The sequence below is a fragment of the Mytilus californianus genome, unplaced genomic scaffold (assembly GCF_021869535.1).
Source record: "Mytilus californianus isolate M0D057914Y unplaced genomic scaffold, xbMytCali1.0.p SCAF_15, whole genome shotgun sequence".
Taxonomy (NCBI): Eukaryota; Metazoa; Mollusca; class Bivalvia; order Mytilida; family Mytilidae; genus Mytilus; species Mytilus californianus.
This window is the reverse complement of record NW_026262637.1, coordinates 15,428,026-15,549,921: the sequence shown is the minus strand read 5'-3', so window position 1 is coordinate 15,549,921 and position 121,896 is coordinate 15,428,026. Positions and strand designations below refer to the sequence as shown.

Here is a 121,896-nt window from a genome sequence, read left to right as displayed (position 1 = left end):
TTATTTTATTTTTTTTTGCAGTCTGAGCTTATCTAGTTTGTTTAGTTAGACATTTGTTAGCAATTGAAATATTGCTGCGGTGAAAAACCTTGCTTCAGGTGACTTAATTAACCTTACATTTAAACGAATACCACAAATGACTTAATCTTGCTTTAACCGAGTTCAAAGATGACGTAACTATATTTACCCGAGTATAACAGGAGCGGATCGGATGTGTGGATATAAGGGATCCCTTGATCGAGGTGCAACACTTTATTTTTAATACGGTCAACGTATATATGTGTTCCACCTAACAGAAGTTGCCCTGGAGACTTTGTTATCAACAATGCCATAATATATAATATCTATTCCAGTTGAAACAAAACTACATACTCTTTATTCCGTTAGTAAAAAATACAGTAATATTTGTTCCATCGGAAATAACATTCCAGAATAATTTGGAACTTGTATAATGAAGAAACTTCAAGACAGTTGATCTACCGTATTTTTTTCTGTTTTTCTATTTTCTCTCCCACCCCACTTTTTATCTTTTACTTTTTTCCTGAAGTTTCACGTGCCCCTTCTCTTTTTGAAAAATCGGGCTCATGTATAGTCATTCATGTACAAAACGCATAGAGTTAACAAATAAGCTGAAAAATAACAGATATTTGACATCAAACTTTTGATCTCACCATGGTCCCTTATAATGATTAATACAGTACTAATGGCGGATCCAGAAATGTTTATAATGGGGGGGGGGGGGGGGGGGGGGAGAGGGGGGCACTGACTGCCATAAGAGGGGGCCCGCTCTAGTGATTCCCTAAATAACCAAATTTTTCCCATAAAAGGGGGGCGGGCCTCCTGCCCCCCCCCCCCCCCCCCCCCCCCCCCCCCCAACCCCCCAACCCCAACCCCTAAATCCGCCTCTGGGTACCTTGGAAAATACGAGATGTCAATATAATCTTGCATCCTTGTTAGAATTAGTAAAAGAAAGTGCGAGGTTAACGTCTTCAATTGATTGATTGATTGTTGGTTGCTTAACGTCCAGTGGCAAATATTTCATGCATATTCAGGACGAGAACAAATTAACAATAAATACAACAGGTAGGTCCTGTAATAGAGGCCGTCCGGAATGAAGGTCGGGAAAATTTGGACTGCCACGGGAAAATGAGGGTAAATTGGACAAGGACATAAATTTCGCCTTGCAACAGGCCACCTACGGACCCCTCAGAGAGTTGTTGCAAGGGTTCTTAACGTGCAAAGAACGTGGCACTCTCTTTACACGAGGCATCGGATTAAACGTCCCCAATCTGACCGGACGTGACTGCGAACTTGTACATCCCGCACAGCCAAACGGACGCCCCACTTTAGCGAGGGTTTTACCGCCGGTCGGAGGAAGACCAATAGTGACCATTCTTCTATTCCCCAGTCACCCTTGGGGGGGTTAACGTCTTCAAGAAAACAAACCCAACATTCAAGACATCTATAAGTATATGAAATAAATATAATAAAAATCCCGATTTGACTTCTATCTATTATAAACTACCCCACCCCGAACAATTACACACACATACACACACACACACACACACACACACACACACAATTTACTCTGTGTTCAGCAATAATTGTATATCCTTTATAACTGTTTCTATTTCTTGTTCGATATTCAATCACTTAACTTTATTATTTATAGGATGTTATTGGTAAACATACTGTAAAACTAACCAGTCGGTTTATAAAAAATATTTCAATAAAAAACATCCTGAGCTCCCAGCTATATCAACGTAATATGAGTTATTAATTAATTAATCAAATCACAGTGCTGATATATATCGAATAGGAGAAAATGTTTAGTCGATCCTTCTGATCGTATTTGTATTCATACGGTAATATTTGTTTAATTGTTCTATAATGGTCCATAGATTACTTTATACGAATCAATATTCAATTAAACAAACTACATGTAAAGAGAAAAAGTAAGTACTGGTAGCTATTAGGATTAATGATATATACTAGTTGCAGTAGATACTGATTTTGTTGGCTCTGTATAGGTCATCGTTATCTTGTGTTTAGAAGACGGCTCTCTACTCTACATTTTGCATTGAAATTGAACAAAGGGATAATAACAAAGACCATTTACTAGATGAAAATGGAAAGGTTTATGTCCGACCATTGATTTTTGATTACAGTGTATTTCTGGCAATTTTTCGATTGATCTGGTAGAATACTGACGATGAAATAAACACGAGCTGTCCTAGGGATCATGTAATCAAAATTCTCTGTCATTATTGACGACGTCCCTGGAGAGAAACATCTTTCGTAGTTGGAAATTATAGGAATGATAAATTCGTCACGAATGGTAATCCAATCTGTGGATATCAGGGATTTAATGCGACAGTTGTGATGCGAAAAGTGTTAGAGTGAATGTGTGTTTTAACCAAAATGCACACAATGTCACTTCCTTTGAGTTTCAATGTTCAAGCTAAGTTTAAGTTTTATTGTGATGAAGAAAGTATGGTGAAGGATTGGAAACAAGCAGCCAAATATAACGCGTCACAAGCCACGTTCTTAGAAGGAATGTTACTGAAGAATGTCGACCCTGGAGGTGAGTTACATCTGTTATACATTTACGTGTATATACATCTACTAATTATTCTTAATTAAGGACAACAAACTGAATATTTGGATACATATGTATTATACTTAGGTGTATATCAAATATATCTAAGCTTTTGCTCAGAAAACACGACCAAGTTTTATTCTTAAAAATGCAATTAAAAGAACCTGTCTCTCAGTACCTATACTTGTTGACGTTTTTTGAACTTGTTCTAGGACAAGACGACTGATATAATAGGCTGATAAGGGAAATTTTAGAGTTACAGCAGCCGAACGACACAAAAAAAACAAGGTTAACGTATCTACCTTAATAATGTCTTATATAATATGTCAAATTATATGTCAGCTCAGTATAGAAAATTGTGAATGAGTTGAAGCGAGACTGTCAAGGATCTGCCATACACATCAAATCAGTGTATAAAAGATTTATTAGCACATATTTTGCTTTTTGGAATACTTTGTGAATGGACAAATCGTTTTGGCATCTTCCCTACTAAAACAATCATTGATGGATTTGTGGTTCACTTCAAACTTAGTCGCAATGAACCACGCATTTATTTAATCAGAATGATAATAAAATCCAACTATTGAAATTCACTTAAATAAAGGTATAAGTTTAAGTGCAGGTATATTTCTCTCTGGTGGGTCTGATAAGCATATTTCACGATGCATTGTCTTATTTAAGTTTTACGCTCGAGTTCTTAGAAAAGAAGCCACCAAAAAGCAGGTTAAATAAAGTTTTATTAGTTTTTCGGGATCTGAAAACATTTTTATTATTAAAGTGACTCACGAGGAAACGACGATACGATTATCATGTCGATCGACATGATTTATGACCACGTATTATTTTAGAAACAAAAATCAGAGCTTAATTTAAGCTTTTTTTTGGGGGGATTTCATATTGATCATATTAAGATTGATTGATTGTTGGTTGATTAACTTCCAGTGGCAAACATTTCATGCATGTTTAGGACGAGAACAAATAAACAATATATATATAATAGGTAGGTCATGCAATATAGTCGATGCAGTCCGGGAAGAAGGTCGGTGAAATTTGGACTACCACTGGAAAATGAAGGTATATTAGATAGGGACAGACATTTTGCCTGAAACAGACCACATACGAAACCCTTAAAGAGTTGTGACACTCTCTTTACACGAGCGCTTTTGGATTTAATGTCCTCAATCCAACCGAACATGGCTGCGACCTTGTACATCCCGCACAGCCAACGGATACCCTTCTTTGGCAAGGGTTTTACTGACTGTCGGAAGAAGACCTTAGTGACCATACTTCTATTCCCCTGTCACCCTTTGGGGTTCTGACCAAAAGTGAATAATTTATCATTGTACGATCTGAACATAAAACACTTCAAAACAAACATGCCAAAAATACAAATAAATGCTAAGCGTATGACATTAACTCTTATATATCTTATTATGCTGTCTTGATGCACGTGTCAGTACGTGCAGTCTATATATAATATGCTATCTGATAAAAAAATTATATTCGACCTAATGGATATCGCAGCGCTAATAATCAAATACAGTTTATTTTTTCTACAAAAAATATAATATCTACTAATAACAACGTTCGCTAACAAGAACATGAAGAAGTTCATAAGTAATACTAAACATTATGAGGTCAGTATACGAGGGTCTGGGTGGGGTTTACAGAATTGAGAATAATGGGAAACTATATAATTGGTAGAGAAAAATGAGTCAACAAAATAAAGAATAGGGAAAATGGAGTGCAAAAGTTTAAAGAGAAACTGTGGAAAATAAAAGAATTAAGTAATAAAATACTGACTACAGATATGAATGATGTACAATGATGTACAGAATAAAGATATCAAATAAGTACAGAATAAAGATATCAAATAAGTACAGAAATGAATGGTGTACAATGATGTACAGAATAAAGATATCAAATAAGTACAGAAATGAATGGTGTACAATGATGTACAGAATAAAGATATCACATAAGTACAGAAATGAATGGTGTACAATGATGTACAGAATAAAGATATCAAATAAGTACAGAATAAAGATATCAAATAAGTACAGAATAAAGATATCAAATAAGTACAGAAATGAATGGTGTACAATGATGTACAGAATAAAGATATCAAATAAGTACAGAAATGAATGGTGTACAATGATGTACAGAATAAAAATATCAAATAAGTACAGAAATGAATGGTGTACAATGATGTACAGAATAAAGATATCAAATAAGTACAGAATAAAGATATCAAATAAGTACAGAAATGAATGGTGTACAATGATGTACAGAATAAAGATATCAAATAAGTACAGAAATGAATGGTGTACAATGATGTACAGAATAAAAATATCAAATAAGTACAGAAATGAATGGTGTACAATGATGTACAGAATAAAGATATCAAATAAGTACAGAATAAAGATATCAAATAAGTACAGAAATGAATGGTGTACAATGATGTACAGAATAAAGATATCAAATAAGTACAGAAATGAATGGTGTACAATGATGTACAGAATAAAGATATCAAATAAGTACAGAATAAAGATATCAAATAAGTACAGAAATGAATGGTGTACAATGATGTACAGAATAAAGATATCAAATAAGTACAGAATAAAGATATCAAATAAGTACAGAAATGAATGGTGTACAATGATGTACAGAATAAAGATATCAAATAAGTACAGAAATGAATGGTGTACAATGATGTACAGAATAAAGATATCAAATAAGTACAGAATAAAGATATCAAATAAGTACAGAAATGAATGGTGTACAATGATGTACAGAATAAAGATATCAAATAAGTACAGAATAAAGATATCAAATAAGTACAGAAATGAATGGTGTACAATGATGTATAGAATAAAGATATCAAATAAGTACAGAAATGAATGGTGTACAATGATGTACAGAATAAAGATATCAAATAAGTACAGAAATGAATGGTGTACAATGATGTACAGAATAAAGATATCAAATAAGTACAGAATAAAGATATCAAATAAGTACAGAAATGAATGGTGTAAAATGATGTACAGAATAAAGATATCAAATAAGTACAGAATAAAGATATCAAATAAGTACAGAAATGAATGGTGTACAATGATGTACAGAATAAAGATATCAAATAAGTACAGAAATGAATGGTGTACAATGATGTACAGAATAAAGATATCAAATAAGTACAGAATAAAGATATCACATAAGTACAGAAATGAATGGTGTACAATGATGTACAGAATAAAGATATCAAATAAGTACAGAATAAAGATATCAAATAAGTACAGAAATGAATGGTGTACAATGATGTACAGAATAAAGATATCAAATAAGTACAGAAATGAATGGTGTACAATGATGTACAGAATAAAGATATCAAATAAGTACAGAATAAAGATATCAAATAAGTACAGAAATGAATGGTGTACAATGATGTACAGAATAAAGATATCAAATAAGTACAGAATAAAGATATCAAATAAGTACAGAAATGAATGGTGTACAATGATGTACAGAATAAAGATATCAAATAAGTACAGAATAAAGATATCAAATAAGTACAGAAATGAATGGTGTACAATGATGTATAGAATAAAGATATCAAATAAGTACAGAAATGAATGGTGTACAATGATGTACAGAATAAAGATATCAAATAAGTACAGAAATGAATGGTGTACAATGATGTACAGAATAAAGATATCAAATAAGTACAGAAATGAATGGTGTACAATGATGTACAGAATAAAGATATCAAATAAGTACAGAATAAAGATATCACATAAGTACAGAAATGAATGGTGTACAATGATGTACAGAATAAAGATATCAAATAAGTACAGAATAAAGATATCAAATAAGTACAGAAATGAATGGTGTACAATGATGTACAGAATAAAGATATCAAATAAGTACAGAAATGAATGGTGTACAATGATGTACAGAATAAAGATATCAAATAAGTACAGAATAAAGATATCAAATAAGTACAGAAATGAATGGTGTACAATGATGTACAGAATAAAGATATCAAATAAGTACAGAATAAAGATATCAAATAAGTACAGAAATGAATGGTGTACAATGATGTACAGAATAAAGATATCAAATAAGTACAGAATAAAGATATCAAATAAGTACAGAAATGAATGGTGTACAATGATGTACAGAATAAAGATATCAAATAAGTACAGAATAAAGATATCAAATAAGTACAGAAATGAATGGTGTACAATGATGTATAGAATAAAGATATCAAATAAGTACAGAAATGAATGGTGTACAATGATGTACAGAATAAAGATATCAAATAAGTACAGAAATGAATGGTGTACAATGATGTACAGAATAAAGATATCACATAAGTACAGAAATGAATGGTGTACAATGATGTACAGAATAAAGATATCAAATAAGTACAGAATAAAGATATCAAATAAGTACAGAATAAAGATATCAAATAAGTACAGAAATGAATGGTGTACAATGATGTACAGAATAAAGATATCAAATAAGTACAGAAATGAATGGTGTACAATGATGTACAGAATAAAAATATCAAATAAGTACAGAAATGAATGGTGTACAATGATGTACAGAATAAAGATATCAAATAAGTACAGAATAAAGATATCAAATAAGTACAGAAATGAATGGTGTACAATGATGTACAGAATAAAGATATCAAATAAGTACAGAAATGAATGGTGTACAATGATGTACAGAATAAAAATATCAAATAAGTACAGAAATGAATGGTGTACAATGATGTACAGAATAAAGATATCAAATAAGTACAGAATAAAGATATCAAATAAGTACAGAAATGAATGGTGTACAATGATGTACAGAATAAAGATATCAAATAAGTACAGAAATGAATGGTGTACAATGATGTACAGAATAAAGATATCAAATAAGTACAGAATAAAGATATCAAATAAGTACAGAAATGAATGGTGTACAATGATGTACAGAATAAAGATATCAAATAAGTACAGAATAAAGATATCAAATAAGTACAGAAATGAATGGTGTACAATGATGTACAGAATAAAGATATCAAATAAGTACAGAATAAAGATATCAAATAAGTACAGAAATGAATGGTGTACAATGATGTACAGAATAAAGATATCAAATAAGTACAGAAATGAATGGTGTACAATGATGTACAGAATAAAGATATCAAATAAGTACAGAATAAAGATATCAAATAAGTACAGAAATGAATGGTGTAAAATGATGTACAGAATAAAGATATCAAATAAGTACAGAATAAAGATATCAAATAAGTACAGAAATGAATGGTGTACAATGATGTACAGAATAAAGATATCAAATAAGTACAGAAATGAATGGTGTACAATGATGTACAGAATAAAGATATCAAATAAGTACAGAATAAAGATATCACATAAGTACAGAAATGAATGGTGTACAATGATGTACAGAATAAAGATATCAAATAAGTACAGAATAAAGATATCAAATAAGTACAGAAATGAATGGTGTACAATGATGTACAGAATAAAGATATCAAATAAGTACAGAAATGAATGGTGTACAATGATGTACAGAATAAAGATATCAAATAAGTACAGAATAAAGATATCAAATAAGTACAGAAATGAATGGTGTACAATGATGTACAGAATAAAGATATCAAATAAGTACAGAATAAAGATATCAAATAAGTACAGAAATGAATGGTGTACAATGATGTACAGAATAAAGATATCAAATAAGTACAGAATAAAGATATCAAATAAGTACAGAAATGAATGGTGTACAATGATGTATAGAATAAAGATATCAAATAAGTACAGAAATGAATGGTGTACAATGATGTACAGAATAAAGATATCAAATAAGTACAGAAATGAATGGTGTACAATGATGTACAGAATAAAGATATCAAATAAGTACAGAAATGAATGGTGTACAATGATGTACAGAATAAAGATATCAAATAAGTACAGAATAAAGATATCACATAAGTACAGAAATGAATGGTGTACAATGATGTACAGAATAAAGATATCAAATAAGTACAGAATAAAGATATCAAATAAGTACAGAAATGAATGGTGTACAATGATGTACAGAATAAAGATATCAAATAAGTACAGAATAAAGATATCAAATAAGTACAGAAATGAATGGTGTACAATGATGTACAGAATAAAGATATCAAATAAGTACAGAAATGAATGGTGTACAATGATGTACAGAATAAAGATATCAAATAAGTACAGAATAAAGATAGCAAATAAGTACAGAAATGAATGGTGTACAATGATGTACAGAATAAAGATATCAAATAAGTACAGAATAAAGATATCAAATAAGTACAGAAATGAATGGTGTACAATGATGTACAGAATAAAGATATCAAATAAGTACAGAATAAAGATATCAAATAAGTACAGAAATGAATGGTGTACAATGATGTATAGAATAAAGATATCAAATAAGTACAGAAATGAATGGTGTACAATGATGTACAGAATAAAGATATCAAATAAGTACAGAAATGAATGGTGTACAATGATGTACAGAATAAAGATATCAAATAAGTACAGAATAAAGATATCAAATAAGTACAGAAATGAATGGTGTAAAATGATGTACAGAATAAAGATATCAAATAAGTACAGAAATGAATGGTGTACAATGATGTACAGAATAAAGATATCAAATAAGTACAGAAATGAATGGTGTACAATGATGTACAGAATAAAGATATCAAATAAGTACAGAATAAAGATATCACATAAGTACAGAAATGAATGGTGTACAATGATGTACAGAATAAAGATATCAAATAAGTACAGAATAAAGATATCAAATAAGTACAGAAATGAATGGTGTACAATGATGTACAGAATAAAGATATCAAATAAGTACAGAAATGAATGGTGTACAATGATGTACAGAATAAAGATATCAAATAAGTACAGAATAAAGATATCAAATAAGTACAGAAATGAATGGTGTACAATGATGTACAGAATAAAGATATCAAATAAGTACAGAATAAAGATATCAAATAAGTACAGAAATGAATGGTGTACAATGATGTACAGAATAAAGATATCAAATAAGTACAGAATAAAGATATCAAATAAGTACAGAATAAAGATATCAAATAAGTACAGAAAAAATTAAAAGTAAAATCATTTTCATGAGAATATTACAGAATAAGCGTTATTTCAAATGATAAGAAACATGCCCTACAAAATTAAAGATAACAGAAATTAAGGACCCTCATTCGCGTTCGGTATATTGAGTCATGCCGTACGCGTTCGGTATACCGAGTCATGATAGTTATTATATATTCAATTTAAGTTATGTCAGATGATTCGCTGATTGAAATTGTTTAACATATGATTTTATATGCGTACGATTTTAGCATGTCGAAATTTGGAGAAAAATAAAAGTAAAACATGGTTGTTAAATAAATGTTCGTTTACCTTTTATTAAAGAAATATTTAACATTTCTCCTTGATTCAGGAAGTCCACCAAAGTAGTAATCGGTTTGATTTTGGGAGACAGATATTTCATTCAAATTGACTATGTTTAAATAAGGATCTTACTGGGTGGGGTAAGGTGAATCAAACATTTAAAATTGGACTTCTAACATCATCTCTTACTTCTAAGTCTGCCAATACCTTTCTCTTGACTCTAAATGAAATACAAATCAATCTATTATAATACTTGTTAGATCACTGTTTGACATTTCATACCTTTCATGCATGTACATAAATTATAGAGAAGCCTTACTGTTAGGAATATACTGATAGAAGGTGCTTGTGTCATTTGAAGCATATTGGATCCGTGGAATGCTATTATTTAAGAAATAATTCATGGAAGCCATAGATTTGTTGGAAATTTACATATGGCCCAGGCCATGTGTAAATTTACAACAAATCCATGGCTTCCATGAATTATTTCGATTCTAATAGGACAAATACGGTCATTAAAAAACTGAAGCGAGTGTGAGTATGCCGTGTGTGTGGCTATTCTTTTTTACTCCCTGTTAGATAAAGCTCAAACATTCTAATAAATATGTAGCTTGCATCAAATATTTCGCAAAAACCTCTAGAAAAAATGTGTTTAATTCTTTTAACTCTCAAACCCAACATTTGCCATTTGTAATTTATATGTTTTTCTCGTAAGCTATCGTCAAATCCAAAGTTGACATTTCGTAACTAAGGAGCCGCCATGTTGACTTGCTGAAATCAGTAAATATGCGAATAATGCAATAGAATAGAAAATAAAACAAACCCTACCTCAAAAATCCATTTTAATGCAATATTATACGAACTTCCATGGTTTACGTAACGGAAAAATCTAAGCTTTAGCGTTTTCATTTGTATGACGTCATGTTTTGAAATGACTCGAATGCGCCAAAGGCATTAATGGACTTTCGCGGAATTTTAATTTATTTTGATTTTGCAGATTTCTCCGAGCTCTTGTGCATTTATTCTTTTTATTATGCATCCGAATAAGAATAGAAGTTCTGTAGTCATTTTTCAATTGAAATTTTTAAAACAATAAAATCGGCATAGCGTTTGCAAATAAGTTCCGATACATGTGGATTTACGTAGGATGTATTTTGTAACATCCATTATTATGTATATCTCTGAGTCTGCGCTAAGTATAGATATATCGAGTATTTTATCATGGTGTTGTTTACAAAGCGAAAGAAGCGCGTCATATTAGAATTGTCTGTATAGTACATTGTACTTATTTGTGAAAAAAAATGCTAATGATATGCGGTATGATTGCAAATGAGACAACTATACACCAGAGACCAAGGGACGAGGATGTAAACAACATAGGACACTGTAATATACGGCCTTCAATAATGAGACAACTATACACCAGAGACCAAAGGATGAGGATGTAAACTATACGGCACTGTAATATACGGCCTTCAATAATGAGACAACTATACACCAGAGACCAAAGGATGAGGATGTAAACTATACGGCACTGTAATATACGGCCTTCAATAATGAGACAACTATACACCAGAGACCAAAGGATGAGGATGTAAACTATACGGCACTGTAATATACGGCCTTCAATAATGACGTCAAATCCGACAACAGATGCCTGTGCTTTATTATTCTGGACAGAATATCAATAGTCTACTATATCATTTGTATTCTATCCTACATTTTGACAGAAAAGCAATCAGAATAATTTATATCAACAATGGAAAAGTTTTAAACGAAGGAGAAGCAGAGTGTTTATTACTTTATTAATAATCAAAATAAACGTACATTTCATTTTTTTTTTTCAAAATTACGATTCAGTAACATCCTATGCATATCAAAATAAATTGATTAGTAAATTATCTGTTAACATGGTTAAAACATACACAAGGTCATAACTTAAAACTTCAACCATCATAAATCGGTTTACCGTGAAGGAATATGTTTGTTTGTCGTCTGATTTCTAGATTTCAAGAGCAACACGACGCGTTCCACTTGTGGAGCAGCCCGTACTTACCTTTCAGAAGCTAATGAGATCATAGGGGTTATTTTGTTCCGTCTGAATTTTTGACGGATCATGATTAGTTGTATTTTCGCCTATCGACTTTTTCCCTCTTCAATTTGGAATTGGCAGTCCTTTGATTGTTGTTGTTGTTTTTGTTTTCTTTTTCTGTGAGCAATTAATTAATACTAGCTACACTAAAATGCACATTGACTGGCAAAACCGTGTTTTTCTCTTTATTTTTTTTTAGTAAATCAGAATTGTGACTTTTTAAAAGTTTCACAGCTGCAACGAAACCGCGTATTATTAACCACTTTATTTTTTCAAGTTTTCTGCTTTTCCACTAAGTACACGACATGAACCTTCTGATTCGTGACATGTGTAATTCTTTAAAAAAATAATTAAATCATTTTTTTTTTGTCCAACGAGCCAGTACTGCACATTAGCTGGTACATAATCTAACATATAGATATTCGGAACGCAGAAAATATTGTGCTGTTACACCACTGACCAAGGTTAGTGGAAGGTTTTGCGACCATAAACTATTTAAATCCACAATATTCTTAATGTGCTTGTCACAAGTCAGGAGCATGGTGGTTTTCGTCGGTTGCTGTCTACCATATACATTTTCGTTTATTGTGTTTAGCATAAATCAAGCCGTTTTTTTTCTGTTTTGATTTTTTTCACATTTTGCCATGCTAGGGCTTTGTATAGCTTCCAATACGGTATGGAGTGTTCTCATTGTCGAAGGCCGTGCAGTGCCCTATATATATTATTTTATTATTGACCTTTGGTCTTTGGTGGACAGTTGTCTCATTGGCAATCAAACCCCATCTCCTTATTTTTTATTGGGATACTATTTAACAGAATAATTTGATGTATATAGAGAAATAAGAAGATGTGGTATGAGTACAAATGAGACAACTATCCATCCAAGTCACAATGTGTAAAAAGTAAACAAGCATAGGTCAAAGTACGGCCTTCACCACGGATATGCATGAAAAACTAATGGTGTTTTCCAAAGTATATAGATATTTTATACTGATTCGGAAACAGTTTTTGGCCATCATGGTTCAATATTTTTGCTATAATCAATGAAGTAATAAAATAAATACAGCAAGTTTTACTTAATGAAACAAAAGCATATAAAGTAGGGCCTCGACTATTCTTAGAAAAGGGGAGGATCAATTTCCTCTGAAGTTACATTAAATATTAACTAAAAACCATTAAAATGTCACAGCTACATGTATTTAATAAGAGTTTGTATCAACATTGTTGCTTGTTTCTTAACATATTATAAAATTACAAAAGCCTAAACATAGCCTAAAACTGCAATGTTAATTGATCTTGTATTGTAATTACCAATTATTTACATAAGAAGGCCAATCTTATCCGAAACCAAAATTGTGCTATTCTATTAAAATTATATATTATCAATCTGATCAAAAATAATGTACATTGCTTAAAGGTGTCTTCGATTAAAAACATGTAGAATTGCAAATATGCTTTCAACAGAAGTTTAAAACGTCAAATAATATTTTGATTTCAACAACGTTCTGATTTTTATCATGTGAGTCAAACAATTCCATGGGGAAATTGACCCTACCTATTAAAAATAGGGAAATTGACCCTACCTATTTAAATCGAATTTCAAATGTCATTTTAAAAACCCAGAAGCAGTCGTATTGAAATGGTCTTAATTTTTCATCGAAAGAAATTTATAGATTCATTAGAAAAGGATTGATCCGATTCTGTTTGTCAATATTCCAAGTTACAGCATGATGCGTGTTTAAATATTGAAGTTCAAATAAAGGTGTAGTTTGTAAAATGGAAAATAATCAAATAATATTAGAAATAATGACTATAATTAAGGTGTGTACATATAGGATTGCATTTCATTATCTTTAAAATTGTAGTATTCAAGTGTCAATAATTAACTTCGGGAATCCTCAATATTGAATCAAGGATCACAACATCATGTAGACATATTACTTATATTGACCATTTGTGGAAGTTTACATGTATATATCACTTGTAAATTGACTTTTGAATTTTTACTTGGTAGCCCCTATAGATTTGTCTTAGTATAATTATCACATTGTATATGAAAGTTTCCCATTAACAAGTATTCCCTAGAATTCCCCGAACAATAATTTGCTGGTGCTAAATTCAATTGAATATTGTATTTATTGACTTTGCCTTACAGGAACCCTTCTGTATGTAGATTATTCCGTGTTTTATGGTGGAATGAGAGACCTTAGACAAATCTCGTGGGAACCCTTACAGAAGCATAGTATTAATAACATACTTAGAATCCAAAATCATCAGTATTCTGCAGAGATCCAACCTCGAAGACTCATGGAAGAAGGTATTCAAAATTACATCCCCTGTTCCTAATGTTTCAAAGTACTAAAGTCGTATTGATCATTCATGAAATTACAAGTACTATAATTGAAAGTTAAAAACGTTCTTTGATATAAAAAATAAATATTCCTATTTGATAGATTCTTATTTCTTAATGCTCTGTTTTTTTTTCTTACCAACACATTAGTTGACGCGGAATGAGACTACAAAATATAATCAATACCACAGCAAGTGATCAAATATACCAATACATAAACATCAAAAACTATAAATCAGTAAACGTGATTATTACGCCCAACGTGGACTCTACGTGACTTATATCCATTCAATATATTCCTACAGACAGAACCGATCTTGACTAGCAGTAGATGTACTTTTTATGACATATAATAAACTCCCACTCATATCTGAGGAGACACCAATCTTTATGAATCATCAGCTATCTTCGACTGCTGGCAGTGGTATGTTTTATATAAATTCTAGACACATATCTATAAACATGATAAAGACAAGTAAAATACAATAAATTGTAGTCCGTCAAAAGGTATCAAGACTTCTTCCGTTATCTAGATGATATTTTTTCGTTAAATAATCCCGAGTTCTCTAAATATACTACCGAAATTTACCCAATAGAACTTACTTTAACTAAATCTAACATAAACAGCAGTAGTTGTCCTTTTCTGGATTTGGACATTTCAATCTCTAAAGGAAAACTCCATACGAAAATTTACGACAAAAGAGACGATTTTTCATTCCCTATTGTCAATTTTCCTTTTTTAGACGGCGATGTTCCTTTGGCTCCATCATACGGTGTTTATATATCCCAACTCGTTCGTTATGCCCGTGTGTGCAGTGATGTCATAGATTTTAACGAACGTAATCAATGCATCACTGGTAAATTACTAAGTCAGGGATTTCGTTACCATAAATTACGTAAAACTTTTGCTAAGTTCTTTCATAGATACAAAGATTTGATTAGTAAATTTGGCTGTACTTGTAGAAAACTGATTAAAAACGGTGTTTCATATCCTAAATTTTACGGTAATATTGTACTTAAAGCGCGGAAATCACTATGTGATCCGTGTAAACTCATCGAACCTTTAAACAAACTTATTAGTAAAGGTTATCTTACCAATGTTGTAATTAGATCTTTGAATATAGTTTACATTGGCACTAATATCGATTTTGTCATCAGCAAATTAAAACATAACTAAATTTGTATTCTTTTCAAACGGGATGTATAAAGACACACCCACGTTCGTTTTGATCTATAAAGAGGTTAAACTCCTAACTATCCTACTGTCTGTCGATACATTTATTTTTGGCATTGCACTAGACAAGTCATGTCTTCTTTGACTGTCCATGACGTTAAAATACTAAAACCATGGGATGTGTTTTAGTTGATTTTAGTCTCTGATGCATGATTTTTTATTATTAATTCTTTTGGCTTTTAACTAGCTGACAGTAACTGCGAGTACTCTCAAATCGTACTTTCTTGTTTACTTGACCTGTTGATACTAATTGTATTGCTTTTTTGTTATTTAATGTTATTCAGGGTTATATCTGGTCTATATACCAGCTTTGATAAGTGTTTGGTATTACTATAAATTTTCACTTCGTACTATGAACATCAAAATTATTTATTTTGTAAAAATATTTCCTTTCTCTATTGGTGCTGTACACGTATACCTAACAACCAAATTATTTTCCTTTACCTGTGTTTAAAGTTATTGCAAATGGCTAATGTTTTTGTTCGAACATATTGTTTTTCTTTAATTGTTTAACATTTCATACCGATATAACATGTTACTTTTATTATTCTTCCCTTAGTTTATTTATTTTGTATTTACATTGTATCATAGGTCAAATTTATTTGTTCAGTGTATGTTCAATGGTGTTAATATGTCCTTTGATTGAGTTAAGCTATTTCAGTTGATATTTTATAGTGTGTCTTTCTATGTTGTGGTGTTACACTTTTGTTTCAGAAAAAGGGTGAAGGTTTGGTACCATTAAAACGTTTAAACCCGCTGCATTTGTTTGCACCTGTCCTAAGTCAGAAATCTGATGTTCAGTAGTTGTCGTTTGTTGATGTGGTTCGTAAGTGTTTCTCGTTTCTCGTTTTTTATATAGATTAGACCGTTGGTTTTCCCGTTTGAATGGTTTTACACTAGTAATTTTTGGGGCCCTTTATAGCTTACTGTTCGGTGTGAGCCAAGGCTCCGTGTTGAAGACCGTACTGTGACCTATAATGGTTTACTTTTATAAATTTTGACTTGGATGGAGAGTTGTCTCATTGGCACTCATAACACATCTTCTTATATCTATTTGACTTCTTCAGTTTGGCAAACAATATCCGTGCAGAAAGAAAGAGGCATCCTGTTGACTGATATGGATTTTTAAATATGCTGTCACAACGGGATGAACTTTTCCGCAGAAAAGTCCTTAGATTTCTAATCATACCCTGAACACACCTCTTTTATGGTGGTAATATAAGGTGCCTGTCTCTTGTTACCGTGTATTTACTGTTAAGATCCATAACGAATTTATATATTTTCAGCTTATTCTCATTCTTCATAAGTTAAAAGTACTTTATTGCTACCTTACAAAACCAAATGCCAGTTAAGTTGTATGAAACATTCTCAAAAATCTATAAAACAAAAGACAGAGACGGTATATTTTTCTCTTTTAGGTTGCTATGACGAAGAAGAATGTATTGTTCGTGAAACAGTCAAACAGCTCCCAAGAACCCCAGTCTCAAAAGACAGTGTATATATTCTCTCAGCATTCCATACGATGGACATTACAGAAAATCTCGAACGGAGATGGATGTCTTGGAGCGGTGCCAGAGTCATTCTATGGAAATGTCCGAAAGACTTAAAATTGCGCCGTATTACATTTTTACGTTCTACAACTGAAAGAGACAGCTATAGTTATCTCGTTCTTGCTGAGTGTGAAGAAGGGATGAATTGTTTAAATCTCGCGAGACAATTTGCTGACCACTTGAAGGATAGAAGGTGCGGACTTGTGGGCTTGTACAAAGTAGAACGTTATTACATTCCACAGTTAGCCAGATCTCATAGCTCAAGTACAGTGTAGAACCAAGAGAAGAGCTCAAAACACAAGTACAATTTAGAACAAACAGAAGAGCTGAAAGCACAAGTACAATATATAACAAACAGAAGATTCTATTTTACACCATCCAACAGTAGAAATACATATAAAGAACATAACAATAGAATAATCTTAATGATACAGACTAAGTGTAACTCTTCCAAAATGTTACATAATTGTCAACCAAGAGCACATGTGTAGTAAAGAATATTCTGAAATAGCCAATTTTATAGTAGAAGGACTTGTCATATTTTCATAGTTTACAGAAGGTATGCACTCGCACAAATGATTACAGAAGTACGATGCCGAATATCTGTATGGCAATTACACACAACATTAACATGATTAGGAAGAAAATGAGCATCTCAATATTCAGAACTGCCAGTACCATATGTAATTCATTAAGACTAAGAAAGAATGTCATTTTTCTACTAAGCATACTAAGCATACACTTGACAACGATTCCATACACGTATTTCATAAAGTATGACCAAAACGTAGTTTGTTGTAAATAACAAGAAAAACAACGTTGGCATTATGTCACTTTCGTTTCAGAATTATAGATTTATTAAGAAACTTAAAATTCGAAAAGGGTTATATATATTCTTAATGAATTTCTCATAATATTGCGCAGAAAATTAAGAAGTTGTCTCCAAATAATACTAGTATATTCTTTTCGACTCAACATGCCAACGAATGAATGTACTTTTGATACGTATACATGTGCATTATATTGTCTATTTTCCTATTTTACGTTGAACAGTTGTATATTTGTTACATTTCCATTTTATCCTGAACCATTAAAACAGTAACTGTATTATATGATGAACTTTGTCATTACCTCATTAATTGCCCTTTAACATTCCCTAACATTGCTTATTGTTCACATCCATCTACAAATATAATAAATCAAATATTTATTTAACTCTTATTTTCTTATTTATAAACGGTTTTGATTTTTAGTTCAATTGTGTATTAATAATTATTAACGATGTGAGAGAGAGACAAATAGACTGTTACATGGTGGCTATTGTCGAGTAATGACAAGTAGAACAAAAAAGGTTTCTCACACGCTTTGTGTCCAGTGATGCAATTATTGACCATAATGAAATGATGGTATTGGTATGTTTTTAAAAGTCGTCATGAAGATGTCTATAGATGTTTACGCTTCATATTTTGATTTTATAGTCTTGTTTGACCAAACGATATATTAATCCTGATCGTAACCATCTACATGTACATTCATAGTGAGCGCCCTACAAGAGAACAAATACTTCGAAGTCTTCTTATTCTATTTATCAAAATTAATACATAATAATGTCTTAACAATGGCGGCAGCATAGTGACTAATCTTTATCTGGAAATGGGGACCGTAGTTCTATATGCAATTTGAATTCCAATAAAACAAATTATCCATTTTCCCTTTTTTATTTAATTTTTGGATAATTATGTATATCAACATCATGATGGTTGTCGAAATACGAATGGCACTACATACCTATACCGTATGTTGTATAAGAAATCTCATATCCTCTACACATGCTAGTAAAACCACAAGAAATAATAACACAGTGCCAAAAAAAAACTAACGCCTTAATTAATGAGACAAATAGTATATCTCAATGATAAACAAAGTAAATACTTATTGTAGAGTGAGGAGTACTGTGGTATTAGTGGTGGGATGACATAAAATATTAATACTTCGTACATCTTACAAAAATGTTTACTTTCTTGATAGTTTGTGCAACAGTGTTTCAGATTCAAAGGGGTGACGCTAAGATATAACAACAATAGCTATATAGCAAACTAGACTGATTTAGGGTTTCTTTTTCCTATACTTTATATATAAATATGTCTTTAGTTGTCAACCTAGCTTTATTGTAGGATGTTAATGCTAAAATTAATCCAGCGTTACGGCAATAATTTGAAGCAATCGATAAATTGTTAGAATTTGAATATCATTAAAAATGTTGAAAGACAACACTAATGTTTTAAAAGCACCAACCCTAAAAGAAAATCTAGTTGAAAAACAAAATGCAACAAAATCAAACAAACAAACAAATACAATACAAAACAAAACAAACCAGTAAAAAGATACAATGTAGTCATGTCGCAATTATTGTCAGAAAGAGATTTCTTGGGTTATTCATGCTTTAAACAAATTAATTATTCCTTGAAAAAAATAATCTCCAGATCTAAACAAAGTAATTTTCACGAAAAGCAGGGAGTAGGGTCAATTTTCCCTCATGCATGTCACCCACTGCTTTCATTAATGTATTTAAATTTAAGGTTTTACAGCTTCATGTGTATACTTAGAGGTTCTGATAGCGTTATGTCGTATTTCAAAGCAGGTTAACAAACTGCACTACTAAATGAAAGGCTAAAATAGTTACTTTAAATTTAAAAGATTTCAGTAAATATTGATCATGTTACAGATTCATCAAAACAAAAATGAATATGTTGGACATTTCCAAACCAAAACCAAAATTTTTCGAATGTCAAGCTATGTGTTGTCTTTTCGGGTACAAGTTAATCGATTTTGGTTCCAAGTATGCTTCCTTCAATGCAATTAAAGTTTGACAACAAAAACCAGTTACCAAACTGGTATCTCACCTATTTTATAGAAAATGTCTATAATGTCTAAATGTTTAGAATTTAATGGCATTTTGATTGTATTGTTATAAATAAATCATCATAGTTTATATTTTTTTTGCGGTTTAAGGGTATTTGCGAGCTAAGCGATGCCTGTTGAATGATTCCATTTAGAAAAATACTAAATCGCATTATGACAATGATTGCAAAAAAATCATTTTTGAAATGTTCTTTAATACAAGCATGGTTTTCAATGATATTGAAATTCAAAGAACTTATCTATCCCATATATTATATTTGTATGTTTGTTTTAGCTTGCACAGCTCTTTTCAAAATCCTATATAACAGGTTTGGTGGTCAATTCTTTTTGGTCTGCCCTTTAGGCAACAGTAGTTACTACCCATATTCAAATCCCATAAATGGATGAAGAAGACAAATAAAGGTAACAAACACAAATTGCTTGAATCGCTTGAACTCCAAGAGGAGCGACCGCCTGGGTGGTCTGGTGATAGCGTGTTCGCCGCGAGTGGGTTGGAATCCCGTCCGGGTTAAACTAAAGACTTGAAAATTGGTATTTGCCGCTTCTCCGCTAAACACGAGGCCTTTAAGAGTAAGAGCAAAGACTAGTCGACTCGTGGTCAGAATTATGTGTCCGGGTAGTGTGTGATAATAATGTGACATGACTTTCTTCGGACTGTTACCTTGTAATCTAGCACGTAAAAAATCGGTCTCAGAGTGTCGATTTAGTACAAAGTATACTATTACATTATCATGTTCTCGTTCTGAATATGCATTTTTAACTTACCTTTGAACGTTAAACAGCCATCCATCCATCCATCCATCCATCCATCCCATCGTCGACAGGGTAAGCATCTTCTGCTATGCATGAATCAGCTGCCATGCAAATCAACGTTACACTCAGTCGAAATGTCACAATCGGGAATAGCACACAATGGGTAAAATTACAGATTAGATGACTATTCTGGTATCTGAACATTTAAAACTGCAATAACATATCGCTAGTGAGTAGAGACGCAAACATATCGTATTGGTCAACCAATTCGTGATGGTGAATATAACTCTACTTATAACTCTGTTGGAACTTTTTTTGTGTAAGGACCACACCCCTGCTAATGAAGTATGTATAGTGTGAACAAGCAAGAGCGTAACGTATCAATTGCGATATGTAAACGCCATACGACGCAACAGATGGAAAGTTACTGATGAGTAAAGGAAAGTTGGCAATTGGAAAGTTGAAATCGTCATGCTTTTCATTTATTTTAGTTTAAAGTCGTCCATCTGTGTCAATATCGAGGTAAAAATCAAGATATGAAGCAGACATTCTGGTCTCGGTATAATCCTTAATCTCAAGTTAATTGGGCTATATGAGATGCAAACATTCACTAAAATGTGGATTATTATGGTTATATTAAGTAACAGGATATCATCAATATATCTCAAAGTGAAATTAAAGAACTCAAAATATCTTTAATTCACACTATTCATCTTGATTCATATTAATGTAATTAAAACTCAATTGTTTTACGGAAAACGATAAGGCTGAAATAAAGTTGTACTAAGGACAGGTGTATTACAATTTACACAATATATGTATTACACTTGTAAGATAGAGTTTTGTTAGGAGCTGCGCTTGGTGATAAATACTAGTACGACTTTCCTGGTGTATATATAGAGAATATTATATGGCTTTTTCAATATCACATCCGTATCAACCAGAGACACCAATATAATCCCAAGAGCTCTGTGTGATATTGAAAAAGCCATATCATATACACTTTATTATATCTCAAGTATAGATGTTTTTTCATGTGACATGACGTCATACATATCAGGGGTTTGATAAAGCCTTTGCAACGGTGACTGATGTCGATGAAGTGACGTCATACAGATTAAGGGTGTGATAAAGCCTTTGCAACCGTGACTGATATCGATATCATCCCGGATGGCTGACTGCAGCACGATTGCCATTGACCGTATTACACATACAATTTACATTTATTTACTACTAAGTACTCAAGAAGCTTTCCGATACTATACAAGCATTTCAGTTCATTCGCCTCGATCACTAAACAAACAGATTCTGTCATTATCACATGGTTACTCTCATTTGTATGGCATGGTATTGGTTGCAAAAATTAATTATTTTTCATTTATTTGCAATATTTTTAATTTAATTGGTATATTTCTTCATTTAAATGCAATATTTTTTTTATTTGAATGGTATATTTTTTCATTTAAATGCAATATTTTTTATTCAAATGGTATAATTTGTCATTCAAATGCAAAATTTTTTATTTGAATGGTATATTTTTTCATTTAAATGCAATATTTTTTATTCAAATGGTATAATTTGTCATTCAAATGCAATACTTTTTATTCAATTGGTATAGTAGTTTTTTTATTTATATGCAATAATTGCATTATGGGAAATTTTTTGACGTCACAAGGTCAAATTTGCAACAACGTTTGTGATTGGTCGGTAATTGTTTGGATTTCTCCCCTATCTTTCTAAACATGAGTGACCAAGAATTAAATAAACGCGTCGGAATATCGCCCCTCTAACTAAATTTGGCGTTCATGCGAGTTCGTGCACTGGCTGTTAATGCCGATAATTATTATTAATTTGACAAGTAATAATAATTAATTTGACACACAACCTGTTCATGGATAGAAAGAGATGCCTACGTGCATGGCAAAAAAAAAAAAACGCCTCAAATGAAAACCCTTTCTGAAGAAACTCCCCTCAGTCTACACATTGAAATAAATAAAAAAAAAACTTCATATTTTGGACTATCTATAATATGTGCTCTCATGTCATATGCCGCAAATCATTTTACATTTAGGATTCGTTGCTGAGCTTTTTTTACTGTTCCCATCTCCGAATCCCTTAAATAGATTTTTTTTTCAAGCCCCACAGTAGTTCAATAATTACTATATGTCTTTGCATAATAAAGAAGTATGCAGAGCATATTTCAAAACATAGTTTTTCTCCAGGACTTCTAAATTATTTACTTTTCAATACTGCATTTGGAAATGGGGGGGGGGGGGGGGGGGGGGGGGGGGGGTTATACAAGTTTATTTTGTGACACAGTATATAATATAATTAGATACAAATCTCTAATGATTTGTATCCAACAAATTATAGAATTGTACGTTTAGCTATTATCTAGACCCGTACAAAATGTATATAATAAGATACATTTAACATGGGTGGATCCAGAACCTCTGTGTCTAGGGGGGGGGGGGGGGGGGGGGGGGGGGTGTCAGATTTAGATATTTGTATAGAGATGTATATATGCGAGTATTGGCAGTAATGGTTATGGTGTGTGTGTGAGGGGAGGGGGAGGGTGTTCAGATCAAAGATCGTTTCTATAATTCTATATCTTTTAGTTTTTACCATTTCACTCTTTTCTTTATCCTTTGATCTCTATTATATTTGTCCTAAACATGCGTGAAATATTTGCCACTGGACATAAGGCAACCAAAAAACAATCAACGTATTCTTCATATTTCATTATTTTTTTATATGTTATCTATTGGTTTGGTCACGCCCCTTGTCTATTTTTTGCACATTATTCTCTCTATGTAAACCCAATTCCTGTCCTGATAAATGGTGACTCATGCATAGCATCATATGTGGTTATTAAAACAAGAAACATATTCATATTATGATAATTTACTGTATGCTTGGACTTATAGATAGATGTCATTAGTCCCAGATCATGTAATAAAGTAGGTCCTATAAAAATATTATAGCATTTTAATGATGATTATATATATGTATATATATTTAACAATGCCAATCTTTTGGAAAAAAGGGTAGGGGCAAGGCGTTTTTAAAACATATTAATAGGGCGCGTTTGTTTGTTCTTCGGTAGTGAGCCAGAAGAAGTCTATTTCTGTTTTTTAGCATTGGGAAGATCTTCTTGCTCTCTTCCATCTCTTCTTTTTTTATAGGTTGTTTAGACGGCAGAGGCACATAACAAATATGGCGTCGTTTAGTCTAAATGACATTAATAAATTTATGAATGCAGATATATTAGAATGTGAGCTGTCTTATAAACGTTTTTATGGTATGCCAGCCTTAGTAGGACATCCCTGTAGGACGATAAGCTGGATAAATATAAGAACTACACGGACAATTACAGTTAAGGGACTATTATTTGATATTCTAGGGATGGGATTTTGATTGATTGGTGTTTAACGCTACTTTCAACACTATTGGGATACACCGTGGTGGTCAGTTTAATTAATAGATGAAGGATGGGGAAGGGAAGAGAGGGCATTCTTATTCATTTTAATCTGTCGCTAATCATGCCTATTTTTCATCTCTTATACCAGGCAACCATATTCATATATGAAATCCTTCTATCCCCCCACCCCAACAAATAAATAAATATTAAATGGTTTTCCTCTTATTTAACACAAGTTTAAATTGATTGATTGTTTGTTGCTAATTTTTAACGCCCAGTGACAAATATTTCATGCTTGTTCAGGAAAACACGAGTTTAGAAGTCAGGTATATAATATAAAAACGAAGAGATGGGATATGATTGCTAATAAGGTAACTATCCACCGGAGTTCAAATATGAAGTGGATGTAAGCAATTATAGACAATCGTAATGCCTTCAACAATGACAAAAACCTATTACCGTAAAGTCGTCTTTAAAAAGCCCGACATGAAAAGTGTGAACAATTTAAACGAAAAACTAAAGGCCTAATTATACATAACAAAAAAATTTACAAAATATCAAATATGAGTCGAGACATGAACCAACGACAACCACTAAACTACAGGCTTCTGACCTGGGACAGGCAAATAAAGAATATGGCTGGGTTAATATAAAAAAGAAGATGTGGTATGATTGCATATGAGACAACTCTCCAAATTACACAGAAATCAACAGCTATAAGTCACCGTACGGCCTTCGACAATAAGCAAAGCCTACACCGCATAGTCAGCTATAAAAGGCCCCGAAATCACAAATGTAAAACAATGCAAACGAGAAAACTAACGGCCGAATTAATGTACAATAAAATGAACGAAACACAAATATGTATAACACAGCGACAAACGGCAACCAATGAGTTACACGCTCCTGACTTGGGACATGCACATACATACAGAATGTGGCGGGGTTAAACATGTAAACGGGATCCTAATCCTCCCCCTAACCTGGGACAGTAGTGTAACAGTACAACACCATGTTTGTGAGCACTCAACCCATCCCGAAGCTCTGACAGTGGTGTAACAGTCCAATAAAAGAACAACCTGCATTAATCAGTTGCAATTAGATTAACTCAAAAGATCGGTAGGAGACACACAAAAAAACCCTAATATTAAGACAATAGACACAAAGCACCGGCATAAGAATATATTTGCAATTACTGGAAGTTTGCTCAGAGCTAATTACAACTAGTACTGAATTAAATCTTGTTCTCCCAGACTGAAGTATCAATCAGTACACAACGCGCGGCAAAGGATTTATTAAAAAAAGAAAACAGTCTGAGAAACGTCTGGTTTACGTTGTATATAGATATAAGAAGATGTGGTATGAGTGCCAATGAGACAACTCTCCATCCAAGTCATAATTTGTAAATGTAAACCATTATAGGTCAAAGTACGGTCTTCAACACGTAGTCTTTGCTCACACCGAACAACAAGATATAAAGGGCCCCCCCCCCCCCCCCAAAAAAAAAATGAGTAGTGTAAAACCATTCAAACGGGAAAACCAACGGTGTCTAATCTATTTAAAAAAAAAAACGTTATACATGCATATAGATCCATAAATAATGAAAGTTTTTGAAAAGTGGTGGTCCGAACGTTTTGACCATCGAAATTTTGAAATTTTGAAATAGAAATAATAGTTAGGACCAGAAGATTTTAATAGCCAGTGCAGAACTCGCACGAACGCCAGATTTAGTTTGAGGGGCGATATTCTGACGCGTTTTTTAATTCTTGGTCACTCATGTTTAGAAAGAAAGGGGAGAAATCCAAACAATTACAGACCAATCACAAACGTTGTTGCAAATTTGACCTTATGACGTCAAAGAATTTCCCATAATGCAATTATTGCATATAAATAATAAAAAATATTGCATTTAAATGAAAAAATATTGCATTTAAATGAAAAAATATTGCATTAAAATGAAAAAATATACCATTCAAATAAAAAAGAATTATTTGAATGACAAATTATACCATTTGAATAAAAAATATTGCATTTAAATGAAAAATTATACCATTCAAATAAAAAAAATATTGCATTTGAATGAAGAAATATACCAATTAAAATAAAAATATTGCATTTAAATGAAAAATATCAAATTTTTGCAACCAATACCATGCCATACATTTGATGTTTTAACATAATCAAAACACAAAAAAAAATATAATTGGTATTGGAACATAAACATATATCGATTATGTCGGAATAGATGTCTTATTGCATTAAAAGTGTCAAATTCAAGAAAGAAAGCCTGTCACTAAGTAAGTTCATTTATTTCATCTAAATTAATTAACTTTTCGCACTTAAAGTGGTCAACAGACAGTGAGACGGTTGCCGAAGGCAAGTGCAACATTCTATGCCAAAGGACCAAAGCTTCCACAAATAATTTCTCAACCAAAGTGAAACTCAAACTTGATCTAGAATTTCTGATGATAAGACAATTAACCAAATATCTAAGGAATGCATCGAATCATAATAGTAAGTCGGAATAAAGAACTGAGAGAAGAGAGAAGCGCAACCCTGTATATAGTCCCCTTCGGCTTCAGTGACCAGGCACTAATACACAAGAAGATAACATGCAATCGAAATACAAATAAAATAGTATATTAAAGGCAATACAACACATTAAATTAAAGATAGAATGAAAGACGCACGGGATGAACCCATATATTACTAGTACCTGAAAGAGGGTAAGCAACTTCGAGCTTCGGAAGTCACACTCATTGAATTAATCATGAGCGCCGTTGTTTATCATATTGCTTATAGGATAAAACTTATTTCTCAGTAGTGAATGTTTTTAAAGAATAATAATGACGTTTTATGTTTTTTATTTATTATACTAATTTCATTTTCGGATTACTACTGGTATAAATTTCATTTTTTACTAATTTTTATTCAGCCTAAACTGAATTGCACCGTCACCCAGGATGTCCAATATGACACGTATGCAGAAATGAAACTAGATTACAACTTAACTCTTTTATAATAAAGAAATTAAACATTTAAGAAATACCAGTAAAAAAAACCCCGTTTTTTTGGTAATAATGCAAAATTCAATTATTGATTTATTGATGCTTGCTTAAAGTCCAGCGGCAAATAATTCATAAATATTAAGCCATTTTGACCTTTTAGAAATAAAAAAAGATAAGTAGTTTGCGCGTCGTTTATGTGTTATCTCTAAGCCATATACACCTAAACCTCCATTTATTCAGCTAACTTATCTGTGAAGGACAGGACAAGGTCACAGATGAAATCAAATTAGTCGGAGATTAATGACACTAAAAGGCAAAGCTGGATTGTAGACAGAACACATTGCAATAAGGATATTCGACACGATAAAGATGTTATACTAATTTGGAGTCGGGGAAATAAATGGGAAATTTTATTTGTGCAGATTTAAGCACTGTTTGTTATTCTTCCAACAGGCAGTGCTTTAGTTGTGGATAACCTGAAGTTGATGTAAATTGAGATCTCTGAAACTGTGTAGAAGAGTTTAATCTCAGAAGCAGTTGTCTCAGGTATAAGTGATTTTAGACAGGTTTTAGTCTAGCTCTTTAATAAAGAGAGCCTTGTCATCTTGTTCCCCAGTTATTTTTGTTTAAAAGGATAGCGACACCGTTTGCCTTAGCTTTGAACGTACAGGGTATACGATCTTTCAGATGCTTTATTAAAAAAATGGACAAAGTAACAGAAAAAGTTCTCGAAATCATTCTATTGATTTATTTTGATATTTCAGACATGAACACAGATTGGTTTTTTAATCAGATACAAACTTTGCAAGGGAAATAAATTCCAGAAATATTTCAATAGAATTACTCATATTTGAATTTTTAGAGTTTTACTGTTAAAAAAATTAATAAGAGTACAAACACTAATTTCCAAATGATATTCAGTTGGAAAGCTAATATGCACGTAGCTTATTTCAATGATTCAATAAAGGAAATAAAAGTCCTCTTTTGATTCCAATTTGCTCCCACGAACTGTATAATGTTAACTAACATCGAAAGTTTATTAGTCAGCTGACACTGAAATATCGATTATCTGTACATCAATTGTGTAAATGTACGTAGCTAGTTGTTTATTGTCAAATATAACACTAAATAAAATAATTCTTCGGTGATATCAAGAAATGAATGTCTTTCAATGCAGAAAATCAGTCAGCAATAATAAAAAAATTATGCAAAAATTAAACCGAGACAGTAATCGCGGTAAAAAATTGCTGAAAAACAGATCTTTAAAAAATGGCATTAAATAAAACATGATATTTTGTCTTCATTTTACTAACTGAAATGTATAATGAAGTTTGACACCGCAGCAATGATTGAACCATTCTGTAGTAGACTAAATCACAATAGCAAAAATGATTATACTTTAAAATACACAAAAATCCTCAAAACATCGATGGTCCTCGACGTTGCATAGCCCATAAAATGTTTTACTAGAACACAGCTGCTCTCTACGTTTTATACCTTGATCAGAGAAGTTGCAATTATATTTAATCAAAATAATATATGTGATTAAAACATGTCTTGCGTCACTTTCAGAACTCTTGACTATATATAAGGGCAGATATTTTTTTATCAATGGAGGAATATCCTTAGTATCCGTAGAGAATCTCCGACCTTCGATAGGAAAACTGGCAATCGTAGTTAATTCACGAGCGTGTTCCGAACTTCATTGTTGACAGGCTGGTGATGACTGTAGATGAACTACTTAGACTACTTGACCATAGAGGCGCCCGCTCGTTGTTGAAGGTCATATAATGAACTTATTCTTGTTTACGTTTTGTCTGAGAAATGATGTCTCTGTCCTGTCTTATATTATCTGTCAATCTTTTGTTATCCAGTGTATAAAAACAATGTAATAACAAAAAATGCCGAATTCCAAGGTAAACTCAAAAAAGGGGGGAGTCAATAAAAACTGACAAAACCAAAATGTCGACTATATCAACCAATAAAACTAAAGGAAAACAACTGTCATATTCCTGATTTGGTACAGGCATTTTCCGAGGAAAATTGAAGGTTTAATCTGGTTTTATAGCTAGCTTAAACCCCACTTGTATGACAAGTAAGTAAAACAAACAAACTAACATTACAGAATTCTAGGTATTGCATGTGTTCTTTCACTAGTTAAATATACACGTTTTTTTGGAGTCATCCTTCACAAGGAACCAAAAGCTTGGAATACGTTAAATGTATAAACATAAAGGAAACTACATTACTGAAAGGGACCTAAAGATAATACTCAGTTTTGCATGAGTTGCAACATTTACATTATTATTTGTTGTTATTAATTGACCTTTTAATTGATGCATGCCAACATATTTTATGCATAATGATATCACGGTTCAATACGGTTCATGTTTTGCGATTTTTTTGTTTTCTTTAAATAAACAAAAAAATTTAAAAAAGCATCTCTTATTTTGACATTTGGCCAAGGTTATGTTTTGCCATACTATCAGCTTTATCATTTTTTCTGAAAATTAATTTGAAGCTACTCATGGACAAAACAACTTACCTTATTTTTTTACGGGAGAAAATAAAAATGGCAAAAAAATGGCAAAAAAGTTTAGGACAACCTAGTCTACAAGTACCCTTAAAAAATGAGGTGTTTGTATTATGCGGTTGAAATATGATCTAATTTTAAGTTAAATCTCTTAAAATTAAATTTCCTTATTATTTTCTTTTCTATCCATTTTGTTTCCTTGACTAGATTTTTGAACCCGAAGCATCTGATTGGGTTTTACCATAAAATTTCTCTTTGTTTTTTTGGTGTTGATTGCAATTATTAAACTTTCTAGAAAGTTATATTATAGTGTTATTAACTGGCTGTTTCTGTATTGGCCCTGTTATAGATTCGAGGTTAGCTGTATTGGACCCGAGACTCGAAAAGTCGAGGGCCAATACAGCCGATCGAGAATCTATAACAGGGCCAATACAGAAACAGCCAGTTCATAACACTTTTATTAAATGATTGTAATTCTTTTAATTAGAATAAACTAAGAAACTTACTGTGAAGAAGATACAGAATTTCATATCTGAACTTGTCTTTCGCATTCACGTCCATGGATCTTTGGTCAACATTGTCAGATGTAATTTCTGATTTCTCGTCCAAGTATTTAATATTATGCTATTATAATTCATTTTATCTAGCAAATATAAAGTAGATGGGAAGAATAAATCAGACAGTTTACTATTCTTACTCTTGGATCGTCTGCGTTCTGATGATTGATTAACGGAAATGAAACAGTGTCAATAACTCGAAAAGGCTGTGAAATATTTCCGTTTCAAGACTTTAAGACATTACAAAACACTGATCATCATTTAAACTTTTCATTTTATGATTTTAAGTTAAAAAAATATAATACAAATGTTTTTATGCATAACGATACGTCCAAAAATAAGTAAGGCGTAAGAAAATTGAAACCGGAAGTGAACGTCCCGTATTAGCCCATGGGCCAATACGGCTTTTTTTTCAGTATTGACCCTGTTTTTTCCGTATTGGCCCTGTCCAAAAAGCAATATTAACTCTTGATTTATATCGACAGGGCAACGCCATCAGTATTGCATATGCTGATTTATCCGTATTAGGGCTGATTTGCTCATATCATTTAATAATAGAATTTATTTCACTTCAATATTATTTCTATCCCGAACAACAACTTTATACTGTTCAAGCAATTATGTAACAAAACATGCACTAAACTAAACTTGATTCTTATTTCTATTTTCAAAACTGAGTATGCAGTATATGAAATATTATTGTTTAAAGTTCAACAAGTTCAAGTTAAAAAGATTCTTTTGAGTTCAAGTTTGAATGTCCCTTGCAGAAATCAAAATCCAGATTTGAATGCGTTTAATAGTTATGATTACCAAGCCTATGCATTTTGTTATCTTTTTACTTTTACATAAGTATTTTGAAAACTCCCAGGCACAATGATTCTACATCAAAACATTGACCTGCGAATTGACTTAATGTAGCAGCTTGAACATACTAGGTGTAAAATAGCCATGCACAAAAAAATCGCAAAAAGCCAGGCATCAGTCGCTACTGTAGTCCTGCATACATCGGTATTCAACGTTTCGGATTTTGTGTACTTTGATAATTTTAGATCAAAGAAAAGAACCCTCATAAACGCAATCCTTCAGAGATTACTCAAGCAAGATTAGCTAAGGAAATCATTAAAAGCAATAGAAAGGTCTGTCAACGGTAAACATGTATAGCGTGGAGAGCAAAAAATGCAAAATGAAAAATACTTAATTCGGTAGCAATTATAAGTTCGAAGCCAAAGATCGTAATGTAAAACAAAAAGCTGTATTATGATGTACAATTAAATGTAGGTGCGATAGGGTATTTCTACATAGAAAAATGATGCGCATTTTCCATGTATTTGGTCCGGTTCCTCGAAGCAAGCAGCATCAGATAAGGCAGAATATATATTAATGCGATATGTTCCAAATAAGTGAATATGTGGAATTTCTTAACTTATGTTCATGTGTTTTTGGCAATATTCATTTTAAAACCAAATAACGCTTCAAGGGATCGATCCAGATAAAATTGCGTATTATAGATAATATGTTTTAATGTTTCTAGCAACAGTTTTGATAGAGAAATTAATGGTTTTGATCTGGCTCTTTTCCTGAAATTTCCACATATAAATTATCATGTTGCCACCTCGCAGTCCGTTACCACAACACTGCTTTTACTAAACATTACTGCTGAAAAAAGTAAAATAACAAATACCGAACTCCAAGGAAAATTCAAAACGGAAAGTCCTTTATCAAATGGCGAAATCAAAAGCTCAAACACATCAAACGAATGGAAAACAACTGTCATAATCCTGACTTGGTACAGGCATTTCATTATGTATGAAATGGTAGATTAAACCTGGTTTTATAGTTAGCTAAACCTCTCACAGAATTCAATTATATTGACAACAATGCGAGATCAAAACAAACAGACAAACAAACAAAAATGTCAAAAATTGGGGTACAGCAGTCAACATTGTGTTATAATCTAAATCACTATTATATCAAAGAACTATTTCAACAAAGAAAAAACAAAATGGCATATAAACACTTATAGACAAAGTACATAAGCAAAAATGAAAGACAAGAATACAAAAATGACCATAGCACAATTGCTTAGACCATTAATGAGTTAACCTATTTATGTAGCAAGTTTGTTAAAACTATGATACACCGAGTTAAAAATCAAATACATTTTTCAGCGGATTTGTGATTACTTTTAAAAAATTAACAACCTTCATTAAGCAGAGTTGTATATTTGACTGGTTTTATGTAATCTGTTTAGACTTAAAGTGTTTTAAAAAGAAAAAAAAGTTAAATTTCCGTACACAGAACACGTGTTTCGTGTACATTAATTGTGATCATGCGCACACTATTACCTTATTTTATGAATTTATAGTGTGCAGGCAAAATGTTTCATTTGAATCATTTCAACACCCGAACACTGGCTACATCAACAGAACCAAAAGAAGAGCAAACTCACTAGAAAACAGTGAAACCGCCAATGGGAATGTCGTGAACACGGAAACCCAGGACGATGTTGAAACTGAAGTCCGCTTATTATTAAAGGTGTGTAGTAGACAACAATAAAGACAATCGCATTGAACAGAAAAATTTAGTAGGGTCAAGTTATGAATCAGAAGTTACACTTTGTGGAATTAAAACAAATGCATTATTGGACACTGGTAGTTGTGTCAGTACAATAAGAATTTCATAATAAACATTTGTCCTATTTACAATTGAGTCAAGTTGAAGGAATTATAAATATTGAATATGCAGATGGAAATGTGTTACCGTATCTAGGACTTATAGAAGCAGACTTGACCGTGAAAGGTATACCACTTGACCATGTACAACATTGTTTGTTTTTAGTAGTACCTGAAAGCAGATACAGTAAATCAGTACCAATACTACTTGGAACCAATATTTTGGCAGAATTTAGGAATACATGTAAAGAAAAGGTTGGAGAAAAATACTTACAAGATTCAGCTTTATTTTCACATTGGTATTCAGTATTTAGATATATGACTATTCGTGAAAAGACTTTGAAGAAATACAACAACAGATTAGCCATGGTTCGATGTGCTGAACAACAAAGAATATCGATTAAGCCAAACATTTCCGTTTCAATCAAGGGATACTGAACCAAGAATAATGGGTTATGTAATGTGCCAGATGTTTACGAAGAAAATCATCTATAAACATAAAAAAAAGCTCCGTTGGTGAAAATTACTAGTAGTTATCCCTTGGAATTAGTTTGTTTTGATTTTTTATCTTTGGAACCATCCAAAGGAGGAATTGAAAATGTGTTAGTAATGACGGATCATTTTACCAGGTACATGATAGCAGTCCTCACAAAGAATCAAACAGCAAAAACCACGACAAGAAATTAGAAATTTAGAAGTAGGAGACACGGAAATCATTCGTTACCTGTTGGATCAATGGATATTGAAAACACAATATCAACTCAGAATGAGGAAGTAAAACTTGATACACAAGGAAAAAAAGTAAAAAATTCATCAGATGTAAAATGTGACGTCACATGTGAATTTTAAACAGAAAGTGATACAGGCTGTGAGTTAGATATATCAATTAATTATCCCAATAAATTTAATGCACACAGCGTTGATGGAGAAACAAACAACGCAAATGAAGTTAATACAGAATATGAAATTGTTCAAATTGTTCCAGAGCCCCAATTGCCGATTAGGTATGCTAGACGTAGGAAAAAGCCAGTTTTTATCAGATGAATCAAATGTCTGCTCAGTCATTACCAGAGACACAATATGTGTTAATCAACTTGATTTCTTCAGTTTTACAGGGTGTATCAGAAACAATGGTTAGCAGAATTGTAAATACTATTTTAGATGATGGTTAGTCTGAACAGAAATAGATTAATGTCGAGACGCCATTTCTAGAATGTAATGGTGACATTTTAGTGGTCCATTTTTAGTGTGACGTCCATTTTCACTGAACTAGATATAAGAAGATGTGGTATGAGACAACGCTCCATCCAAGTCACAATTTGTAAAAGTAAACCATTATAGGTCAAAGTACGGCCTTCAACACTAGTACACATTTTTGTTTAGGGGCCAGCTGAAGCCCGCCTCTGGGTGCGGGTTTTTCTCGCTGTGTTGAAGACCCATTGGTGGCCTTGAGCTGTTTTGTGCTGTTTTGTCGGTTTGTTGTCTCCTTGACACATTCCCCATTTCCATTCTCAAATTTATTGTGATGTTTGTGAATTTATTTTTATATATGTGTTTTATTTCATGAAAACAAAATTGTGAAACCATTGCTATAAAAATAATAAAAGTCTGAAAATAAATAATAAAAGGATAGCAGTTAAAACTTTTAATAAATTGTTTGAATTACTTAATTGAAGTGTTAGAATTTATTGTATAGAAACTGGTCTCTATATAAAGTGAAGTATTCTCGCATTATTATGCAAATTAGTTTAGTCCGGGTAGATTTCCCGCTAGTAATGCACGCTTGATGATTGTTTTCGTTTTACGGGTAGATTTGTTGAAGGGGTGGATAATCTTTTTGTATTGAAGATTTGTCCAAAGATATGTGGTTGTTATAGTTAGAAATATCAGGTAAGCCTATGATTTTCTATTGTCAGGTTTCCATATTTTTCGGTTTGATATAGTTCATATAGCGCGCATTTGTCAAATTATTTCTAGTATTGCGGGATTCGCTATTCTTTTTAAACTAACATTTTATTGCATGTTCCTTATTTTTACAATGAATGCACATCCTTGACGCACAAGTATGATTTGTCAGTGAGCCTAAAATCCATAATTTTGGTATGTGTATATTAATGGTTTATAAAAACATATTATTTCAGAGTGAGCGTATTTTTTTCCATATTTCCGGTGAGATATGTATGTTAATGTAGAAAATGTTTTGTATGTTCTATTATTTATAAATTTTAACTTTACTGTCCGCTGTATAGATGATGTTCTCTCACTAAATAATTCAAAATTTGGTGACTATGTTGAAAGCATCTATCTTAACGAACTTGAGATAAAGGACACACCAGATACAGTTAAGTCTGCCTCATATCTTGACTTGCATCTAGAAATTGAAAATGAGGGTCGTTTAAAAACAAAACTTTACGACAAAAGAGATGATTTCAGCTTCCCTATTGTGAACTTTCCATTTTTATGTAGCAATATTCCAGCAGCGATTGTATTTCCTATCATGATTTCCTTGATGGAGGGTTGCTGCTCACAAAGAAGCTATTAAACCAAGAGTTCCAAGTGGTGAAGCTGAAATCATCCCTTCGTACATTTTACGGACGCCATCACGAGTTGGTTGACCGTTATGGAATATCCTTTTCACAGATGACAGCGGATATGTTCCACTTGTCGTAACTACAATCCTGTCCGCTTTTCCCCGAATGTGACCTACCGAATTAGACTTATTACGTAGTTTGTACTAACATGAGCAACACGACGGGTGCCACATGTGGAGCAGGATTCTTACCCTTCCGGAGCACTTGAGATCACCCCAAGTTTTTGGTAGGGTTCGTGTTGTTCAGTCTTTAGTTGTCTATGTTGTGTTTTGTGAACTGTAGTTTGTCTGTTGGTCTTTTTCTTTTTGTAGCCATGGCGTTGTCAGTTTTTTTTTCTACTTATGAATTTGAATGTCCCTTTGGTATCTTTCGCCTCTCTTTTTCAAGATTCCGTTTTGGGGATAATTTATTGTCTTTTGGTTTTTGAATGGAAGGGACATATATTTGTCCCTCTTTGATTTACGGTTTATGGTTGATATTCCTTATTTGCAAGAAGGAAAAAAACACTACAGGATTAAATACATTTTTCTACTGGGTATTGATGTGTAAACTGTAAATAACAAACTGAATAAATGTAAAGTTTTTAAGTCAGCGACCCAGTTTACACATCGTTAACCCGTAGTAAAAATGTGTTTAATCCTTCTGTTTCTTAGCCCAAACATTTGCAACTTTTTATACAAAAAAATCATTGGGATCAATTTACCGTCAAATCCACAGTTGACATGTCGTAACTAAGAAGTTAGTCGCCATATTCACTGGTTGGAATCCATAAATGTTCGATTAATGCAATAAAATCGAAAATGAAACAACACCTAACTCAAAAACTATATTCACGCCACGTGAGATATTATCCGAATTTGAAGCGTATAAGTAACGAAATAAACTACAGCTTGAGAGTTTTCATTAGTATGAATTCATGTGTTGCCATGACATGAACGTGCCAAGATTATACAATTATACATTTTTCCCAGCTCTAATGCATTATTTATTTTTGCGATGCATTAGAGCTGGAACAACAGATCCGTAGATTTTTTTTTCGATATTTTATTTATCTTAGAACCCCAGGATCCCATGCAGGAGTATCGCGCATGAATCGGCTATACGAAAGAAGTTTCGGCAACATCGTCTATCGAACCTGGGTGGGGGGGGGGGGGGATCTAACGGAGCAATCCCATTTAAGTATTTGAAGATATGCAAATCATATAAGAATTATTAATATATATTCTGATGTATCATTTATCTCCCAAAAATCTTTGAAGGAAAGTTGATTTTCCTCTCATAGTAGCAGAAATATTGGATAGGATAACTACTAATATAAGGATGAGCACCAGAAGATGAATCCGTATTATCGTGATCTTCTGTATCCATCTTATAAAATTCCTCGCTGACTGTCATGCCGAAAACTTCCTGACAGGGACTAGTATATTTAAGAAGGTAAAATGGAGAATCAACTGGAAGCAAAATAGCAGTCTGGTAATTTCCGTCATTTCTACAAAATTAAATATGAAAGTTTTAATACAATTTATATGCTTACCTAAACACATATCAATCATAGAAACATTTCAAAAACTTATTGAGATAGTCTCTTTGGAACTCATTGGGCTCATCTGACTGCCTTAATCATGCAATTGTTTGTCCGCAGTCTTCTTTATGGAGTTTTCAGTAAATCTCTAGCAGTTGAAACCACAAAACGGCTCCATAAAAATGTATGTATGCGTCATTATATTCCCGCTTTGAAATGAGGATTGACCTTTTCCGTTGGTCCATCTGTGACGTAATATGTTTTTAGCACTTACAAATCACAGCTTTTTACATTACGCTTTCATTATGTTAGCGATAAATTGTAATTTATTATATACCTTCTTTCATTTTGGCACATATACTTAGCCCATTATACATCGTTCACTGGACACAACGAAATCGGATTGGAAATCTGATTTGACAACAATGCTGATTTGCGTTTGCATATATTCCAGATTAAATTCGGTGCATTTGTGAATCCTGAGTTAAACCATTTGAGATAGGTATTTTGATATTCGCTCTCAACGAACATCGACTTTTAGTGGAGAATAAATATACGCGTGTAGGAAGATATAACAGCACTGGAGCTAATATAGCGAAATTGACATAAAAAGTTCCAGATCCTTATAAAACCACGATTTATATGTACAGACGATATTAAAAGCCTAAAGCATTCATAATAAGCGATCGATGGCCGCGAAATTAAACACATTTCAAACAATTTGACAATTGTTAAAATGACCTTTTCACTACCTTCATTCTGTTTATCTGAAAATTTAAATCTTAAAGTTCGATTTTCCGTCCGTATATTTGTATGTAGCGTATTATCTATGTGCTGGTCTGAATGTTTACGTTCTCTTACCCCCTCGAAATATACAACATAAATTGGTGCGTTCTGGTATAGTTTGTATCGAAAATCAAAATTGCCACTGGTAAAATTTCCTAGTCTAGTAAAAACTATTTATCAACAATACATTTTTAATTGTATCATTGTTATAAATAGATTTTGTTTCGGATATTTTCTTTTTGAAATTCACCTGCTGTACATGACGAAATGTTAAACAAACCGATGTCCGAACATGAACAATGGCACCATTTTTGTCCTATCAGAAAATAATTTGTTTTACAAAGTACTATATTCGTCTCAAAAGGAATAATCAAACGACTATTTTTCTCGATCCTCCTACTTGTCTAAATAGTATATAAAGAATTAAAAAACTATGTTTACCTGCAACAAAAATTAATTGTTGTATCCTTCCCATACGACCCATCAGGTAATGTACCGTCATGGCTGTTAGCATTGTCGTGGTCTTCGTCATCCCATTTTATAGATCCAACGTTAAAACCTGGAACATCATTTGAAAGAGACACAGAGGAATGATCAAGCATCGAAAATAAAACGACAGAGAGAAGAGTATCAATGACAAATCGATAAAAAAAAACTAAGTCAAACACATGGAATATAATGTGTATTTCATCGTATATATATTATATTTTTCCTGTTCTTTACAGTCTTGCGCATATTCAAACTAACCATCTGATAATATATTCTTGTTTATGAAATCAAATGTTACATCTCTTAGATATAAATATGATTCTATCCAAGTAATGTTAATTCTTAATAAGGCAGCATGATTCACTGCTTGTGAACGATTCTTTAATCGACAAATTTCAAGGTAGCATTTGTGTACATAACTTACTGAAGTAGTCACTCTCATAACTATTCTTTCCAACGGAGGTGCGTTAATGTTTGCAGGAGGAAGAACAACGTTGTTACTTACCTATCGAATTATTAGCGACGTTAAATCAAATATTTGCATGATAGTATGCAACCGCTGTTTATGTCTGGATCTCTAAACGCTAGAACCATTGCACCTACTATGCAGCTTGCCAAGACTGGCCAGTATTCATTGACTTGATTGTTTTAGTATATCACTTGCAGTTTAGTATATTTCTTATTCCTTTCACTTTTTAGACGGTTAAATAAATAAGGCATTGATCACTAATTAAAAGAGTTGCATGTGATTATAAAACAAACACGCCTCCTGGCCATGATATTCACATAAAATCGAGTTTTAGAAATATGCAACAAAATAAAAGAAAAGGTCAAACGTTCAAACGATTTATCCAGTTTTTTAAATAAATTTTGTATAGAAATGTTTTCATAGCAAGATGTGTAAAGATTAAAATGAATTTAACCAGATTTTGCTAAATTATTGAATGTATCAATTATGATTGTAATTGCAAAGAGGATGAATATAAAAAAGGGTCATATGAGAAAGCGGATTCTTCAACCTTTGGATTTTTTAATCTCTGTTGTAACAATGTTTGCAAACTATTGATTTTAAAAGCATTTTAAAATAAGGAAACAACATAAAACTTTAAGATTATTCAATAACATCAAAGTATTTCACTATGCATAAAAAATATTCTTTATGTGTCTTTTTTTTTTCGAAACCATACAAGTATTTTGAATGGAAAGATACCGCCGTATTAGAAAATCTTATAACAAAAGAATAATTTAGATATGTTTTGGAAAGAATTGGATTGAACTTGAGTATATAAGTTGATATGCGACTGTCATACAAGTGAGAGGTTTAGCTACTATGAAACCAGGTTTAATCCACCATTTTCTACGTAAGGAAATGCCTATACCAAGTCAGGAATATGACAGTTATTTTCCATTCGTTCGATGTGTTTGAGTTTTTGATTTTGCCATTTGATAAAGGACTTTCCGTTTTGAATTTTCCTTGGAGGTATTTTTGTTGTTTTACTTTTTGATATATTGCAAATATCAAACCTTGTGGGCAGTTTCCTTTCTTCAATATGCAGTAATTCCCCTTTGGCCAGTCTCTTTTATATTCTGTATTTTCGTTCATCGTTTTAATGCAAAAATGAAATATGGGTTTCCCATCGCTCCTTACTGAATCTGTAAAAGAAATTGTTATCTGTAGCTGCATATTTCTTAGAGTATAATAGTATTGTATTTCAACATTTACCAATATCTATTGACAGTTTGGTCAGCAATCAGAGAATGGCGATGCAAAAGCGGAGTCAATAACAGGATAATTTTGACAATCAAAACATTACCTGATGCCCGTATATATTCATATACTATATATTTAAATCAAACATTTCAAAATTGATTATGTGATGTCTGCACTTGCGTGCATAGTTTTAGACAATCAGTCGGGGAGTTTCTGCCCAAAGTTTGTAGCGTTATCAATATAACGTTATATGTTATTTTTTGTGAGAAGAGCTACACATGTCCTTATTAGTGGTTTTACACTCTTTAGTAATAATGATTATTCAGATGAACTTTAAACCAGTAAATAATGAATTAATTTCCATCCACGACCTTTTTTAAACTTTCCAAAGACGTACACAATAGATTTCAAAAAATGTCCGCGATCAGCAACTTAAAAGAAGAAGTCCATGCACAGTAGAGTTTGGCATGGTAGTGATATCCTTAAGTACATTATTTACAAACAAAGTTGATAGACTGGCTGGTACTTGTTTCTTTTTTTTTTCTGAGACCCAAGACTTCTAGGAGCTACAAGTAACTTACCGAACACTGTTTTTTAATGTTTTTGCAATTACTTTGAAACTGCAAAAGAAACCGTTTCAATTTTCCGAATTGTTCGTTTTACCCTAAGGATTTTTTTCAATCAAATTTGACAATGGGATCCGGTGTATTCTATTTTGAGTTATTCACCTTTCTGTTTTAACAAAGTTACCTTCGCAACCGAAACGTATGAAGGTCAAGGATATTTCAAATTGAGATATGTTTTCCATCAAAGGAAACTGAGGTTAAATCAAGCGAGGACACCAATAAAGTTTTACCTTTGCATGTAATTGCTTATGTTCAGAAACCTGTACAGATATCGATAAAAAGTGTTTTGTTTTATTGTTAGTTTAACGCAAATTCTTTACATTTGAATAAAGATTAAACTGACATTCTAGAGTTTTGCATTTGGTCTTTATCGCTATTGTATTGAAAACATTATAAATAAATGATGACAAAGAAGGAAATAGAGTAAAATGTTTATATATTAAGGCAACGATATCGTATATAGGGTTCAAAGGTACATCACATCAATATGAGTTGATACCCAGGAATATCTTATTGATTTTTGAGTTGATTATTATTAATGAATACTTATACAAAGAAATATCATATTTTTAAAATGAGTGCAAGAAACTTTTATAAGAGTCCCACAAGGAATTTATTGACACCCCTTAAATTGTATTAAGCCACAAGCGCACTGTGTAACGAATTTATTTCTTACCTATACTATATAGTATTGGAAATATTGACGTTGTTGTAAAAGACTAATTGATATGTTTCAGTTGTTGTTATAGTGATCAATGTGAGTCACTAGACCAAGTCTATCATATTTCAGAACCAACTTGCATTGGTCTATTCAAAAACAAATGCCAACAATAATAATTTAATATCAAACAATCAAAGAACATTGATATCACAATGTGAATACAACATTAACATGATTAAATAGAACTTTCAATAATTGTAAAGCTAGTATGTTTGGGTATCTATATTTCACCGACTGGTATACTTGCATATTGTTTCTGGAAATCATTTGAACAATTGTGCCTAGTTTTATAATAAATATTATTATCTTAGCGGCTAGATAATTATTTCTATTTTTTTTTTTTGTCTTTTATTTTTGGAGAGGGCGTCGATATGCAGATGTCTCATAGATTTATACCGCACATTTCCTTTTATTCATACCAATTTTGTTTTGAATTTCGGCCAGTTTCTGGAATTACTGTTTTACACGAACAACTCTCTATATACATGTAGTTTATATAATTTGCGAAATTTTCAATGGTTTTCAAAGTAGAACATTTCTCAAATCTGATTCATTGGGTAAATAAATAAAATAGAAAGTGAATTACCATCTAAATGTATTCCAGGAGACCAGGCATTGTTGTTGTCATGGTCTTCTGCATCTTGACGATTCCATCCCTCTGCCCAAGCAAATGCAGCTTTTGGGCATCCACTTTTTGGATGATATAGTCCATAAGTACCATATGGCCATGTTATAGGAATTTTGATAACTGGATCTGAAATAGAGAAACGTAAATACAACCTTAATTATTCACCATCTCCATTACATAAAACCTCCAATAAGGTCTGTGAATCGTTAACACGACATACTAGTAGTAGCATCTGGCGTTTTTTTACATATATACAAAGAAAATAATAAAGATTTAATTTTTAAAGCTTCCGTGTCATTTGTTTTTTTTGGAGAAATGGGAAGGGATTGAAGGATTTGGAAATATTTTTGTATTTAGATTTTTACGAAAATAAATAATGTGTCTTCAAGACAAACATAAACGGGTCTTAACTTCATTCGAATTCGAATAGCTTGTTGTTTTTTTTCAATTTTATTTGTTTCTGGAAAACAATGGAATCGCAAAATTCTGAAAACATAATATATTAAATTACATATTTCACGAGGTAAGCCATACAGTCTCTAAACCAGCCTCTATTTTCTTTCTTTTTTATTTTAATGTGCAAGTGACTGAAGAGCCTGTCTGCCAGAAAACCATGCAAAATCCAAAATATTGTCCAAATGGCATGTTGGAATTTTTGAAATATTTTTATATTTTTGAAATCTTTTATATAAAGCAAAGGCAAAAATACATCTTAGACTTTGTTGCATCTCGCTGTTTTTAGAAACAGCATCATTTGCATAAATGCATGAAAATCACTAAAAAGCTAGTGAAAATGTGTATAGTTTCAACTCAATAAGTTCTGATTTTTAACAATGTTACTGGCCTTTTAAACTTATATTAGCTAAAAATGACCTGGATAGACAAATATAAACCATGTCAGGAAAGACTTGTCTCGAAAGGTTATTCTGTGGAGGGGTATGAAAGAAGGCCTTGTAGGCCACAATGAATTTTGAAGGAAGTTTGAGTTCATCAATCTCCTAAAGTGGCACTTATTTTTTCACGAAATAAGCATCAGTGAATAGACCAATAGATATTGTCAAAAATATAAAAAATCCAATTTTGGCAAATTATTGCAAGATGTTGAAATTTGCATCTAACTTTCCTATATTTTGATAAATTTCTATATTATTTAAAGTCTAGTTAAAACCCATTTAACCCTAAGCTTTGAATTAACTTAAGACCTGAATTACAGAAAATTACTGCATGACATATTTACATACATAATGTCATTATTTTATGTACTATTGCCGAAAAATCTCTGGAATAGAGAATACAGGTGTTCTATGAGTTATCTCCCTTTATTTACACTCTTAGTTGTGAAAACATAATGTTACCAAATGGTTGTCTGTCTTGGAAAGGGAGAACAAGAAATGTGACTCCTCATATTTACTGGTATTTCTTGTGGGAAATAACCAAATCATGACAATGACACACTCACAAAACCTATTTCACAGTGAAATAAGAACACACATATACATTTGATTGGAGTGCAGTGTCTGGAAAGAAGCCAACGTGAACCAAGAAAGTTTACTTATTTTCAATTTCATATTACTCTGGATTTTTAATATTGATGCTAGATTGCTTCAGTTAAAAATATGTCAGCAACACAGATACTATTTTTGGCATTTATTGGAAAAAGAAGCTTAAGTAAACTGAAAAGTTGCTACCAAGAACATCCAGCTTCCAGCAAGGCAACAGAAGACAGATGATGTGCCTCTCCGAGAGTCTACAAGGCCTACTAGTTGGAGACCAGAGAGAGGTCATCAACATAGGAACAGGTAAGAAAACACCCTCTCTCCATACACACACACACACACACATAGATAGGTTCCTGAGGACCATTTATTTTTTTGGGGAAAAAGGGGGGATGTGGTTTGTCCTTGGAAGATTTTTGGATCAAATGTTTTTGGGGTAAATTAATTATTTTTGCCATAGGCTGATTTCAATTAACTATTTTCATGACCTAAAATCTGAGGCTTAGAAATTACTCATTTTCTTATAAGCCTTCTGCAACAAAAGAATTTATTTTCAACAAAATTATGGTAAATAATTTCTGTATATTAAATAAATCCCACCCCTTTGAATTTCTTGACAAGTATACTCTGTTCTGATTATTTTGTTCTAATTAATACAATTATTTTATATGCATGTGAATCTGTATTTTGACGACCCTTTCCCTTAAAAATATATCTGACACAATTTGGTCATACATCCATTGGGTGTTTCATATAGCAAATTACAAAAAAAATAAAAATAAACCTCAGAATATCATACAGTTTGTAATATATAATTATGGGTTTTAAAAACCCTCTTTGAAATCAACTGTCCATTCAGACAAGAATTCACTATTGACATATATTCATGTTTCTCCTTTCTACTGTGACATTGGCTTGATAAAATTAACTAGCTAACGTTCATGAATTTGATATGGGTTATCAAATATCTGTATATGTTTATGAATGATCACATAAAATCATAACAAATTTCTATTGGAAAAATGGAGACCTTCTCGAAAGCAGTAACATGTCAAACTGTACTTTAGTATAGAATTGTCAAACAAAATAACCAATCTTGAGCAGATCCATGATTTGTGTTTCCTAACCAACCCCCCCCCCCCCCTTTTTTATAAAAGAAATAAAGGTAAAAACCACACTTAAATAAAGTAGACAATTTAAAACCACACTTAAATAAAGTAGACAATTTAAAAATGCGCAAAGGGCATTAACTCACATTTCAAATGAATTCCATAAGACTTATAAATTGAAGTTATCAATACAAATTAGGCCGTTAGTTTTCTCGTTTGAATTGTTTAACATTTGTCATTTCAGCCTTTTATAGCTGACTATGTGGTATGGGCTTTGCTCATAGTTGAAGGCCGTACGATGACCTATAGTTGTTAATTTCTGTGTCATTTGGTCTCTTGTGGAGAGTTGTCTCATTGGCAATCATACCCCATCTTCTTATTTTTATATATCAATAAAAAAAACTATAATGAAGGAAGGTACTCATGTACTTAGGACGGGTTAGCTTGTCGAGCTCCACTAGTAGATACCCTTGTATTGTTTTTAAAAAAAGCAGTGTCAGCAGAAACTGAACATTTTCAGAACGAAATTTCTTAAAGTTTATACAAAAACCTCACTTCTAAGAATACCATATATACATATGCATAGACAAGCATGTATATATATGCTAAAAAAGAAAATAGTTATTACAAAGGGAAACTTCTAGGTTGCACTTTGTAAATACAGCTGTTTCAGAAACCATGCCTCTTTTGGGGAGATATATGATATTCATAGATATTTTGTTTTGTTTACATACTGGTTCCCACATATGATCTCTATGTTTCATCTTATAGAAACATAACTTGGGAATGTTACCAGTATAATACACATGGATAGCGGCGAAATTGAATTCTGAGGAGGACCAAAAGTGAAGGAAGGGGGAGTACAGTTTAAACTGTTAGAAGTTCGGGGCATATAAATGTTGAAAATATGCCGCACAGCCCTATATTTTTACCTTTGAAAAAATTGAAGCACATATGAACTTTCCATTTTAGGATATAATTTTTTACGAAACTTCATAGTAAAAGTGGCACAGTTTTAGCCGTAAAAGGAGTTCCTATGGGAAATTGCATTGTCTATATTTTCAGAAATGCAACCTCTATGGGCTGAGACATGTATAGCTGATTTTCATGAGCACAAAGGTTTTGCTACAGTCAGTTTTGAAAACTAATTTAAATATTGCAGAAGGATGGTCTTTTACGGTTTCTATAAGCAATTGAAACGTGTTACTAGTATGGTTAAGGAATTTTTACATGACATATACGTAGAATGCAGTGCTACAGAAAAAAAACGACCAATTTTTGATCAAACCTATTATATTTTGAAACTATTAATAAATGGAACAAAGAAATTTAACTCTGACGAGTGGTTACCAAATCTCGAGTTTGGAGTGTATTGGCCAAATTTGTCAAACTTGGATCTAGATCTAGAGATCCAGCAAAGTCGTCATTAGTTAAAATTGAGAATTTGAATATAGTTTATGACGAAGATTTACAAAGCAGAATGTCAAGTGATGACCTACCGGTACATGCTGTTTCTACAGACTTGGCAACATATATTATTATACAGATAGCATAGACATTTCAACTTTACATTCATTCTTGTTGCAAAAACAGTACAGTGTAACTACAAAAAAATGCCACCGTCATGGTAATAGTGTTTTACTTTCCTGCATTAATTGCCTCGATACATGTATTTTGAATTAATATAAAATGAAAATGATTGAAACTTGTTATTTTATGTACATGAAAATCTGACAGATAAAGTCTTATTGAAGTCAAACAGTGCTAAAGGGTCATTTTGAACTTGCTGTGAGCTTTTTGTACATGTTGAAAGCATCACTGTGACTTTGAGTTGAAGAACAGCAACAAAAGCTCTCTTAATTTGCTAGGATTTTATCAAGTAAATATAAAGATTTTGTGTCATGAATCTATACAACATATCCCTCCTTTTTAATTTAGATATAGTAATTGGTGATTTGATAAATTTTCTCTACATGTCTCATTCCATTGGAAAGATTCCTATGCGTATCCACAATAGTGAACCAACCATATCCCCTCAACGTTCTTCTTTTAACAAATTATTTAACAGGCCAAAAGGGCTAGCTTGACCTGTAATTACTTGCAGTCCTGAATCCATTTGATCCATTTGTAAAGAGGCTTATTATACCCATGCTAGTGATAGCTGGGGATATATAATATTCATAATGTCGGTCTGTCTGTCCGTCCGTCCGTCTGTTTGTTTGTAATATATCTACAATCCTTAAGTCCTCTCAAAGTATAGAATGGATTTAAACCAAACCAATGATATGTCTTGTGAGGATTGTGAAATTGTGCACCATATGTTTTTTTTTCTATTTACGGTTTATGGGGGGAAATCTGGACCAAAAAGGAGAAAATCAGTAGTGGTGTAGTGTAACTACCTGCGGCCAGCAACTCCTCCGCAACCACTAAAGGGTTTAGTGTGAAAGTTGTATGAGATATTAATTAAATATTTTAGTTGTGCATCATATATTTATTTTCAACAAGGTGGGACCCCAGAGGGGGATTGTTGACGGGTCCAAATAAGAGAACTATCATTAATATAGGATAACACCTGTTAAACCACAATTCCTTCCAAATTAAAAAAAAATACATTGAGTACTATGATCATTTGCCGAAATTGATTTTTTTTTTTATTTTGTAGATATATGATTAGGGTTTAAGAAAAAACAATTGGCATTAAAATATTTTTGCCACTTTAGAAAATATAGACTTTTAAAAATTAGCAAATTTCACCATTTTAGCAGTTTCGTAAAACTTCGGATATTTGGACCAGAATGAGCATATATAGGAAAAAAATTTAACCTCAGGTATTAACATATTTTGACAGTTAAAATACAGTATTACAACATATTATTACCATTAAAACAGTTACATGTTGATAACCACTGGTATTTGTCAGCTTAAAACTGCTGAAATTGGCTAATTTTCAGCTTTATTTTGACCATAAATGGCTAATTATAGATGGCGCTCCGTATAGGGATTAACAATGAATATTTAAAAAAGATATTTTGCACTGAGAGTAGTTGCTATGAAGATATCATGTATGCAAAATTTCAGGTTAATATGATAACATTGCATTTGGAGCCTATTGCATGGTTTTCTGGTAGACTGACTCTTAAGTAGACTTATTACAGGGTTTTTACTATTATGAGCAAAATGACGGCTGCCACATGTGGAGCAGGATCTGATTACCCTTCCGGAGCACCTGAGATTACCCCCAGTTTATGGTGGGGTTCGTGTTGCTCAGTCTTTAGTTTTCTATGTTGTGTTTTGTGTACTGTTGTTTGTCTGTTTGTCCTTTTTTCTTTTTTAGCCATGGCATGGTCAGTTTATTTATAACTTATGAGTTTGAATGTCCCTTAGGTATCTTTCGCATCTCTTTTACTGTTTTCTGCTTTGTAAGAACGGAAAATTAACATTTATCAGTATGGGGTGAAACAATTGTGTTAATTAGATGTCAAACGAAAATGCATAGGATTATATTTTGTACATATAAATGTCTTTATTAATACTAATTATGATCAAACAATACGTGAAAATAAAATACTAACCTAGTGGCGTCGATATAATTCCATTTAATCCCGGGTACTCTCCTAAAGCTTTTACGACATTTGTTTGACGTTGTGGCAAATTTAATCCGTCTACTTCACTGCAAATTCCATTTGAAAGGAAAGTTGTTGAATTATTCCAAAATGTATCTTGAATAAAGTAAGCAATTGAACCCATTTTGTAAGCTAGGGGTTCCGGATTGCCAACAGTTCCAATGTTTAAAGTTCCATCTAAATGACCTCCTTTTATTTTGTAGAAATCGTTATGGCTCAGTTTAGAGATATCTAGTTTATAAACCGTACCATATCCCATGTAATTTTCAACAGATACTGATCCGACATCCGTGTCGTACTACATGCAAAAGAAAATGAATCAAGTCTTAAATTTTATAATATGAACATTTCTTAAAACATGATTTGCAAATACCAACAAAATTGCCCATGCAGATGTGATGTAATCGTGATGATTTCCAACTGTAAACATCCCATTTTACAGCAGTAACAAACCCTCTGCTCCGTCATATAGTGTTTACATATATCAGTTAATGCTTTACGCTCCTACATGTTCATACTATGCGGACTTCGTTAACTGGGGTGTGCTCCTTACACAAAATCTGCTCCAACAGAGTTATGAGGAAGAGTGACTGAAATTGACACTGCATAAGGTGTACGGTCACCATTACGAATTGCTTGACTGATACGACGTAACTGTGTCTCAACTCCGTAGCGACATGATTCGCGGTCTAAGATCCAAGTATAGTCGTCTGGTCTGTATTTTATCGATTGATGGATTTGCATGGGGTTGATGCATGCAGAGTAGGAGACACTTACCCTGTCGACACACCCCGTCTCTCTCCTTCTAGAGTCCATGTGTTTCCTTAAATGTTTGTTTGTTACCTTGATTTGTCTCTTCTTAATCGGTTAAAGAGATTTGAACATCGGTAAACTACTATAGCCTTAATCTATATATTTTTGTTAAGCAATTTTCACTGCATTTTTTAATCAAATTTCAAATATAATAAAAGTTCGATTATTCTCCAAGTGCGTATTTCTAGTCTTCATGATAATCTTTTTGTATTCGATTACAATTGCAGATGGGTTTTTTTTTCATATATGTGTTTTTACCTTTCATTCATGCAGACTAGCACTAACTTAATTCATGTCTCTGTTTCAGTACTTATGTGTGATAGAATCAAAATAGAAGACATATACTCCATCCAATCTAAAATGTATTGTCTCTATGACTGCAGTTATGTATTTTAAATGATATGACATGTTCATTGATATGCATTCACATGTACATTAGTATAACACTTGCTCATACCGACAGTAGGATTTCTGCTATTTGTGACGCTGATTGTTCAAACCGGTTTACTGTTTTTGTTCCAATATCCACTCCAACAACCACGTGCTGTTATTAGATTGAAAAATATAAATTTGTAATGTATTGAAGATAAGCCTTATCAGTTTTGATTTATTGCATGCTGCACACTTTGTATTACTACATATGCTGAAAACGAATAGATCTTACATATTGAAAGCGGTGGTACGAATTGGTTTACCGATAGATGTGTCTGCGTCTCAACTAACTATCGACATGATTTAAATACCAGATCAGTCGTTTGAACTGTGAATTTACCCATTACATGTATGTATTAGATACAAATCAAAGGTAACAAAGAAACAGGCCGGTAACAAGCGTTGCCGGATAGTTTTTCTGCACGAGTAGTCAGGTGAAGGTCCGAGGCGATAGCCGAGGACCTTGACCTGACTACAAGTGCAGAAAAACTATACGGCAGTTTGTTTCCGGCCTGTTTTTTGTTACCTTTGTTTTGTATCTGACTTGTACGACGTTTCAAAATTAAACAGATTAGAAACTTAAATGACCATATACAAGTTAATGTAAGTTACAGTTACAGTTACAGTTTAAACAAACTTTTTTTTTCACTTTCCTTCAGCCGAGAGTTTTTTTTTCTCAAGAAATTCAAAAATCTAATAATTTTATAAAAAAGAACCATATCAAGTAAAAGATGAATGTCGTACACATTTGAGACTTTTTAACACGTAACTTTGCAAGTAAGTAATGTATGAAAAAGATTTAAGAGGTAAGCAAGCTAACATTTGATTTTTATTTGGGGAAAACGGAAAAGGGGGGGGGGGGGGGGTTAAACATTTAAAATAACAGGCTTGGTCCTTTTTTGTTGAAAAAATGCAGGATGTGCCATTCCAGTTCCCATTCCCCCTTAAAAAAAATAATAAAAATCGTCCGTTTGCTCCCAAATATATGAATTCAATATATATGATTTCAATAACAATATAAATGTATAAAAAGAACGAATTTCTTATTTCATATGTGAATGAAATGTTATGAAAAAATAGATTTTGGCTTGTTATTAGATATATATAGGCATATATTTTGGTTTTTTTTTTTAAATTTTCATGCTTGTAGGTCTCTAATAGTATTGATCAGGATTAAACACGTGTCACAATATGATCCAATCGCAGCTTACCGTCCAAAATTGGTGACATAAGTTGAAAGATTTTCTTCAAGATTTGCTGCCTATTTGAACATGTATTACACGGACACTTTTTATTTATAGGATCAATCGTGCATTAGTGAGTTGATAGGGATTTTATCTTTTGATTTGATTTGATTTTTTTATATATATTTCCTGTCTTTTATATTGAAATATAAACGTCGGTACCAGCATTTCTTTACTTTCAGCATTGTCCAGAATACTATTCATGTCCATATATTGAAAAATACATTTACGGACAGACCATTTAGCTTCAAAAGGGGGCATGTTTTTTTTTCTGAGTAAGAAAATTATTTACTTTTTCAACGCTATCACCAAATATTTTTTTTCGAAATTAGCACTATAATATACTGTATTCGGAAAATCAGGAATCAGAACATTATTTTGTCATCTGCTTGACCACACTATATTTTTTCTCATAAAATTGGGGATCAGAATATTTTTTTTTGGAAAAAACCATAACCCCCCTTTCGAAGTTAAATGGTAAATTCCGTAGTGTACTGATATGAATAGTAATAAACTGGAATTGTTTAAAAAAAAAATATATAGTTATTTGATGCCAACGTAAATATTTTGATAAAAAAGACAGGAAATATGTCGGTGAAACAAAAAGTTCAAATCTGATTGAAATTTAAAGTGCCCATGAACTCACTGATCATGCACGAGTGATTCTATTCATCAAAAGTGTACGTGTAACAACTAAAAAGTGTCCGTGTATCATCTATAAAGTGTCCGTGTAACACTCGTTAATATACTGTTTTTCTATAGCTCTGCTGGGGGCAATGTCGTACAAGTACTATCAGCAATTATTTCATATCGGTTAAGAATTAGCTTCTCTTATTGGATAACAAGGGGCCACATGACATTCTTTATTCTTTAGTAAAAAATTTCATCGGTCTTTAACAGAAAAAAAAAAAAAACAGAAAACCGGTCGTTAACGAACTTTTACATGTTAATGACCAGTGGGGCGTGGTTTCTCTGTTTAGAGTGATGTCGCTTTAATAAAACGCAATCGCGATTCAGACGTTTGGAACATGGCTGAACTGGAAGGCACGTCTGCTACAGACAACTCAATGATCGTTTTGCCGTACTTTCCGATACTGATAGATACAAACAACTCAGCAACAAGAGTTATAAAATTATAGAAAACTTTATTGTGTATTTATATACTGAAAAATTGCACTTAAATGAATGGCAGTGACTTATAGTTATCACTATCACTGTTCTTTACTCTTTCATACAGAAATCGTACAATAACTCGAGTTTGCTTTGAACAATTTGAATTTATGAGAATTTTTAAAAACATGGTTCCTCAATGAAATAAACATAATAGTTATTGAAGAACTGGTCATTATCGTGATACAAATGTACATGGACTGCCTGTAGGACAGTGGTATTGACTGCGACAGCGATAATGACCTCGCCTACGGCTCAGTCATTATCGCTGTCTTAGTCAATACCACTGTCCTGTAGGCAGTCCATATATCACGACAATGACCAGTTCTTCAATAACTATTATATAATTGTTACATTTTGTAAAAGTTTGGATTTGCATTGTGGTGATACATGCATAGCAGAAGACGCGTACCCTGTCGACATACGCGGTCTCGCTCTTTTCGTATCAATCCCTCAGCTTTTGACTTTTACCTTTATTTGTATCTTCTCAATTGATTGATGAGATTTGAACATCAGTTAACTACCGTTAATATGCTATTTTATGTATTGTTTTAATGATTTACTTACAGTTCCCCATATATCTAAGAACTGACGATATATAGCTTGGTTGTATTGTACAGGCAGATGACAAACAGCACTTGCAAACTGGTCCGTGACTTTATGAAGATCAGGATACATTGGTGGTAAGACATATCTCGTTCTCCCCTTGTTACATACAGTTTCTGTATCTCTAATCACGTCGTGATTATCATTTGTTCTGTGCTTAATGTCTTTGAAAACTGTTCATATACATACATATTAAAAGTGATAAGTTTGACTGAACTATATTCGAAACAGAGTAAGCAAAACGGCTATTTGAGTTCGCACATTTTTTTTCTTTCCTCTGCGGAATTTGAACCAATGCTTTGTGTCTTGCACCCTAGACTACAGATGCATAGGCTCAAACTCCGCCGCTGACGAAAGAATAGCAATTTGCCACCGTAATTTTGAAGATTAAACATTCTTGGGCTAAATTTTTAGACGAAGTATATGTATTTAGAGTGGTTTTAGCCGCGTCAAACCTTAGTTTATCCAATTGATAAATGTTTTTTTGTGTCGTAGATTGATGTATATAGACATATACAAAAAAAGTCCATTGATGAGACTGTATGTTAATTTTAAAATATGATCTCCCTTACGACAGACAAAACGACTGTTTTGCGAAGTATTCTATCTACAAGCCACAATACATCGTGCACTATGTTGTGACCCTAGATGAATTTAGGCAGACGAGAAAGGGTATCTCTAGACTATCTCAACAGGCTGAAGCTAGCGAACAATAACTAGCGAACAATAAGCCAGCGAACAATAAGGCGATATATCTAAAAACCGAAAAAATGAATAAGGCAGCAACGGCCGTTAAATGAAAAATATTTAAAAAGGCAGAAATTCCGTCCAAATATTGCAATTTCAACTCTATCATGAAATGGTATTTATCCCATCCATTGATAAAACTAGTCACATCTCTTTTTAGGCTAATATTTAGTACCACAATAAATCTGCATCTGTCAACGGATTATTTGTAGGTGTAAGACCACCAATGCACCCACTTCAATTTAGAACGTATGTAAAAGTAGTCCTTCCCTGTAAAATATAGCACCTTTGATGTCATTGTTTAATTGAACTAAGATACACATTTGCAGAAATGGGTGTTGGCCTATTCCATGGCTTCTAGATACAATAAGGAGGGGTGTCACGGGGTATGACTATATAGGTCTTGTAGAGGAGAAACAGGCGCATCTTTTGCGCAAGGTATCGAAGGGCGCTATGTTCAAAAATCTGAAACTAGAGCTCAAAATTTGAAAAAAATGTAAAAAACGGGGGGGGGGGGGGGGGAGGAGGTTGGCCTATTCCATGGCTTCTAGAGAAAAATAATGAGGGGTGTCACGGGGTATGACTATATAGATGTTGTAGAAGAGAAACAGGCGCATCTTTTGCGCAAGGTATCGAAGGGCGCTGTGTTCAAAAATCTGAAACTAGAGCTCAAAATTTGAAAAAAAATTGTTAAAAACAGGAGGGTTGGCCTATTCCATGGCTTCTAGAGAAAAATAATGAGGGGTGTCACGGGGTATGACTATATAGGTCTTGTAGAGGAGAAACAGGCGCATCTTTTGGGCAAGGTATCGAAGGGCGCTATGTTCAAAAATCTGAAACTAGAGCTCAAAATTTGAAAAAATAATATGTAAAAAACAAGGGGGTTGGCCTATTCCATGGCTTGTAGAGAAAAATAATGAGGAGTGTCACGGGGTATGACTATATAGATCTTGTAGGAGAGACACAGGTGTATCTTTTGCGCAAGGTATCGAAGGGCGCTATGTTAAAAAATCTGAAACTAGAGCTCAAAATTTGAAAAAAAAATAAAAAAGGGGGGGTTGGACTGTTCCATGGCTTCTAGAGAAAAATAATGAGGGGTGTCACGGGGTATGACTATATAGATCTTGTAGAGGAGAAACAGGCGCATCTTTTGCGCAAGGTATCGAAGGGCGCTATGTTCAAAAATCTGATACTGGAGCTCAAAATTTGAAAAAAAAATTGTTAAAAACAGGAAGGTTGGCCTATTCCATGGCTTCTAGAGAAAAATAAAGAGTGGTGTCACGGGGTATGATTATATAAGTCTTGTAGAGGAGAAACAGGCGCATCTTTTGGGCAAGGTATTGAAGGGCGCTATGTTAAAAAATCTTAAACTAGAGCTCAAAATTTGAAAAGAAATGTAAAAAACAGGGGGCTTGGCCTATTCCATGGCTTGTAAAGAAAAATAATGAGGGGTGTCACGGGGTATGATTATATAGGTCTTGTAGAGGAGAAACAGGCGCATCTTTTGGGCAAGGTTTCGAAGGGCGCTATGTTCAAAAATCTGAAACTAGAGCTCAAAATTTGAAAAAAAAAATGTTAAAAACAGGAAAGGTTGGCCTATTCCTAACCCGAATAATTCAGTCGTTATATTCCACTGCTCTACGATGGCTACATTAACGCCTGAAGGCCTTGTCAATAAAAGATCGTCAAAAAATCAATCGGAATTAGCTCGGGATTTACCTATCTCGATAACATTGAGCTATTAGCTGATTGGCTCTATCACCCAGAGGGCACCAATCAAAATCCTCGATTCGTGACGCGTTTTTATTGTATAAAGAATTCAGGCCCTCGCGAGTGGGAGAGTCGATCACGGGGTGGGACTGAATTATTCGGGTTAGCCTATTCCATGGCTTCTTGAGAAAAATAATGAGGGGTGTCACGGGGTATGACTATATAGGTCTTGTAGAGAAGAAACAGGCGCATCTTTTGCACAAGGTATCGAAGGGCGCTATGTTCAAAAATCTGAAACTAGAGCTCAAAATTTGAAAAAAAAATGTTAAAAACAGGGGGGCTGGCCTATTCCATGGCTTCTACAGAAAAATAATGAGGGGTGTCACGGGGTATGACTATATAGGTCTTGTAGAGGAGAAACAGGCGTATCTTTTGGGCAAGGTATCGAAGGGCGCTATGTTCAAAATTCTGAAACTAGAGCTCAAAATTTGAAAAGAAAATGTAAAAAACAGGGGCGGTTGGCCTATTCCATGGCTACTAGAGAAAAATAATGAGGGGTGTCACGGGGTATGACTATAAAGATCTTGTAGAGGAGAAACAGGCGTATCTTTTGGGCAAGGTATCGAAGGGCGCTATGTTCAAAATTCTGAAACTAGAGCTCAAAATTAAAAAAAAATGTAAAAAACAAGGGCGGTTGGCCTATTCCATGGCTCCTAGAGAAAAATAATGAGGGGTGTCACGGGGTATGACTATAAAGATCTTGTAGAGGAGAAACAGGCGCATCTTTTGTGCAAGATATCGAAGGGCGCTATGTTCAAAATTCTGAAACTAGAGCTCAAAATGTAAAAAAAAATGTAAAAAACAGGGGCGGTTGGCCTATTCCATGGCTCCTAGAGAAAAATAATGAGGAGTGTCACGGGGTATGACTATAAAGATATTGTAGAGGAGAAACAGGCGCATCTTTTGTGCAAGATATCGAAGGGCGCTATGTTCAAAAATCTGAAACAAGAGCTCAAAATTTGAAAAAAAAATTGTTAAAAACGGGGGGGTTGTCCTATTCCTTGGCTTCTAGAGAAAAAAAATCAGGGGTGTCACGGGGTATGACTATATAGGTCTTGTAGAGGAGAACCGGATGTGACGTGCCATGATTTGGTGGTATTACACCTGAAGAAGGCATTTTTATTTAATAAACTGAAAGGGACTTTTTTCTTTGTAATACTGTTTTTTTCAAGCATTCCTGTCATGTTTTGTCATAATCAGTTCAATAGTTTGAGAAAAATCTAGTATAATGTACGACGACATCTTCAGCGATTCGTGCAAAATTTCTTCGAATTATCCAAACCAAGCCGCATCATGATAGAATATAGTGTGGACCAATAATGATCAAATATTTATCTCATCTGCCTACAAACAGTTGAATATGATACAAACGATGACTTTAGGATGATAAATACCACTAATGGACCCCTTTGTCTTCTTTATAAGGTCTCTTTTGGTCCATTTATACATGTCATTTCCTCAAAATTTCAACTTTTCAGGCCAATAAATAAAAATAATGAAGTAACTTTCACTCATTTATGATAGAAATGTTATAATAAATTACATTGAGTGATTGAAGTATTCAAGCAGAATGAACAATCCATATAAAAGTTTACTGGAGGTTTTAATAAGTCCTTACGTAAAATTTAAATTTACGCTGCTTTCCAGAGAAGGACATAATAAGCTTCTGTATCAGTGAATAATTTGTTGGTACTGCTTTAAAAAATAATTACATTTACTTATAACTATTGTAGAGGGCACACAGCCGCATAGTTTGCGCAAGGCTTCAAGAGGTGCTATGTTTAATTATGTCGAAAGGAACTAAAATTTAGTGAGGAACAAAGCCAACTCAAATGTCAGACAAGAACATGACAACCGTGAAAAAGACATATCAGAGTCAGCAAAGAAGAATTTCTTGTCATATGAAGTCGAAATGAAAATCCAAATTCCCCCATTACATGAAAAAAGAGATTGCAAAATGTGTAATGTAAGTACTGATAAAGAGAAAGCTGAATACTGGCTGAATTTTTTTCAAGGGTATTTCAAAAAGAAAACGATGAAGATGAAAGAACTTTAGTGCGAAGGCCATCTGGTATACAACCTAAAGTTCTATATACTATTACAGACTTAATAGACAGTCTACTTTGTATTACTTTCAACAGTTTATTTATATCAGAGCTTTTGTACCAGAATAAAACAAAATCGGCAAAGATTACTGCATTGTTAAAAAGATATGATAGTAAAACTGAATACAGACCAGTTAACTTTATCAATGACAATCCATGCGCCACATCCTTAAAGACGGTATAAGTACCCTCGTCCACGTGCGGGCATTGTCTGATATAAATAAATGTATACTAGGCAAAAAAAAGAAACGTTACCCTGGTTTTTAATTAAAAGAAATTACATAAATTAATTTATAATATTTTCAAGATTACAACTAGTGACCTGAATGATTTATCTATCATTTACTATTTTGTTAAAAATTCGAAGACGACGTTACGTCATTTTCTGATTTCATACAAAGAAGCATTTTTTCAAACATTTACCTGTATAGAGATGGAATTGAGTTGTCCTTTTGATCATTAAATGTGTCGAGCACTATATTGTTAACAAAAGGTCGCATTAAAAAATTGAAAAAGTTACACGTAAGTCAATGCCACGTCTACGTCATAATGAGAGAGAACGAGCTATTGGGATGTTGGCAGCAAAAATGACTCTAATACAGAATGCAAATCATCCCAATGTCTCTAGAATGACTATTGAAAGGCTGAAGACTCGTCTTAGAGATACTGACACGACAAATAATCGTCCCCGAGGTTGCAGGCAACGTGAAACGAAGTTACGTCAAGACAGGCACATTCGCATTATTCAACTCCGGAATCGATTTGTAAACGTGTCACAAACAGCACGTCAAACTCATGGAAGAAACAACAACAGGCCATATTCCCAAACAGTTTGTAACCAACTGCATAAAGTTGGCCTAAGAACTCGATGATCATGGGTAGTTTCTTCAAATACTGGAACATGAACGACAACCATATCACCATTCTGAAAGCTCCGAGGGCCAGTTCGGATGCTTTAATGAAATGGTGGGTCATTAAAAAATTAAAAGACAGCACGTATGAAACCTAGTGCGACCAGATTTAAACGGATATAGAATGAATGAAGATAGAATATGATGCAGCAATAAAAAAACATGAGAAAAAATAATGGACAAGCTGGACAAGTATGACCACAAACTCAAACATGCAGAACCATTTGATTAGTTAACTTCACGAAAATAAAATGGCAGATGACAAAGTGATGAATGTTTGGTATGCAAAGAAATAGGAAGACCAAGAAAGAGAAATTCATTAGATTGACGGAGTGAGATGTGTTAAAATAAAGTAGAGTAGATATCGAAACCTTAAAAATTGAGGGTAATACGTTGCATCATAATCATACCTCTCGTTAATACCACACACATGACGTTTACTATGTGTCGCACTTAATGTAATGTCACGTCACTTTGACATGTTACTATGACTAGTACATCTATCACAAAGTCAAGAAGTCTTTTATTTCTATCTTAAGAAGGGAAAATGGATACAAAGCTAAAAGCCATTCGTTCCGGACACAAACGAGCACTTACAAGACTTTGGAAGAATTTTGGAGACATAACTGCAGAGATAGTTTCGATATAGAAATAGAGGAAGTCACAGCTATTTTAGATTCCGTGTCACAGAAAAGTGATATTCAGAAAGGTCTTAATGATAAAATTGTAGAAGCTTGCTCGGATGAATACGTGGTGGAAGAAATTCAGCAAACAGATCAGTACATGTTCGTTTAGATTAAAAAATCCGTCAAATTAAAAACTCAGTCAATCCTCACAATCAACAAGTCATAATTTACCCGTCAATACTACCGTTTTTCAAGCTAGTCATGTTACTCCCTCTGATACACCCATACATATCATGATTTCACCTACAGGCAATAGTGTACCCGCAAGCGACTCCTCTCAATAGAACTCGCACGCCAATTGATTCACGTCGACACCTCTTGTACAATAAAATGCAGCATAGTTTTATACTAGTAACCCTGCTATATCAGAAAAAACCGTTTAACCCATTGGTTACAAGAAACCTTTACATTCTCATAACCTTTACAGTTTTGGAGAATCATCAAGAATATAGACCTTCTAGAGAGGCTAGTTTAAACATACTAGTAGTTATCTTTAGTGGATTTGGAAACAAGTTATTGTAACTTATATTAATCATTTCCCTCTCTACTTTGCTGGTGCGAGTGCTACCTTATCGATGCGGTACGAGGTATTCAGAAGTTCGGGAACCCTGTATTTCCTCATCGTTGAAATCGTGGGAATTGGTAAACACGCGGAACCGACCCTGTTCATGTCTGCATACAAGTTACAGTACACCTTATTTTCTTTCATATTTCTTATGACTTGCGGCCACAGGTCTTAAGTCGATCTCTGTTTGGTGGTGTTTTTGTTGGTGAACGATATCATCTAAAGTACCAATCGCGCATGTGCGCGTAGATTTGGCTTTAAAGTATTTGATCATCTTTCCATCATGGTGTGGTCCCAGTGGTCGAGAAAACTCGGCTTTCTTCCATTCTGGCGGGATCAACGTCGTGTTTTCGGCATAGCACTTTGACCTCTTTGTTGTGGAATTCGGTAACCTTTTCCGTCCATAGTTTTATGAAAATGCTTGACTTAAAAACGGTATAAAAAGCAACCTTGATCGTCACACCTTCTTGGTCTTGGGCAGAACTAAGCAGTCGTATTTGGCAAGGAAAACATTGATGATGCTAAGAATAAACGTGAATTCTTTGTTCTGTTGAGATAGAACTGTAATCCAAGTTTCGCCTAAACGAACAGCGCTCAGGCATCGTTTCTCGAATTTACGTCGAAATGTTTTATCCGTCCAACGAACTTTTCTATTGAGTCGCCCAGACCGATTGAACTTTGGTGAATATGAGGTGTCAAACGGTGTCGCGTTCCATCTTCTTTCTCATTGTTGGATTTTATATAGTGCAAAGTTAACAATGCATGTTCCTGTTACTCACATAGTTGCGAGTTGTTGTATTCCTATGTTGAGCATCGACAGCTCATTTACATGGCTTGGTTCCACGTGGGTGACAAGGTTCGAATCACAAAGAATTTAGGTACATTTGATAAGGAATACACACCTTCCGTTGGACCAAAGAAGTGTACAAAAAGCAGAGATCATGACGATACACAACTTGAGCGACTCATGGACCAAGGTGTTTGGGGTTCTTACTGTATGTAATCGTTTTTTTCAGCTTAGTACCAGGTCCCGTGAAGTTGTGCAACAAACGATCGGGGCGGGTTTTTTTAGTTTGTTCATGAAACATCCACTGGTTGTACTCATAAAGTGGAATATCCTCGATCCACCCCTCCGTCGTCGCCCCTTGCTAGTCGTAAATTGGAAGCGGCTGTTTGTCTTTGTATTCTACTTACACTTCAGACTGCCGTAAGCCGTTATACGCCGACGCTGCTCAAAAATGTACTCATCCGGTCAGGTGTTTATGTTACGATATTTTGGGAAATCTCTTCATCAACCCATCTATCTACTCCTGCAAAACGCACTGGGGAAGAGGTTCTTACAAATGACATAAGCGAGCTGATATCCGATATAGGTAAATGTCCCACATCACTCACCAATGCCATTGTTCGTCTTCGAACAGACCATCGGGAATTGACACAAACAGTAAGATCTTGGTGGTTTTTGATGAATTGGTGCTAAGTAAGCAAAATAGTGCGAAGACTTTTACGTCCGAGTAGGACTCAACAACGCTGATTGATTCTATCTCTGTCAAAACTGCTTTAAACTCTCGCGCAAGACGATCCAACTTCAAGATCTCTTTCAACAATACAACCAGAGTTTCCAGACACATTCACCGTTCGGCCCTGGCCTTCAAGGTGGTCAAATCTGGTCTGAGCCTTACGGCTTTGTCACCATCAAACGCTAATTTTTTCTACGGTATTAAACACTGGATGATGTTTTCTAAAACGCTTTCAAACGCTTAAGGGAGTTTTTGCAAACGCTTTACATAAAATGACGTTTGTTATACTAATTATTGCCTATTCCAAGCAGCATGAAACACTTCACATGAAGTTCCAGGATGAAAAGCATACCATCAAATCTAGTAACTTACAATAACTACTTGACAAACAAGGTTTAGTCGTGATCTTAACGAGTCTTTAAACCAGTCTTAAAAGGACAAGAGAAAAAAAACTGCTTCTTAGTCAACCAAGTCGAATGTAGACCTCCTTGTAGTCTTACCACTATCTGCACTGCCTCCTCCATCTCCTAATTTGCAGATACATTACCTATCGATGCAGATAAACTTGCTTCCCTCGGACATCGTACACAGCAGTACCCAAATCTCAGCATTGGAGTTTGCGAAACATCCACCTAACCGTCAACGTTCAACGCTACCCAGTCATTTACTTCAATGATGAGGCTGTTTCTCCTCTACAAGACCTATATAATCATACCCCGTAACACCCCTCATTATTTTTCTCTAGAAGCCATGGAATAGGCCACCCCCTGTTTTTAATAAAATTTTTTCAATTTTTGAGGTCCAGTTTCAGATTTTTGAACATAGCGCCCTTCGATACCTTGCGCAAAAGATGCGCCTGTTTCTCCTCTACAAGACCTATATAGTCATACCCCGTGACACCCCTCATTATTTTTCTCTAGAAGTTATGGAATAGCCCAATCCCCCTGTTTTTAACAATTTTTTTTCAAATTTTGAGCTCCAGTTTCAGATTTTTGAACATAGCGCCCTTCGATACCTTGCGGAAAAGATGCGCCTGTTTCTCAACTACAAGACCTATATAGTCATACCCGTGACACCCCTCATTATTTTTCTCTAGAAGCCATGGAATAGACCAACCCCCATGTTTTTAACAATTTTTTTTCTAATTTTGAGCTTTAGTTTCAGATTTTTGAACATAGCGCCCTTCGATACCTTGCGCAAAAGATGCGCATGTTTCTGCTCTACAAGATCTATATAGTCATACCCCGTGACACCCCTCATTATTTTTCTCTAGAAGCCATGGAACAGGCCGACCCCCCTTTTTTTACTTTTTTTCAAATTTTGAGCTCTAGTTTCAGATTTTTGATCATAGCGCCCTTCGATACCTTGCGCAAAAGATGCGCCTGTTTCTCCTCTACAAGACCTATATAGTCATACCCCGTGACACCCCTCATTATTTTTCTCTAGAAGCCATGGAATAGACCAACCCCTATGTTTTTAACATTTTTTTTTTTAATTTTGAGCTTTAGATTCAGATTTTTGAACATAGCGCCCTTCGATACCTTGCGCAAAAGATGCGCATGTTTCTGCTCCACAAGATCTATGTAGTCATACCCCGTGACACCCCTCATTATTTTTCTCTAGAAGCCATGGAACAGGCCAACCCCCCTTTTTTTACTTTTTTTCAAATTTTGAGCTCTAGTTTCAGATTTTTGAACATAGCGCCCTTCGATACCTTGCGCAAAAGATGCGCCTGTTTCTCCTCTACAAGACCTATATAGTCATACCCCGTGACACCCCTCATTATTTTTCTCTAGAAGCCATGGAATAGGCCAACACCCATTTCTGCAAATGTGTATCTTAGTTCAATTAAACAATGATATCAAAGGTGCTATATTTTACAGGGAAGGACTACTTTTACATGCGTTCTAAATTGAAGTGGGTGCATTGGTGGTCTTACACCTACAAAAAATCCGTTGACAGATGCAGATTTATTGTGGTACTGAATATTAGCCTAAAAAGAGATGTGACTAGTTTTATCAATGGATGGGATAAATACCATTTCATGATAGAGTTGAAATTGCAATATTTGGACGGAATTTCTGCCTTTTTAAATATTTTTCATTTAACGGCCGTTGCTGCCTTATTCATTTTTTCGGTTTTTAGATATATCGCCTTATTGTTCGCTGGCTTATTGTTCGCTAGTTATTGTTCGCTAGCTTCAGCCTGGTATCTCTGGAAAACTTCCGTCGTGGAGTTTTCACATTCTTAGAATTATATGTACAGATTAGTATTCAGTATGCTACTAGTACAATCTTTAAGTGAGGCATGCCAAACGTTTTACTGAATATGCATGCGTCATTAAATGAGGAAAAATAAATTAGAGTGTAACATAAAGACCTGAAGCAGGTAAATAATTCGATAAAAATTAACAAAAAAATAAACGCATATATAAACACAAAATATGTTTTACCCCACCTCATTTTTGCGCCTCTCCCAGGTCAGGAACCTCTAGCCTTTGTTAGTCTTGTGGTTTTAAGGTTTTTTTTCATGTCTTTGTTTCGGAGTTACATGTAAGTGTGGCATCCATTTCGTTGAACTAGTACGTATATATTATTGTTTAGGGGCCAGTTGAAGCCCGCTCCGGATACGGTATTTTCAGTTGCGTTGAAGATCCATTAGTTGCCTTGGGCTGTTATCTGCTCTTTAGTCGGGTTGTTGTCTCTTTGACACATTCCACATTTCCATTCTCTATTCAATAGAGAAGGTGGGATAGTCCATTGATTTCCAATATTCAAACTGCCTTGAATAACAAAGGAAAATGTTCGGCAAAGGTCTTTTGATCAGTATAAATAACATGGAAAATAGCTCCACTGGGGACGGTTTATTTTACACAAAGGTTAGGATACATATACTAACCTCTACTTGCTGAAAATGCATACGGCAAAACTGAGCTGTCACCAGGACCTGAAAATTAACTTTATCAACGAATATGGTAAGATGGTGTACAAGCATTTCCTCAATTTTCACTTCGTAAAGATAAAGATTCCATGGTGGATATAGAGAAAATAAGTCTAAGAACGGGAGATCATTCTGATGAATAACCAATATAATGTCAATGCATGGAGTAAAAACAGGTAAACATTGCGTTCGATTAATACAGGAGGTATTTTTCTTAAAATAAAATTATCTGATAATCAAAAACAAATTATCTTAAAACACCTACACCCCTTTCAAAATTGTCATTCATGTGTGCTCTTTCTAAGTTTAGCAACGTTTAAAAAAAATATCAAGAAACAAAGTATTACTGAGATAAGTGTTGTAACTGATTGAAATAGTTTTTTAATTTACAGCTAAATATCTATTTGTCTGGTGATACTTTTGTGTCGCTTGATTTGCTGTCTGATTGACATATCTCCTAGTGTCGCTAAGTAAACTCAATTTGCGACAGTAAATATACGTTTTACGAATGCCAAGCTTAAATTACAATACAGTTATCTCCTAATTCAAACTCATAAGTCGAAAATAAACTGAAAACGCCATGGCAAAAAAAGAAAACGACCAAAAGACAAACAACAGTATACAAAACACAACATAAAAAATAAAAACTGAGCAACACGAACCCCCCCCCCTCCCCAAAACGGGGTGTGATCTCATGTGCTCCTGAAGGGTAAGCAGATCCTGTGGTACCCGTCGTGTTGCTCATGAATGTACAAACCATGTAATAAGTCTAATTCGGTAGGTCACATTCGAGAAAAAAGGTGGACGGGATTGTGGTCATCTGTGAAACAGAAATTCCATGACGGTCTACCAACTCATGACGGCGTCCGTAAAATTTTTGAAGGGATGATTTCAACTTAAATGTTGCTTGTTTCTGAATCCTATTTGTGAATGTGAATATATATTGTAATTCCTATAATTCATAATAAAGTTTACACTAACTTAAATGTACCAGTAAGCATGCAATTCCAAACTTATTTCCAGTTGTCCTGCAAGAAACAACTTTTTGTTTAATGAGCATTTGTCAGTAGTAATGATAAAAGTTCTCTTTAATTAAGTTGTTGTTTCTTGGCTGCGCATGATGTTTCAACAATGTCAATAACGATGGAAAACTGCATAATTTCTACAATTGTCTTTGATTTTATAAAGACAACGGTGCATATTATGACGTACTTGTAACGGTCATTACATCAAAAATCGTTTGTTATTTATTCATATTCCTGGATTATTTGCATTTCCGAACTTTATGTGCAAATTTGAAATAGTTCTCAAAAACTTTATTTTCATGGACCAAAACCGGGCCTTTATTCTCCTTTCGAAACACTTATCAAAATATACAAAATTAGATCCATTTAATTTTAGATTGATGCTTTTAATTGAACAAAAATACATGTACTGAAGATGTGAACATATTTCTATTTAAATACCTCTACCTACCGAAATTTAAGAATATTCTCGTATATGAAGGTTGTTATCTTAATTTTTGAGCGACAGTGGATTTTTTTAAAGATATTGGTACGATGATTGCCGGTAGTTCCGTTCGTCAAGAAAGTCCATTTCAACGAAAAGTACAAACTAATCCGGACAACGAATTTAGCGGATTTGAGGGTATTTTTCATAAAAAAAACTATTGTTGATATAAATTTATATTGGTTACATGTTTTAAAACCTATGGTTTTGTCTAATTTGTTAATAAAATATTGTATTATACAACGCGACGATTTTTATCTATGTGGTTGTTTTTTCCCAGACTTTTGCAGCTGTAAACATAATCAATTAACATATTGAAAAAGATAAGAAAAGTCATAGTCTTGTCTGACTAGTTATCATAACTTTCTTAAAATCAAATTACCAAAAGTAACAACATCTCCCAGCAAATAAGCCTGGTACGACTTCCCTCCAAAGAAAACAGAAGTACTATTGTGGGTTGTACAGTACGTTTTGTTATCGCTATCAAATAATTTCATTGCTGTATTTGATGTGAATTGTAATACATGTCTTGTACTTTTCAATCCAGGATCAACTCCAGTTAGTGAAAGATCTCCTCCATCGGGGTTTCCCAGAAGAATATTATAGCCAAGCCCAATGAATCGTGACCCATCGGCTAAACAGAATACACATCTTAGCAGAATAAACAATGTAGTGAGACTGTGTTTCATGACTTTTATCTAAATAATGAAATTTAAAAATGAAAAGGTTAATGCGGGACATGCGTAAATCGAGAATTAATATGCGACTATAGTGACTCATCCTGCAAGTGGTTTTTACGGCAAACTGACCAGAGTTTTTTGCAATGTTCATTTATCTATTCTGTTTTATTGAAATATTTACACAAGGAGCATTTGCTCTGAGAGATAGAGCTTGTGTATATTCCAAGTTTCGTTTTCTTTCATTCCCCAAGATTAGTCCATGAAACAATTGATGTCTGTTCTTTTTTTAAAAAAAATTACCAATACATATTTACAATGTAGTAGTCAAAACAGAATCGAATTCACCAACAAGTTACCGTTTTGTCTTTATTTCACATGTTTCTTGATAACAAATTTTAATTATTTTGTATAAGAATTTTATAATAATAAATCTTTCAACATTTTCAAACTTTAACGTGTTGCCAATGCTGCAATGATTATTTACATTTTAGGATTTTTTTCTGAATTGAAACAAATCAAATATAAATACATACCATATTTTACTCTGTAATAAACCTGGCTGGAAATCAAAATGTTTTCCGCATGTTCAGCTGAAAAGAACTTATAAGAAGTAAAAATGTTTTATCTATTTCTTTCTTATCAAGGTAACAAGATATAACTAGCCAATCATGAGGAGGATATCACTTCCTTGTCTTAATGCCTACGCAGACCAGACATATTGAGGTTTATGCAATTAGTTTGAACTAGAGATAGGAAATAACAACCAAGACGCGTGTTAAGAATACCTCTTATCTTACCTTGCCGATTGCGATAGTGCGATCCATTACCTATCATTATACTTATCCGTTAACTTTTCATCGTTAACTCCATATAAAACTTCCAGACCAACTTAAACAGATTAAAATTAGCAGGAATAATAGTGTAGGTTATTATAAAAAAAAAAACGTTTATACTCATATGATTCGACCATACGCGTATGATCCGTATAATTAATACTTTTGCTGTTAATTGCATAAGGTATGACCCTTCAGGTTGCACTTTGTAAATACAGCTGTTTCTGAAACCACGCCTCTTGTTTATCTCAGAGATTTTGAAGAATTTAACTCAAATATGAAGTTTTATAAATATTTCATGAAGATTGAGAAAATCCTAGACCTAAACTATGATGATTCAGCATAAATTCACAGTTTACAGTATGTTTTGTTTACTTAAAGCCCTGAATTAAAAATAAATTCATAATATATGCCTATTTGTAATTTAAATTGTTTAGGAGTGCTTATATATACTCTTCGCAGTCATTGCAACTCATTGATCCTTCTTAAATATTTTTGGTGGGGTGTTTTTGTCCTGTCGATAACCCAAAAGTAAGTCGTAATACCTAAATGTGCTTTTTTGTGACTGCGGCATAAAAAGTACAAGCTAGAATTACAAAAAGACCTCAATAAAACTTACAATAGTGTGTTCTATCCTAAATATGTACCAAATATTCAACATTACTAGAAACAGGGAAAACATTTAGGAAATGTGAGGCCCCAGGGGCAAAAAAACAGAGAAAAATGCCTCCCCCTGGGTCATAAAACAGATAATTTCACTTCTAAATGCTATGATTTTATTATTTCAAAGGTCTTTTGTAAAGAAAACAATAACTGTGCTAGGAAGTTATGCAAAAATCAGATGTAAGCAGTCATTTCTATCAAACTTTTAGTGCATTTATGCACCAGACTGATATCTTCATAAATACAACTTTTGCAAATATGGCTTTGTTTAAACACTTCTAGTTCATATATTAACTAACTTATGTTAGATATATGGTTAGGGATGGTACTGTTGTAACATGAATTCTAAACTGACCATTTGATGCAGAAATTGTGAACCTTCATTGACAAATAGGCATATAGTTAGATATGGACTGGAGACACAGGCAGGATTGGATACTTTGTATAATCTTGAATGTTGGAATGATTAACTACTAAACATTACATTTAAAGTATTTTAAAATGCTTTCAATTTGTTATCAGAATAGTTTCAAACAGGTTTTAGACAGTTCATGTCAGAAAACATGCACATAGGGTAAGCTGGCAATAATTAAAGTCTTGTTTTCAAATTCTTTCAAAAATTGAAACAGGGGTAGGGGTATAAAATGTACTGTAAAAGGAAACTTAGAGTATATGCAGTGATTTCTTTAAGGCTATAATTCTGATAAATAAGTATTGTTGTGAGAAAAAGTGTTTTTAGAGAGTTTTCTATTTGAATAAATGTTTGTATAGGTTGCACTTTGTAAATACAGCTGTTTCTGAAACCACGCCTCTTTTGGGGAGATATATAATATTCATAGATATGTTAATTTGTTAACGTACTGGTTCCCATTTATGATCTCTGTGTCTCATCTCATAGAGACATCACTTGGGAATGTAACCAGTATAGAAAAACATGGTAGCGCCTAAATTTTAATTCTTAGGAGGTCCAAAAATGGAGGTAAGGGTAGTATAGAATTTTAGTATAAGTTTAAACTCTTAGAAGTTCAGGGCATATAAATGTTGAAAATATGCCGCACAGCCCTATATTTTGACCTTTGAATAAAATAGTAGTGCATATAAACTTTCCGTTCTAGGATATTATTTTTCACGAAACTTCATAGTAAAAGTGTCACAGTTTTAGCCGCAAAGGGAGTTCCTATGGGAAATTGCATTGTCTATATTTACAGAATTGCAACCTATATAGGGTTAAAAATTAGAACATACAGAATTTCACAAAATCTTGTTTATCTCAGAGATTTTGAAGAATTTAACTCAAATATGAAGTTTTATAAATATTTCATGAAGATTGAGAAAATCCTAGACCTAAACTATGATGATTCAGCATAAATTCACAGTTTACAGTATGTTTTGTTTACTTAAAGCCCTGAATTAAAAATAAATTCATAATATATGCCTATTTGTAATTTAAATTGTTTAGGAGTGCTTATATTTACTCTTCGCAGTCATTGCAACTCATTGATCCTTCTTAAATATTTTTGGTGGGGTGTTTTTGTCCTGTCGATAACCCAAAAGTAAGTCGTAACACCTAAATGTGCTTTTTTGTGACTGCGGCATAAAAAGTACAAGCTAGAATTACAAAAAGACCTCAATAAAACTTACAATAGTGTGTTCTATCCTAAATATGTACCAAATATTCCACATTACTAGAAACAGGGAAAACATTTAGGAAATGTGAGGCCCCAGGGGCAAAAAAACAGAGAAAAATGCCTCCCCCTGGGTCATAAAACAGATAATTTCACTTCTAAATGCTATGATTTTATTATTTCAAAGGTCTTTTGTAAAGAAAACAATAACTGTGCTAGGAAGTTATGCAAAAATCAGATGTAAGCAGTCATTTCTATCAAACTTTTAGTGGATTTATGCACCAGACTGATATCTTCATAAATACAACTTTTGCAAATATGGCTTTGTTTAAACACTTCTAGTTCATATATTAACTAACTTATGTTAGATATATGGTTAGGGATGGTACTGTTGTAACATGAATTCTAAACTGACCATTTGATGCAGAAATTGTGAACTTTCATTGACAAATAGGCATATAGTTAGATATGGACTGGAGACACAGGCAGGATTGGATACTTTGTATAATCTTGAATGTTGGAATGATTAACTACTAAACATTACATTTAAAGTATTTTAAAATGCTTTCAATTTGTTATCAGAATAGTTTCAAACAGGTTTTAGACAGTTCATGTCAGAAAACATGCACATAGGGTAAGCTGGCAATAATTAAAGTCTTGTTTTCAAATTCTTTCAAAAATTGAAACAGGGGTAGGGGTATAAAATGTACTGTAAAAGGAAACTTAGAGTATATGCAGTGATTTCTTTAAGGCTATAATTCTGATAAATAAGTATTGTTGTGAGAAAAAATGTTTTTAGAGAGTTTTCTATTTGAATAAATGTTTGTATATAGGGTTAAAAATTAGAACATACAGAATTTCACAAAATCTTGTTTATCTCAGAGATTTTGAAGAATTTAACTCAAATATGAAGTTTTATAAATATTTCATGAAGATTGAGAAAATCCTAGACCTAAACTATGATGATTCAGCATAAATTCACAGTTTACAGTATGTTTTGTTTACTTAAAGCCCTGAATTAAAAATAAATTCATAATATATGCCTATTTGTAATTTAAATTGTTTAGGAGTGCTTATATTTACTCTTCGCAGTCATTGCAACTCATTGATCCTTCTTAAATATTTTTGGTGGGGTGTTTTTGTCCTGTCGATAACCCAAAAGTAAGTCGTAACACCTAAATGTGCTTTTTTGTGACTGCGGCATAAAAAGTACAAGCTAGAATTACAAAAAGACCTCAATAAAACTTACAATAGTGTGTTCTATCCTAAATATGTACCAAATATTCCACATTACTAGAAACAGGGAAAACATTTAGGAAATGTGAGGCCCCAGGGGCAAAAAAACAGAGAAAAATGCCTCCCCCTGGGTCATAAAACAGATAATTTCACTTCTAAATGCTATGATTTTATTATTTCAAAGGTCTTTTGTAAAGAAAACAATAACTGTGCTAGGAAGTTATGCAAAAATCAGATGTAAGCAGTCATTTCTATCAAACTTTTAGTGCATTTATGCACCAGACTGATATCTTCATAAATACAACTTTTGCAAATATGGCTTTGTTTAAACACTTCTAGTTCATATATTAACTAACTTATGTTAGATATATGGTTAGGGATGGTACTGTTGTAACATGAATTCTAAACTGACCATTTGATGCAGAAATTGTGAACCTTCATTGACAAATAGGCATATAGTTAGATATGGACTGGAGACACAGGCAGGATTGGATACTTTGTATAATCTTGAATGTTGGAATGATTAACTACTAAACATTACATTTAAAGTATTTTAAAATGCTTTCAATTTGTTATCAGAATAGTTTCAAACAGGTTTTAGACAGTTCATGTCAGAAAACATGCACATAGGGTAAGCTGGCAATAATTAAAGTCTTGTTTTCAAATTCTTTCAAAAATTGAAACAGGGGTAGGGGTATAAAATGTACTGTAAAAGGAAACTTAGAGTATATGCAGTGATTTCTTTAAGGCTATAATTCTGATAAATAAGTATTGTTGTGAGAAAAAGTGTTTTTAGAGAGTTTTCTATTTGAATAAATGTTTGTATAGGTTGCACTTTGTAAATACAGCTGTTTCTGAAACCACGCCTCTTTTGGGGAGATATATAATATTCATAGATATGTTAATTTGTTAACGTACTGGTTCCCATTTATGATCTCTGTGTCTCATCTCATAGAGACATCACTTGGGAATGTAACCAGTATAGAAAAACATGGTAGCGCCTAAATTTTAATTCTTAGGAGGTCCAAAAATGGAGGTAAGGGTAGTATAGAATTTTAGTATAAGTTTAAACTCTTAGAAGTTCAGGGCATATAAATGTTGAAAATATGCCGCACAGCCCTATATTTTGACCTTTGAATAAAATAGTAGTGCATATAAACTTTCCGTTCTAGGATATTATTTTTCACGAAACTTCATAGTAAAAGTGTCACAGTTTTAGCCGCAAAGGGAGTTCCTATGGGAAATTGCATTGTCTATATTTACAGAATTGCAACCTATATAGGGTTAAAAATTAGAACATACAGAATTTCACAAAATCTTGTTTATCTCAGAGATTTTGAAGAATTTAACTCAAATATGAAGTTTTATAAATATTTCATGAAGATTGAGAAAATCCTAGACCTAAACTATGATGATTCAGCATAAATTCACAGTTTACAGTATGTTTTGTTTACTTAAAGCCCTGAATTAAAAATAAATTCATAATATATGCCTATTTGTAATTTAAATTGTTTAGGAGTGCTTATATTTACTCTTCGCAGTCATTGCAACTCATTGATCCTTCTTAAATATTTTTGGTGGGGTGTTTTTGTCCTGTCGATAACCCAAAAGTAAGTTGTAACACCTAAATGTGCTTTTTTGTGACTGCGGCATAAAAAGTACAAGCTAGAATTACAAAAAGACCTCAATAAAACTTACAATAGTGTGTTCTATCCTAAATATGTACCAAATATTCCACATTACTAGAAACAGGGAAAACATTTAGGAAATGTGAGGCCCCAGGGGCAAAAAAACAGAGAAAAATGCCTCCCCCTGGGTCATAAAACAGATAATTTCACTTCTAAATGCTATGATTTTATTATTTCAAAGGTCTTTTGTAAAGAAAACAATAACTGTGCTAGGAAGTTATGCAAAAATCAGATGTAAGCAGTCATTTCTATCAAACTTTTAGTGCATTTATGCACCAGACTGATATCTTCATAAATACAACTTTTGCAAATATGGCTTTGTTTAAACACTTCTAGTTCATATATTAACTAACTTATGTTAGATATATGGTTAGGGATGGTACTGTTGTAACATGAATTCTAAACTGACCATTTGATGCAGAAATTGTGAACTTTCATTGACAAATAGGCATATAGTTAGATATGGACTGGAGACACAGGCAGGATTGGATACTTTGTATAATCTTGAATGTTGGAATGATTAACTACTAAACATTACATTTAAAGTATTTTAAAATGCTTTCAATTTGTTATCAGAATAGTTTCAAACAGGTTTTAGACAGTTCATGTCAGAAAACATGCACATAGGGTAAGCTGGCAATAATTAAAGTCTTGTTTTCAAATTCTTTCAAAAATTGAAACAGGGGTAGGGGTATAAAATGTACTGTAAAAGGAAACTTAGAGTATATGCAGTGATTTCTTTAAGGCTATAATTCTGATAAATAAGTATTGTTGTGAGAAAAAGTGTTTTTAGAGAGTTTTCTATTTGAATAAATGTTTGTATAGGTTGCACTTTGTAAATACAGCTGTTTCTGAAACCACGCCTCTTTTGGGGAGATATATAATATTCATAGATATGTTAATTTGTTAACGTACTGGTTCCCATTTATGATCTCTGTGTCTCATCTCATAGAGACATCACTTGGGAATGTAACCAGTATAGAAAAACATGGTAGCGCCTAAATTTTAATTCTTAGGAGGTCCAAAAATGGAGGTAAGGGTAGTATAGAATTTTAGTATAAGTTTAAACTCTTAGAAGTTCAGGGCATATAAATGTTGAAAATATGCCGCACAGCCCTATATTTTGACCTTTGAATAAAATAGTAGTGCATATAAACTTTCCGTTCTAGGATATTATTTTTCACGAAACTTCATAGTAAAAGTGTCACAGTTTTAGCCGCAAAGGGAGTTCCTATGGGAAATTGCATTGTCTATATTTACAGAATTGCAACCTATATAGGGTTAAAAATTAGAACATACAGAATTTCACAAAATCTTGTTTATCTCAGAGATTTTGAAGAATTTAACTCAAATATGAAGTTTTATAAATATTTCATGAAGATTGAGAAAATCCTAGACCTAAACTATGATGATTCAGCATAAATTCACAGTTTACAGTATGTTTTGTTTACTTAAAGCCCTGAATTAAAAATAAATTCATAATATATGCCTATTTGTAATTTAAATTGTTTAGGAGTGCTTATATTTACTCTTCGCAGTCATTGCAACTCATTGATCCTTCTTAAATATTTTTGGTGGGGTGTTTTTGTCCTGTCGATAACCCAAAAGTAAGTCGTAACACCTAAATGTGCTTTTTTGTGACTGCGGCATAAAAAGTACAAGCTAGAATTACAAAAAGACCTCAATAAAACTTACAATAGTGTGTTCTATCCTAAATATGTACCAAATATTCCACATTACTAGAAACAGGGAAAACATTTAGGAAATGTGAGGCCCCAGGGGCAAAAAAACAAAGAAAAATGCCTCCCCCTGGGTCATAAAACAGATAATTTCACTTCTAAATGCTATGATTTTATCATTTCAAAGGTCTTTTGTAAAGAAAACAATAACTGTGCTAGGAAGTTATGCAAAAATCAGATGTAAGCAGTCATTTCTATCAAACTTTTAGTGCATTTATGCACCAGACTGATATCTTCATAAATACAACTTTTGCAAATATGGCTTTGTTTAAACACTTCTAGTTCATATATTAACTAACTTATGTTAGATATATGGTTAGGGATGGTACTGTTGTAACATGAATTCTAAACTGACCATTTGATGCAGAAATTGTGAACTTTCATTGACAAATAGGCATATAGTTAGATATGGACTGGAGACACAGGCAGGATTGGATACTTTGTATAATCTTGAATGTTGGAATGATTAACTACTAAACATTACATTTAAAGTATTTTAAAATGCTTTCAATTTGTTATCAGAATAGTTTCAAACAGGTTTTAGACAGTTCATGTCAGAAAACATGCACATAGGGTAAGCTGGCAATAATTAAAGTCTTGTTTTCAAATTCTTTCAAAAATTGAAACAGGGGTAGGGGTATAAAATGTACTGTAAAAGGAAACTTAGAGTATATGCAGTGATTTCTTTAAGGCTATAATTCTGATAAATAAGTATTGTTGTGAGAAAAAGTGTTTTTAGAGAGTTTTCTATTTGAATAAATGTTTGTATAGGTTGCACTTTGTAAATACAGCTGTTTCTGAAACCACGCCTCTTTTGGGGAGATATATAATATTCATAGATATGTTAATTTGTTAACGTACTGGTTCCCATTTATGATCTCTGTGTCTCATCTCATAGAGACATCACTTGGGAATGTAACCAGTATAGAAAAACATGGTAGCGCCTAAATTTTAATTCTTAGGAGGTCCAAAAATGGAGGTAAGGGTAGTATAGAATTTTAGTATAAGTTTAAACTCTTAGAAGTTCAGGGCATATAAATGTTGAAAATATGCCGCACAGCCCTATATTTTGACCTTTGAATAAAATAGTAGTGCATATAAACTTTCCGTTCTAGGATATTATTTTTCACGAAACTTCATAGTAAAAGTGTCACAGTTTTAGCCGCAAAGGGAGTTCCTATGGGAAATTGCATTGTCTATATTTACAGAATTGCAACCTATATAGGGTTAAAAATTAGAACATACAGAATTTCACAAAATCTTGTTTATCTCAGAGATTTTGAAGAATTTAACTCAAATATGAAGTTTTATAAATATTTCATGAAGATTGAGAAAATCCTAGACCTAAACTATGATGATTCAGCATAAATTCACAGTTTACAGTATGTTTTGTTTACTTAAAGCCCTGAATTAAAAATAAATTCATAATATATGCCTATTTGTAATTTAAATTGTTTAGGAGTGCTTATATTTACTCTTCGCAGTCATTGCAACTCATTGATCCTTCTTAAATATTTTTGGTGGGGTGTTTTTGTCCTGTCGATAACCCAAAAGTAAGTCGTAACACCTAAATGTGCTTTTTTGTGACTGCGGCATAAAAAGTACAAGCTAGAATTACAAAAAGACCTCAATAAAACTTACAATAGTGTGTTCTATCCTAAATATGTACCAAATATTCCACATTACTAGAAACAGGGAAAACATTTAGGAAATGTGAGGCCCCAGGGGCAAAAAAACAGAGAAAAATGCCTCCCCCTGGGTCATAAAACAGATAATTTCACTTCTAAATGCTATGATTTTATTATTTCAAAGGTCTTTTGTAAAGAAAACAATAACTGTGCTAGGAAGTTATGCAAAAATCAGATGTAAGCAGTCATTTCTATCAAACTTTTAGTGCATTTATGCACCAGACTGATATCTTCATAAATACAACTTTTGCAAATATGGCTTTGTTTAAACACTTCTAGTTCATATATTAACTAACTTATGTTAGATATATGGTTAGGGATGGTACTGTTGTAACATGAATTCTAAACTGACCATTTGATGCAGAAATTGTGAACTTTCATTGACAAATAGGCATATAGTTAGATATGGACTGGAGACACAGGCAGGATTGGATACTTTGTATAATCTTGAATGTTGGAATGATTAACTACTAAACATTACATTTAAAGTATTTTAAAATGCTTTCAATTTGTTATCAGAATAGTTTCAAACAGGTTTTAGACAGTTCATGTCAGAAAACATGCACATAGGGTAAGCTGGCAATAATTAAAGTCTTGTTTTCAAATTCTTTCAAAAATTGAAACAGGGGTAGGGGTATAAAATGTACTGTAAAAGGAAACTTAGAGTATATGCAGTGATTTCTTTAAGGCTATAATTCTGATAAATAAGTATTGTTGTGAGAAAAAGTGTTTTTAGAGAGTTTTCTATTTGAATAAATGTTTGTATAGGTTGCACTTTGTAAATACAGCTGTTTCTGAAACCACGCCTCTTTTGGGGAGATATATAATATTCATAGATATGTTAATTTGTTAACGTACTGGTTCCCATTTATGATCTCTGTGTCTCATCTCATAGAGACATCACTTGGGAATGTAACCAGTATAGAAAAACATGGTAGCGCCTAAATTTTAATTCTTAGGAGGTCCAAAAATGGAGGTAAGGGTAGTATAGAATTTTAGTATAAGTTTAAACTCTTAGAAGTTCAGGGCATATAAATGTTGAAAATATGCCGCACAGCCCTATATTTTGACCTTTGAATAAAATAGTAGTGCATATAAACTTTCCGTTCTAGGATATTATTTTTCACGAAACTTCATAGTAAAAGTGTCACAGTTTTAGCCGCAAAGGGAGTTCCTATGGGAAATTGCATTGTCTATATTTACAGAATTGCAACCTATATAGGGTTAAAAATTAGAACATACAGAATTTCACAAAATCTTGTTTATCTCAGAGATTTTGAAGAATTTAACTCAAATATGAAGTTTTATAAATATTTCATGAAGATTGAGAAAATCCTAGACCTAAACTATGATGATTCAGCATAAATTCACAGTTTACAGTATGTTTTGTTTACTTAAAGCCCTGAATTAAAAATAAATTCATAATATATGCCTATTTGTAATTTAAATTGTTTAGGAGTGCTTATATTTACTCTTCGCAGTCATTGCAACTCATTGATCCTTCTTAAATATTTTTGGTGGGGTGTTTTTGTCCTGTCGATAACCCAAAAGTAAGTCGTAACACCTAAATGTGCTTTTTTGTGACTGCGGCATAAAAAGTACAAGCTAGAATTACAAAAAGACCTCAATAAAACTTACAATAGTGTGTTCTATCCTAAATATGTACCAAATATTCCACATTACTAGAAACAGGGAAAACATTTAGGAAATGTGAGGCCCCAGGGGCAAAAAAACAGAGAAAAATGCCTCCCCCTGGGTCATAAAACAGATAATTTCACTTCTAAATGCTATGATTTTATTATTTCAAAGGTCTTTTGTAAAGAAAACAATAACTGTGCTAGGAAGTTATGCAAAAATCAGATGTAAGCAGTCATTTCTATCAAACTTTTAGTGCATTTATGCACCAGACTGATATCTTCATAAATACAACTTTTGCAAATATGGCTTTGTTTAAACACTTCTAGTTCATATATTAACTAACTTATGTTAGATATATGGTTAGGGATGGTACTGTTGTAACATGAATTCTAAACTGACCATTTGATGCAGAAATTGTGAACTTTCATTGACAAATAGGCATATAGTTAGATATGGACTGGAGACACAGGCAGGATTGGATACTTTGTATAATCTTGAATGTTGGAATGATTAACTACTAAACATTACATTTAAAGTATTTTAAAATGCTTTCAATTTGTTATCAGAATAGTTTCAAACAGGTTTTAGACAGTTCATGTCAGAAAACATGCACATAGGGTAAGCTGGCAATAATTAAAGTCTTGTTTTCAAATTCTTTCAAAAATTGAAACAGGGGTAGGGGTATAAAATGTACTGTAAAAGGAAACTTAGAGTATATGCAGTGATTTCTTTAAGGCTATAATTCTGATAAATAAGTATTGTTGTGAGAAAAAGTGTTTTTAGAGAGTTTTCTATTTGAATAAATGTTTGTATAGGTTGCACTTTGTAAATACAGCTGTTTCTGAAACCACGCCTCTTTTGGGGAGATATATAATATTCATAGATATGTTAATTTGTTAACGTACTGGTTCCCATTTATGATCTCTGTGTCTCATCTCATAGAGACATCACTTGGGAATGTAACCAGTATAGAAAAACATGGTAGCGCCTAAATTTTAATTCTTAGGAGGTCCAAAAATGGAGGTAAGGGTAGTATAGAATTTTAGTATAAGTTTAAACTCTTAGAAGTTCAGGGCATATAAATGTTGAAAATATGCCGCACAGCCCTATATTTTGACCTTTGAATAAAATAGTAGTGCATATAAACTTTCCGTTCTAGGATATTATTTTTCACGAAACTTCATAGTAAAAGTGTCACAGTTTTAGCCGCAAAGGGAGTTCCTATGGGAAATTGCATTGTCTATATTTACAGAATTGCAACCTATATAGGGTTAAAAATTAGAACATACAGAATTTCACAAAATCTTGTTTATCTCAGAGATTTTGAAGAATTTAACTCAAATATGAAGTTTTATAAATATTTCATGAAGATTGAGAAAATCCTAGACCTAAACTATGATGATTCAGCATAAATTCACAGTTTACAGTATGTTTTGTTTACTTAAAGCCCTGAATTAAAAATAAATTCATAATATATGCCTATTTGTAATTTAAATTGTTTAGGAGTGCTTATATTTACTCTTCGCAGTCATTGCAACTCATTGATCCTTCTTAAATATTTTTGGTGGGGTGTTTTTGTCCTGTCGATAACCCAAAAGTAAGTCGTAACACCTAAATGTGCTTTTTTGTGACTGCGGCATAAAAAGTACAAGCTAGAATTACAAAAAGACCTCAATAAAACTTACAATAGTGTGTTCTATCCTAAATATGTACCAAATATTCCACATTACTAGAAACAGGGAAAACATTTAGGAAATGTGAGGCCCCAGGGGCAAAAAAACAGAGAAAAATGCCTCCCCCTGGGTCATAAAACAGATAATTTCACTTCTAAATGCTATGATTTTATTATTTCAAAGGTCTTTTGTAAAGAAAACAATAACTGTGCTAGGAAGTTATGCAAAAATCAGATGTAAGCAGTCATTTCTATCAAACTTTTAGTGCATTTATGCACCAGACTGATATCTTCATAAATACAACTTTTGCAAATATGGCTTTGTTTAAACACTTCTAGTTCATATATTAACTAACTTATGTTAGATATATGGTTAGGGATGGTACTGTTGTAACATGAATTCTAAACTGACCATTTGATGCAGAAATTGTGAACTTTCATTGACAAATAGGCATATAGTTAGATATGGACTGGAGACACAGGCAGGATTGGATACTTTGTATAATCTTGAATGTTGGAATGATTAACTACTAAACATTACATTTAAAGTATTTTAAAATGCTTTCAATTTGTTATCAGAATAGTTTCAAACAGGTTTTAGACAGTTCATGTCAGAAAACATGCACATAGGGTAAGCTGGCAATAATTAAAGTCTTGTTTTCAAATTCTTTCAAAAATTGAAACAGGGGTAGGGGTATAAAATGTACTGTAAAAGGAAACTTAGAGTATATGCAGTGATTTCTTTAAGGCTATAATTCTGATAAATAAGTATTGTTGTGAGAAAAAATGTTTTTAGAGAGTTTTCTATTTGAATAAATGTTTGTATATAGGGTTAAAAATTAGAACATACAGAATTTCACAAAATCTTGTTTATCTCAGAGATTTTGAAGAATTTAACTCAAATATGAAGTTTTATAAATATTTCATGAAGATTGAGAAAATCCTAGACCTAAACTATGATGATTCAGCATAAATTCACAGTTTACAGTATGTTTTGTTTACTTAAAGCCCTGAATTAAAAATAAATTCATAATATATGCCTATTTGTAATTTAAATTGTTTAGGAGTGCTTATATTTACTCTTCGCAGTCATTGCAACTCATTGATCCTTCTTAAATATTTTTGGTGGGGTGTTTTTGTCCTGTCGATAACCCAAAAGTAAGTCGTAACACCTAAATGTGCTTTTTTGTGACTGCGGCATAAAAAGTACAAGCTAGAATTACAAAAAGACCTCAATAAAACTTACAATAGTGTGTTCTATCCTAAATATGTACCAAATATTCCACATTACTAGAAACAGGGAAAACATTTAGGAAATGTGAGGCCCCAGGGGCAAAAAAACAGAGAAAAATGCCTCCCCCTGGGTCATAAAACAGATAATTTCACTTCTAAATGCTATGATTTTATTATTTCAAAGGTCTTTTGTAAAGAAAACAATAACTGTGCTAGGAAGTTATGCAAAAATCAGATGTAAGCAGTCATTTCTATCAAACTTTTAGTGCATTTATGCACCAGACTGATATCTTCATAAATACAACTTTTGCAAATATGGCTTTGTTTAAACACTTCTAGTTCATATATTAACTAACTTATGTTAGATATATGGTTAGGGATGGTACTGTTGTAACATGAATTCTAAACTGACCATTTGATGCAGAAATTGTGAACTTTCATTGACAAATAGGCATATAGTTAGATATGGACTGGAGACACAGGCAGGATTGGATACTTTGTATAATCTTGAATGTTGGAATGATTAACTACTAAACATTACATTTAAAGTATTTTAAAATGCTTTCAATTTGTTATCAGAATAGTTTCAAACAGGTTTTAGACAGTTCATGTCAGAAAACATGCACATAGGGTAAGCTGGCAATAATTAAAGTCTTGTTTTCAAATTCTTTCAAAAATTGAAACAGGGGTAGGGGTATAAAATGTACTGTAAAAGGAAACTTAGAGTATATGCAGTGATTTCTTTAAGGCTATAATTCTGATAAATAAGTATTGTTGTGAGAAAAAGTGTTTTTAGAGAGTTTTCTATTTGAATAAATGTTTGTATAGGTTGCACTTTGTAAATACAGCTGTTTCTGAAACCACGCCTCTTTTGGGGAGATATATAATATTCATAGATATGTTAATTTGTTAACGTACTGGTTCCCATTTATGATCTCTGTGTCTCATCTCATAGAGACATCACTTGGGAATGTAACCAGTATAGAAAAACATGGTAGCGCCTAAATTTTAATTCTTAGGAGGTCCAAAAATGGAGGTAAGGGTAGTATAGAATTTTAGTATAAGTTTAAACTCTTAGAAGTTCAGGGCATATAAATGTTGAAAATATGCCGCACAGCCCTATATTTTGACCTTTGAATAAAATAGTAGTGCATATAAACTTTCCGTTCTAGGATATTATTTTTCACGAAACTTCATAGTAAAAGTGTCACAGTTTTAGCCGCAAAGGGAGTTCCTATGGGAAATTGCATTGTCTATATTTACAGAATTGCAACCTATATAGGGTTAAAAATTAGAACATACAGAATTTCACAAAATCTTGTTTATCTCAGAGATTTTGAAGAATTTAACTCAAATATGAAGTTTTATAAATATTTCATGAAGATTGAGAAAATCCTAGACCTAAACTATGATGATTCAGCATAAATTCACAGTTTACAGTATGTTTTGTTTACTTAAAGCCCTGAATTAAAAATAAATTCATAATATATGCCTATTTGTAATTTAAATTGTTTAGGAGTGCTTATATTTACTCTTCGCAGTCATTGCAACTCATTGATCCTTCTTAAATATTTTTGGTGGGGTGTTTTTGTCCTGTCGATAACCCAAAAGTAAGTCGTAACACCTAAATGTGCTTTTTTGTGACTGCGGCATAAAAAGTACAAGCTAGAATTACAAAAAGACCTCAATAAAACTTACAATAGTGTGTTCTATCCTAAATATGTACCAAATATTCCACATTACTAGAAACAGGGAAAACATTTAGGAAATGTGAGGCCCCAGGGGCAAAAAAACAGAGAAAAATGCCTCCCCCTGGGTCATAAAACAGATAATTTCACTTCTAAATGCTATGATTTTATTATTTCAAAGGTCTTTTGTAAAGAAAACAATAACTGTGCTAGGAAGTTATGCAAAAATCAGATGTAAGCAGTCATTTCTATCAAACTTTTAGTGCATTTATGCACCAGACTGATATCTTCATAAATACAACTTTTGCAAATATGGCTTTGTTTAAACACTTCTAGTTCATATATTAACTAACTTATGTTAGATATATGGTTAGGGATGGTACTGTTGTAACATGAATTCTAAACTGACCATTTGATGCAGAAATTGTGAACTTTCATTGACAAATAGGCATATAGTTAGATATGGACTGGAGACACAGGCAGGATTGGATACTTTGTATAATCTTGAATGTTGGAATGATTAACTACTAAACATTACATTTAAAGTATTTTAAAATGCTTTCAATTTGTTATCAGAATAGTTTCAAACAGGTTTTAGACAGTTCATGTCAGAAAACATGCACATAGGGTAAGCTGGCAATAATTAAAGTCTTGTTTTCAAATTCTTTCAAAAATTGAAACAGGGGTAGGGGTATAAAATGTACTGTAAAAGGAAACTTAGAGTATATGCAGTGATTTCTTTAAGGCTATAATTCTGATAAATAAGTATTGTTGTGAGAAAAAGTGTTTTTAGAGAGTTTTCTATTTGAATAAATGTTTGTATAGGTTGCACTTTGTAAATACAGCTGTTTCTGAAACCACGCCTCTTTTGGGGAGATATATAATATTCATAGATATGTTAATTTGTTAACGTACTGGTTCCCATTTATGATCTCTGTGTCTCATCTCATAGAGACATCACTTGGGAATGTAACCAGTATAGAAAAACATGGTAGCGCCTAAATTTTAATTCTTAGGAGGTCCAAAAATGGAGGTAAGGGTAGTATAGAATTTTAGTATAAGTTTAAACTCTTAGAAGTTCAGGGCATATAAATGTTGAAAATATGCCGCACAGCCCTATATTTTGACCTTTGAATAAAATAGTAGTGCATATAAACTTTCCGTTCTAGGATATTATTTTTCACGAAACTTCATAGTAAAAGTGTCACAGTTTTAGCCGCAAAGGGAGTTCCTATGGGAAATTGCATTGTCTATATTTACAGAATTGCAACCTATATAGGGTTAAAAATTAGAACATACAGAATTTCACAAAATCTTGTTTATCTCAGAGATTTTGAAGAATTTAACTCAAATATGAAGTTTTATAAATATTTCATGAAGATTGAGAAAATCCTAGACCTAAACTATGATGATTCAGCATAAATTCACAGTTTACAGTATGTTTTGTTTACTTAAAGCCCTGAATTAAAAATAAATTCATAATATATGCCTATTTGTAATTTAAATTGTTTAGGAGTGCTTATATTTACTCTTCGCAGTCATTGCAACTCATTGATCCTTCTTAAATATTTTTGGTGGGGTGTTTTTGTCCTGTCGATAACCCAAAAGTAAGTCGTAACACCTAAATGTGCTTTTTTGTGACTGCGGCATAAAAAGTACAAGCTAGAATTACAAAAAGACCTCAATAAAACTTACAATAGTGTGTTCTATCCTAAATATGTACCAAATATTCCACATTACTAGAAACAGGGAAAACATTTAGGAAATGTGAGGCCCCAGGGGCAAAAAAACAGAGAAAAATGCCTCCCCCTGGGTCATAAAACAGATAATTTCACTTCTAAATGCTATGATTTTATTATTTCAAAGGTCTTTTGTAAAGAAAACAATAACTGTGCTAGGAAGTTATGCAAAAATCAGATGTAAGCAGTCATTTCTATCAAACTTTTAGTGCATTTATGCACCAGACTGATATCTTCATAAATACAACTTTTGCAAATATGGCTTTGTTTAAACACTTCTAGTTCATATATTAACTAACTTATGTTAGATATATGGTTAGGGATGGTACTGTTGTAACATGAATTCTAAACTGACCATTTGATGCAGAAATTGTGAACCTTCATTGACAAATAGGCATATAGTTAGATATGGACTGGAGACACAGGCAGGATTGGATACTTTGTATAATCTTGAATGTTGGAATGATTAACTACTAAACATTACATTTAAAGTATTTTAAAATGCTTTCAATTTGTTATCAGAATAGTTTCAAACAGGTTTTAGACAGTTCATGTCAGAAAACATGCACATAGGGTAAGCTGGCAATAATTAAAGTCTTGTTTTCAAATTCTTTCAAAAATTGAAACAGGGGTAGGGGTATAAAATGTACTGTAAAAGGAAACTTAGAGTATATGCAGTGATTTCTTTAAGGCTATAATTCTGATAAATAAGTATTGTTGTGAGAAAAAGTGTTTTTAGAGAGTTTTCTATTTGAATAAATGTTTGTATAGGTTGCACTTTGTAAATACAGCTGTTTCTGAAACCACGCCTCTTTTGGGGAGATATATAATATTCATAGATATGTTAATTTGTTAACGTACTGGTTCCCATTTATGATCTCTGTGTCTCATCTCATAGAGACATCACTTGGGAATGTAACCAGTATAGAAAAACATGGTAGCGCCTAAATTTTAATTCTTAGGAGGTCCAAAAATGGAGGTAAGGGTAGTATAGAATTTTAGTATAAGTTTAAACTCTTAGAAGTTCAGGGCATATAAATGTTGAAAATATGCCGCACAGCCCTATATTTTGACCTTTGAATAAAATAGTAGTGCATATAAACTTTCCGTTCTAGGATATTATTTTTCACGAAACTTCATAGTAAAAGTGTCACAGTTTTAGCCGCAAAGGGAGTTCCTATGGGAAATTGCATTGTCTATATTTACAGAATTGCAACCTATATAGGGTTAAAAATTAGAACATACAGAATTTCACAAAATCTTGTTTATCTCAGAGATTTTGAAGAATTTAACTCAAATATGAAGTTTTATAAATATTTCATGAAGATTGAGAAAATCCTAGACCTAAACTATGATGATTCAGCATAAATTCACAGTTTACAGTATGTTTTGTTTACTTAAAGCCCTGAATTAAAAATAAATTCATAATATATGCCTATTTGTAATTTAAATTGTTTAGGAGTGCTTATATTTACTCTTCGCAGTCATTGCAACTCATTGATCCTTCTTAAATATTTTTGGTGGGGTGTTTTTGTCCTGTCGATAACCCAAAAGTAAGTCGTAACACCTAAATGTGCTTTTTTGTGACTGCGGCATAAAAAGTACAAGCTAGAATTACAAAAAGACCTCAATAAAACTTACAATAGTGTGTTCTATCCTAAATATGTACCAAATATTCCACATTACTAGAAACAGGGAAAACATTTAGGAAATGTGAGGCCCCAGGGGCAAAAAAACAGAGAAAAATGCCTCCCCCTGGGTCATAAAACAGATAATTTCACTTCTAAATGCTATGATTTTATTATTTCAAAGGTCTTTTGTAAAGAAAACAATAACTGTGCTAGGAAGTTATGCAAAAATCAGATGTAAGCAGTCATTTCTATCAAACTTTTAGTGCATTTATGCACCAGACTGATATCTTCATAAATACAACTTTTGCAAATATGGCTTTGTTTAAACACTTCTAGTTCATATATTAACTAACTTATGTTAGATATATGGTTAGGGATGGTACTGTTGTAACATGAATTCTAAACTGACCATTTGATGCAGAAATTGTGAACTTTCATTGACAAATAGGCATATAGTTAGATATGGACTGGAGACACAGGCAGGATTGGATACTTTGTATAATCTTGAATGTTGGAATGATTAACTACTAAACATTACATTTAAAGTATTTTAAAATGCTTTCAATTTGTTATCAGAATAGTTTCAAACAGGTTTTAGACAGTTCATGTCAGAAAACATGCACATAGGGTAAGCTGGCAATAATTAAAGTCTTGTTTTCAAATTCTTTCAAAAATTGAAACAGGGGTAGGGGTATAAAATGTACTGTAAAAGGAAACTTAGAGTATATGCAGTGATTTCTTTAAGGCTATAATTCTGATAAATAAGTATTGTTGTGAGAAAAAGTGTTTTTAGAGAGTTTTCTATTTGAATAAATGTTTGTATAGGTTGCACTTTGTAAATACAGCTGTTTCTGAAACCACGCCTCTTTTGGGGAGATATATAATATTCATAGATATGTTAATTTGTTAACGTACTGGTTCCCATTTATGATCTCTGTGTCTCATCTCATAGAGACATCACTTGGGAATGTAACCAGTATAGAAAAACATGGTAGCGCCTAAATTTTAATTCTTAGGAGGTCCAAAAATGGAGGTAAGGGTAGTATAGAATTTTAGTATAAGTTTAAACTCTTAGAAGTTCAGGGCATATAAATGTTGAAAATATGCCGCACAGCCCTATATTTTGACCTTTGAATAAAATAGTAGTGCATATAAACTTTCCGTTCTAGGATATTATTTTTCACGAAACTTCATAGTAAAAGTGTCACAGTTTTAGCCGCAAAGGGAGTTCCTATGGGAAATTGCATTGTCTATATTTACAGAATTGCAACCTATATAGGGTTAAAAATTAGAACATACAGAATTTCACAAAATCTTGTTTATCTCAGAGATTTTGAAGAATTTAACTCAAATATGAAGTTTTATAAATATTTCATGAAGATTGAGAAAATCCTAGACCTAAACTATGATGATTCAGCATAAATTCACAGTTTACAGTATGTTTTGTTTACTTAAAGCCCTGAATTAAAAATAAATTCATAATATATGCCTATTTGTAATTTAAATTGTTTAGGAGTGCTTATATTTACTCTTCGCAGTCATTGCAACTCATTGATCCTTCTTAAATATTTTTGGTGGGGTGTTTTTGTCCTGTCGATAACCCAAAAGTAAGTCGTAACACCTAAATGTGCTTTTTTGTGACTGCGGCATAAAAAGTACAAGCTAGAATTACAAAAAGACCTCAATAAAACTTACAATAGTGTGTTCTATCCTAAATATGTACCAAATATTCCACATTACTAGAAACAGGGAAAACATTTAGGAAATGTGAGGCCCCAGGGGCAAAAAAACAGAGAAAAATGCCTCCCCCTGGGTCATAAAACAGATAATTTCACTTCTAAATGCTATGATTTTATTATTTCAAAGGTCTTTTGTAAAGAAAACAATAACTGTGCTAGGAAGTTATGCAAAAATCAGATGTAAGCAGTCATTTCTATCAAACTTTTAGTGCATTTATGCACCAGACTGATATCTTCATAAATACAACTTTTGCAAATATGGCTTTGTTTAAACACTTCTAGTTCATATATTAACTAACTTATGTTAGATATATGGTTAGGGATGGTACTGTTGTAACATGAATTCTAAACTGACCATTTGATGCAGAAATTGTGAACTTTCATTGACAAATAGGCATATAGTTAGATATGGACTGGAGACACAGGCAGGATTGGATACTTTGTATAATCTTGAATGTTGGAATGATTAACTACTAAACATTACATTTAAAGTATTTTAAAATGCTTTCAATTTGTTATCAGAATAGTTTCAAACAGGTTTTAGACAGTTCATGTCAGAAAACATGCACATAGGGTAAGCTGGCAATAATTAAAGTCTTGTTTTCAAATTCTTTCAAAAATTGAAACAGGGGTAGGGGTATAAAATGTACTGTAAAAGGAAACTTAGAGTATATGCAGTGATTTCTTTAAGGCTATAATTCTGATAAATAAGTATTGTTGTGAGAAAAAGTGTTTTTAGAGAGTTTTCTATTTGAATAAATGTTTGTATAGGTTGCACTTTGTAAATACAGCTGTTTCTGAAACCACGCCTCTTTTGGGGAGATATATAATATTCATAGATATGTTAATTTGTTAACGTACTGGTTCCCATTTATGATCTCTGTGTCTCATCTCATAGAGACATCACTTGGGAATGTAACCAGTATAGAAAAACATGGTAGCGCCTAAATTTTAATTCTTAGGAGGTCCAAAAATGGAGGTAAGGGTAGTATAGAATTTTAGTATAAGTTTAAACTCTTAGAAGTTCAGGGCATATAAATGTTGAAAATATGCCGCACAGCCCTATATTTTGACCTTTGAATAAAATAGTAGTGCATATAAACTTTCCGTTCTAGGATATTATTTTTCACGAAACTTCATAGTAAAAGTGTCACAGTTTTAGCCGCAAAGGGAGTTCCTATGGGAAATTGCATTGTCTATATTTACAGAATTGCAACCTATATAGGGTTAAAAATTAGAACATACAGAATTTCACAAAATCTTGTTTATCTCAGAGATTTTGAAGAATTTAACTCAAATATGAAGTTTTATAAATATTTCATGAAGATTGAGAAAATCCTAGACCTAAACTATGATGATTCAGCATAAATTCACAGTTTACAGTATGTTTTGTTTACTTAAAGCCCTGAATTAAAAATAAATTCATAATATATGCCTATTTGTAATTTAAATTGTTTAGGAGTGCTTATATTTACTCTTCGCAGTCATTGCAACTCATTGATCCTTCTTAAATATTTTTGGTGGGGTGTTTTTGTCCTGTCGATAACCCAAAAGTAAGTCGTAACACCTAAATGTGCTTTTTTGTGACTGCGGCATAAAAAGTACAAGCTAGAATTACAAAAAGACCTCAATAAAACTTACAATAGTGTGTTCTATCCTAAATATGTACCAAATATTCCACATTACTAGAAACAGGGAAAACATTTAGGAAATGTGAGGCCCCAGGGGCAAAAAAACAGAGAAAAATGCCTCCCCCTGGGTCATAAAACAGATAATTTCACTTCTAAATGCTATGATTTTATCATTTCAAAGGTCTTTTGTAAAGAAAACAATAACTGTGCTAGGAAGTTATGCAAAAATCAGATGTAAGCAGTCATTTCTATCAAACTTTTAGTGCATTTATGCACCAGACTGATATCTTCATAAATACAACTTTTGCAAATATGGCTTTGTTTAAACACTTCTAGTTCATATATTAACTAACTTATGTTAGATATATGGTTAGGGATGGTACTGTTGTAACATGAATTCTAAACTGACCATTTGATGCAGAAATTGTGAACTTTCATTGACAAATAGGCATATAGTTAGATATGGACTGGAGACACAGGCAGGATTGGATACTTTGTATAATCTTGAATGTTGGAATGATTAACTACTAAACATTACATTTAAAGTATTTTAAAATGCTTTCAATTTGTTATCAGAATAGTTTCAAACAGGTTTTAGACAGTTCATGTCAGAAAACATGCACATAGGGTAAGCTGGCAATAATTAAAGTCTTGTTTTCAAATTCTTTCAAAAATTGAAACAGGGGTAGGGGTATAAAATGTACTGTAAAAGGAAACTTAGAGTATATGCAGTGATTTCTTTAAGGCTATAATTCTGATAAATAAGTATTGTTGTGAGAAAAAGTGTTTTTAGAGAGTTTTCTATTTGAATAAATGTTTGTATAGGTTGCACTTTGTAAATACAGCTGTTTCTGAAACCACGCCTCTTTTGGGGAGATATATAATATTCATAGATATGTTAATTTGTTAACGTACTGGTTCCCATTTATGATCTCTGTGTCTCATCTCATAGAGACATCACTTGGGAATGTAACCAGTATAGAAAAACATGGTAGCGCCTAAATTTTAATTCTTAGGAGGTCCAAAAATGGAGGTAAGGGTAGTATAGAATTTTAGTATAAGTTTAAACTCTTAGAAGTTCAGGGCATATAAATGTTGAAAATATGCCGCACAGCCCTATATTTTGACCTTTGAATAAAATAGTAGTGCATATAAACTTTCCGTTCTAGGATATTATTTTTCACGAAACTTCATAGTAAAAGTGTCACAGTTTTAGCCGCAAAGGGAGTTCCTATGGGAAATTGCATTGTCTATATTTACAGAATTGCAACCTATATAGGGTTAAAAATTAGAACATACAGAATTTCACAAAATCTTGTTTATCTCAGAGATTTTGAAGAATTTAACTCAAATATGAAGTTTTATAAATATTTCATGAAGATTGAGAAAATCCTAGACCTAAACTATGATGATTCAGCATAAATTCACAGTTTACAGTATGTTTTGTTTACTTAAAGCCCTGAATTAAAAATAAATTCATAATATATGCCTATTTGTAATTTAAATTGTTTAGGAGTGCTTATATTTACTCTTCGCAGTCATTGCAACTCATTGATCCTTCTTAAATATTTTTGGTGGGGTGTTTTTGTCCTGTCGATAACCCAAAAGTAAGTCGTAACACCTAAATGTGCTTTTTTGTGACTGCGGCATAAAAAGTACAAGCTAGAATTACAAAAAGACCTCAATAAAACTTACAATAGTGTGTTCTATCCTAAATATGTACCAAATATTCCACATTACTAGAAACAGGGAAAACATTTAGGAAATGTGAGGCCCCAGGGGCAAAAAAACAGAGAAAAATGCCTCCCCCTGGGTCATAAAACAGATAATTTCACTTCTAAATGCTATGATTTTATTATTTCAAAGGTCTTTTGTAAAGAAAACAATAACTGTGCTAGGAAGTTATGCAAAAATCAGATGTAAGCAGTCATTTCTATCAAACTTTTAGTGCATTTATGCACCAGACTGATATCTTCATAAATACAACTTTTGCAAATATGGCTTTGTTTAAACACTTCTAGTTCATATATTAACTAACTTATGTTAGATATATGGTTAGGGATGGTACTGTTGTAACATGAATTCTAAACTGACCATTTGATGCAGAAATTGTGAACTTTCATTGACAAATAGGCATATAGTTAGATATGGACTGGAGACACAGGCAGGATTGGATACTTTGTATAATCTTGAATGTTGGAATGATTAACTACTAAACATTACATTTAAAGTATTTTAAAATGCTTTCAATTTGTTATCAGAATAGTTTCAAACAGGTTTTAGACAGTTCATGTCAGAAAACATGCACATAGGGTAAGCTGGCAATAATTAAAGTCTTGTTTTCAAATTCTTTCAAAAATTGAAACAGGGGTAGGGGTATAAAATGTACTGTAAAAGGAAACTTAGAGTATATGCAGTGATTTCTTTAAGGCTATAATTCTGATAAATAAGTATTGTTGTGAGAAAAAGTGTTTTTAGAGAGTTTTCTATTTGAATAAATGTTTGTATAGGTTGCACTTTGTAAATACAGCTGTTTCTGAAACCACGCCTCTTTTGGGGAGATATATAATATTCATAGATATGTTAATTTGTTAACGTACTGGTTCCCATTTATGATCTCTGTGTCTCATCTCATAGAGACATCACTTGGGAATGTAACCAGTATAGAAAAACATGGTAGCGCCTAAATTTTAATTCTTAGGAGGTCCAAAAATGGAGGTAAGGGTAGTATAGAATTTTAGTATAAGTTTAAACTCTTAGAAGTTCAGGGCATATAAATGTTGAAAATATGCCGCACAGCCCTATATTTTGACCTTTGAATAAAATAGTAGTGCATATAAACTTTCCGTTCTAGGATATTATTTTTCACGAAACTTCATAGTAAAAGTGTCACAGTTTTAGCCGCAAAGGGAGTTCCTATGGGAAATTGCATTGTCTATATTTACAGAATTGCAACCTATATAGGGTTAAAAATTAGAACATACAGAATTTCACAAAATCTTGTTTATCTCAGAGATTTTGAAGAATTTAACTCAAATATGAAGTTTTATAAATATTTCATGAAGATTGAGAAAATCCTAGACCTAAACTATGATGATTCAGCATAAATTCACAGTTTACAGTATGTTTTGTTTACTTAAAGCCCTGAATTAAAAATAAATTCATAATATATGCCTATTTGTAATTTAAATTGTTTAGGAGTGCTTATATTTACTCTTCGCAGTCATTGCAACTCATTGATCCTTCTTAAATATTTTTGGTGGGGTGTTTTTGTCCTGTCGATAACCCAAAAGTAAGTCGTAACACCTAAATGTGCTTTTTTGTGACTGCGGCATAAAAAGTACAAGCTAGAATTACAAAAAGACCTCAATAAAACTTACAATAGTGTGTTCTATCCTAAATATGTACCAAATATTCCACATTACTAGAAACAGGGAAAACATTTAGGAAATGTGAGGCCCCAGGGGCAAAAAAACAGAGAAAAATGCCTCCCCCTGGGTCATAAAACAGATAATTTCACTTCTAAATGCTATGATTTTATTATTTCAAAGGTCTTTTGTAAAGAAAACAATAACTGTGCTAGGAAGTTATGCAAAAATCAGATGTAAGCAGTCATTTCTATCAAACTTTTAGTGCATTTATGCACCAGACTGATATCTTCATAAATACAACTTTTGCAAATATGGCTTTGTTTAAACACTTCTAGTTCATATATTAACTAACTTATGTTAGATATATGGTTAGGGATGGTACTGTTGTAACATGAATTCTAAACTGACCATTTGATGCAGAAATTGTGAACTTTCATTGACAAATAGGCATATAGTTAGATATGGACTGGAGACACAGGCAGGATTGGATACTTTGTATAATCTTGAATGTTGGAATGATTAACTACTAAACATTACATTTAAAGTATTTTAAAATGCTTTCAATTTGTTATCAGAATAGTTTCAAACAGGTTTTAGACAGTTCATGTCAGAAAACATGCACATAGGGTAAGCTGGCAATAATTAAAGTCTTGTTTTCAAATTCTTTCAAAAATTGAAACAGGGGTAGGGGTATAAAATGTACTGTAAAAGGAAACTTAGAGTATATGCAGTGATTTCTTTAAGGCTATAATTCTGATAAATAAGTATTGTTGTGAGAAAAAGTGTTTTTAGAGAGTTTTCTATTTGAATAAATGTTTGTATAGGTTGCACTTTGTAAATACAGCTGTTTCTGAAACCACGCCTCTTTTGGGGAGATATATAATATTCATAGATATGTTAATTTGTTAACGTACTGGTTCCCATTTATGATCTCTGTGTCTCATCTCATAGAGACATCACTTGGGAATGTAACCAGTATAGAAAAACATGGTAGCGCCTAAATTTTAATTCTTAGGAGGTCCAAAAATGGAGGTAAGGGTAGTATAGAATTTTAGTATAAGTTTAAACTCTTAGAAGTTCAGGGCATATAAATGTTGAAAATATGCCGCACAGCCCTATATTTTGACCTTTGAATAAAATAGTAGTGCATATAAACTTTCCGTTCTAGGATATTATTTTTCACGAAACTTCATAGTAAAAGTGTCACAGTTTTAGCCGCAAAGGGAGTTCCTATGGGAAATTGCATTGTCTATATTTACAGAATTGCAACCTATATAGGGTTAAAAATTAGAACATACAGAATTTCACAAAATCTTGTTTATCTCAGAGATTTTGAAGAATTTAACTCAAATATGAAGTTTTATAAATATTTCATGAAGATTGAGAAAATCCTAGACCTAAACTATGATGATTCAGCATAAATTCACAGTTTACAGTATGTTTTGTTTACTTAAAGCCCTGAATTAAAAATAAATTCATAATATATGCCTATTTGTAATTTAAATTGTTTAGGAGTGCTTATATTTACTCTTCGCAGTCATTGCAACTCATTGATCCTTCTTAAATATTTTTGGTGGGGTGTTTTTGTCCTGTCGATAACCCAAAAGTAAGTCGTAACACCTAAATGTGCTTTTTTGTGACTGCGGCATAAAAAGTACAAGCTAGAATTACAAAAAGACCTCAATAAAACTTACAATAGTGTGTTCTATCCTAAATATGTACCAAATATTCCACATTACTAGAAACAGGGAAAACATTTAGGAAATGTGAGGCCCCAGGGGCAAAAAAACAGAGAAAAATGCCTCCCCCTGGGTCATAAAACAGATAATTTCACTTCTAAATGCTATGATTTTATTATTTCAAAGGTCTTTTGTAAAGAAAACAATAACTGTGCTAGGAAGTTATGCAAAAATCAGATGTAAGCAGTCATTTCTATCAAACTTTTAGTGCATTTATGCACCAGACTGATATCTTCATAAATACAACTTTTGCAAATATGGCTTTGTTTAAACACTTCTAGTTCATATATTAACTAACTTATGTTAGATATATGGTTAGGGATGGTACTGTTGTAACATGAATTCTAAACTGACCATTTGATGCAGAAATTGTGAACTTTCATTGACAAATAGGCATATAGTTAGATATGGACTGGAGACACAGGCAGGATTGGATACTTTGTATAATCTTGAATGTTGGAATGATTAACTACTAAACATTACATTTAAAGTATTTTAAAATGCTTTCAATTTGTTATCAGAATAGTTTCAAACAGGTTTTAGACAGTTCATGTCAGAAAACATGCACATAGGGTAAGCTGGCAATAATTAAAGTCTTGTTTTCAAATTCTTTCAAAAATTGAAACAGGGGTAGGGGTATAAAATGTACTGTAAAAGGAAACTTAGAGTATATGCAGTGATTTCTTTAAGGCTATAATTCTGATAAATAAGTATTGTTGTGAGAAAAAGTGTTTTTAGAGAGTTTTCTATTTGAATAAATGTTTGTATAGGTTGCACTTTGTAAATACAGCTGTTTCTGAAACCACGCCTCTTTTGGGGAGATATATAATATTCATAGATATGTTAATTTGTTAACGTACTGGTTCCCATTTATGATCTCTGTGTCTCATCTCATAGAGACATCACTTGGGAATGTAACCAGTATAGAAAAACATGGTAGCGCCTAAATTTTAATTCTTAGGAGGTCCAAAAATGGAGGTAAGGGTAGTATAGAATTTTAGTATAAGTTTAAACTCTTAGAAGTTCAGGGCATATAAATGTTGAAAATATGCCGCACAGCCCTATATTTTGACCTTTGAATAAAATAGTAGTGCATATAAACTTTCCGTTCTAGGATATTATTTTTCACGAAACTTCATAGTAAAAGTGTCACAGTTTTAGCCGCAAAGGGAGTTCCTATGGGAAATTGCATTGTCTATATTTACAGAATTGCAACCTATATAGGGTTAAAAATTAGAACATACAGAATTTCACAAAATCTTGTTTATCTCAGAGATTTTGAAGAATTTAACTCAAATATGAAGTTTTATAAATATTTCATGAAGATTGAGAAAATCCTAGACCTAAACTATGATGATTCAGCATAAATTCACAGTTTACAGTATGTTTTGTTTACTTAAAGCCCTGAATTAAAAATAAATTCATAATATATGCCTATTTGTAATTTAAATTGTTTAGGAGTGCTTATATTTACTCTTCGCAGTCATTGCAACTCATTGATCCTTCTTAAATATTTTTGGTGGGGTGTTTTTGTCCTGTCGATAACCCAAAAGTAAGTCGTAACACCTAAATGTGCTTTTTTGTGACTGCGGCATAAAAAGTACAAGCTAGAATTACAAAAAGACCTCAATAAAACTTACAATAGTGTGTTCTATCCTAAATATGTACCAAATATTCCACATTACTAGAAACAGGGAAAACATTTAGGAAATGTGAGGCCCCAGGGGCAAAAAAACAGAGAAAAATGCCTCCCCCTGGGTCATAAAACAGATAATTTCACTTCTAAATGCTATGATTTTATTATTTCAAAGGTCTTTTGTAAAGAAAACAATAACTGTGCTAGGAAGTTATGCAAAAATCAGATGTAAGCAGTCATTTCTATCAAACTTTTAGTGCATTTATGCACCAGACTGATATCTTCATAAATACAACTTTTGCAAATATGGCTTTGTTTAAACACTTCTAGTTCATATATTAACTAACTTATGTTAGATATATGGTTAGGGATGGTACTGTTGTAACATGAATTCTAAACTGACCATTTGATGCAGAAATTGTGAACTTTCATTGACAAATAGGCATATAGTTAGATATGGACTGGAGACACAGGCAGGATTGGATACTTTGTATAATCTTGAATGTTGGAATGATTAACTACTAAACATTACATTTAAAGTATTTTAAAATGCTTTCAATTTGTTATCAGAATAGTTTCAAACAGGTTTTAGACAGTTCATGTCAGAAAACATGCACATAGGGTAAGCTGGCAATAATTAAAGTCTTGTTTTCAAATTCTTTCAAAAATTGAAACAGGGGTAGGGGTATAAAATGTACTGTAAAAGGAAACTTAGAGTATATGCAGTGATTTCTTTAAGGCTATAATTCTGATAAATAAGTATTGTTGTGAGAAAAAGTGTTTTTAGAGAGTTTTCTATTTGAATAAATGTTTGTATAGGTTGCACTTTGTAAATACAGCTGTTTCTGAAACCACGCCTCTTTTGGGGAGATATATAATATTCATAGATATGTTAATTTGTTAACGTACTGGTTCCCATTTATGATCTCTGTGTCTCATCTCATAGAGACATCACTTGGGAATGTAACCAGTATAGAAAAACATGGTAGCGCCTAAATTTTAATTCTTAGGAGGTCCAAAAATGGAGGTAAGGGTAGTATAGAATTTTAGTATAAGTTTAAACTCTTAGAAGTTCAGGGCATATAAATGTTGAAAATATGCCGCACAGCCCTATATTTTGACCTTTGAATAAAATAGTAGTGCATATAAACTTTCCGTTCTAGGATATTATTTTTCACGAAACTTCATAGTAAAAGTGTCACAGTTTTAGCCGCAAAGGGAGTTCCTATGGGAAATTGCATTGTCTATATTTACAGAATTGCAACCTATATAGGGTTAAAAATTAGAACATACAGAATTTCACAAAATCTTGTTTATCTCAGAGATTTTGAAGAATTTAACTCAAATATGAAGTTTTATAAATATTTCATGAAGATTGAGAAAATCCTAGACCTAAACTATGATGATTCAGCATAAATTCACAGTTTACAGTATGTTTTGTTTACTTAAAGCCCTGAATTAAAAATAAATTCATAATATATGCCTATTTGTAATTTAAATTGTTTAGGAGTGCTTATATTTACTCTTCGCAGTCATTGCAACTCATTGATCCTTCTTAAATATTTTTGGTGGGGTGTTTTTGTCCTGTCGATAACCCAAAAGTAAGTCGTAACACCTAAATGTGCTTTTTTGTGACTGCGGCATAAAAAGTACAAGCTAGAATTACAAAAAGACCTCAATAAAACTTACAATAGTGTGTTCTATCCTAAATATGTACCAAATATTCCACATTACTAGAAACAGGGAAAACATTTAGGAAATGTGAGGCCCCAGGGGCAAAAAAACAGAGAAAAATGCCTCCCCCTGGGTCATAAAACAGATAATTTCACTTCTAAATGCTATGATTTTATTATTTCAAAGGTCTTTTGTAAAGAAAACAATAACTGTGCTAGGAAGTTATGCAAAAATCAGATGTAAGCAGTCATTTCTATCAAACTTTTAATGCATTTATGCACCAGACTGATATCTTCATAAATACAACTTTTGCAAATATGGCTTTGTTTAAACACTTCTAGTTCATATATTAACTAACTTATGTTAGATATATGGTTAGGGATGGTACTGTTGTAACATGAATTCTAAACTGACCATTTGATGCAGAAATTGTGAACTTTCATTGACAAATAGGCATATAGTTAGATATGGACTGGAGACACAGGCAGGATTGGATACTTTGTATAATCTTGAATGTTGGAATGATTAACTACTAAACATTACATTTAAAGTATTTTAAAATGCTTTCAATTTGTTATCAGAATAGTTTCAAACAGGTTTTAGACAGTTCATGTCAGAAAACATGCACATAGGGTAAGCTGGCAATAATTAAAGTCTTGTTTTCAAATTCTTTCAAAAATTGAAACAGGGGTAGGGGTATAAAATGTACTGTAAAAGGAAACTTAGAGTATATGCAGTGATTTCTTTAAGGCTATAATTCTGATAAATAAGTATTGTTGTGAGAAAAAGTGTTTTTAGAGAGTTTTCTATTTGAATAAATGTTTGTATATAGGGTTAAAAATTAGAACATACAGAATTTCACAAAATCTTGTTTATCTCAGAGATTTTGAAGAATTTAACTCAAATATGAAGTTTTATAAATATTTCATGAAGATTGAGAAAATCCTAGACCTAAACTATGATGATTCAGCATAAATTCACAGTTTACAGTATGTTTTGTTTACTTAAAGCCCTGAATTAAAAATAAATTCATAATATATGCCTATTTGTAATTTAAATTGTTTAGGAGTGCTTATATTTACTCTTCGCAGTCATTGCAACTCATTGATCCTTCTTAAATATTTTTGGTGGGGTGTTTTTGTCCTGTCGATAACCCAAAAGTAAGTCGTAACACCTAAATGTGCTTTTTTGTGACTGCGGCATAAAAAGTACAAGCTAGAATTACAAAAAGACCTCAATAAAACTTACAATAGTGTGTTCTATCCTAAATATGTACCAAATATTCCACATTACTAGAAACAGGGAAAACATTTAGGAAATGTGAGGCCCCAGGGGCAAAAAAACAGAGAAAAATGCCTCCCCCTGGGTCATAAAACAGATAATTTCACTTCTAAATGCTATGATTTTATTATTTCAAAGGTCTTTTGTAAAGAAAACAATAACTGTGCTAGGAAGTTATGCAAAAATCAGATGTAAGCAGTCATTTCTATCAAACTTTTAATGCATTTATGCACCAGACTGATATCTTCATAAATACAACTTTTGCAAATATGGCTTTGTTTAAACACTTCTAGTTCATATATTAACTAACTTATGTTAGATATATGGTTAGGGATGGTACTGTTGTAACATGAATTCTAAACTGACCATTTGATGCAGAAATTGTGAACTTTCATTGACAAATAGGCATATAGTTAGATATGGACTGGAGACACAGGCAGGATTGGATACTTTGTATAATCTTGAATGTTGGAATGATTAACTACTAAACATTACATTTAAAGTATTTTAAAATGCTTTCAATTTGTTATCAGAATAGTTTCAAACAGGTTTTAGACAGTTCATGTCAGAAAACATGCACATAGGGTAAGCTGGCAATAATTAAAGTCTTGTTTTCAAATTCTTTCAAAAATTGAAACAGGGGTAGGGGTATAAAATGTACTGTAAAAGGAAACTTAGAGTATATGCAGTGATTTCTTTAAGGCTATAATTCTGATAAATAAGTATTGTTGTGAGAAAAAGTGTTTTTAGAGAGTTTTCTATTTGAATAAATGTTTGTATATAGGGTTAAAAATTAGAACATACAGAATTTCACAAAATCTTGTTTATCTCAGAGATTTTGAAGAATTTAACTCAAATATGAAGTTTTATAAATATTTCATGAAGATTGAGAAAATCCTAGACCTAAACTATGATGATTCAGCATAAATTCACAGTTTACAGTATGTTTTGTTTACTTAAAGCCCTGAATTAAAAATAAATTCATAATATATGCCTATTTGTAATTTAAATTGTTTAGGAGTGCTTATATTTACTCTTCGCAGTCATTGCAACTCATTGATCCTTCTTAAATATTTTTGGTGGGGTGTTTTTGTCCTGTCGATAACCCAAAAGTAAGTCGTAACACCTAAATGTGCTTTTTTGTGACTGCGGCATAAAAAGTACAAGCTAGAATTACAAAAAGACCTCAATAAAACTTACAATAGTGTGTTCTATCCTAAATATGTACCAAATATTCCACATTACTAGAAACAGGGAAAACATTTAGGAAATGTGAGGCCCCAGGGGCAAAAAAACAGAGAAAAATGCCTCCCCCTGGGTCATAAAACAGATAATTTCACTTCTAAATGCTATGATTTTATTATTTCAAAGGTCTTTTGTAAAGAAAACAATAACTGTGCTAGGAAGTTATGCAAAAATCAGATGTAAGCAGTCATTTCTATCAAACTTTTAATGCATTTATGCACCAGACTGATATCTTCATAAATACAACTTTTGCAAATATGGCTTTGTTTAAACACTTCTAGTTCATATATTAACTAACTTATGTTAGATATATGGTTAGGGATGGTACTGTTGTAACATGAATTCTAAACTGACCATTTGATGCAGAAATTGTGAACTTTCATTGACAAATAGGCATATAGTTAGATATGGACTGGAGACACAGGCAGGATTGGATACTTTGTATAATCTTGAATGTTGGAATGATTAACTACTAAACATTACATTTAAAGTATTTTAAAATGCTTTCAATTTGTTATCAGAATAGTTTCAAACAGGTTTTAGACAGTTCATGTCAGAAAACATGCACATAGGGTAAGCTGGCAATAATTAAAGTCTTGTTTTCAAATTCTTTCAAAAATTGAAACAGGGGTAGGGGTATAAAATGTACTGTAAAAGGAAACTTAGAGTATATGCAGTGATTTCTTTAAGGCTATAATTCTGATAAATAAGTATTGTTGTGAGAAAAAGTGTTTTTAGAGAGTTTTCTATTTGAATAAATGTTTGTATATAGGGTTAAAAATTAGAACATACAGAATTTCACAAAATCTTGTTTATCTCAGAGATTTTGAAGAATTTAACTCAAATATGAAGTTTTATAAATATTTCATGAAGATTGAGAAAATCCTAGACCTAAACTATGATGATTCAGCATAAATTCACAGTTTACAGTATGTTTTGTTTACTTAAAGCCCTGAATTAAAAATAAATTCATAATATATGCCTATTTGTAATTTAAATTGTTTAGGAGTGCTTATATTTACTCTTCGCAGTCATTGCAACTCATTGATCCTTCTTAAATATTTTTGGTGGGGTGTTTTTGTCCTGTCGATAACCCAAAAGTAAGTCGTAACACCTAAATGTGCTTTTTTGTGACTGCGGCATAAAAAGTACAAGCTAGAATTACAAAAAGACCTCAATAAAACTTACAATAGTGTGTTCTATCCTAAATATGTACCAAATATTCCACATTACTAGAAACAGGGAAAACATTTAGGAAATGTGAGGCCCCAGGGGCAAAAAAACAGAGAAAAATGCCTCCCCCTGGGTCATAAAACAGATAATTTCACTTCTAAATGCTATGATTTTATTATTTCAAAGGTCTTTTGTAAAGAAAACAATAACTGTGCTAGGAAGTTATGCAAAAATCAGATGTAAGCAGTCATTTCTATCAAACTTTTAATGCATTTATGCACCAGACTGATATCTTCATAAATACAACTTTTGCAAATATGGCTTTGTTTAAACACTTCTAGTTCATATATTAACTAACTTATGTTAGATATATGGTTAGGGATGGTACTGTTGTAACATGAATTCTAAACTGACCATTTGATGCAGAAATTGTGAACTTTCATTGACAAATAGGCATATAGTTAGATATGGACTGGAGACACAGGCAGGATTGGATACTTTGTATAATCTTGAATGTTGGAATGATTAACTACTAAACATTACATTTAAAGTATTTTAAAATGCTTTCAATTTGTTATCAGAATAGTTTCAAACAGGTTTTAGACAGTTCATGTCAGAAAACATGCACATAGGGTAAGCTGGCAATAATTAAAGTCTTGTTTTCAAATTCTTTCAAAAATTGAAACAGGGGTAGGGGTATAAAATGTACTGTAAAAGGAAACTTAGAGTATATGCAGTGATTTCTTTAAGGCTATAATTCTGATAAATAAGTATTGTTGTGAGAAAAAGTGTTTTTAGAGAGTTTTCTATTTGAATAAATGTTTGTATATAGGGTTAAAAATTAGAACATACAGAATTTCACAAAATCTTGTTTATCTCAGAGATTTTGAAGAATTTAACTCAAATATGAAGTTTTATAAATATTTCATGAAGATTGAGAAAATCCTAGACCTAAACTATGATGATTCAGCATAAATTCACAGTTTACAGTATGTTTTGTTTACTTAAAGCCCTGAATTAAAAATAAATTCATAATATATGCCTATTTGTAATTTAAATTGTTTAGGAGTGCTTATATTTACTCTTCGCAGTCATTGCAACTCATTGATCCTTCTTAAATATTTTTGGTGGGGTGTTTTTGTCCTGTCGATAACCCAAAAGTCAGTCGTAACACCTAAATGTGCTTTTTTGTGACTGCGGCATAAAAAGTACAAGCTAGAATTACAAAAAGACCTCAATAAAACTTACAATAGTGTGTTCTATCCTAAATATGTACCAAATATTCCACATTACTAGAAACAGGGAAAACATTTAGGAAATGTGAGGCCCCAGGGGCAAAAAAACAGAGAAAAATGCCTCCCCCTGGGTCATAAAACAGATAATTTCACTTCTAAATGCTATGATTTTATTATTTCAAAGGTCTTTTGTAAAGAAAACAATAACTGTGCTAGGAAGTTATGCAAAAATCAGATGTAAGCAGTCATTTCTATCAAACTTTTAGTGCATTTATGCACCAGACTGATATCTTCATAAATACAACTTTTGCAAATATGGCTTTGTTTAAACACTTCTAGTTCATATATTAACTAACTTATGTTAGATATATGGTTAGGGATGGTACTGTTGTAACATGAATTCTAAACTGACCATTTGATGCAGAAATTGTGAACTTTCATTGACAAATAGGCATATAGTTAGATATGGACTGGAGACACAGGCAGGATTGGATACTTTGTATAATCTTGAATGTTGGAATGATTAACTACTAAACATTACATTTAAAGTATTTTAAAATGCTTTCAATTTGTTATCAGAATAGTTTCAAACAGGTTTTAGACAGTTCATGTCAGAAAACATGCACATAGGGTAAGCTGGCAATAATTAAAGTCTTGTTTTCAAATTCTTTCAAAAATTGAAACAGGGGTAGGGGTATAAAATGTACTGTAAAAGGAAACTTAGAGTATATGCAGTGATTTCTTTAAGGCTATAATTCTGATAAATAAGTATTGTTGTGAGAAAAAGTGTTTTTAGAGAGTTTTCTATTTGAATAAATGTTTGTATATAGGGTTAAAAATTAGAACATACAGAATTTCACAAAATCTTGTTTATCTCAGAGATTTTGAAGAATTTAACTCAAATATGAAGTTTTATAAATATTTCATGAAGATTGAGAAAATCCTAGACCTAAACTATGATGATTCAGCATAAATTCACAGTTTACAGTATGTTTTGTTTACTTAAAGCCCTGAATTAAAAATAAATTCATAATATATGCCTATTTGTAATTTAAATTGTTTAGGAGTGCTTATATTTACTCTTCGCAGTCATTGCAACTCATTGATCCTTCTTAAATATTTTTGGTGGGGTGTTTTTGTCCTGTCGATAACCCAAAAGTAAGTCGTAACACCTAAATGTGCTTTTTTGTGACTGCGGCATAAAAAGTACAAGCTAGAATTACAAAAAGACCTCAATAAAACTTACAATAGTGTGTTCTATCCTAAATATGTACCAAATATTCCACATTACTAGAAACAGGGAAAACATTTAGGAAATGTGAGGCCCCAGGGGCAAAAAAACAGAGAAAAATGCCTCCCCCTGGGTCATAAAACAGATAATTTCACTTCTAAATGCTATGATTTTATTATTTCAAAGGTCTTTTGTAAAGAAAACAATAACTGTGCTAGGAAGTTATGCAAAAATCAGATGTAAGCAGTCATTTCTATCAAACTTTTAGTGCATTTATGCACCAGACTGATATCTTCATAAATACAACTTTTGCAAATATGGCTTTGTTTAAACACTTCTAGTTCATATATTAACTAACTTATGTTAGATATATGGTTAGGGATGGTACTGTTGTAACATGAATTCTAAACTGACCATTTGATGCAGAAATTGTGAACTTTCATTGACAAATAGGCATATAGTTAGATATGGACTGGAGACACAGGCAGGATTGGATACTTTGTATAATCTTGAATGTTGGAATGATTAACTACTAAACATTACATTTAAAGTATTTTAAAATGCTTTCAATTTGTTATCAGAATAGTTTCAAACAGGTTTTAGACAGTTCATGTCAGAAAACATGCACATAGGGTAAGCTGGCAATAATTAAAGTCTTGTTTTCAAATTCTTTCAAAAATTGAAACAGGGGTAGGGGTATAAAATGTACTGTAAAAGGAAACTTAGAGTATATGCAGTGATTTCTTTAAGGCTATAATTCTGATAAATAAGTATTGTTGTGAGAAAAAGTGTTTTTAGAGAGTTTTCTATTTGAATAAATGTTTGTATAGGTTGCACTTTGTAAATACAGCTGTTTCTGAAACCACGCCTCTTTTGGGGAGATATATAATATTCATAGATATGTTAATTTGTTAACGTACTGGTTCCCATTTATGATCTCTGTGTCTCATCTCATAGAGACATCACTTGGGAATGTAACCAGTATAGAAAAACATGGTAGCGCCTAAATTTTAATTCTTAGGAGGTCCAAAAATGGAGGTAAGGGTAGTATAGAATTTTAGTATAAGTTTAAACTCTTAGAAGTTCAGGGCATATAAATGTTGAAAATATGCCGCACAGCCCTATATTTTGACCTTTGAATAAAATAGTAGTGCATATAAACTTTCCGTTCTAGGATATTATTTTTCACGAAACTTCATAGTAAAAGTGTCACAGTTTTAGCCGCAAAGGGAGTTCCTATGGGAAATTGCATTGTCTATATTTACAGAATTGCAACCTATATAGGGTTAAAAATTAGAACATACAGAATTTCACAAAATCTTGTTTATCTCAGAGATTTTGAAGAATTTAACTCAAATATGAAGTTTTATAAATATTTCATGAAGATTGAGAAAATCCTAGACCTAAACTATGATGATTCAGCATAAATTCACAGTTTACAGTATGTTTTGTTTACTTAAAGCCCTGAATTAAAAATAAATTCATAATATATGCCTATTTGTAATTTAAATTGTTTAGGAGTGCTTATATTTACTCTTCGCAGTCATTGCAACTCATTGATCCTTCTTAAATATTTTTGGTGGGGTGTTTTTGTCCTGTCGATAACCCAAAAGTAAGTCGTAACACCTAAATGTGCTTTTTTGTGACTGCGGCATAAAAAGTACAAGCTAGAATTACAAAAAGACCTCAATAAAACTTACAATAGTGTGTTCTATCCTAAATATGTACCAAATATTCCACATTACTAGAAACAGGGAAAACATTTAGGAAATGTGAGGCCCCAGGGGCAAAAAAACAGAGAAAAATGCCTCCCCCTGGGTCATAAAACAGATAATTTCACTTCTAAATGCTATGATTTTATTATTTCAAAGGTCTTTTGTAAAGAAAACAATAACTGTGCTAGGAAGTTATGCAAAAATCAGATGTAAGCAGTCATTTCTATCAAACTTTTAGTGCATTTATGCACCAGACTGATATCTTCATAAATACAACTTTTGCAAATATGGCTTTGTTTAAACACTTCTAGTTCATATATTAACTAACTTATGTTAGATATATGGTTAGGGATGGTACTGTTGTAACATGAATTCTAAACTGACCATTTGATGCAGAAATTGTGAACTTTCATTGACAAATAGGCATATAGTTAGATATGGACTGGAGACACAGGCAGGATTGGATACTTTGTATAATCTTGAATGTTGGAATGATTAACTACTAAACATTACATTTAAAGTATTTTAAAATGCTTTCAATTTGTTATCAGAATAGTTTCAAACAGGTTTTAGACAGTTCATGTCAGAAAACATGCACATAGGGTAAGCTGGCAATAATTAAAGTCTTGTTTTCAAATTCTTTCAAAAATTGAAACAGGGGTAGGGGTATAAAATGTACTGTAAAAGGAAACTTAGAGTATATGCAGTGATTTCTTTAAGGCTATAATTCTGATAAATAAGTATTGTTGTGAGAAAAAGTGTTTTTAGAGAGTTTTCTATTTGAATAAATGTTTGTATATAGGGTTAAAAATTAGAACATACAGAATTTCACAAAATCTTGTTTATCTCAGAGATTTTGAAGAATTTAACTCAAATATGAAGTTTTATAAATATTTCATGAAGATTGAGAAAATCCTAGACCTAAACTATGATGATTCAGCATAAATTCACAGTTTACAGTATGTTTTGTTTACTTAAAGCCCTGAATTAAAAATAAATTCATAATATATGCCTATTTGTAATTTAAATTGTTTAGGAGTGCTTATATTTACTCTTCGCAGTCATTGCAACTCATTGATCCTTCTTAAATATTTTTGGTGGGGTGTTTTTGTCCTGTCGATAACCCAAAAGTAAGTCGTAACACCTAAATGTGCTTTTTTGTGACTGCGGCATAAAAAGTACAAGCTAGAATTACAAAAAGACCTCAATAAAACTTACAATAGTGTGTTCTATCCTAAATATGTACCAAATATTCCACATTACTAGAAACAGGGAAAACATTTAGGAAATGTGAGGCCCCAGGAGCAAAAAAACAGAGAAAAATGCCTCCCCCTGGGTCATAAAACAGATAATTTCACTTCTAAATGCTATGATTTTATTATTTCAAAGGTCTTTTGTAAAGAAAACAATAACTGTGCTAGGAAGTTATGCAAAAATCAGATGTAAGCAGTCATTTCTATCAAACTTTTAGTGCATTTATGCACCAGACTGATATCTTCATAAATACAACTTTTGCAAATATGGCTTTGTTTAAACACTTCTAGTTCATATATTAACTAACTTATGTTAGATATATGGTTAGGGATGGTACTGTTGTAACATGAATTCTAAACTGACCATTTGATGCAGAAATTGTGAACTTTTATTGACAAATAGGCATATAGTTAGATATGGACTGGAGACACAGGCAGGATTGGATACTTTGTATAATCTTGAATGTTGGAATGATTAACTACTAAACATTACATTTAAAGTATTTTAAAATGCTTTCAATTTGTTATCAGAATAGTTTCAAACAGGTTTTAGACAGTTCATGTCAGAAAACATGCACATAGGGTAAGCTGGCAATAATTAAAGTCTTGTTTTCAAATTCTTTCAAAAATTGAAACAGGGGTAGGGGTATAAAATGTACTGTAAAAGGAAACTTAGAGTATATGCAGTGATTTCTTTAAGGCTATAATTCTGATAAATAAGTATTGTTGTGAGAAAAAGTGTTTTTAGAGAGTTTTCTATTTGAATAAATGTTTGTATATAGGGTTAAAAATTAGAACATACAGAATTTCACAAAATCTTGTTTATCTCAGAGATTTTGAAGAATTTAACTCAAATATGAAGTTTTATAAATATTTCATGAAGATTGAGAAAATCCTAGACCTAAACTATGATGATTCAGCATAAATTCACAGTTTACAGTATGTTTTGTTTACTTAAAGCCCTGAATTAAAAATAAATTCATAATATATGCCTATTTGTAATTTAAATTGTTTAGGAGTGCTTATATTTACTCTTCGCAGTCATTGCAACTCATTGATCCTTCTTAAATATTTTTGGTGGGGTGTTTTTGTCCTGTCGATAACCCAAAAGTAAGTCTTAACACCTAAATGTGCTTTTTTGTGACTGCGGCATAAAAAGTACAAGCTAGAATTACAAAAAGACCTCAATAAAACTTACAATAGTGTGTTCTATCCTAAATATGTACCAAATATTCCACATTACTAGAAACAGGGAAAACATTTAGGAAATGTGAGGCCCCAGGGGCAAAAAAACAGAGAAAAATGCCTCCCCCTGGGTCATAAAACAGATAATTTCACTTCTAAATGCTATGATTTTATTATTTCAAAGGTCTTTTGTAAAGAAAACAATAACTGTGCTAGGAAGTTATGCAAAAATCAGATGTAAGCAGTCATTTCTATCAAACTTTTAATGCATTTATGCACCAGACTGATATCTTCATAAATACAACTTTTGCAAATATGGCTTTGTTTAAACACTTCTAGTTCATATATTAACTAACTTATGTTAGATATATGGTTAGGGATGGTACTGTTGTAACATGAATTCTAAACTGACCATTTGATGCAGAAATTGTGAACTTTCATTGACAAATAGGCATATAGTTAGATATGGACTGGAGACACAGGCAGGATTGGATACTTTGTATAATCTTGAATGTTGGAATGATTAACTACTAAACATTACATTTAAAGTATTTTAAAATGCTTTCAATTTGTTATCAGAATAGTTTCAAACAGGTTTTAGACAGTTCATGTCAGAAAACATGCACATAGGGTAAGCTGGCAATAATTAAAGTCTTGTTTTCAAATTCTTTCAAAAATTGAAACAGGGGTAGGGGTATAAAATGTACTGTAAAAGGAAACTTAGAGTATATGCAGTGATTTCTTTAAGGCTATAATTCTGATAAATAAGTATTGTTGTGAGAAAAAGTGTTTTTAGAGAGTTTTCTATTTGAATAAATGTTTGTATAGGTTGCACTTTGTAAATACAGCTGTTTCTGAAACCACGCCTCTTTTGGGGAGATATATAATATTCATAGATATGTTAATTTGTTAACGTACTGGTTCCCATTTATGATCTCTGTGTCTCATCTCATAGAGACATCACTTGGGAATGTAACCAGTATAGAAAAACATGGTAGCGCCTAAATTTTAATTCTTAGGAGGTCCAAAAATGGAGGTAAGGGTAGTATAGAATTTTAGTATAAGTTTAAACTCTTAGAAGTTCAGGGCATATAAATGTTGAAAATATGCCGCACAGCCCTATATTTTGACCTTTGAATAAAATAGTAGTGCATATAAACTTTCCGTTCTAGGATATTATTTTTCACGAAACTTCATAGTAAAAGTGTCACAGTTTTAGCCGCAAAGGGAGTTCCTATGGGAAATTGCATTGTCTATATTTACAGAATTGCAACCTATATAGGGTTAAAAATTAGAACATACAGAATTTCACAAAATCTTGTTTATCTCAGAGATTTTGAAGAATTTAACTCAAATATGAAGTTTTATAAATATTTCATGAAGATTGAGAAAATCCTAGACCTAAACTATGATGATTCAGCATAAATTCACAGTTTACAGTATGTTTTGTTTACTTAAAGCCCTGAATTAAAAATAAATTCATAATATATGCCTATTTGTAATTTAAATTGTTTAGGAGTGCTTATATTTACTCTTCGCAGTCATTGCAACTCATTGATCCTTCTTAAATATTTTTGGTGGGGTGTTTTTGTCCTGTCGATAACCCAAAAGTAAGTCGTAACACCTAAATGTGCTTTTTTGTGACTGCGGCATAAAAAGTACAAGCTAGAATTACAAAAAGACCTCAATAAAACTTACAATAGTGTGTTCTATCCTAAATATGTACCAAATATTCCACATTACTAGAAACAGGGAAAACATTTAGGAAATGTGAGGCCCCAGGGGCAAAAAAACAGAGAAAAATGCCTCCCCCTGGGTCATAAAACAGATAATTTCACTTCTAAATGCTATGATTTTATTATTTCAAAGGTCTTTTGTAAAGAAAACAATAACTGTGCTAGGAAGTTATGCAAAAATCAGATGTAAGCAGTCATTTCTATCAAACTTTTAGTGCATTTATGCACCAGACTGATATCTTCATAAATACAACTTTTGCAAATATGGCTTTGTTTAAACACTTCTAGTTCATATATTAACTAACTTATGTTAGATATATGGTTAGGGATGGTACTGTTGTAACATGAATTCTAAACTGACCATTTGATGCAGAAATTGTGAACTTTTATTGACAAATAGGCATATAGTTAGATATGGACTGGAGACACAGGCAGGATTGGATACTTTGTATAATCTTGAATGTTGGAATGATTAACTACTAAACATTACATTTAAAGTATTTTAAAATGCTTTCAATTTGTTATCAGAATAGTTTCAAACAGGTTTTAGACAGTTCATGTCAGAAAACATGCACATAGGGTAAGCTGGCAATAATTAAAGTCTTGTTTTCAAATTCTTTCAAAAATTGAAACAGGGGTAGGGGTATAAAATGTACTGTAAAAGGAAACTTAGAGTATATGCAGTGATTTCTTTAAGGCTATAATTCTGATAAATAAGTATTGTTGTGAGAAAAAGTGTTTTTAGAGAGTTTTCTATTTGAATAAATGTTTGTATATAGGGTTAAAAATTAGAACATACAGAATTTCACAAAATCTTGTTTATCTCAGAGATTTTGAAGAATTTAACTCAAATATGAAGTTTTATAAATATTTCATGAAGATTGAGAAAATCCTAGACCTAAACTATGATGATTCAGCATAAATTCACAGTTTACAGTATGTTTTGTTTACTTAAAGCCCTGAATTAAAAATAAATTCATAATATATGCCTATTTGTAATTTAAATTGTTTAGGAGTGCTTATATTTACTCTTCGCAGTCATTGCAACTCATTGATCCTTCTTAAATATTTTTGGTGGGGTGTTTTTGTCCTGTCGATAACCCAAAAGTAAGTCGTAACACCTAAATGTGCTTTTTTGTGACTGCGGCATAAAAAGTACAAGCTAGAATTACAAAAAGACCTCAATAAAACTTACAATAGTGTGTTCTATCCTAAATATGTACCAAATATTCCACATTACTAGAAACAGGGAAAACATTTAGGAAATGTGAGGCCCCAGGGGCAAAAAAACAGAGAAAAATGCCTCCCCCTGGGTCATAAAACAGATAATTTCACTTCTAAATGCTATGATTTTATTATTTCAAAGGTCTTTTGTAAAGAAAACAATAACTGTGCTAGGAAGTTATGCAAAAATCAGATGTAAGCAGTCATTTCTATCAAACTTTTAGTGCATTTATGCACCAGACTGATATCTTCATAAATACAACTTTTGCAAATATGGCTTTGTTTAAACACTTCTAGTTCATATATTAACTAACTTATGTTAGATATATGGTTAGGGATGGTACTGTTGTAACATGAATTCTAAACTGACCATTTGATGCAGAAATTGTGAACTTTCATTGACAAATAGGCATATAGTTAGATATGGACTGGAGACACAGGCAGGATTGGATACTTTGTATAATCTTGAATGTTGGAATGATTAACTACTAAACATTACATTTAAAGTATTTTAAAATGCTTTCAATTTGTTATCAGAATAGTTTCAAACAGGTTTTAGACAGTTCATGTCAGAAAACGTGGCACATAGGGTAAGCTGGCAATAATTAAAGTCTTGTTTTCAAATTCTTTCAAAAATTGAAACAGGGGTAGGGGTATAAAATGTACTGTAAAAGGAAACTTAGAGTATATGCAGTGATTTCTTTAAGGCTATAATTCTGATAAATAAGTATTGTTGTGAGAAAAAGTGTTTTTAGAGAGTTTTCTATTTGAATAAATGTTTGTATATAGGGTTAAAAATTAGAACATACAGAATTTCACAAAATCTTGTTTATCTCAGAGATTTTGAAGAATTTAACTCAAATATGAAGTTTTATAAATATTTCATGAAGATTGAGAAAATCCTAGACCTAAACTATGATGATTCAGCATAAATTCACAGTTTACAGTATGTTTTGTTTACTTAAAGCCCTGAATTAAAAATAAATTCATAATATATGCCTATTTGTAATTTAAATTGTTTAGGAGTGCTTATATTTACTCTTCGCAGTCATTGCAACTCATTGATCCTTCTTAAATATTTTTGGTGGGGTGTTTTTGTCCTGTCGATAACCCAAAAGTAAGTCGTAACACCTAAATGTGCTTTTTTGTGACTGCGGCATAAAAAGTACAAGCTAGAATTACAAAAAGACCTCAATAAAACTTACAATAGTGTGTTCTATCCTAAATATGTACCAAATATTCCACATTACTAGAAACAGGGAAAACATTTAGGAAATGTGAGGCCCCAGGGGCAAAAAAACAGAGAAAAATGCCTCCCCCTGGGTCATAAAACAGATAATTTCACTTCTAAATGCTATGATTTTATTATTTCAAAGGTCTTTTGTAAAGAAAACAATAACTGTGCTAGGAAGTTATGCAAAAATCAGATGTAAGCAGTCATTTCTATCAAACTTTTAGTGCATTTATGCACCAGACTGATATCTTCATAAATACAACTTTTGCAAATATGGCTTTGTTTAAACACTTCTAGTTCATATATTAACTAACTTATGTTAGATATATGGTTAGGGATGGTACTGTTGTAACATGAATTCTAAACTGACCATTTGATGCAGAAATTGTGAACTTTCATTGACAAATAGGCATATAGTTAGATATGGACTGGAGACACAGGCAGGATTGGATACTTTGTATAATCTTGAATGTTGGAATGATTAACTACTAAACATTACATTTAAAGTATTTTAAAATGCTTTCAATTTGTTATCAGAATAGTTTCAAACAGGTTTTAGACAGTTCATGTCAGAAAACATGCACATAGGGTAAGCTGGCAATAATTAAAGTCTTGTTTTCAAATTCTTTCAAAAATTGAAACAGGGGTAGGGGTATAAAATGTACTGTAAAAGGAAACTTAGAGTATATGCAGTGATTTCTTTAAGGCTATAATTCTGATAAATAAGTATTGTTGTGAGAAAAAGTGTTTTTAGAGAGTTTTCTATTTGAATAAATGTTTGTATATAGGGTTAAAAATTAGAACATACAGAATTTCACAAAATCTTGTTTATCTCAGAGATTTTGAAGAATTTAACTCAAATATGAAGTTTTATAAATATTTCATGAAGATTGAGAAAATCCTAGACCTAAACTATGATGATTCAGCATAAATTCACAGTTTACAGTATGTTTTGTTTACTTAAAGCCCTGAATTAAAAATAAATTCATAATATATGCCTATTTGTAATTTAAATTGTTTAGGAGTGCTTATATTTACTCTTCGCAGTCATTGCAACTCATTGATCCTTCTTAAATATTTTTGGTGGGGTGTTTTTGTCCTGTCGATAACCCAAAAGTAAGTCGTAACACCTAAATGTGCTTTTTTGTGACTGCGGCATAAAAAGTACAAGCTAGAATTACAAAAAGACCTCAATAAAACTTACAATAGTGTGTTCTATCCTAAATATGTACCAAATATTCCACATTACTAGAAACAGGGAAAACATTTAGGAAATGTGAGGCCCCAGGGGCAAAAAAACAGAGAAAAATGCCTCCCCCTGGGTCATAAAACAGATAATTTCACTTCTAAATGCTATGATTTTATTATTTCAAAGGTCTTTTGTAAAGAAAACAATAACTGTGCTAGGAAGTTATGCAAAAATCAGATGTAAGCAGTCATTTCTATCAAACTTTTAGTGCATTTATGCACCAGACTGATATCTTCATAAATACAACTTTTGCAAATATGGCTTTGTTTAAACACTTCTAGTTCATATATTAACTAACTTATGTTAGATATATGGTTAGGGATGGTACTGTTGTAACATGAATTCTAAACTGACCATTTGATGCAGAAATTGTGAACTTTCATTGACAAATAGGCATATAGTTAGATATGGACTGGAGACACAGGCAGGATTGGATACTTTGTATAATCTTGAATGTTGGAATGATTAACTACTAAACATTACATTTAAAGTATTTTAAAATGCTTTCAATTTGTTATCAGAATAGTTTCAAACAGGTTTTAGACAGTTCATGTCAGAAAACATGCACATAGGGTAAGCTGGCAATAATTAAAGTCTTGTTTTCAAATTCTTTCAAAAATTGAAACAGGGGTAGGGGTATAAAATGTACTGTAAAAGGAAACTTAGAGTATATGCAGTGATTTCTTTAAGGCTATAATTCTGATAAATAAGTATTGTTGTGAGAAAAAGTGTTTTTAGAGAGTTTTCTATTTGAATAAATGTTTGTATATAGGGTTAAAAATTAGAACATACAGAATTTCACAAAATCTTGTTTATCTCAGAGATTTTGAAGAATTTAACTCAAATATGAAGTTTTATAAATATTTCATGAAGATTGAGAAAATCCTAGACCTAAACTATGATGATTCAGCATAAATTCACAGTTTACAGTATGTTTTGTTTACTTAAAGCCCTGAATTAAAAATAAATTCATAATATATGCCTATTTGTAATTTAAATTGTTTAGGAGTGCTTATATTTACTCTTCGCAGTCATTGCAACTCATTGATCCTTCTTAAATATTTTTGGTGGGGTGTTTTTGTCCTGTCGATAACCCAAAAGTAAGTCGTAACACCTAAATGTGCTTTTTTGTGACTGCGGCATAAAAAGTACAAGCTAGAATTACAAAAAGACCTCAATAAAACTTACAATAGTGTGTTCTATCCTAAATATGTACCAAATATTCCACATTACTAGAAACAGGGAAAACATTTAGGAAATGTGAGGCCCCAGGGGCAAAAAAACAGAGAAAAATGCCTCCCCCTGGGTCATAAAACAGATAATTTCACTTCTAAATGCTATGATTTTATTATTTCAAAGGTCTTTTGTAAAGAAAACAATAACTGTGCTAGGAAGTTATGCAAAAATCAGATGTAAGCAGTCATTTCTATCAAACTTTTAGTGCATTTATGCACCAGACTGATATCTTCATAAATACAACTTTTGCAAATATGGCTTTGTTTAAACACTTCTAGTTCATATATTAACTAACTTATGTTAGATATATGGTTAGGGATGGTACTGTTGTAACATGAATTCTAAACTGACCATTTGATGCAGAAATTGTGAACTTTCATTGACAAATAGGCATATAGTTAGATATGGACTGGAGACACAGGCAGGATTGGATACTTTGTATAATCTTGAATGTTGGAATGATTAACTACTAAACATTACATTTAAAGTATTTTAAAATGCTTTCAATTTGTTATCAGAATAGTTTCAAACAGGTTTTAGACAGTTCATGTCAGAAAACATGCACATAGGGTAAGCTGGCAATAATTAAAGTCTTGTTTTCAAATTCTTTCAAAAATTGAAACAGGGGTAGGGGTATAAAATGTACTGTAAAAGGAAACTTAGAGTATATGCAGTGATTTCTTTAAGGCTATAATTCTGATAAATAAGTATTGTTGTGAGAAAAAGTGTTTTTAGAGAGTTTTCTATTTGAATAAATGTTTGTATATAGGGTTAAAAATTAGAACATACAGAATTTCACAAAATCTTGTTTATCTCAGAGATTTTGAAGAATTTAACTCAAATATGAAGTTTTATAAATATTTCATGAAGATTGAGAAAATCCTAGACCTAAACTATGATGATTCAGCATAAATTCACAGTTTACAGTATGTTTTGTTTACTTAAAGCCCTGAATTAAAAATAAATTCATAATATATGCCTATTTGTAATTTAAATTGTTTAGGAGTGCTTATATTTACTCTTCGCAGTCATTGCAACTCATTGATCCTTCTTAAATATTTTTGGTGGGGTGTTTTTGTCCTGTCGATAACCCAAAAGTAAGTCGTAACACCTAAATGTGCTTTTTTGTGACTGCGGCATAAAAAGTACAAGCTAGAATTACAAAAAGACCTCAATAAAACTTACAATAGTGTGTTCTATCCTAAATATGTACCAAATATTCCACATTACTAGAAACAGGGAAAACATTTAGGAAATGTGAGGCCCCAGGGGCAAAAAAACAGAGAAAAATGCCTCCCCCTGGGTCATAAAACAGATAATTTCACTTCTAAATGCTATGATTTTATTATTTCAAAGGTCTTTTGTAAAGAAAACAATAACTGTGCTAGGAAGTTATGCAAAAATCAGATGTAAGCAGTCATTTCTATCAAACTTTTAGTGCATTTATGCACCAGACTGATATCTTCATAAATACAACTTTTGCAAATATGGCTTTGTTTAAACACTTCTAGTTCATATATTAACTAACTTATGTTAGATATATGGTTAGGGATGGTACTGTTGTAACATGAATTCTAAACTGACCATTTGATGCAGAAATTGTGAACTTTCATTGACAAATAGGCATATAGTTAGATATGGACTGGAGACACAGGCAGGATTGGATACTTTGTATAATCTTGAATGTTGGAATGATTAACTACTAAACATTACATTTAAAGTATTTTAAAATGCTTTCAATTTGTTATCAGAATAGTTTCAAACAGGTTTTAGACAGTTCATGTCAGAAAACATGCACATAGGGTAAGCTGGCAATAATTAAAGTCTTGTTTTCAAATTCTTTCAAAAATTGAAACAGGGGTAGGGGTATAAAATGTACTGTAAAAGGAAACTTAGAGTATATGCAGTGATTTCTTTAAGGCTATAATTCTGATAAATAAGTATTGTTGTGAGAAAAAGTGTTTTTAGAGAGTTTTCTATTTGAATAAATGTTTGTATATAGGGTTAAAAATTAGAACATACAGAATTTCACAAAATCTTGTTTATCTCAGAGATTTTGAAGAATTTAACTCAAATATGAAGTTTTATAAATATTTCATGAAGATTGAGAAAATCCTAGACCTAAACTATGATGATTCAGCATAAATTCACAGTTTACAGTATGTTTTGTTTACTTAAAGCCCTGAATTAAAAATAAATTCATAATATATGCCTATTTGTAATTTAAATTGTTTAGGAGTGCTTATATTTACTCTTCGCAGTCATTGCAACTCATTGATCCTTCTTAAATATTTTTGGTGGGGTGTTTTTGTCCTGTCGATAACCCAAAAGTAAGTCGTAACACCTAAATGTGCTTTTTTGTGACTGCGGCATAAAAAGTACAAGCTAGAATTACAAAAAGACCTCAATAAAACTTACAATAGTGTGTTCTATCCTAAATATGTACCAAATATTCCACATTACTAGAAACAGGGAAAACATTTAGGAAATGTGAGGCCCCAGGGGCAAAAAAACAGAGAAAAATGCCTCCCCCTGGGTCATAAAACAGATAATTTCACTTCTAAATGCTATGATTTTATTATTTCAAAGGTCTTTTGTAAAGAAAACAATAACTGTGCTAGGAAGTTATGCAAAAATCAGATGTAAGCAGTCATTTCTATCAAACTTTTAGTGCATTTATGCACCAGACTGATATCTTCATAAATACAACTTTTGCAAATATGGCTTTGTTTAAACACTTCTAGTTCATATATTAACTAACTTATGTTAGATATATGGTTAGGGATGGTACTGTTGTAACATGAATTCTAAACTGACCATTTGATGCAGAAATTGTGAACTTTCATTGACAAATAGGCATATAGTTAGATATGGACTGGAGACACAGGCAGGATTGGATACTTTGTATAATCTTGAATGTTGGAATGATTAACTACTAAACATTACATTTAAAGTATTTTAAAATGCTTTCAATTTGTTATCAGAATAGTTTCAAACAGGTTTTAGACAGTTCATGTCAGAAAACATGCACATAGGGTAAGCTGGCAATAATTAAAGTCTTGTTTTCAAATTCTTTCAAAAATTGAAACAGGGGTAGGGGTATAAAATGTACTGTAAAAGGAAACTTAGAGTATATGCAGTGATTTCTTTAAGGCTATAATTCTGATAAATAAGTATTGTTGTGAGAAAAAGTGTTTTTAGAGAGTTTTCTATTTGAATAAATGTTTGTATAGGTTGCACTTTGTAAATACAGCTGTTTCTGAAACCACGCCTCTTTTGGGGAGATATATAATATTCATAGATATGTTAATTTGTTAACGTACTGGTTCCCATTTATGATCTCTGTGTCTCATCTCATAGAGACATCACTTGGGAATGTAACCAGTATAGAAAAACATGGTAGCGCCTAAATTTTAATTCTTAGGAGGTCCAAAAATGGAGGTAAGGGTAGTATAGAATTTTAGTATAAGTTTAAACTCTTAGAAGTTCAGGGCATATAAATGTTGAAAATATGCCGCACAGCCCTATATTTTGACCTTTGAATAAAATAGTAGTGCATATAAACTTTCCGTTCTAGGATATTATTTTTCACGAAACTTCATAGTAAAAGTGTCACAGTTTTAGCCGCAAAGGGAGTTCCTATGGGAAATTGCATTGTCTATATTTACAGAATTGCAACCTATATAGGGTTAAAAATTAGAACATACAGAATTTCACAAAATCTTGTTTATCTCAGAGATTTTGAAGAATTTAACTCAAATATGAAGTTTTATAAATATTTCATGAAGATTGAGAAAATCCTAGACCTAAACTATGATGATTCAGCATAAATTCACAGTTTACAGTATGTTTTGTTTACTTAAAGCCCTGAATTAAAAATAAATTCATAATATATGCCTATTTGTAATTTAAATTGTTTAGGAGTGCTTATATTTACTCTTCGCAGTCATTGCAACTCATTGATCCTTCTTAAATATTTTTGGTGGGGTGTTTTTGTCCTGTCGATAACCCAAAAGTAAGTCGTAACACCTAAATGTGCTTTTTTGTGACTGCGGCATAAAAAGTACAAGCTAGAATTACAAAAAGACCTCAATAAAACTTACAATAGTGTGTTCTATCCTAAATATGTACCAAATATTCCACATTACTAGAAACAGGGAAAACATTTAGGAAATGTGAGGCCCCAGGGGCAAAAAAACAGAGAAAAATGCCTCCCCCTGGGTCATAAAACAGATAATTTCACTTCTAAATGCTATGATTTTATTATTTCAAAGGTCTTTTGTAAAGAAAACAATAACTGTGCTAGGAAGTTATGCAAAAATCAGATGTAAGCAGTCATTTCTATCAAACTTTTAGTGCATTTATGCACCAGACTGATATCTTCATAAATACAACTTTTGCAAATATGGCTTTGTTTAAACACTTCTAGTTCATATATTAACTAACTTATGTTAGATATATGGTTAGGGATGGTACTGTTGTAACATGAATTCTAAACTGACCATTTGATGCAGAAATTGTGAACTTTCATTGACAAATAGGCATATAGTTAGATATGGACTGGAGACACAGGCAGGATTGGATACTTTGTATAATCTTGAATGTTGGAATGATTAACTACTAAACATTACATTTAAAGTATTTTAAAATGCTTTCAATTTGTTATCAGAATAGTTTCAAACAGGTTTTAGACAGTTCATGTCAGAAAACATGCACATAGGGTAAGCTGGCAATAATTAAAGTCTTGTTTTCAAATTCTTTCAAAAATTGAAACAGGGGTAGGGGTATAAAATGTACTGTAAAAGGAAACTTAGAGTATATGCAGTGATTTCTTTAAGGCTATAATTCTGATAAATAAGTATTGTTGTGAGAAAAAGTGTTTTTAGAGAGTTTTCTATTTGAATAAATGTTTGTATATAGGGTTAAAAATTAGAACATACAGAATTTCACAAAATCTTGTTTATCTCAGAGATTTTGAAGAATTTAACTCAAATATGAAGTTTTATAAATATTTCATGAAGATTGAGAAAATCCTAGACCTAAACTATGATGATTCAGCATAAATTCACAGTTTACAGTATGTTTTGTTTACTTAAAGCCCTGAATTAAAAATAAATTCATAATATATGCCTATTTGTAATTTAAATTGTTTAGGAGTGCTTATATTTACTCTTCGCAGTCATTGCAACTCATTGATCCTTCTTAAATATTTTTGGTGGGGTGTTTTTGTCCTGTCGATAACCCAAAAGTAAGTCGTAACACCTAAATGTGCTTTTTTGTGACTGCGGCATAAAAAGTACAAGCTAGAATTACAAAAAGACCTCAATAAAACTTACAATAGTGTGTTCTATCCTAAATATGTACCAAATATTCCACATTACTAGAAACAGGGAAAACATTTAGGAAATGTGAGGCCCCAGGGGCAAAAAAACAGAGAAAAATGCCTCCCCCTGGGTCATAAAACAGATAATTTCACTTCTAAATGCTATGATTTTATTATTTCAAAGGTCTTTTGTAAAGAAAACAATAACTGTGCTAGGAAGTTATGCAAAAATCAGATGTAAGCAGTCATTTCTATCAAACTTTTAGTGCGTTTATGCACCAGACTGATATCTTCATAAATACAACTTTTGCAAATATGGCTTTGTTTAAACACTTCTAGTTCATATATTAACTAACTTATGTTAGATATATGGTTAGGGATGGTACTGTTGTAACATGAATTCTAAACTGACCATTTGATGCAGAAATTGTGAACTTTCATTGACAAATAGGCATATAGTTAGATATGGACTGGAGACACAGGCAGGATTGGATACTTTGTATAATCTTGAATGTTGGAATGATTAACTACTAAACATTACATTTAAAGTATTTTAAAATGCTTTCAATTTGTTATCAGAATAGTTTCAAACAGGTTTTAGACAGTTCATGTCAGAAAACATGCACATAGGGTAAGCTGGCAATAATTAAAGTCTTGTTTTCAAATTCTTTCAAAAATTGAAACAGGGGTAGGGGTATAAAATGTACTGTAAAAGGAAACTTAGAGTATATGCAGTGATTTCTTTAAGGCTATAATTCTGATAAATAAGTATTGTTGTGAGAAAAAGTGTTTTTAGAGAGTTTTCTATTTGAATAAATGTTTGTATATAGGGTTAAAAATTAGAACATACAGAATTTCACAAAATCTTGTTTATCTCAGAGATTTTGAAGAATTTAACTCAAATATGAAGTTTTATAAATATTTCATGAAGATTGAGAAAATCCTAGACCTAAACTATGATGATTCAGCATAAATTCACAGTTTACAGTATGTTTTGTTTACTTAAAGCCCTGAATTAAAAATAAATTCATAATATATGCCTATTTGTAATTTAAATTGTTTAGGAGTGCTTATATTTACTCTTCGCAGTCATTGCAACTCATTGATCCTTCTTAAATATTTTTGGTGGGGTGTTTTTGTCCTGTCGATAACCCAAAAGTAAGTCGTAACACCTAAATGTGCTTTTTTGTGACTGCGGCATAAAAAGTACAAGCTAGAATTACAAAAAGACCTCAATAAAACTTACAATAGTGTGTTCTATCCTAAATATGTACCAAATATTCCACATTACTAGAAACAGGGAAAACATTTAGGAAATGTGAGGCCCCAGGGGCAAAAAAACAGAGAAAAATGCCTCCCCCTGGGTCATAAAACAGATAATTTCACTTCTAAATGCTATGATTTTATTATTTCAAAGGTCTTTTGTAAAGAAAACAATAACTGTGCTAGGAAGTTATGCAAAAATCAGATGTAAGCAGTCATTTCTATCAAACTTTTAGTGCATTTATGCACCAGACTGATATCTTCATAAATACAACTTTTGCAAATATGGCTTTGTTTAAACACTTCTAGTTCATATATTAACTAACTTATGTTAGATATATGGTTAGGGATGGTACTGTTGTAACATGAATTCTAAACTGACCATTTGATGCAGAAATTGTGAACTTTCATTGACAAATAGGCATATAGTTAGATATGGACTGGAGACACAGGCAGGATTGGATACTTTGTATAATCTTGAATGTTGGAATGATTAACTACTAAACATTACATTTAAAGTATTTTAAAATGCTTTCAATTTGTTATCAGAATAGTTTCAAACAGGTTTTAGACAGTTCATGTCAGAAAACATGCACATAGGGTAAGCTGGCAATAATTAAAGTCTTGTTTTCAAATTCTTTCAAAAATTGAAACAGGGGTAGGGGTATAAAATGTACTGTAAAAGGAAACTTAGAGTATATGCAGTGATTTCTTTAAGGCTATAATTCTGATAAATAAGTATTGTTGTGAGAAAAAGTGTTTTTAGAGAGTTTTCTATTTGAATAAATGTTTGTATATAGGGTTAAAAATTAGAACATACAGAATTTCACAAAATCTTGTTTATCTCAGAGATTTTGAAGAATTTAACTCAAATATGAAGTTTTATAAATATTTCATGAAGATTGAGAAAATCCTAGACCTAAACTATGATGATTCAGCATAAATTCACAGTTTACAGTATGTTTTGTTTACTTAAAGCCCTGAATTAAAAATAAATTCATAATATATGCCTATTTGTAATTTAAATTGTTTAGGAGTGCTTATATTTACTCTTCGCAGTCATTGCAACTCATTGATCCTTCTTAAATATTTTTGATGGGGTGTTTTTGTCCTGTCGATAACCCAAAAGTAAGTCGTAACACCTAAATGTGCTTTTTTGTGACTGCGGCATAAAAAGTACAAGCTAGAATTACAAAAAGACCTCAATAAAACTTACAATAGTGTGTTCTATCCTAAATATGTACCAAATATTCCACATTACTAGAAACAGGGAAAACATTTAGG

At 32.2% G+C, this 121,896-nt stretch overlaps 2 protein-coding genes across 2 annotated transcripts; one reads left to right on the top strand and one right to left on the bottom strand.

The window, feature by feature from the left end:
- Positions 1-1,911: 1,911 nt before the first annotated feature.
- LOC127725500 (uncharacterized) lies at positions 1,912-18,519 on the top strand. The gene is made up of 3 exons (XM_052232513.1): positions 1,912-2,587; positions 14,322-14,483; positions 17,169-18,519. The coding sequence occupies exons 1-3, from the start codon at positions 2,407-2,409 to the stop codon at positions 17,573-17,575; spliced, it is 750 nt and encodes a 249-aa protein (XP_052088473.1). The 5' UTR covers positions 1,912-2,406; the 3' UTR covers positions 17,576-18,519.
- An 18,468-nt stretch (positions 18,520-36,987) lies between these two features.
- Positions 36,988-66,643, bottom strand: LOC127725986 (uncharacterized; the record flags this gene model as incomplete). Its single annotated transcript, XM_052233285.1, has 10 exons — positions 36,988-37,246; positions 38,507-38,624; positions 40,079-40,207; positions 42,199-42,366; positions 48,418-48,766; positions 49,739-49,825; positions 52,695-52,906; positions 63,936-63,983; positions 65,869-66,120; positions 66,622-66,643. Coding segments are annotated over 10 exons (1,638 nt in total), but the record flags the coding sequence as incomplete, so codon positions are not given.
- Positions 66,644-121,896: the final 55,253 nt, after the last annotated feature.

Coding starts and splice junctions, on each gene's coding strand:
- LOC127725500 (XM_052232513.1), top strand. CDS start 2,407: ATGTGTGTTTTAACCAAAATGCACACAATGTCACTTCCTTTGAGTTTC. Junction 2,588..14,321: donor GAAGAATGTCGACCCTGGAG/GTGAGTTACATC, acceptor TTTGCCTTACAG/GAACCCTTCTGTATGTAGAT. Junction 14,484..17,168: donor TCGAAGACTCATGGAAGAAG/GTATTCAAAATT, acceptor TTTCTCTTTTAG/GTTGCTATGACGAAGAAGAA.